This window comes from Drosophila ficusphila, unplaced genomic scaffold, assembly GCF_018152265.1.
Source record: "Drosophila ficusphila isolate 14025-0441.05 unplaced genomic scaffold, ASM1815226v1 contig_791, whole genome shotgun sequence".
Classification (NCBI taxonomy): Eukaryota; Metazoa; Arthropoda; class Insecta; order Diptera; family Drosophilidae; genus Drosophila; species Drosophila ficusphila.
Window position 1 is genome coordinate 17559751 of NW_025064737.1, and position 142032 is coordinate 17701782.

General features: G+C 40.4%; 11 protein-coding genes, 1 long non-coding RNA gene and 1 other non-coding gene across 18 annotated transcripts; 8 read left to right on the forward strand and 5 right to left on the reverse strand.

Annotated features, from left to right (window-relative positions):
• The first annotated feature begins 10573 nt into the window (after positions 1-10573).
• Trnas-gcu lies at positions 10574-10655 on the forward strand. The gene has a single exon. It is a non-coding gene; the product is annotated as a tRNA-Ser (tRNA).
• An 8545-nt stretch (positions 10656-19200) lies between these two features.
• On the forward strand, positions 19201-20191 carry LOC108092012 (huntingtin-interacting protein K). Its single transcript, XM_017191446.2, has 4 exons — positions 19201-19398; positions 19624-19685; positions 19752-19859; positions 19978-20191. The coding sequence occupies exons 1-4, from the start codon at positions 19293-19295 to the stop codon at positions 20074-20076; spliced, it is 375 nt and encodes a 124-aa protein (XP_017046935.1). The 5' UTR covers positions 19201-19292; the 3' UTR covers positions 20077-20191.
• Positions 20181-22797, reverse strand: LOC108092011 (dnaJ homolog subfamily B member 12). Of its 2 annotated transcripts, XM_017191444.2 has the most exons (7): positions 22338-22797; positions 21798-21972; positions 21325-21739; positions 21145-21257; positions 20916-21079; positions 20766-20862; positions 20181-20558 (listed from the first exon to the last, which is right to left on the reverse strand). In XM_017191444.2, the coding sequence occupies exons 1-7, from the start codon at positions 22468-22470 to the stop codon at positions 20516-20518; spliced, it is 1140 nt and encodes a 379-aa protein (XP_017046933.1). In that variant the 5' UTR covers positions 22471-22797; the 3' UTR covers positions 20181-20515. The 2 variants fall into 2 exon arrangements, with proteins under 2 accessions (XP_017046933.1, XP_017046934.1); XM_017191445.2 differs by lacking the exon at positions 20181-20558 and having other exon boundaries at positions 20642-20862.
• An 895-nt stretch (positions 22798-23692) lies between these two features.
• LOC122320736 lies at positions 23693-58293 on the forward strand. 2 transcript variants are annotated; one of them, XR_006245791.1, is made up of 3 exons: positions 23693-24171; positions 28332-28398; positions 56527-58293. It is a non-coding gene; the product is annotated as an uncharacterized LOC122320736 (long non-coding RNA). The 2 variants fall into 2 exon arrangements; XR_006245792.1 differs by lacking the exon at positions 56527-58293 and adding an exon at positions 47898-50643.
• On the reverse strand, positions 24229-26338 carry LOC108092010 (probable cytochrome P450 6d5). The gene is made up of 5 exons (XM_017191442.2): positions 25747-26338; positions 25387-25539; positions 24898-25328; positions 24588-24836; positions 24229-24453 (listed from the first exon to the last, which is right to left on the reverse strand). Exons 1-5 carry the CDS (start codon positions 26274-26276, stop codon positions 24290-24292), a joined length of 1527 nt encoding a protein of 508 aa, XP_017046931.1. The 5' UTR covers positions 26277-26338; the 3' UTR covers positions 24229-24289.
• Positions 58294-70961: 12668 nt separating the features above from the next.
• On the forward strand, positions 70962-83067 carry LOC108092008 (protein roadkill). 2 transcript variants are annotated; one of them, XM_017191438.2, is made up of 8 exons: positions 70962-72586; positions 80643-80793; positions 81091-81212; positions 81276-81437; positions 81503-81798; positions 81993-82171; positions 82242-82384; positions 82448-83067. In XM_017191438.2, the coding sequence occupies exons 1-8, from the start codon at positions 71334-71336 to the stop codon at positions 82590-82592; spliced, it is 2451 nt and encodes an 816-aa protein (XP_017046927.1). In that variant the 5' UTR covers positions 70962-71333; the 3' UTR covers positions 82593-83067. The 2 variants fall into 2 exon arrangements, with proteins under 2 accessions (XP_017046927.1, XP_017046928.1); XM_017191439.2 differs by lacking the exon at positions 70962-72586 and adding an exon at positions 80103-80327.
• A 131-nt stretch (positions 83068-83198) lies between these two features.
• LOC108092151 (origin recognition complex subunit 2) lies at positions 83199-86745 on the reverse strand. The gene is made up of 3 exons (XM_017191669.2): positions 86066-86745; positions 85151-85996; positions 83199-85085 (listed from the first exon to the last, which is right to left on the reverse strand). Exons 1-3 carry the CDS (start codon positions 86631-86633, stop codon positions 84649-84651), a joined length of 1851 nt encoding a protein of 616 aa, XP_017047158.1. The 5' UTR covers positions 86634-86745; the 3' UTR covers positions 83199-84648.
• Positions 86746-86970: 225 nt separating this feature from the next.
• LOC108092124 lies at positions 86971-90397 on the forward strand. Of its 2 annotated transcripts, XM_017191626.1 has the most exons (6): positions 86971-87101; positions 87275-87428; positions 87519-88989; positions 89046-89809; positions 89869-90065; positions 90122-90397. In XM_017191626.1, the coding sequence occupies exons 2-6, from the start codon at positions 87286-87288 to the stop codon at positions 90262-90264; spliced, it is 2718 nt and encodes a 905-aa protein (XP_017047115.1). In that variant the 5' UTR covers positions 86971-87101; positions 87275-87285; the 3' UTR covers positions 90265-90397. The 2 variants fall into 2 exon arrangements, with proteins under 2 accessions (XP_017047115.1, XP_017047116.1); XM_017191627.1 differs by having other exon boundaries at positions 86976-87428.
• Positions 90398-90429: 32 nt separating this feature from the next.
• LOC108092125 (inositol polyphosphate 1-phosphatase) lies at positions 90430-91959 on the reverse strand. The gene is made up of 2 exons (XM_017191628.2): positions 91214-91959; positions 90430-91155 (listed from the first exon to the last, which is right to left on the reverse strand). The coding sequence occupies exons 1-2, from the start codon at positions 91701-91703 to the stop codon at positions 90521-90523; spliced, it is 1125 nt and encodes a 374-aa protein (XP_017047117.1). The 5' UTR covers positions 91704-91959; the 3' UTR covers positions 90430-90520.
• An 8157-nt stretch (positions 91960-100116) lies between these two features.
• LOC108091904 (hepatoma-derived growth factor) lies at positions 100117-101445 on the forward strand. The gene has a single exon (XM_017191287.2). The coding sequence runs from the start codon at positions 100181-100183 to the stop codon at positions 101123-101125; it is 945 nt and encodes a 314-aa protein (XP_017046776.1). The 5' UTR covers positions 100117-100180; the 3' UTR covers positions 101126-101445.
• Positions 101446-102588: 1143 nt separating this feature from the next.
• Positions 102589-102738, reverse strand: LOC108091952. The gene is given in 1 exon segment (XM_017191349.1): positions 102589-102738. A coding segment is annotated over 1 exon segment (150 nt).
• Positions 102739-105783: 3045 nt separating this feature from the next.
• LOC108091914 (protein arginine N-methyltransferase 1) lies at positions 105784-106971 on the forward strand. Its single transcript, XM_017191298.2, has 2 exons — positions 105784-106245; positions 106306-106971. The coding sequence occupies exons 1-2, from the start codon at positions 105842-105844 to the stop codon at positions 106922-106924; spliced, it is 1023 nt and encodes a 340-aa protein (XP_017046787.1). The 5' UTR covers positions 105784-105841; the 3' UTR covers positions 106925-106971.
• A 1323-nt stretch (positions 106972-108294) lies between these two features.
• Positions 108295-109528, forward strand: LOC108091917 (protein arginine N-methyltransferase 1). 2 transcript variants are annotated; one of them, XM_017191302.1, is made up of 3 exons: positions 108295-108452; positions 108509-108738; positions 108827-109528. In XM_017191302.1, the coding sequence occupies exons 1-3, from the start codon at positions 108336-108338 to the stop codon at positions 109518-109520; spliced, it is 1041 nt and encodes a 346-aa protein (XP_017046791.1). In that variant the 5' UTR covers positions 108295-108335; the 3' UTR covers positions 109521-109528. The 2 variants fall into 2 exon arrangements, with proteins under 2 accessions (XP_017046791.1, XP_017046792.1); XM_017191303.1 differs by having other exon boundaries at positions 108421-108452; positions 108504-108738.
• The last annotated feature ends 32504 nt before the right edge of the window (positions 109529-142032 follow it).

Genomic DNA, 142032 nt, shown 5'->3' on the forward strand with positions numbered 1-142032 from the left:
TAATCTCAAAAGACTGTTAGCCCAAGTGTCTCCAAAGTCCCGAGGAATGACAACAAAATGGTGTTTGTGTACAAAGGGATTTTCTAATGCGAGAACAACAAGAAGATAAGCCCTGCTATAGTTATATTTTACAATGCCATAAAGATGGCTTAAGTTTGATAAGTAATATGTACGTTGGTATAGGTAAGTTCCATCTGGAACTAGGCTATAAATTACTTGCATTAAAAAAACGTGTACACTTACGTGTTAGCTGAAGAATCAAATTAACACTAATTTATTTATTCGATGGATCAAATAAAAGCTTATTAGAACCACTTGATCAGAGTGTTAATAGGCCGCCCACGCCACAAAAAATTCCAAACAAAAGTTTCCAATACTTGATTGTAATTGCCAGCTCAAAAAAAAAAATGATGTCTAAAGAAATGTATTTAAGGCGTTTCATTTGCGTTGGCGCGTGGCGAATGGCAAATGGCAAATGGTTGACGCCGTCTCGGTCTCCGTCTCGTAATCGCATCCAAATTTGACAAACTGGACACGCAAGCCACTAACTCAGGTTTCAAACTGCGCGCCAAATTTCGACAGGAACCCCAAAAGTGACGAAATCGACGAAGGCTCCTTCAAATATTTGAATTCTCCAGTTTCTGCGCCAACCAAAAGAGATTAAAGGCGCCAAAAAACTAAGCAAACTAAAGCAACAAAAACTTAAGTACCCTTGAAAAGAATACTTCGCAGAAACCTTAAAATTATGAGACCAAAAGATTAAAGCTCTTATTTTATTATTCTTATATTCTTGACAGTCTTTTTTGACCAGGATGAAAATAATGAATCAAATAACTGTATATGAAAAATTACGTATACGCACATTTGCTCTGATGAACTGAATAATGTACCATAAGTTAACTTAATTGTTTTTCTAATTTCTTCCATGAAAACAGTTACCCATATGTAAGAACCCTCAACATTTATGAATACCAACCCCTTCTAGGGCATCAACGCAATTGCCATTAGATGAATGAACCCAGTCGATCCGAGTAAAACCAAGCGATCCAAATCGAGTCGAGCCGATCCGAATGGCTCAACTCACGCTTGGCCTTCAAAAAATTATAATTTCTGTTTTAATGTCTCGACTTTGTTGGCATGCGGTTTGTGGATCGAGGGGGTTACGGCGGGGGCGGTATATTATAGCGGTGGCTGGTCTGAAACTTGGACTACAGTTGACTCGCCCGATGTTTGTTTACCAGACAGACTTTAGATACTCGTATGTGTATGTGTGTGTGTTCCATATGGAAATTTGAATATTGTTGGTAACAATTTGTTAACTTAACAATTATAGAGAGCAGTGCAAGTGCGAGAAGAAGCGAGGGAGTTAAAAGCACGACTGTTTTCCTAACTTGTTGGCAACGGCAATACAAATTGTGATTCCTAATTGACTTGGATAGGGTATATATAAAAAAAATGAATACAGTACTATTACTTTTAAAGGAATAAAGTATGAAGGCTTTTGAACGACACATCTCATTCTTTTGAATATCTCGCCATAACGTATTATCTACTATTAAAGCGTTTCGAAACTGTGACTTAATACTGGAAACTTCCCAATAATCGCTTGATCAACTCTGGCCGAAACGGTATTAGCCGTGCTACTGCGTTCGGCTGAAACGAGATTTGGTGACGTTTGTCGGTGGCCGAGTCGCATGTTGATGTTGATGGGCGCTATCAAGACTTTAAGAGACTCCACCACCACCACCACCACCACCACCAACACACTGGCAGGCGGAATTATGCTTATATGAGCATGTGTTTGGCCAAAGCGAGCCCCCCTAATGTGGCCACATGGAATTCTCCGAGCAGAGGCGTTACCATTTCGATAAGTTCAGGGGGAACTTCAAAATTAATGAAGTAATCAAAAAACAAAACCACAAACCTTAAAACCTAAGAACCATTAAAGGAAGTGTTAGTATTTTGTAGTAAAATTTATATTTTAATCAAATTAAATGGTTTATACTAAGACAGGTTGACTAATTTTTTTAGGAATATGTATATATAGCAAACCCCTTCAACCGACGACCCTGCAACCCACAAACACACTTTGGACAGCGATGTGAAGGCTCTCTGGATGTCGTAGTACTGGACCCATTTCCAATAACTGTACCGGTTCGGCTTCCCCCCGGTAGCGTGTGGCATTTAAAATGCAAAAATATCGCTTAAGCGTTATCTCTAATTTATTGAGATTAAGGCGAGCAGATTAATTTAACGACGTAATTGATGCAGCCGCAAAAGCGCACGATTCGCGGGGAGAATTGACGCAACACAGATACACAAATACACACACACACAGCAATACCTGCCCACAGCCCTCTTTTCAGATCTTTTTAGCGATCTGTTAAGAGAATTCCTGATAGAAGTGCGACTTAGATTGAGGGAAACTGAATCAACTGCACAGAGAAAAAAAAAACAAGTCGATACGAAAAAAAAGATTTTAAGAACAAACTTAAATTATGTTATGTATAAGATAGATTCTAGAGCATTTGACTTCTCTATAAAATCTAATATGTATTTGAATATGGTCTTTCATTAAGCAAAGTACAATATTTCAGTGAGTTTCTAAATTAATATTCTGGTATTTTTCCTTTTATGATATGAAAAAGTCATATTGATCATATTTGATATATGTATGTATCTACATCTTTTTCTTTCGGTGAGAGAGTGTTAATGCCAAGGAGGCGGAATCGGTGGCGAAAAGAAGGAGGGGGCGGGGTCGGGGCGTGGCGGTGCCGTACGTAAATATGCAAATATGTTGGCGAGCGCGCGAGAGAACGGCGCACATGTAAATGCGATGGAGCACTTCCTGAAGCCAGATACCAGATACAAGATACAATATCTGTGAGATACAACATGCGAGAGATACGAACACGATCCACACACGCTCGGCATCCACACCACGTGGTCCCTCAAGTTCAGAAGAACGGAACGAAACGGAACGTAGCGAATCACATAGACAAGGCGTAAAGCACAATAAATAGGCAAAAAGCACAAATGCCAAGGAGACTAATGAAGAGCGCGGCGCATAAATAAACCAGAGATGACCGCAAAGAGAGTAAGTACACTGAGCGAAGTTAATATTTGAGATCAGCAGTCAAATACTTAAAGATAGGTTGAATTTACTGTTAGGAAAAGATCACAGAGAAGTTCAACTTTTCAAAATATTTTTTATTGATTTAATTTTTAATGAAATCACCTGATTTTTCCCAGAGACAAGATTGATCAGTGTAGCCGTCAGAAGAATTGAGGAAAACCACATGGTGCGCGAAAATATTTGAAAGCGTCGACAGAGGTAAAAACCAGTTAGAAAGAGGCGGGAAAGCAGAGCCATAGAAAAGCGGAAACAAATGCCAGCGAAAAAAGCGAAACAGCGCGCGGGGTTTATGTAAACAAAACCGCTTGAAGATTTGTAGGCGGGAGGATGGGTAGTTCGGGAAGAGCGGCAAGAGAATGCGAAAATTGAAGTCCAACACGATTTAGAAGAATCGCACGACCAAGCGATCCAGTAAAATCGACAAAAACTTACAGTCGAAAGCGGATCCAGAACAAATTCTGTGGCAAAAGTAGAAAAACGAAAACAAAATTAAAAACCTAACCTTACCTAATGTGGGCTATAAAGTGCCACCAACACATGGGAACTCTGCCCCCCGCCCCAACTACACACACACACACACTCGTTCGCACCCACACACATGAGCATCAAAAAAACGTGGTTTGCTATTGCGTCGTACATAAATTCTTACTATAAAAAAATAAAAGCAGCAAAAAAAAGCACAAAAAAACTAACAACAACAAATAAATAAAAGAGCAAAAAAAAAACCAAGCGGCGAAACGAATGTGCGACCGCATGTCTAAAAGAAAATCACAAAAATTTAAGCTTTTGGTGGGGCGTTTTTGGATTTTGGGCAATGAAGAGTAAAGCAAAAGAGTAGACTTACACCTCACGATGAAAATAAGAGATAAGAGGGGGCGGAAAAAAGAGAAACAATTTTGGCTGCTTTGCTTATTTTTTTAGTTTTTGGAATTGTATACCTTCTGGATATACCTAAATAATTATTTATTATACCATATGTATATAAATATAGTAAAATATAACTCAACATTTTACATTCGTTTTAGTTGGACCTACTTAAATTCCCTCCAACGTTTAAGTTGATCTTGCACGCAATCCACTTGTTAGGATATTTAAAACCATCCCTTCACTTTGATTCTTCTTCTCTCAATCCTTGGACACTTGTTGGATTCCACCTCAGCAGGACTTAACATCCACAAGCGCTCTCTTTTCTGCCCTCACACACACACCAATGCAGTTTCTCTCTCTTTACTTCGTGAACAAACTTTCTCGGGCTGCAAGTCCTTCGTCCTTCGTCTTGCGTTTAACGACAAACTTTTCGAACTTCGGCTTTTCTTGACTTTTCTTTTGGGTTTGCCGACTCAACCCCCAATTCAAACACTTGCTATCCTTGTTGCACTTTCCGAAGTAAAGCGAGATGGCACTCGTGGAAGGACTCGCTGTCGGCAGGTAATAGCAAGACGCTTTTCCTCTGACACACTTTTCCGCAGGAGGGGAAATGGAAGTCGATGCCTCGATGCAACGTTAACGCTTCTGGTTAATGTGTGGAACTCCTCCCCGCCCACCAAGAAAGCCGAATGGGTGTGGCACCGTCGGATTCTGCGCAGGATGTGCTCGGTTCCAATAGGTCGTCAGCCAGTTGGGTTAGTTGGCCGCTTAATTGCCGACTGGCTGGGGATTCCAGGACGAGCCTCCTGGTTGGACGGGTGCCTAAAGCGAATACCCCCATCCCCCTAAAACCCCCAGGATCCCCACTTCCGATTGAGAAACCCCAATACCCCCAAACCTTCGTCCTCCGTCGGGCTTTTCGCACTGCTCCCTAGATTTATTTACCGTCGGCCTTTTTGTTCGGTGGTTGTTAAGGACCCAGCGTCCTTGGTGGTACATATCGAAATACCCAGAGTGGCTGGGTAGTTGGGGGGCGTAAGTGGGTGACAAACGGTAATGGTCCATTACCATATTGTACGCATACATTACACGTGTACATAATAAAAAAGGTACTTACACACCCACCCACGCACAAGCGATTTTTATTTGTAGGCCCATTGTGATCGGGGTCACCATTTAAGCTTGAGCTCATTTGACACTTGCTTTGGCGTCTCTTTTTTTGGGATCTTCTTTAATTACTTTGTCGATTTGTTATAGCTGACATAGGTAAGTAAAGAAATTAGGGTGACTCAATTTCAAAGGACACACAAGGAAGTATGAAAAATTACTTAACATAGTTCATTTTCGGTAAACTGTTTAATTTCACTGAACTTTCTTTAGTATTTGTCTCTTTCCCAGACTTTTAATTAAGTCACAAGTCCAGACAATAGCAGAGAAATACACGCATATTATATAACACACAAATATCCTTCAGGGCGCTGCCATATCAACAAGTTGGTGACCCCTCGAAACCACAACACTACTATCAACCATGTCCTTCAGCATCATCATCATTGTCCTGTTCATGCGTCCATTAGGAAAATTATACTCAACAGTGTGCGAATTGCTGACCCATTTACGTCATTATAAAACCTGTTAATTAAACACTTTGTTCTGCGGTCAGGATATTCCCCCAAAATCGTGGGAGGGTGTTGACTTTGGTTTTGCTTATGTATTGTGTAATTTGTACAACGAGAGAATGATTCGGTATTAAAATAGGAGTAAGATATATTCAATTGTAACACAGAGTAAAGGAATCTGAGATAAAAAAAAATAAATTCACATTGAAAATGCTTAGTATCATCAAGAATATGTTAAATATTTGCATTCAAGTTATTTGACAACTTGACGAAATTCCCCAATTACGTTAAAGCGTTTTGTTGATAGGCCATGTGCTTCCCCTCATCTTTAACGACAACCAAATTCGAGGCATGAAAGTAATGAGGGGGCACACAATCGACGTCATCAGAAGCTGTGATGTGACATGACCCAGAAGTTAAGAGGGTTGTCGTGACAGGCTTTTATTTCGACGGCAAACAAATACAAGCGCACAAAGATAAGATTGCCTCCTGCTTCTTATCACTCTTATCAACTTATTGGCCAGACAGTGGAAACTGCCTAAGTTGGGTGATACCAAGTAAATACAAGAAAAATTCATAAAGTTCTATAGATTAAAGCTAGGAAATAAGATAGGATGGTATAATAAAAAATAATCTTAAAATACAGAAAGACTTAAAACTACGTAATCAGAACAAAAATTAAAAGAAAAAGTATTGTGAACAAATTTAAAGTAGCTTTATTGATTCACCGTTGCTATAATGAATATTTTTCATAATATTTTCAGAAATATTTTTTAACAAATATTATATAAGTGGTACCCTGAATACCTAAGCTCCACTGTACAAACAGTTGCATGCACTTTTGATGGCTTCTTTGAACCAGCTTGAACTGAATTGACTGCCTTTGGAAAATTCCCTGTTTCGTTCATTTGCATTATCATCACTCGCACACAGATATCGGTGGCTATATACGTACATATATGTGTGGCAAAAGAGAAGGTGGAACACGAAAGTTTCTGCAGCGGGTGAAAAGTTTGGGATGGGTGGGTGGAAGTGGGCGGGATGGAAAAGTGCTCAGACTGCGCGGCCTTGCTGATTGCGATTCTATATTTGTGGACACGATTATGGCAGTGCTTGTGTGGGTTTTCCTGCCCATTTGCTTGTTGCCGGGCAATGAAATTACATTGCAATTGCAACCGCAATTGAAACTCGGTGCATGGGCATGCGGAAATATGAATTGTTTCTTGGGTTTTGATCAGCTCGAGTTCTCAACTCAACTCGGCTCAGCCCAGCTCCTTTGTTCCAATTATAGATGCAAGTTCTGGTCATATCGCTATATATGTAAGCCGTATGTGCCGGTTTGTGTCTGGCGCTCCACTGATATCGCAACCGTCTGGCGTTGCCCTGAAATGAATGATCTGACTGCCAGCCAGCCGGTCTGAGGTAAGTCCAATACTGTACGAGTATAAGTACATGCATAAGTACGAGTTACGAGTTACGAGTCTGGGGCATCTCTTGATTGGATTGGAAGTGCATAAATCATGTCATGAATGAAGTTGAATGCACTGCAACATCTCGGCGATATCCACAGGCGGGCATTCTTGAATTCCCTTCGTATCTGGAGGGAGGCCAACACGATATGCAAGTATGAATGACTTTGAATGAGGCAAGCGAAAGGAATTTCTTCAGATAACACATTTATTGAAACTCCAAAGGGTTTAAAATACATACCATAATGAGACATACAAATCTTTTCTATACATAAATGTTTCTAATATTAAATAGGTGTTATTTCTTTTCTTAGTGCTGCTAAAGATTATTGCCATCTTTTCTCACGAATATTAAGACCTTTTCTTTATAAATAACTATGATTATATAATATTTTCTACGCAGAACCCCTGTAATATGCTAATTTACTTAGTTTCAGACCCACAGATGTAAGACATTCAGGAAGACATTAATATTGATTAGTTGATCCATAAATTGAAACTATTCATTCCATAAACATAATTTATGGATATATGGCCATAATATAGACCCTTTCCCGGCATAATGAAGCGATTAAAATGTAAAGCATTTACATATGAAATGATGACCCAAAGAGACATGCCAGAGGAATGGGAATTGGGGTATTTCAACTATTTAAATGCGATTGCCCTTTGCCAAGATTTTGCCAACACAGCTGTCGATATAGCCTGGCCCTTCCTCCGATTCCCTTCACCATTTCTCTGGCTGGCTCCAGCGACCTAAAGCCCTGGAACAATTGCCAAGGCAACCAATAGCCACTAAAAGGCTTAGATAATCCATTAGTGCCAAAGGCCAGGCCAAAAGGTATAAAACGGCCAAGGGATCGCAGATTTTCATGACGCAGTTCCATGTTTAAATACTCTGAAAAATAAAAATGAAACTAATATCACATGATGATTAATCAGTAATGACATAAGTGCTTTAGAAGATTAAAAAAAATTTATTTCGCAGTAATACATTTTAAAGATACTAAGTAATATGTTTTTTACGCGAAAAAAAAGAACCAGAAATATCTACTTAAATTTGATGATTATATATTAACGAATGTTTCAGGAATTAAAGATTTCTAAGTCTCTAAAACTGTTAATGTACGTAGGATTGAATAATAAAATAAAAACGATTTAATTTTTTCTTATACAAAATTACCAAGAAGTCTATAGGACTCTTTGATGTAGGGTATTTCAAAAAAAAGGAGACATTGCCAGGACGACGACAAGAACGCTGATTTTCCCCCTTTTTCCAGTGCGTGCGGGTGCGTCCGTGAGTGTGTGTGTGTGTTAGTGTGTGTGTGTGTTACTGTGTGTGTTCGCCGGTCGACACAGCAATTTGTACAAGTCAAAACCGTTGCAACGCGTTGGCGCCAAAAGTCTACGGTGCTGCCAATGGCAAAAGGAAAAACCCGAAAAGGAAAGATGAAAATCGGCTTAAAAAAAAGCGCCCAGCAGTATGCCAAAGGTGCTGTGCGGCCCCCCCTTCCCTAGAATCTCCTCCCCCCCCTCACCTCCCCCCTCCCCCGCTGTTCACCCAATTCCCCTCGAGAGGATAATTTATAACCCGAAAAACTTTGCGTACAAAAGTTTTCGCTCTTCGCCGAGTTCTTTTTTCGTTGACTTTTTTTTTGTGCTGCGTTGCGATGAAAAGTTTTGCACGTTGCGCGGCGTTGGCGATTTTTAATTCTTGCGCTAAATTGTTTAAAAATGTTCGAGAAGAATTCTGCAGAGCATGGAACTTTGCCACCCGCGATTGGCAAAGGGATAACTAACAAAAAAGTTTGTGGCATGTTGACCACTTTGTCGTCGGCCTTTGGCTAGTTTTAGTACCGTGTTTTAAAAGGTTTACGGATATTATGTTTTTCTGGAAAGGGGAAAAAATATACTCAAGAATTTTAACTTAACTTTGGAATATATTATATTACAATTTGTCTTTTCTAATAAAAAGAAATTTAAATTAATATCAACGAAAGTCAACTCACTCATACAAAAAACTTAACCATTTTTTTTTGTTTCCTATAAAACAATAACTTCAAAGTTCACAATAGTATAAATGGTTTCTAATGTTTCTATCCTAATCCTTCAAAATTAAAACATGTTTTTTTTTTAAATTGTATCTTATTATATTTTAGGATTGGAGTACCAAGTATCTGAAAGTAGATACATCTGATTCCCACTTTCTTTCTTGTTTTTTCTTTCCCGTTCAATTTCCGCTTCAGTGTCGATGCAATTTGTATTAGGAAAGTTTTGCAAATGCAAAGGAGGATGGGGCGCGAAGGAATTTCAGAGTGCGCAAAGTATCTGAAGGCAATAAATTCCGAGTAACGAACATTTTTAGCATCTCTGATTTATGCTCAATTAGCAACTGGCTGTGCTCCGTACTTGCAGATCGAAATACGTATCCATAAACCTGACAACGCTTTCACACGACATTCATCAAAACTATTTTGGCGCTTTTGTTGACTTTTATGGTTTTGCCCCGCCTTCTTCCATTCCACCTCCCCCATTTTTTTGGGGTCGTAAAACCATTTAAGTCGCTGCCGCCGACGCCTTTCGAGAATTTTATGCTCGGTTAACCCGATATTGGGGGGCGGGGTGAAAAGGACCCCCCCGGCAATGATCGTAAAACTATACACGCGCCTCCCTTCGTCATAAATGCGTCAAAGTCAATTCCTTTTATCCTTCCTTCTGGTTCTGGTATCTATATGTACAGATATATTCGCTCATCGCGGTCTTCACGCAACATCTTTTATGACTTAATACGATTTTACAAAGTTTCGGTTGCGAGGCGGAGCAGATACTTCGGAGTGCGAACATTTCGCCTTTACCGCTCATAAAAATTAATTTAAATTGATTCCTCTCATGAGTGGTTGCCCTTTGCGGTTCAAGAGATCCTTTCAAGGAAGACATTTGGTTTCAGGCGATTCTTAAGGGTTATTTGATCTTTAAAATCTCATAAGTTATCCGGAAAAGGAGTTTAAGTGCCATGCATAAATAACAATAATACACTTTAATAAAAAAAAGGTAATAAAAACCTGAATTAATTGTAAACACTTAAAAATTTAATTACTTCTGCATTCCAGCAAATCAATTGTCGTATTTGTTTGCTCCATCCAGAGTTCTATAATGTCTGACTTTGCTGGATCTGCACAGACCATTGTTGGCACCTAATTTATTCATTATCTAACCATAAATTATATAAGCCTTGAGCAAACGCAGCTGGTGTAAAGCATTCTCTCGACTTTCGAGCTGAAACCAGTTATCATTTGCGAAAAAGCTGCGACTCCGTTCCAGTTCTAAAATTAGATAAGAAAATTTCCGCTTATAATCAACTCTCATTCGCGAATTCACTCACTTCTTGAGACACAGATACAGATAGATAGTTGGTGGAGCGAAGAAAGTGCAAATACGGGTATAAAGTACGAAAAGGTTGAAAATTTTGTGGAAAAGAAAGTGACGAGGTGGCCGAGAGGTTAAGGCGTTGGACTGCTAATCCAATGTGCTCTGCACGCGTGGGTTCGAATCCCATCCTCGTCGAATTGAATATTTTGTTATCTTCCTTTTTTATATTTAAGATGTTTGTTTAGTGTGAATAACCTAATGGAATATTTTTGGAGTGCGGAATTATTTCAATATATATAATACCAATTAGCAATCAACACTCAAACTGGTTCTACTAAACTTTAAGAGGTAAATTGAAGTTATTTGTTGGGTTTTAATAAATTAAATTATAGGTAATAAAAGCATATAAGCAAAGCCTTTTAAGTGTTTATTGAAATGAAAAAATCTTTATGATTATTATATTTGAGTTACCACGTTTAAATTAAGTAAATTTAAATTAATTCTCAACATTTCCTTAAACTTTTACCGGTGACTTTTGGCAGCTTTTGTCTCTCTGGTTTTTATACCTATCGGTTTTTTGGCTGGAGTCATATATCAATATATTTTGGCTGCCTGATGTTCGGCTGGGCATGTGGATATGGCTCTGACCTCACCCTTCCTTAACCCAATTGGCCGTAAAGCCAAGAGCCAAAGCCGCCGAGGCATCTTCACTTTGGCCTGATGAAAGTGGCGCGGCTGGAGGAATGGCAACCAAATGTTTCCACAATTGTTACCCCTCCGCCTTTGTGGCCAAAAATCAAAAATCTTACAAAAAATCCTCAGAGAGATGGAAAGCCGAGCGAAATGAATTGGATTGAATTGGAATGGTAGGCGATAAAAATAAATCTTTGCGAGTGCGCAACGCGGCGCCATCAACAGCTGACGTGCTGCAGGATTCTCAGGATATCGAGTGGAATGGGTTGGGGGAGGAGGCAAAAGTGGGAGTGGGGGTGGTGAAATGGGTGGCAGGCGGGCTGGTAATGATGAAATTGAATTGCCCGGGCTGCACTCAAGAAGCTACAGTCAGCGCCATAAGTCATACGAGGAGCGTTATCCTTGATTCTCCACAATTGGAACATTGTGAATACATTACTAAAAAAGAATTTCTTAAAATTATTTTAAAAATTATTGATACTTTCCAGTATCCTGTTTAAATTTATGTTGATATTTTTGCTTTCAAAGGTTGAACAATAGAAATAACTTATAATTTATGTTAAGAATTTTTTTGATTTAATAGTTAAAAATATCCAGTTGATTTTTTTTTCCAAGCTATCTTTTTTATAGATGTCGAAACACATTTCAAACCTTTTTATTTCAGTGCATAGTTAGAGTTAAGGGTGCCAGAGATATGTTAAGCTACTATCTTTATTCTCTCAAACCAAACTTCTATGTATCTTTTGCACAAAACGATTTAAGTCGACTTGCGTCAACTCTGTTCAAGTCACTTCAATATGCAAATGCTGCTCAATTGAGCTTGTCTTTCATTTTTATGTCCCAAGCAGCTCTAACCCTTTGGCCTTAAAGCCCTTTTGGTCGGTCTTAAAAATTTTGGCGAATTTTTCATCTCGAAGGGAGGCAACGTCGCATCAACTTTCCCATAGCAGCCATTAAATTTGATGCCTTTTCTATCGCTGGCCATTTAGCAGCGGGTTCATAAAAAAGCAACACACACAAACTTTACGATATGAGCGAAAATTTTCATTGAAGAAGCTGCCATAAATGGATCAGTTCGGTTCGATGGGCAGTTTGGTGGACACCCGGCATGAAAACTCCTCAGACAACTTATTTTACCACCACTACTGGTATAATGAGTATTGGATTATGTTTAGTGTCCATTGTTTATGGTTAAATGAGAATTTTTATAATGCCAGCAGTAGCAATGGGGTTAAATTTATTGCTAAATCATTCGAATTTTGTTAGCTGATATGATGACTTCATAAAGCTAGGATATAATGCTTAAAAACTCATACGTCTGATTGAATTTTTCTGGAAACAAATAAACGTGTTTTATCTTCTCACCCATTTTTATGAATCCATCATCATATTGGGTCTTTACATTTTATAAATAACAGAATTTATAATAACAGATTAAGTACCAATATTGTCCATAACTTAAGCTAACTTAATTTGGAAAAATCTGACATAAACAGGGGTCAAAATTTCGACCATCAGAAAATGAAAAGTTTTAAATGCAGATGTTTCAAGGATGTGATTACAAAAGTTTAGAGGTATGCCACTTTGGAATCGGATTATAATTGACAAATACTCTTAAGTTTTCTTACTTTAACTTTTTCATATATTAGATATCTTTAAACTCCAAATCAAGTTACGCAATTCCTTTTCTGCGTTTTTATTCAGCCTGGTATTCATACAAAATTCACCTGCGCGTCAGTTTCAAGGTCGCAGAAACATAAAAAAAAACCTTTCAAAGCTCAGAGCCTAGGGCAAAATCCAAGACCAGACATGAGTTACACGGCTTTCGCCCACGCAGCAAACAAAGGCTGTCCAAATGTGGGTGGTGGGGGGAGGGTTTCGACTCCACTGGCTGGTGGATTGGGTCAAATGGACGACGACCCACTGTGAGGGTCGATGGCGAGCTGATTGAATAATCGCATTGCCGTGTGGGGGACAGTGGAACAAATCGTGTCTAATAGACTGATTAATATACAAGATTTCCAGTTTGGCCCCCAGTCAAGTCGAGCAGAGCTGACTCCCCTGGCTGACCAGCCCCTCTGGCAACAACCCTCCCCTCCCCCCTCCCCAAAATCCCCAATCCCCGCCCCTTTGCCGCATGTAACACGATTCGTGTGGATTAACTGCGCTCAACTTGATTGATTGTTAAAATGATGTATAGACATTTGATGGCTTTTTTTCGCCTGTTCGTTTTCGCCTTCTTGCCTTTGGCTTTTCTGACACACACAAAAAAAACAACAAATTTAAGAAAAATTAAACATTTGAAATAAGCAATGGGTCCTTAATTTTAAGTCGAATAAATTTATTTAAATGACAGAACCAGTTGAGAATTTAAAAAAGGTATTAATAATATAACTTCACTTTGACTTGTATTATTTTTTATCGTTTCGAGTTTTTATGTTTTTCTCAGTGTATTAACCGTTCAAACCTGCTCCTTCAATTCAAAAAAAGTCTGGCTACCGCACTTCTAATTAGTAACACTCAGGCGAAAAATTAATTTTTGAAGATTTCTTTCACTTTTATTTCGCTTTGGAATTCGGCAAACTTCTTGGTTGATGAGCACATAAAATTGATTGAGTGCAACAAAGGAACAAGTTTCTTTTTTTTCCAGAAAAGGAAGTGGAATAATAATGAAACAACCCTTTGCTAAGTTGTGAACAAGAAATAAAGAATAATTTGTGTGGAAATTATATGTAATGTTATATATTAGGCGGATGTCCGGATGTGTTCATTGATTTACACACTCTACAAATACCGTATAATATTTCTTGATAGGGTGTTATAAACTAAAAGGAAAGTAAATATTTACTATTAAAGTAAGTAAAACTATTTCTTTAAAAATGGATACTTAATATAAAATAGAAATTTCAAAAACAAACATAGATTAAAATAGCAAAGGGTTTTTAATTAAATATTAATGGGTATCCTCGATTGCATTCCTGAGTTTTTCAAACAATAAAATACAGTTCCGTTGAAAAGTATGCAGTGGTGTTTATGTTTTATTATCCTTTGCACACTCCACCCACCCAGGATATATGGATGTACATTTAGCGCCCTCTCTCACTCTTTTTGTAGCTCCATCTCGCTTCCACTTGGTGCACCTTAAGTGAGCGGTGGCCAAAGGCGGATGCGTAGTTCGGTTATAAAAAAGAAATATTACACATTATGCCAAATTGGCGGAGACTGTCAGGCGACAATAATAACGTTTAAAGTTAAATGCATGACACAATGGCAGACAGTTTTAGTGTTTGCCGGTTATAAAGTCTACGAAAATACGCACTCCCCTCGACTGTAAGGGTTATGTTATGTTATATCCCTCGTGATAAGAAAAGGGAATGTTTATGCACTCTCGGTCTGAAAAAGTTCCACGCGCTTATCGCAACTTTTTCGATGGAGTTTCTGCACACTTGCGTTTTGGTGGTTTTGGCTTCAGCTTTTTTTTTATTTTTAAGGTGAGATTGGGTGGTAGGTGAAAAAGTGCATAAAGTAACAGAGTGACCTATCGAAAGATGCAAAATAAGAAAGGACCTTTCCAAGGTGTGCTACTTTTATTGATATCCCAAAAATTAATTCAGGTTATCTAAACCAGAAATCTTAACATAAATTACTTTTAGGAAACGAATAAATTCATTTATTCCATTTTCTCAGTACTTTCCCCAATAAATGGTCATATCTAAAATATGCTTTTATTTTCCTTATTCCTTTCTACCATTAATCTTCCTGGCGGTCAATTGTCTACCTATAGGTTAAGTACCTCTTCACCAATCCACATAGGTAACTTATGTAAATGTTAACAGGCACTAAAAATGAAACAAAGCCGGCAAACTAACCTACTGCCAAATAAAAATTTATTGAGACAGAACCAAAAATCCCAAAAAAAAAAAAAAATGGCAAAGAAAAGAAGAAAATCGAAGGCAAACTCAGTGAGTCGAAAGGTATAAAGGATGTTTGGAGTCGTTTCGCCTAACGACACTAATAAAATATTGAACAGGCCATCGATAACCGAAAGGAGTTACTGTCAACGAACCCTTGAGGCGGCGGGCGGTGGAAATGGAAAATGTTTGTGGGGGCTGGGAAAAGCGCTTACGTAGATGGCAAAGATGACGATTAAAACAAATTTCCACGACAACCTGGCGCCGTTTAGCCAGCGGAAGGAAGCGAAATTGTTAAACGCAAAAGTTGCAAAATGTCAGGGATACATTAAGATGGGGGGAGGGGGAATTCGAGAGGGGAAGGGGAGGAGAAAAGTGGGCGGAAGAGAGACTTTACGACAGACACACACTCAACGGTTTGCACCTTCTTGCCGCTGAGTGGAAAGAGGAAGAGAACAACTTGGCAACTTGCAGACAAGTTTTAAATGAATGAGCAGCGGCTTCCGTTCGATGCGTTCCAAGCTGGCCAATGCCCAGAGCCAGAAATGCACTGGAAAAAAATTTTAGCTTTAAAAAAAGTAGATATTTTGATCAGGAAAAGAATTTTTCAAGCAATGTGGTCCAGCCTTAATTTTAATCAATTAAAAAGAGCCCAGAAAAATGCAAGCCCAAATTTAACAAAAGTTGTACATTCCACTTTCCTGGAATTATTAAAAAAATCACCCAAACTAAAACTAGCATTTATATATTTTTTCAAAAATACGACCATTCCAATGTTCCGAAGCCAAGAACTTAAGAAAACCATTGAAAAAATTTCATTAAAAATATTTAAGATCCTTATTAAGCTCTTATTCATATTTACCTTTATAAATTATGCGCTCATAATTTTTCCAGTGCATCGTTTGTGCGTGTATGCCAGTAAATCGGTGGCTGTGTGTCCATGCCGTGAAGCATGACAATAGCCAAAAGGATGCTTCCTCGAGTGGCGACCACTTGCCAATTGCGATTATGGTTTATGTACAGCCCGATAAAGGTCGTCAATAGGTCGCCTTTGGCACACAAACTAGGATATGCCCCATTCTACCTCAAGGATAGCCCCAAATGTCCGCTCACCAAAGTATCCTTGCAAGGAGCAAGTTTTCCTACTTCGCTATCTGTTACAGTTGGAACTTTTGCTGACCATTCGACCGCCTTCAATGGCTCAATTATTTGTCCTCATCTTCCTTTTTTTCTCTTCCCTTAAGATGGGTTGATTTTGGTTGCTAGAAGGATAATTTCTCGTGGCGTCAGTCAAGCGCTCACCCATAGACATAAATATTTAAGGACACACACTAGATTTGAGCCGGGCTTTCGAGTGTTATTAGCGTAATTGAGTTTGCTAGCCAATTATGCATGCAATGAGCCAGAAACGCCAACGTTCTCGACCCGAAAACTGAACCCGAATTTAAAGACTGTCCTTGAATTGCCGCTTGAATGGAAATTTCGTTGGGTTGCAGGACCTCGTCGCCTGTGCAACAGTTCTTGAAAATTGCATTTTCTTAATTTATTTGCTATGCTAATTTATTTATTGACTGGCCACGAACACCACCACGTCCAATGTCATTTGGCACAGACGACATGCCCATCGCAGCCCGAAAATCAGACAGACAAATGCAGATTTACAATGGGAGTCAAAAATATAAAACACAGAAAATAAGAGTGACTCCTAAAATTTATATTATTGAATATTGTTTTCATAAATATAAAATCACTTAGCAGGAAATAGATATTTTGTGTACTTTGTTCATATAAATATATTCGATTCTAGTATTATTACCTCAGCTGTACATTTGTGCATACTCAATTGCATTGTGTTCATATAGGAAATACCCGAAAATGAAGAAGGGAACGTGATTTCATTGAGCCAACTGGAATCCTTGAATTAATTTGCTTTTCAGCATCAGAAACTTGAAATGAGAACATGAGATGCACTCTGGGTGTAAAACGTATGATCTCCTAATTTACATGTCATGGTAAGCTAGATATGCAAGGACTTTTGAAATAATAAAAACATTTCTTTAATTTTTTTGCTTAAAAAATTCAAATTGGACCCAAAAATAGGTATCAAAAGAAAGACTAATATTTATATACATATATTTAGTTAAAATTAAATTTCCTTTAAAACTTTACACTAAATAACTGCAGTCATAAAATACACCACACATCTATCAACATTTCAGAAGCCTTAAATTATTACACAATCCTGATAACACATTAATGGCCTGTCGTCTTTCCTAAGCAAAAAAACAATAACCACAACCAAAACAAAAACCGAAAAAAAAGAAAACAATAAAAGCGAGTGTAAAACGCAAAAAATAACCACCAAAAGGAGAACAACACAAACCGACTAAAATGTTTGCCCTTCGAGAACAATGCAAGTTAAATTACGTCACGCGAGCGAATTTACCCCACTCGCTTTCTTATCCCCCAAAAAAAAAAAGGAAAAAAAAAATTTACTGTGCGAATTTTCGGGTGCCAACACAGACACAGAAACAGGATGCCCCCGTGGATATGCAACGCTCAATTTGCCACTGGCAACCACAATGCCAACCGAAATTGCCAACTTAATTTATGTGCTGTGCTAATTAGCACCATAATTTAATTTCCAATTGGCAAACGCAAGACCAACGAAAAAAGAGAGTGGAGAAAATATAGAAAGGAGTTGGGCTGGAAAAACGGGAACTGGGCTAACAATGCAAAGCCTGTTGCTGCCAATCACATATGCTGCGTTTAAGCCGTGATTCTGTGAGTAAGCCAAATTATAGTTTCATTTTTTATACTCTTTGTTTTGGGTTCATTACATAAAAACTTATTGAAAAAACATTTCAATAGTATGTTAATAATTTGTGTTTTTAACGAATTAAAGTATTCTTAATTTTTTCTTATTGTTTAAAGAGCATCAGAAAGTTAACCCTAAAAAAACTGATTTTCACTTTTCTTTTTATTTTCCAATCACTCGCGCTCTGCATGTGAAATTCTGTCGAAAAACCCGCTGCTTCCGAAATAAAATCGAATTAAGTGCAGTGCACATATGTTGCCACCCCGTGGTTCCCCCTCTTCCCCACATTCCTTTTGCCCCATCGCAGTCCCCACTTGCACACACACACTGACACACACACACACCCTAACAAATGATGTTGACCGCCCATGGTCATGGATACTAATTAATCTTGATTTTCAACCGAAGCAAAGCCAGAAAGAAGGAGGAACTGAGAGTGTCCTTACGTCAAAGTGACAATTAAATTAATCATGACGGCAAACGACTATGTCAACAGGACACACTGACACACACACATGGCATTTAAAGGACCCCCGCCAGGCGAGCAAAAAAAAAGGATGTCGCATGTCAACGAGTGCAGAAAAGTATTCATGTATCTGCTGCTGCAAAATCTAATTATAGCCGGGCATCAAACTTATAATTAACATTTTGACCGCAACACAAATATTCGGATTTGCAAAAGAAGCGAGAAAAATGCCAAGAGCAGTTGCTAAATTTTCATGTGCGAGACATTTTTAATTAGTTTTGCGGTTGACACATAAACTTCGGCTTTAAAATACATTAAAAGTTTAAGAAGTTTTAGGCGTTGTGTGCATTTTTTTAATATTAATGGCTTTAAAAAGATGGTCCTAAACCTCGATTGGTTTTTATGTTTTTTATTTCTTTGGATAACTAAAAAAAATAAATTAAACACATACATATATCTTTAAACAGTTATACACGTTGACCAAGCTTTACTTGTCAAAATTAATGTAATTTAAATTTCACACCAAAACAATGACAATATTTCTCACCATTTTAATGATCTTGCTATTCATTTGGTTGTAAATGTACAAATATTGAACACCTAGTTTTTCAAACTGCGCGCGCTTTTCATCAGGGCTACCGAACTTCAAATGCAACTCAACAAGGTGGCAACGTTAAATACCATTTTTTATACAATATATCTTTATCTATATAGTATTAATTTTGTATTTAAAATAATTTAATAATTCATTTTAAAAAATATAATTAATATTTTAAGCAAGCAAACACTTAATGAGCATAATAATCGACTGGCAATATTTATTGATAAATTTATTAGTTTCGATAGTTTTATCGTTGGTTGTTCATTTCTATTCGCACGAGGTGCCGTACAAAACGTAAAAATTTCTGATATTTATTAAATAAAACACACAGAAAGTACTGAAAATGACGGAAGCTGAAGAAATTAATGGTAGAGAGGAAGTGGAGGATGATGAGCAGGATCAAAAACAAAAGAAACCGGACGTCAAACGGCATGATGACGGCGCCGCAGGTAAATATTTCAGTCGCCCCCACTCTCCCCTTACAAAAAAGGGCAAAAAAGAGTCACCTAATGTGAATTATATTTGCTTGTACTATATTTTGGCGGTCAAAACTTCTTGTTCTTTAATATTCCTTTTTGAATGGTTAGAAAGCTAGTTTTTATGATAAGGGCCTAAAGCATTGCTCATAAAACATCAAAAACAAAGATTTATTGGAACTCAAATTATATTTCCAGATTTGGAACGTGTTACGGATTATGCTGAGGAAAAAGAGATCTCCGCGGCCCATATATCTAGCGTAAGTGTTTTCATGGATTTTCCGGGTCATCAGACTAATCGACAAACCTTTCTTTTTAAAATACAGGCCGTAGAACAGTTTGGAAACCAGCGAAACAAGGAGAATGAACTGCGAGTGGCTAAGGAAAAGGAACTTCAAAAGGTCCAAGTCAAGAAGGAGGATATCGAATTAATTGTGCGTACCTAAAACTAAAAGAGTTATCTCTGCAGGAAGCTAGATTTTCGATTTAGAAGGGTTTAAATTCTCACTGAATATTCGATTATTCATTCGTCAAATCCTCCTTCTATTTCAGATGAATGAGCTGCTGGTTAGCAAGGCGCAAGCCGAAAAAGTGCTCCGCGAGCAGAGCGGCGATGTGGTGGCCGCCTTGGAAGCTATCATCAGCAACTGAGGTACTCGAAGAACCTGGACTAACCGCCGTCTGTTTCTTTCATGTAGCGTAACACTGCTTTATTTGTACATTTATAAACTCTAGCGAAGATAAAACAAACAAACTTTTAAGCCCACATCAGAACAAGTCTTTTCGTGGGCAAAGGATTTTATTTTGGTGTAATAATAACTTGCAATTTTATTCAGAGTATCGCCACTGCCCACGCATTCGTATCCTTAGAGCCGTTGACAATAAGACTAGCAGTATGTGATGATGCGTATCCTTTACATTTTGTGTTATCAATTAAAGTTATCCGATTTCTAAATGAAAAAACAGTAGTCCTTCGTCTCAGCCTCCCACTTATACTCGTATTATATGACTTTTTGGCAGTTGCGTTTGCTTCGCTCTCACATTTTGCCGATTGCTCTATAGAAATAATATTGTCGACCGATCGATCGTGCTACCATATGTTACTTGGGAAAATCTGATTTCTCAAAGTGATTCTTTGCGATTCATTCCAATTCGTTTTTGCGCGGGGGAGAGAGGGAAGGTTGTTGAACGAACATATAAATTATGAAACAAAACAGACAATGAAATTCATTTATAACAACTAAAGCGAATTAGGTAATCTAAAACCCAGTTAAGGTCTAAAAGGGGATATAAAGTAGTGTTTCGTGTAGCAGCATTAACTAAATTATGTAATTAAATACTTTTGCAGATTTTCGCACGACGGCGTGTTGATGTTCTGTGCCTTTCTGTACAGGTCCCGATCGCCAAAGGTACGCGCCTTGGCCAACATTGCGTCACCTAAAAATTTGATTTTTTATACGAGTTTCATACGATTTACTCAATTAACTTACGATAATTCCGCTCTCGACTGCAAGAGTGTTTCAGATGATTGACAAAGTCCTCTTCCACGGATTCCTCTAATCGGGCCACCGAGCCCTGATACTCCGAATAAAAGTTGTCCTTCACGTAATATGGTATTTTCAAGGCATTCGTCTCACGTTTTACAGAATATTTGCTGAGGGTTTAAAAAATACCTTGATTAGATTCTAACACCTGGAATGGAGTTGATGGTTAATTTACTGGGAGGGAGTCAGGCTGTACATCGGATCAGAGATAAAGAACGACGACATCATGGAGAGACCAATTAGCAGCAAAATAGGCAGCAAGTTGATCCAAGCTGAAGAGTTGTTGCCCTAAAAAATAAAGAAAGAGAAGTCTCATTGTACTTTGAAGTCCGTGTTTATAAGCTTTCATTATTACATCGCGATCCTCGCGAGCCTGATGACGACGTCGCTGCTGGCGCATGTAGACATTTTGCTGGGGGAATCCACCGTTGAAGAACATATTAAACAGCTCCTCGGCACTGATGTCAGCCTGGAAACCACGAGAGTATCCATACTCGTTGTTGTAGTATTGGCCATGTCCCTGGTGACCACCTCCGTTATTTCCATGACCATTGTGGGACTCATTAATGCCGTAAAGGTCATAGTTCTTGCGCTTTTCGGCATCCGTAAGAACACCGGCAGCATTGCCCAAGGCTTTAAAGGCTTCAACCGATCCTGGAGCCTTGTTCTTATCCGGATGTAGTTGCAGAGCTAGCTTCTTATAGGCCTTCTTGATCTCAGAGTCGGTGGCTGTTTTGCTCACGCCCAATACTTCGTAGTAGTCCTTACATCTGAAAGGTAGGAATTACAAATTAATAGTTACAGTTAAAATTATAGATTGTTACTCACTTTTTGATCTTACGCACAGCCTCTAATTGATCGTTGGTGTAATCTGGGGCATTGGAACGCGAGTCGGAGTTCACACGTTTTCTAGGACCGCTGTCCTTTTCATCGCTGGCAGCCGCTGGACGAGATTTGCCATTGGTGCCGTTGCCTGGACTGCTTTTAACCTGGGCCAGTAGCTCTAAAAATTTAAGTTAAAAAAAGTATTCATTAGGTCAAGGGTCATTTTTTTTGTTGTATGGCTTTTATTAGTATTGAAAGTGTAACAACACCGAAAACATGTGAAATTTTTGTAAACCTTGATAGTTTGCCCTTATTTACGCATTTAAGAAGCTAATACCAGGATAGATTAAAATCGGGCCACTGTTACTGATTGCCAACCCGTTATTGTTTGGAAAAATATTCATATCTTTACTGTTTAAACAGATAAGAAAAACCCAAAAAGATTTCCGCTTATACTGGTTATTATATTATTAAAAGGCTTGGCAAAAAAGTCGAAATATAATGGAACACGAGTATTATAGATCACTTTTCCTTTATCCTTACTCTTTGCATTTTCCGTAGGGAACAGCTTTTCCGCCTTGAGCAGGAACTTCTCGGCCTTTTCGATCTTGCCCTCCGCAAGAGCCTGGACCGCCAAATCGATGCACCGCTGTGCCTCGTCCTTGTTGCCGTCCATGTCGCCTATTAGCCGTAATCACTAGATTTAACTAGTTACTACGTGGTGATCAAAGTAAATAGTAGGGCTCCGTTCTCTATCTCTGTGTGCGTGGACCTCGTGTGTGTGTGACGTTTACGGACTACGCACAAATACACACGTATGCCTGCTGGGATTCGGATTTTCGCCTCTGTAATCCGTTGTAAAACTATGTTTATCCTACTCTATGTAGGCGCACTTTCACTAAAAATTTAAGCATTTGCTGCAACTTTAATTTAATTGATTTTATTGGTCAACTTTTTCATCAGCCGAGAAAAACACAGAAGTTGCCACCCAGTTGACGAAAAAACATAAAGCAGAGGTGCATTAAACTGCGGGCTGCTATAAGAAATGGCTATTTTTTGCGGCTAAATGAAAACGTTTCTTTGAACGTAAAACTTTTAAATGTTTTGTAATACAGGTTTATTATTATTGAATTTATTTTGGGCAGGGGCGGACGCAGAAAAAAATTTTGGGGGGTCCGAACGAAAATTTTTTAGTTTGGGGGGGTCCGATCAAAAATTTTTTAGTTTATATGGTTAAAAGACCGAATGCTGTAAGGGAATTTGAAAAATTCCGAGATTTTGGGGGGGGGTCCGGACCCCCAGGACCACCCCCCTGGGTCCGCCCCTGATTTTGGGGTAATTGTTTAGAACAGCGGGTTTTCTAAAAAAATGTCCAATTTTGTCGGGAAATGTGCGATTATAAATCTACTTCACTAATAAGTAGGGCTCTTTTTCGTACTTTTTATGTTAAAAATTGTGAAAAGTGGTGCATGTGCCCTATATTGGTGGGGTAGATTTTAAAATTCACATATTAAGACATTGCCGAGAAAATTGGAAAAAAGCCGCTGTTCTAAACAATTACCCCAAACCAGTTCTGAACATTTACCTATTTTAACTTTTGAAAAGTTTTTTTTAAGCATTTCCGAACAAGCTTTGTTCATAAATATAACCGTTCATAAGTATAACCGATATTTGTATAAAAGCATTTTTTAATTAAAACAACTGAGCACTTACATTTTTTTTAGCTCAAGGGTATCTACCGTAGTTTTAAAATGCCCATAGTCATATTGTGTTGTCAACAGCTAGCTACTAGCTACTAAATAGTTGGCGGGAAACAGACAAACCCGCCAAATGGCCAGACAGAGTTGCATTGCTGCAGCGTTGCCGTATCGCCGGGGACAAACATATGTATGCGTCCGTGTGGGAGTGAGTGAGCGTGTGAGTGTGTGCCGCAGCATGGGAAGCGAGTGATTCGCTGATTCGCTAAATTCGTCGTATTTACTTGAAAATTTGCAAAGTAATAGCCAAGAGTCCCCGTCAAACAAGTGCAATCGAATTATTCGCGAAAAAGTGCATTATTTGAGTGCATTGCGGCCGCCCAACGTCATCGCCGCGTGTGCGACAGTGTGCGTGTCCCCAGTGCGTACGCGCGTGTGTGTGTGTTGGTGTGTGTGGCGCAGTTCACACAACTTGGCCTGGAAAAAGTGAAAGAGTATTTTTTCGGCCATATTGTGTTGTCATAGCTGGAAAAAGTGCATTTCCCGGCCGTATGCATATTCTAGGCATCTGCGGAAGTGCAGCCGATCAGCTAAAGTTCACTCAAAATCCCACAAATGTCGAGTAAATAGCGCGACTTATGTAAAAGCAGAGAACAAAAAAAGTATTTACATTTACAAAGGTGCGTGCTTGTGTGTGTGAGGGAGGGAGAAGTGCATCCAATTGAAATGTTTGTCCATATTTTCTATACAATATGTTTATTGTCTATTTGCAATTGGGTTTTAATCTAAGACTACAGACTACTTTTTGAGGGAGACTCGTACGGGAACACCTTCCTTGGGCATCAAAGGTACTCCGTTTATACCGAACTCAATCTCTCGTTTTTCCTGGCGCATCTCCAGATCGAAATTCGTCAGAATCTTGGCAATCGCTAGCTTTACATTCACCTTTCCCATGCGGGCACCTGGAAAAGGGAACAAAATGTTCAGGGTTCAACGAAATGTTTCAAAATTTTATGAAATTTATTTTCGATGATTTTTTTTATGAAACTACGAAACTATTCAAGCTTTAGTTAGATTATATTTCATAGTCTCTTACCTATGCACATCCTTGGTCCTTCTCCAAAAGGCATATAGGCCGCTTGGTTGAAGTCTTTGTTTTCATCCAGATAGCGTTCTGGTTGATATCTCAGCGGATCGGGGAAGTACTCGGCGTCTCGTTGCATTCCAATTAGGGAGATAATAATAGGTGTTCCCTTCTTGATAACCAGCTTGCTATCGGGCACAGGATAATCCTGAGTGCATATGCGGTTAAGCAGCGGGAGAGCAGGGTATTTCCGAGCAGTTTCTACAAGAAAAAGAAATTATCATACTTGGAAAAACACAGGATTTGGCTTAAGACAACTTACCGAGCACACAGGCCTCCAGGTACTTCATATCCGAGACCGCATCGTAGGTCAATTTTCCGCCGTTCTTTTCGATGGCATTTCGCACATCCTCCTTCGCCTTTTCCATTACTTCGGGATTTTGGGTGAGCTCGTACAGAGTGAAGGAAATCGTGGAGGCTGTCGTCTCATAACCGGCAACGTAAAAGAGGAAGAGCTGACCGGCAATCAAGTCCTTTGAAATTGATTTTACGCCATTTTGGGAACTTTCTGCTGACCAAACTGAATCATCGGTGTTAACCTTTCCCTGATTACGCAACTGCAAAAGAAGTTGCAGCAAATCCTTTCGCACTATATTATTTTTTTCCCTAAGATCGACAGTGCGATGGGATAATTCGCGCATCCTTTCTGTGGCCTCCTGTTTCCAACCAATTCGCACAAAGAACTTCTCCAATCTGGAAAAGATGCAACATATAAGCTTTAATTGCTTTTTAAACCCTTTTGTGTTCTTACCCGGGATAGAGAAAACTGGCTGCTCCACGAATAATATCCTCAAAGTTTTTACGGTTGAGCTTTTTGCTTATAGCCTGGAATTCATTGTTGGGATCTGCAAAGCTGTCAATATCAAGGCCAAAAATAGTCGTCGCAATAATATCGATGGCATATCTGAAAAAAAACAATGTAAAGCGCAGTATGTTAGCTATTAATTCGATAAGAGTGTTACTTAAGTTTATAATAAGTTACGTCAATAAAAGTGACTTCGAGCTCAAACAAATAATCTCGAGATTTGATAGTCTTTGGTTCTATTACGTTTCTTTGTGATGTCATCACTCGTACCTAATCAAGTATTTCATATAGATAACTTCAACTTACGTTGCCATGAAACCCTTGATTTCCAGTTCCTTGCTTCCTTTTTCAGGCAGTTGTGCCTTCATGCTGGCTATTAACTTGTCTCCGACTGAATTTGAGGTTTCGAACATGGCTTTTAGTTTTCCGGAAGTAAATGACGGAGTCAGTTTGTTCCTTAGGTTCCTCCAACTGGCTCCTTCCATTTGGAACAAGCTTGCGGACATGGGATCGTTTTTCTCATCCACATAAACCCCACGATCGTGGAAACTAGCAAAGTCCTTGACCAACACATCGTGGGCCAGTTGAGCATCTCTAATCAGGAGAGCGGGTCTCAAAGTGAGATACAAACCGACCACGGGCTCCTTTGCCGTCTGGTACATATCGTATATGGCCATTCCGAAGGATCGTTTACCCTTTGTCACGGATTCCATGGCACCGAAGGGAATGCTCACTCCCACGGAGGGAAAACCCTTTCGATCCCAGTAGCTAAATGTCCATTTGAGGTAGACATACAGCAACGTAACTGCGCCGATCAATAGATATATTCCGATCATATTGATTCTATTCTATTCACTCGCGGTCCACACTTCTAGAGTGCTAAATTGAAACTAACAGGTCGGATCCGACTGCCGATTTATAGTCGTCAGAGAGTTCGCCTAATAGCAATTTCACCATATGTCCGAGTGATAAGGTTATCTTTACGTTCGGGCGTAAATAGAGCCACTTGAGGCAGGCTACTCCTTTGCAGGTAGATAGATCTACCATCCTCTCTGCCAGTACTACCCCCTGAAATGATTTTTATAAAGTGCCTTCTCAGTGTGACATTCTATTTGGTGTGGTGAAGAGGGGATTCCTTTGCAGGTAGATCGATCTATCAGCCTCTCTCTGTAAATGTCCCACGGAATGATTTTCATAAAGTGCCTTCTCAGTGTGACTCGCCGGTCTGCCTCAGCATTTTTATATTTGCTTGGAACTGCTTTCTTTTGAATATATAGACAACACTGCACTGCTGATACGGTTCGCCATTTCATAACGATAGGACAATCTTTTTTGTTCATACCTACAATTATTTTGTAGGCATTGCTAGGTAAGGCGTTCTGAGTACAAGTTTCGTTTTTAAATCCTTTCGACCCTATAAAGTTTATAACCAAATATTTTTACATTTTATCTGCTTGTACTTTATCTACCATATATACCAAAAGCTACTAAAGCTTAACATTTTGTAGATAAACAAATTAACGCAGCTTATTTTCAATCACTCTTATCACAATGATTTATTTATTGTACCTTACCCAGAAATAAAACAACAGAAATAAACAGGATAGCAAATTTCATGAAATACTTGAACAATGAACTATATTTAGCTATTGTTAAATTAGTTGACATTATGTGAACAACGTTTCACATCAACTGCATTTGCTACACCCTTTATTTAACTTGGCTAAGCAAACGAATTTGTTTGATTTATAAACTCATTTAACATGCACAGCCGCAAGCTGATTGAATCTTTGGAATTCCTAATGACTGTTATTTGATTCTCTTATAGAACACAGGTTTTAGAACAAAATTGTTATTTTAAGAAGAACATGACTTTGCAATTCTTCTTAAATAAACAAAATCAATAGCTTACATTCTGGACAAACAAGATTTTATATTTTGTCCACTTCCTAATTAAAATTAGGAATATATGTAAATTAATATGCGTTGTTTTTGCTGAATATATTAATTAAAAGCTCAAAATAATTTCAAATTTGTTTTTATACTTGTTTCCATTAGTTAATCGCAACCCATTTATCAAAAATAAATATGAGATTTCCATAAAGCAGAATAACCGGTTTGCTTATCAAACGCTGGGCTAAATTGATAAAGTTTTTGGGGTGGGCCAAGTCGAGTTGACCTAGTCCTAGGGGCTATCCCCCATTCTGAAGAACCTGTGACTTGCACATCCTATGTCTACGTTCATAACCGAACTCTCTCCGCCCCAAAACTTTCCGCTTGCCTGTTTTGACCCGCTTTGTTGACTTTGACGTTTCTGGTAGCTGGTCGCTCCCCGATGTTCAGGTTGTTCACTTGAGAACTTTGTGCTGTCAAAGTAATTTGTTGTTGCTGCCGCTTCTCTTTATTATTTTGTTGTTGTTGTTGTTATTGTGCAGCGAGTGGCAACGACTTTGGTTAAGTATGTAAGCAACCCAACACAATGGAAACAACAATAAATACAGAAATAATATAAAAACAACAACAACATGCGGCTTACAAAGTTAAAGACGTTGAACCGATTCGCTTATTTCTGTTTTAATATGTGTTTTTTGTTTTTGAATTTTTTTGGGAGTATGCACATAAATTTAATAATACATATAACAGCTGCGGTCAGGAAAATACCCAAATAAAAATATTATTTAAAAAATTCTAAAAACATCAAGTGTAATACCTATTAAAAACCATTTATATAAATTGATTGAGTTTAGATTTTATTTTTTTCTGGCAACGGTTACCCACCAATTAAAACGAGATGAAAACAATTTTTTTTACATAAAAAAAGGATTTATTAACATCATTATAATAATTAAATATAATTGTCATCATTAATGAATCTCTTGCTTTTCTTTCAGACATCTTAACTTGTGTGGCTTCGGATTGTAAATTACAGGAAGGAACAGCAGTAATAACAAAAACAAGGTGAGTTTCTTTGCAAGATCTCAGCAATTAAGTTGGGATTACTTGAGCGGTCAGTGGTAAACATATGATTTCAATTGAACTGAGAGTCAGCTCCAATTATTAACCCGCATCCGTTCTTTGTATCAATTTGATACAAACTTTAACTTAAGATTCAGACTTAGGCGAAATGGATTCTTATATGGATTTGTGATTTTGGCTCAAGTTTTGTCTTTAAAAAGAGCAATAAAAAAAACCACTGTCAGAAGTTTATGACTTCAAACAAACGCGCTACAAAATAGGTAACACAATGGTTCTATGTATCAAATTGATACAGTGTATATATTGTATATATACATATATATTGTATATATTGGATATTTCGGTATTCAATGCATTTGTATTACTCACTGAGCTCAATCCCGAATGGAAAAACAAGGAAAAAAAAATATCGCCGCCGTCTTTTTATCATTGAAGTTGCTGACGAGCTGGTTCGGCCCTACATTCATGCTCGCAAATCAATGCCACGATCAGAGAATGCACTGACCATTTTTATAAAATTTGTGACAATGCACTTAATTTTTTCAAAATTCATGAAAAGCATTTTTTGTTCAAAATAAACAAACGTTCATAATAAATATAAAAAATTGGTTTCTTTTTTAATTTTACTAACTAATTTAAGCATGTTTTTAAACCTGTATCAAATTGATACATAGGAGCTAATATGTTACAGATTTTAAGGGACGGATGCGGGTTAAGTCATTAATTCTTGGGGATTAGCTTTCTCTCTCTCTATCTGATAAGCTGCTGTCTCGCTTCCCCCGTAAATAGCCTTGATAAGGGCCTTGAGAGTCAACATCCACCGCCAGCAAACATCCCGCGATGAGCTTTTAAGTTGGTTCTACTGAGAGGTGCTAACTTGGCTTTTTGTTAGCTAGAACATAATAGTTTGAATATTTGTAACTGCAAATGTATCGGGGTTTCGGTAATCGGATCACGGAGTTTTCCTTTTATATCTATTCTTATCAGATTTTTCATAACATTCTGATTTGAAACCACTTATCAAGATGTCTAGAAGTATGCAATAATATTTTTTAATAAGAAGGTTAATAAAATTTCTTAACTTGTTCTAACTATTCATAATTTTTAATCTGGCTTCTTGATTTACAAACTGCAAATCTTTAAACGAAAACTTTGGTTCTTGGCTCTCAAAAAACGCTGGCTTCCAAAGCTTCGGCGCTTCTCTGTGTCTTTGCCAAGAGAAAAAGCTCTGGCGGTAAAAGCAAAACAAACACAATCTAGCTGAGGCAAAACAAAAAATATATATTAAGAAAAAAGCTTGTCAGTCGTCAGCTGCTGCGCGTAGAGAATAGTAGTTTGTGAGTGCTTTTCACGGAAAAATTCGTATCTGCCCTCCGTGTGTGTTGCTAACCGATTTTCCCATTTAACACCCACAATTCGCAACGGTAAATACTCAGCTGGATCCAAAGTGTGCCTAGAATTTTTGAGTTTTCGAAAAACTGCTGTTTTTTGAGTATCGCGCAATTTTAAACAAGTGACCTTAATCTTAAAGTCGTAAATTAAAAATTTCTTAAAGTCTTTCGAGTTCAAAAACACGCGCAATTAAACACAATGTGAATGACAAAATAAGCTTTGGCAACAACAACAACGACGACGACAGCCTTAACAACTTCCTCAATCTAACGCCCTTCGAAATGTTTTAGGCGATATACACAGCTATATGGAAATAAACCCAACCTCAAGCTTGAAATTCGAGAATAAAGCGAGAAAAGAAGCTGGAAAGCAAAGCAACTTTTTCTATATCGTTGGGTAGAGTCGGCTTTTTAACACCCGGCACAGGCTATCGCTCTCTCTTTTTCTTGTTCTCACCCGTCTCTTTCACACCCGCATATAGCCCACTCTCTCTTTCTTTTCGTATGACGCAAATCACATGTTTATAAAGTTGAATTTGAATTCGATTAAATTTATATTAATTTGTATTTGTTAAAAAAACAAAGCTTTTTGAGCAGCGTTGCCAGACGGGCAGGAAAAGTAAAAAAATAACCGAAATAGCATTGAAATTTTCAAAAGAGCTAGAAAGAGAAGGCCAACTTTGGTTTATTACACATGTTTCGACTTGCAAAAAGCTCCATTTGGGTAGTTCAATTAAAAACATGTGCTGCCCCCTGTCCAATATTTTTGTTTATTGTTTATAAATGAGAGAACTTTGTTCACTTCCTCTCCCTCTTTTTGTTGTAGCCATCTCACTTGCTCTAGGGGTAAATAAGCAGCTGAGGTCAGCGTGCAAACGCCGGCGCAGCTTTTTCTGCTTTTGCAAAGTCAACAGTAGCTTTTTCACTTGCGCAGGTTGAGAGCTTTTTTGTTTTTTTTTTTTTTTTCTATATTGTTTTTTGTATGTATAAAAGTGGATTCGAGTGATATAGGAAGAACCTTGTATGCTCATGACTACGGAATGGAATTTAGTGTGTGGTTTTTGTTTTATATTTTTCATTTAAGTTTTTCCATCCACTATGTTTGCTCTTATATTGGTTGATTTAATTTTTTTCTCCGTAGTTTTTGGAGAGTCTCTTCGTGCATAAGAATATTCTTTTGCTAAGGATTTCTTCTTCTAGTCGCGACTTGGGGCGTCAGTGATGACCTCCAAAGCTGCTTTTGCACTGATTTATTTTGCCGGCCAGCTGCGGAAGCGTTTCTTCTCTTCGCTTTTTGTTTCGTATTTCGTATTTATTGATTTCATTACTATTTGGCCGAGGCTGAGCGTTTTTTAATGCCGGCAAGCCATGTGCAAATGCCTAGAAAGAGATAGATATACCCACACAGAGGTGGGTAAATGCAAGAGAGAGGGAGTGCCATACAGTCTTTGTTTAATTTAGCTTATCACAAAAAATTCTGCTGATAACTTGAATCACTTTTTGTTTTTTGGTTGATGGTGTTTCAGTATCTTTTGTTGCTGGCTTTATTTTTATTTTGATTTGGCATTGAACATTGTACGCTGGTTTTTTCACCCTTCTCTTTGGTTGTGTGAGTGTGAGAGATTATATTTGTGTGCCGTTTGGCTTTTTTGATAATTTCGCGTGCAAATATCACGTATACGACCGGCTGTACCGAACTTGGTCATTATATGGTCACACACGTTCGCTTCATAATTGAATGTGATAAAATTGATGTGATGTTTTACAGTATTCTTTTTAATTTACGCTATCTCGTTTTTCTTTGTTCGCAAAAGGTGCTTGAGTGCTTAACAAAAAAGGTTGCATAGTTCAAGGCGTGTTCTCCTTGTTGTTGAAACTCCGAACTTTATAGGATCCTTGTTAATTAAATTCAATCTCTATAGTTTAAATTCAAGATGACGTTTATGTGCTAATAATTAATCAAGACCTCTAAAAAGCTCTCCATAAAAGTGCCAAAAACTATAAATTCTAAAATATTGATATATACGAAAATACAAGTATAAGCAAGTAGGAAACATCAAAACAAAAGTTTTGATTTTCCATTTGAGTTCCGTGTGGGAAGTTATTGAAGAAAAACCTTCAAAGTGGATACCCTGGCGTTGCCTCTTGGAGGGCTATCTCATGTTAGAATGGCTCTAGCCAGGTAAGAAAAAATATTTGATTTATGGAATAAACTTTATCGAACCTTCATCATGATTTAAGATTTATAATTTATTTTTACCTCGTTTTGTGATTGTTTTAAAGTTATTCTTAATCAATTTGTTATGTGAACCTCTAAAGGGTTATAACCACTTTCTGTAGATAAAATTATGTCATATTACAGTAATTTGAGCTTTTTGTCTTATTACAAATTGAAATATTTAAGAACTTTGTGTATAGTATCTTGTTCTAAATACTTGTCAAGTTAAAATTAAAACTACGTTGTGGTGGTGGTGATACTACTCATTCTAAAAAACAATTTTGGTATTTACTTAAAACTTATATTCTGAAATCCTTGGCCTTGCTAGGAAATTACCAGGAACCAAATCCAATGTAAAGTCTGAATTCAAATTTTAAGATCTCAACGTATGAATTAGTATTGACCACGCTAGTTACGAAAATTCAATGTCGTCGCAAATAGTGATTACCGTTAAGCTATGAAAAATACATCAACAATAACAAAAAGCGAGGCGAATGCGCGAAATCGAGGAAACGATCAAACAAAATGTGCAACATTTGATGCACTCGTGTGCGTGCATTGCATTAAATTCAGGGGCAATGTCGTGCCTAGATGTAATTACCGTTATAGTCAAGTGCAAACCATATGGCAGATAAATATCGCCTGACCCCTCAGTTTCATAAAGTGTAATGAAATACGAGAGAAAAAGTAAACAGAAAGAAAAAGTTTTGAAGTTTTATTTTTCAAACCGATTCAAAATGAATGAAGAAATGAATTTTTTATGATACAGAAAAATGCAATATCAAACTATGATTTTCCCTTACAAGACTTTTATAATCTACACTTTAAACTACAATGTTAACATATTCAAATAATATAAAGTAGCCGGATTCCTTTTTTCTGTGCAGCAATTGCTGTAATTGTAATTTGTAACCTTTTTTAGGGAGAAACACCGTCAGATAAAATACACATTAAAAGGGATGTGGGTGGTAGAGTAAGGGAGATGAAAGGTTGACCCTTGCTTGCGCTTCACTTTCACGGATTTCGAAATGTCTTTAACATTGAAAGCCCGATTTCCACTATTTATAGAGAGAAAGTAGACGATGAATTTGAGTGATCTTTCTCTCAGAGAAAGAGAGCGAGTGAAAGAGAGGGGGAGAGGAAGAAAGAGCGTGAGAGCGAGAGCGAGCAGCCAAGCCTCGTGCTAATTCATTTTAATTCATTTGACCGAAGGTGAATCCGTCTCGAGAGGGAGTGGGAGGGGAAGAGGAAGAAGGGCACACATGTGCACTGTTAGTAATCTCTCTCCCACTCTGTTTATGTTTTGTTTTTGTAACGGTTTATTTGACTTGTTGTATTAGTAATAGTTTTTTTTTAATTGTCTATGAGGAAGTGTGTGCAAGCACTTTGTAGTTGTTTTGTACTTTTTGTGCGAAGGTGTTTCCATTTGTAATTACAATTACATGCCTCTGCCTTCGAGTGTGTATGTGTGTGCGTTGTTTGTTTGTTGTAATCATGGGTTACAAAAGCGTTTTGTTATTGTTGTTGCAGTTTCAATTTGTGCGATAAGGTCGTTTTGCTCTATGATTTTGCGTAATTACATTTGATAATATTTCAATGTGAAAACCCTTGCGGGTAAAGCACATGAGGGCAATTTAAGTTGACTCTGTAGTTAGTGCAAATGGGGAAGTATCAATTTTTATAATCATAATTCGCTTCCTTGTGTTGGCGTTATAATAACTTAAACAATTTACAAAGGATCATATTTCTAAAAATAAAAGTTTTTAAATATTTCAATATCAAAATTGTATTCTAAATGTTAAAATATTTCTTGGGATAATACACACATACGAGAATACTAACAAAAAAATTCAAATGTTCTTTGAATACCAAAAATTCCTTGGCAGACACACCAACTTCATCGAACATATTCAAGTTGCCACATAATTGCCTTAAGGAAGGAATTTCGCTGTCTGAAATATGACATTTACTAAATATTACCCAATACCTTTTTTTGACACATTCAATATGCTGTTTGGCATCCAAGGTTCTTTGAGTTTGTCGCGTTTGTGACACTGAGACTGACTGACAGAGTGTGTGAGTCGGATGCCGAACCTGTTGAAGAGCTTTTAAGGTCCCATGGTCTTATCAAATCGATGGGGGTGGGGAAATCAATGTGGTCACTGAGAGTGAAGGTTTTTCCCCTAATAAGCAAATCCATAATTCTCAGTCCGGGAAGGCCCTCGACCTCTATCATTTGCCGTTTGATAAAAAGGAAGTCATGGGTTAGAGAAGCAGAAGACCCACAAAAATTCTCGTTCTATATTTATATCGATGACATGATTTTATTTCAATGCTCATGCCACAAAACTCACGATTCCGCGCCCGATAACAATGACACAATTCAAGTGTATCTGTGTGGGTGCCGTCGCATTTGTGTGCGTGTGTGACACTAAGGTTGTTGTTGCTGTCAGCCACCCGCAACGAAGCTACAATCATTGACCCTCATGCCTTCAAAACTGGCGAACACTCAGATGGACTTGTGTCGGCTTTGGTGGGTGGAAAAGGGAACTTAACTAACATATTGATTCAGAATTCATTTGTGGCTATACCATGTCGTTCTATCATTTCCAAACTAATTGGTTAACCATACCAAGGGTATTATGATATGGGTCGAGCCCAAAATAATGGATTCTCATGCAGAAACAGCTTTTAACCCAATTTTGTCAAGAACTCAGCAGAGCTATCTCAAAATTACATTATCGGTGACATTTTCGACATTGCGATTGTCAGTCGTGACATTTCAATTAGAGTTTCGGATTAAGGCTAATGTTTTGGGTAATCAGAAATTATATATGTAAATGACAGTTTATGCTGAGAATTTTTCTAGTTATTATTCGATCCTGAATCAGATTTTATATAGGGTTAAAGTCAATAAAAACTGATTTATATAATATTATAAATATTTGTTACATGACTATTAAAAGCTGATTATAATCTAGAAAAGTTAGCAACCCAATTTCAATATGTTCAAATGAATATGAGTATGTAAAAGGTCGATTGCTAGTCGCATTCATCTAGCAGTTAATTTGGTTTTGGTTAAGCGCCCCAATCGCAACTAATCTCAATTACAGCACTTCATTCTCGCCCGCAATCCGCAGTCGCATTCAAACATTCGAATGCGAAACAACAAACAGAAATGTTTACAACAAAACGCGATGAAACAATGCACACAGTCGAAAGGAGGTGGAGGCTAAAAGCAAAAAGCAAAACAACGCAACGGAGCAGAGCGCCAGCAGAGCGGCGGCAGCGCTGCTCAGCGACAAAACTGCAGCTGGCTGAAAAGAAGCGTTGGCGGCGTGCTCGATACAAAAGCGTCGATGCCTCTGCTTCTGTCGACGTCGCTGCTCCTATTTAGCCTCGTTACAAGCGTTCGGTCGCTTTGGAGGTGTCAGCAGAGGTGCCAACTATTGGTTACAAATTGCTGTCTAAATCACGCATCCAAAATATCTAAAAATTAATTAGGAGCTGAACACGGAATTAAAACAGTTTTAGAACAAGTGTGCTTTAGGAAGTATATGTAGATATAAGAATACTACTGTTTCAATGAAAGAATTTTTCGAATTTCAAAAAATTTTAACACTTCTACTAAGCCCAAATTCCCTTACACTTGTACTTATGGTATTCAAAGTATCCAAATTTTGTGCGCTGTGCGTCGACCGCGCCCTCGCAACGTCGGCTGCGCAGTCGCCCTCGCATGTGGCCACAGAAATCTTAGCCCCGAATTCGTCACCAACTTTGGACACCACTTTACATTGCCGCCAACGCTGACGTCAGGCGTTGACTGCGCTGCCGACGTCGACGTCGGCGTCAGCCTCAGTTGTCGGCAGCGTGTACTACTTTTGTTTTCATTGAAAACGTTTGCTGTAATGTTTGTGGTATGTTCCGCCGACAGCGCAGTCGACGCCGACGCTGCTCACATGGTCACTGAGCTTTGGTTCTCTCTTTCTCGCTCTCTCTCTCAGTCGCTGCCTCAGCCGCTCTCTTTCGCTCTCGCACTCTCTGCTCTCTGTCTGTAGCTCTGCTGGCGTTGCCTCGCTCATTTGTTTTGGGTCGTATTGACCTTCTTAAAAAGTAGGTAACCTCATTTCTCATTTATCGTGTACAACTTACATGCTGCTGCTCTGCCGACGTCGCTGGCTCTGCTTCGAGCTCTGCCGACGTCGCTGCCGAGGGTGGGGGGCTTGTCTCCTCAGCGGGCCAAAAAACAAAACGCCAAAGAAACATCGCACGCATCTTGCAACGCTTTCAATAGTTTGGCCAAGATTCTGTGATTGGTTGTAATCTTCTCGCACTTGGGGAAAAAGTCATTATTTTAAAGGTCAAAAATGGTTGGGGTTCTTCCCTCTTCTTAGGATATATTTAGATTTAGATATTTAGATAAATTACAAAAACCCTGAAAACCATATTTTGGTTTTTCAAAAAATACCACCTTCTATATCAACATTATATTACTAGCACATTTGAAGGGCAATGCACCATTAATTTTATCTCTATTTCCCGATTCTATTTGCCCGTTTCGAAGGCAAGTGATCGCTTCCTAGTGTCTCGCTGCGCTGACGTCACAAGGCGACACTGACAGAAATAATTGCTACGAACTGTGGGCCAGGCAAGGTTATCGCCGTTTCGGTGCAGATTATGTTTCAGACTTTTCCGAAGGTGAGGCATAATTTGAAAAGTGTGTAATTTGTTTTCCTACGCTGATTGCACTTGGAATTTATGCTGCGGCTGCTCCCTTGGTTTACTTATGTCTATATACTATATATATTTAAGTGTGCGTGCATAAACATTGAACAGTTTTTGTTTTGTGTTTCGCGTTTTGCTCGCTGAACTATACCAAAACCCAACTGAACTGAACTCAACTGAGCAGAGCTGAGCGGCAAAAGCAACGGCAGCGGCAGTGGCAGCGAGTTGTCGTCGCAGTCTCGTTTACTATTGACACCATTAATGTTGCCCCAATGTAGGTCAATTGCGCGCTAATTGCCCCGCCACTCGCCTTCTGCCGGGGGTCGTTTCGTCTCCTCTCCTCTCAATGCTGAAAGCTGCCACTGCCACTGCCTCTGTTTCACTACCTCCGCTGCCGCTGATTGACGCTGCCAGCTTGACCTTTTAGGCCTCGCGAGCAGAACTGACGAGTTGGCCATAACTCAGACTCTTCTGCCGCTTTTCAAAAGGCCGAAAAAGGTCCTTTCTAAAGATGATATTTTGCAGATTAAGTCAGAAGTCATAAATCTCTTATTCTTGGCGATGGTTGGTGGCAACTATTAAAGATCTTGTGGCAAGTTACAAATCTCTTTGATCTAAGAAAAACTATTGATGGTTAACTATTTCCCAGAACAATTCTATTTTTAGACTTCTGCGTATATTGTGAGTTTGTAGTTTGATTAATTTTTAAACAAAGGGCTTTCAAATATAAAATTAAATACGAGTTTTTTTTTTAACCTTGCTTAGACAACAGCGTTCCAAAGAATTGCCCATATTACGCATACGCCATGTGAAACAGCTTAGCAACCGCAAAAATAACTCTTAACTCACTGGAACTGCTACTGCTGCTTGCCGCTCTGCTGTTGTCTTCTTGTTTTCTGTTTTTTGGGGCAGCCAGCCCCAAAATCTGACCTAGTTTCCGCCTTTTTGGGCACCGAAAAACTTTTGTTGTACATTTATTTTCTGGCTTTGTATTTTTGCATATTTTATGATTTAATCAAAGGAAATTATACACGCATGCAGAGCATCCCAGGGTGTGCCCTGGGGAACGAATCAGTCGAGTAAGGTTCCCTCCACACACACACACATACACAGATATACACACACACACACTCGGGCTGGGGCAATAAAACCGAAACTTGACCTAATTCTGAAAACTGATGCCGTCTCTGTTTTTGCTGCTCTGTTTTTTTTTGTCTCCATTTTGGGCCTGCTAGAAGTGGTTGTATATATACATTCATCTTACGGAGCTGCGAGTATTTTAATTATGCCATACCCAATAAACAATTGAAGGTGGCGGTGGTTGGCAGGGAAAAATATACAAATATCGATTTATGAGCTAATTGAGCACTTGGGGAAATGGAATTACTCTGCTTATGAAAATGGCGTGAAAGGCAAGGAAAACAAAGCTATTGGGTAATTGCAAGCAACGTGTTGAATACGAGATGCAATATCATAAAGCGAATTGGTATCGTACCACTTAAAATGAACTTTTCTTGGCTATTTGAAACAGATATGAACGATTTATGTAAAAATCCATTTGGATATTGAATGAAGTTTCATAATTCTATGGGCAATGTGGGAATATATGAAAATATAAGATATTCAGAAACTTCAACATTTATGCTGCATTTCCAATCACATATTTCATTAAAGATTTCATTGATTTTAGTGATAAATGTGCTCCAATGCCACATGTTGTAACTATAAAATAATGTAGAAGAAAAATAGCCATTAAAATATGAATACTTTCAAACCGTACATATTTCAAGGAAGTCTACCTCATAAACACTTTTCAAATGCTACACAAAACCATAAATTTTGTTTTAGCAAGAGCAAAACGGTTGATAATAATTTCTCGTTGTTGATTTTTCGTATTTTCTTTAGCGCATATCAATCTTTAGATGTTGAAACGCCCAAATGATGTTGTTTCCTTCTTCGATCCGCCCCTTTAACCTCCCCATTTCGCCTTGTTTGGCTTCTTTATAATTTCCATTCGCAAACTACAATTATTTGATTCACTTGAATCGCACCAGATGGTTTCCCTTTTCAGCTTCTATATGTACAAAGCTGCTTCGCCTCCTTTGATTAATTCAATCATTCCCCCGGTGGGATTCCCTTTGCCCCCTGGTAAGTACAACCCTGCCCGCGGTTGCGCATTCTATTTCATTACTACTATTATTACGCTCGTTTTTGTTGCTGCCACTCGCCTGTTGCTAGCCAATGTCTTTCTCTCCCCCTCTCTTTCTCTCTTGCCACTCTGTCTCGCTCTGTGTAATTTACGCGGTCCAACACTTTTTGCCCTTAGTTTGTGAAGGGTATATGATGGTATAATGGCAGCTTTTTAATACAAGCCAATCTAAAAATGGTTTATAAATTATTAAAAAAATGTATTGATTGGAAATAGAAGGTTAAAATTATTGGAAAAAAGAAATATGATTTATTAATCAAGTTAAATATTAAGTATACGTAACTAGATCGGAACTTCAGCTTATAAAAGAAATCATTCCATTTGAATTTTAAGCATATGACTAGGTAAATTATCATATTTTTATACATCTTAGAAGGGTATTTAAAAGTTGTCCTATAAAGCCACCTCCTTTGTCATCGGTTTTATTTTTTAATTCGCTTATTCCCTTGGTCTGTCTCGGGTTGGCTGTAGGTATTTCATTTCATTGGCCACCAGGCGATGGGAACAGCCAACTAAATCGAGACCAGACCCAAAGAAAGACACCGTCCAACTGAACTGAGAGCCGAGCAACGTTCTAACCTTGTAATATAACTCGTAGTGGTAGTAATTTTAATGGTTGTTGCTGTTGTTGGTACCTTTAACCTTTGCTTGGTTAATGCGAGCGGCGGCACCAACTACAACAACAACAACAATAAAAACAACAACAACCTTCTCTGACGTCGTTTCGTCGTATCCTTGAAAGTGTCTATCTGAGGTCATCAACTACAATTTTCGTCGAGCTGGTTGTTGTTGTTGTTGTTCGGGGCTCGTTTATCATTGGACCTCTCATGGTCGACGCTCCGAACACAAAGGGAGAAATATAAAAATATATATATCCCAACAACAGCAGTAAAAATATTAAAAGGAGAAACTCGCAGGACTTTGTCAGGATCTTGGAAGCAGTATGGGCATTTCATATTGACAATATTAAACGGCGAGTGCGCCACGTGCATTTAATGGTAATTATATGCGAGCAACCACAAAAGCGATATAACCCCCAACCAATCCACCCATTATCTGTAATTGCCTTTGTTCAAATATCGATTTCGATAGCAGAACGCTTTTTCATGTGTGTCGTTGGTGGATTTTCCATTTCCATAATCGATATGGGCCAGAAAATCCAAAACGAGGGGGAGTAATATGAGGGAATATATCAAATAGGTTAAGGATTTCGTAAGGGATTTATGAATTAGGTACGTAAAAAAAAAGTTGTAAGAAGGATTAATATATTCTGCCTACTTTATGTATCATGTCTTGAGCATAATTTTTGGAACAAAGACTACAACACATTTTCAGAAAATACAAAAAAGTGGATTAGGGACGTTGGACTGAATATAGAGCGCTTGACACGCAAATACAGGCACATTAGAGTCCACACGGTGGCTAAGCAAAAGTAAACAGAAAAAAATATCGTTTCAGGTCAGGGTTTCCAAAAGTACACACACGCACACCCGCCCCAGTGATAATTATCTGACAATGAGATTGCGGACCGCGGGCCAAGCCAACCTCAAAAAGTGAGCCAAAAGGCCAAAAAAAAAAAAAAAAAAAAAAATAAAAAGAGAGCACTGTGTTCGATGCGTGATGGTGGTGGAGGGGTTTAAGTAAACTGCATTAACGAAACTGGGTTATAATTGAAATCAATGGACGACAGAGACGGTCCGCAGCAGACATAACCACGCTGGATTTCAACATAAACAATGCATAAATCCGAAAGATACTTGCGGGGCAGCCGGCCCACGAGAGCCCTACAAGAGTCAGCGAGTCGGCCAGTCAGCGGTAACAACATAAGCAGCCCGAGCACGGGCACAAGCGATTTATGAGTGCCGCGGTGAAAACTGATGCCTGAACCTCTGAACAGTGGCTCAGACGGCTATTAAATGTGGTTACTGGGCGAATTTATTAGGGGTGCTGCCAAAATCTCAGCGATTTAAAACCTCATAAAACAGACTATAAAGAAAGCTATATAAACAGGAGCTTCATCTTTCACCCCATAACAAATTAATTTTTCTTGGTATCTCAAGAATAAAACATAAAATGTTATGTTCCTTTTTAAAAACATATCCATCTTGAAAGATGTAAGGGGTTGTGTTAAGACTCACAAGAATGAAAGATTAAAGTACTTGATCCGTTTACAAGTGTTATCCTTATCCGTAATAAATCACTTTTCAATCAAAATAACGTTTTTCAAAATATAAAATTTGGTCCCACTGTGCCCTCACTTAGTCGTTCCATTCCAGTTCGTTTCGTTCCGGCACGCTTAAACGCTTAACAAATTGAATTCGAGTGGCAGGCGGCATTCAAAGCAACAATGAGAAACAAAGAAGCAAAGCAGCTGTAAAAAATGAAGAAGCTGAAGACAGACGGCAGAAGAGGAGTCTTCAGTGACAGAAGAGCCGACAGCGAAGAGAGAAGCCTTCAAATGGCAATGTGCGTGACAAAAATGATGACAGACCCCAAGAGCTGAAGACCCTTGGATCCCCCGACTTTTGGATGCATTTAAAGCGATTCGAACGCTTTACGTTTCCTTTCGCACGTTTCAGCTTCCTCGAGATTTGCATAAAATGTTCGTTCCGCTGCCGCTGCGTTCCACCGGTTGGCCCTGAAACGGCGCGGAATGAAACACCGAGACGCGGAGACATGGTCTTTAGCTCTTTTAATCATTTTCATGCTACTGCTACCTCCGTATATATCGGCGATGTTTATTTATTGCTCTTGTTGCTGCCGGGGCCTCAATCTCAATGTCTACCGCTTGTAATTTGTATCTTTAAGATACGCGATCCCGACTGCTTGCTGCTGGGCTTCCATTTGTTGTTGCTGCCACTCTGTCGCCTGTCTTTTTTTTGTTGTTTTTTTGTGGCTGCATCTCTCTGCACATTTTCACATTAAAAATTTATGATATAGCCAAAGAGTTAAGTCGTTCAAAGGCGTGCCTTCTGTTTTTGTTCGTTTGTCTGTCTATCAGAGGTGACTATTGAGCTATTTTAAATCCAAAGATTAGCTATAAAATCCACTGCATAGTATACATTGCTATGAGTATGTTAAACATTGAGCTTCTTTGCTACATATTTTCTTAGCTAGATACTTTATTCTAAAGCTGCCACCACTGTCGAACTGTCGGTCCGTCTTTTCGATCGCCCCTCGATTCTTTTGCGGCCGTGTGAGTGTGTTTCCGCTTCGTGTCCAAAAGTATCTCAAGAGCAGAGCTGCGGTTTGGAGTGTGTATCTTGTAGCTACTTAATGTCGTCTCAACTTGTATGGCCGCTTCCAGCTCTCTGGCTTTTTAATATGTATAATCTGAGTTTGGGCCTGCCCGGCACATCAACTGCTTTTTATTGTTGCTAATCGCTTCCATTATATCTGGGGCCGCTTCTCTACTTTTTATCTAACCACTTTGATCTCGTGTTCATCATTTTCTATCGTCCCTTCTGCCATCTCCCCTCATTTGCATGACACGGCGCAAAGTTCTCACTAATTACTAAAGGTTTTTCCTGCCTCTTTGTGGTCGCTTTTTTAATTTGTATAATAAATCAGTTCTCAGTTTTCAGTTACGGCGGGCCTAAAGGGAAGCACTAGTTTTTTTCTTTTTCGTTTTTTTTTTTTAGCGGAAAAGCGTGAAAATTATGCCATCTAATCTCTGGCGCTTTCACCTCGGCGAAAAAGAGATGGGGAATTCTTGTTAACCGCGCCTATCGCTTCACCTGCATCGCTTGTCGAGAATTTAACACTTTGCCGGCCTGTGAAATTTGATAGTTGTTAGAAAGTATTTACTTAGCTTGTGAGCTGCCAACCCAGCGGCAGATGGAGATGATTAGGCGAGCTCAGGTGAAAAGCTTGAGCATTGAATGAGTTACGGGAAATTTGTGGTCAAATGCAGGAAATTGTTACATTTTTTTAGATAAGTGATAAAATATTAAAGGGAAAAACATGCTTCATTAAACACGCAATGAAATTGTGAATTTTAAAAGCCACATCTGTGTTCCCAAAGATAAAAAACTATTTATCATGTTTTGATGTTTAATACCGCTCTAGCCAGCGTTAAAATCAGTCGCTTATTAAATCCGAAATCGTCGTACATTTTGTATTCAAACGTGCCATTTAATTTGCCAACTTTTCCTCATTCATTCACTCAACTCAACTCGGCTTACAATGAAGCTATTAAATCGAGCCTTTCTCCCAGCGCTTTTCGGCCAAAACGCCCACCCGTGAATAGGCGAAAACCCATTGGAAAATGCAATTTGAAAAACTCCGCTAATCTGCACAGTGAAAATAAAACCGTATTGCAAGTAAAAGTTAATTTTTGTTGAGGAAAACTTAAATGAAATACAGCAACAAAAAGCGTGAACAAAAAAAAAGCGGAGAAAAAAAAACAAGCAGCGGCATCCATGGCCAATGGAACTCATTCACTTCCTGTTTATCTATAAGATACTTTTACAAATGAGCGGCGAGCGAGTGCAGCTGCCAGATAGCCATGCACATATAATTAACTACACAGCATCTCGTGGATATATGTATATATTTGAAAGCGAGCCGATGTGAAATTGAAATTGGTCCTTTTCACTAAAAAATGAAAACGTCCAGCGGCGCGAAGAGCACTCTTCCATCTCGCAGAGAGCCAGCGAAAGAGTGGGAGCCGTGTCTTTCGAGTATCTTTCACTCAAATGAAAGTAAAGGAAAGTATCTGCGACGGGGGGAGTTGATGGCCTGGTGTGGCCTGGCAGCCGGCGAAATGAAATCAAATGAAGAAATGAAATTTGCTTTCAAACACACATACTATACGATGCCGATGGCAAAGCACCGGAGCCAAAACAAAAAGAAACATCGTTAACTTTACCACTAGATGATTCACTTGGAGATGGTAACGTGACACGAAAATAAAATAAATATATTTAATTACTGAAAGGTGTCAAGTATGGCTACTTGATTGATTATATTTATTACGTATACGCCACATGAACCAGAATTGAAATAGAGAAAGGTAATATTTTATTGTGTGCTGGCCAACTTTTGTTTATAAGGTCTTGATCGCAAATCTGATTGAACATTTTACTGATTTCGTATTTCTATAATACATACTAAATCGCTTAAGATATTTTTCTTGATTTTCATAAGCTAATCTGAATTTGGAATCTATTTCCTTGTGTACCGCCTCTTTCTTTCTCCCTCTGACTTTGGCTAAATGAAAGCTTGACGCTGTTCCGACGACAGCTGCCGCAGAAGCAGCAGAAAACGGCGGCAGCAGCCTCGATAACAGCGGCAGCAGCAGCAGCAACGGCTATAAAAATAACAAAAACCAACGGCAGCCGTTTTCAAGGTGGCAACTGTCATTCACTTGGCGGCCAGCAACTGGCGAAGCCTCAACTCAAAACTCACAGATGAAAACCCAAAACCAAAACCAAAACGAAACTCCAACTTCAGCTACAGCTTCAACTTCGGACTTGGATTCGGATTCGGATTCAGCTGCGTCCTCAGCTCGGGCTCTTTGGCATTGACTTGACACCTTGCCTGGTAAATTTATGAAGTGAGAGCGCCCCGGAGTCACCAAGTCGAAGTCACAGTCGAATTCAGAGACCAAGTTGAAGCCGCTGCAATGCATTACTTTCTCTTCCTGTTTGCCGCTAAATGAATGGAAATCATAAAGTCCAACGGCAACGAAATCAGCTTCAAAACTATTGAGCCAACTAATGTGGGTGCTGTCTGCTTGGTTAGTTGAGAAGAAGACACTTGGACAAAATATTTTACTCGGAAATGATTAAAAGAATCATTTGTGAAAAAGCCAATATAAACTAAGTTAGAAGTTTTGAGGAAATTTAATATTTATAATTGGGAAAAGTCTTTCTATATGGTTGGTTACTGATAGTGAATTTTTCCAAGTTATTTTTCTTTTTTCTCCAAGTGCATTAACTGCAATCTAGAGTGGAATAAAGTGTGCAGCAGACAAACAAAGTGACGGACAAAGACAATAACAAATGACAGTTGTGTTTCTCCACTGTTGTTTTTGCTGTTGCCGCTGTCTTGTCAACCAATTCTCATCTCAATTGCCTCAGACTCAGACTCAGACTGAGACTCTTGTCTTTATCTTTTGTGGCTGTTGCAGTGTGCCGCTGATTTCATTTGTTTAAAATTCCATTTGAAAAGTTCAAACTGACTGCCAACTGACACCCACTCGCCAATGAATGGATTAACGATTGTCTGGTTTGGCTAGACTTTTCCCCCCTTGAGAAGTAAAAGGGACAAAGGCCAGACAAATGGAAGGGGTACATATTTCAGAGAGGTTTTATTAAATCAAAACCCTATTAAGAGGAAAAAAGTTAATACTCTGTACTTACATTTAAGTTAAAAGTTAAGAGGGAAGACTAGATCACTTTCAGAATTAAGTTTATTGAACTTATTCTGACTCACGCAAAATATTGCGTTGTGTTTTCTAGACTGATATGCATTTCAAATTTTTTTGTTGTGTTTCACTTTTGCCTAAAAAATTAGCATTTTCCACAATTATTTGTCGTTGTTAGTTTATTGCACAATTGGACAACAAGTCAAATGAGTTTAACCATAAAGTGTCGGTTGTTTGGGCTTGTCTGTGTATTTGTAATGCCGAAAGCCGAACAGTGGCTCTAAAACTATATATAAAGGCCGTAAACTATTCAAATTGGGAAAATCGGTTGACCAATTTTATGGCGTTGAGAAAGAGAAAGGAATTATTTAAATTATTTGAACTGGATTTGGTTTGATTGAAATGTGTCGATACCTTAAAAGGCAGTTATCTCAACTATGCACTTATCGAAAACTAAGAGCCTTAGTAGATAAAACTTAAAATAAATTTAGTTACTTGTAGATTTGTTTATTGTATAGCATTTGGCTTTCTGTGTTTACAAAATAAAACTTGAGCATTTCCCATTAAAGCCCATCGATAAATTGGAATTGCCACTGTGCAATATGTTAAAGTTTTGCCCCCTTTTCAGCGTTTTTACGACGGTTCGTTTCGTTTTCGACTCCAGTTTGGAGTCTTTCCCCTGCAGCCTGGCATTCTTGATAAGTTAAGCTTTATGGTTGCGCTAGTTCATTAAATTTATTTTACAGACATACTGCAACAATGTCTGTGCAGGCACAACACCCCCTCACAACTCCCCCGTCTCCTAGTTTACCGCACCCAAAGTCTCAACTTTAGTTGCAAAACTCGCAGAGTAAACGCCTGAATGCACAGGAAAAAATAGATTTTATTTATATTCTGTTTAAATAAATATAAGGATAATTTTATGAACAACATTAAACTATGAACACTGGAGTTATAAAGGGTGAATTACATATACTCCTATGTATTTATTATGGAAATATATTTAGGACAAAGAAACTTTTTCTTTGTGTGTTTTTAAGAGAAAGAGAAGGGAAGTGGAACCAGCAGAACCACCGGCGAACACAAATCCTGTTCTCCAGCTCCCTCTATTTGTGTTGCCCTCTCTCTCTGGCGCTGTTGTTTGCGTCTCTTTCTTGTGGCAGGCACATCTTTTACAGTAGTAGTCTTTGTGGCGTGTAGTGTGGCAAAGTAGTAAATTTAATGTCAGTTGCATTTAAATTGAAACTCGAGTGCCAGCAACCGGGGGAATCTCCTTCTGTCGGAACCCCTTTCATGCCCTTTTTTCGACTCTTTATCCGCAGTTCTGTTCCCTGTTTCCCCTTCTGACCAAATGCTTCGTTTGCGGCTCTGTCGACAGCTTGAGTTAATTTCGGAGCGTTACGCCTTTTCCACACATTATTTAGCATGAACAGTGGGGATTAAAGCTTAAAAGAGCTAAAATATATATTCGAATTGATTATTTTTTTACTAGAAAAATAATATTATTCATGTTGAAATCAGGAAACAAATTTGAATTCTTTGCTCTAGTTAAGATATATCACATATTACCTAAAAGATATTTTTAGGCAAGCCCATTTCCGCTACTATTAATTATTTAAAGCTGAATTCACAGCATTTGCTTACACATTAAATTAGTTAAATCCCACCTCGAGTTCCGTTTTGCTTTAAAATGAACTTTCAACTTTCCTAAAGTTGCGCAACGCAGCCTCTGTGTGGATGTATCTTTTTATCTGACTATCTTTCGGCTCTTGGCAGTCATCCCAAACCGTTGGAACTGAGGGGCACACATTCATCCTTCAGATGAATCCAAGGGAAGGGAAGTTACGAGGAGGGGGGTTTCCAACTCAGGGTTGCCCCTTATCGAAGGAGACCCCTTTTGTGCCGCATCCCAATCCCTTTTTATGGTTTTTCTCCGGTCTGTCCCCTTGCAAAAATTTAATGTTGAGCAACGAGTAAAAGTTGGACCCTTGACTCCGTTTTTTTTTGCCGTATGACTTTAACGCGCTCCACTGAAAGATACAAATTGTTATGCAAAATGGTGAAAAGTTTCATTCGGCATCAGCAGCCAGCGGACCAAGAAACGAACTTTTTTTTTGTATTATTTGCTGTATGTCGTTGCTGTTCCCGTTGCTTTAATGCAGAAATAAAAAAAGCGAAGTTTTTTGATTTATTTTCATTTTATGTTGATCTGCTTTTTGCAGCCGTCGTCGATGTCTGCGCTTTTATTTAATTTCGCTTCCTTCGCAGTTGCCATTGTATGTGAGCAACTTCAATTGACTTCACGGTGGTTATGGTGCTGCATGTCATCCAGGGATCTTCTCCCCCTTTTGTGTACAAAAAAAATACAAAACAAAAAAAAAAAAGCAAAACAAAACAATGCACAATGCGATCTTTATCAAGCAAAGGCTGCAAAACTGTTGAGACTCATTGTACAATATGTTATTTATGTTGTTAAATATTCCCTTACATGTCGCGATATTCCCCTCCCCTCCCCCTGTTGTGAACCTTTATTAATCGGTTGTAAACCTTTAACTCTTGTCGTTCCAGGTATGTTTGTCATCCGATGACATTTATGTTGACAATTGACTTTACTTTGGCGTCGGTGTAAGTAAATGGGGTTAAGCAGATGATCTGATCTAAGAGTGATGGGTTATTATATAAAGGCTTAAGGTTGGGTAAGCATGGGAAAATAAACGGCCGAGAAAAATTATGGGAAACCTTTTTTTCGGGGATTTATTTACTTGTACCCAGCTAAACTTGACAAAGAAAATTATAATAATGCAATTTATTAAAGTTCAACTGCCTTAAAAGCAATCTTCTTAACTTGAATAAAAAGGTCACCTTTAGCCTTTTTGCCTGATTTGAAGTTAAGCCAACACTTGGGCCTACAAATTATGCAAATTTCGACAACTTAAAATCCCCCGCAAAAACACTTCTGGTCCCTTTCTTCCCGTGCGCCAATTTCAAAGTTATTTCAAATTAATGGCCATCAGGGGCAATCTTTTCTTCATTGTATTTCGGCCTGCAGCGATATATAAAAGAGAGAAAAAGCAGCCTTAACTAAGCCTCGGGGCCATTGGAATACGAACGCCCTAAACCTTGAGAAATTCGACTCGATGGCACGTTTAATGCCCCGGACAAGTCAGACGCCTCTATATATACATATATGTTTGTGTATACGACTTCTAACGTCTATAATTACTAAGCAAATACACGCACCGCCGACACAGAGATATTCAGATACAGATACTCGCCTACAGATACATTCACGAAAAGCTGGCTCGGTCAACAGCCAGAGAGCTTGTTAATTATGCCGTCTAACCAACGAAATTATGACAAATTTATATGGCCAAGAATACGTTTTGGAGTAATAAGTGGGAGCGAACCGTTCAAAAAGAAGACGGAGTGAAAACGGAGTCAAATAAGTTCAAATAGTCCGCCCATTTAAATAAACAAGGCAAAAAGTGAGCGAACCCACTCGGTAATACGAAGAGGAGCCCCAAACACACATTCTATCGCAAACATTGCCCCAAACTCGCCGAGGAAAAAATAATGAAATGAAATGAAATAAAAGCGTGAGCCATTTGAAACTTATGATGGGTTCATGGTCAAAACAACCTGAGTTCGTTAAAACAATAAAAAAGAGGAAAAAACTGCGAAAAGAAGCGAATAACTAAAGCGCCAAGTATATAAAGACACAGAACAAGAAAAAAGTGGATATTTGTGTACTCGCGAAAATAAAATGAAAACCGTTTGAAAGAAAATAGAGACTAGAAACTAAAATGCGAATATGCAAATACTCTCTAAAGAATTAGACCCTAAAAATATATAAAATGTGATAATTAGATTAGCGTAATAAAATCCAAGTCAAAAACAAAATAAACTTCTCATAAGTATCTCATATAAGAAAATAAATTGTTGGTAGGGTTAAGCATTTTATCCTTTTATTTATTTGCTTAACATCTTTACAGAATTTGCTTACCAGCAAATATGCGAATTCATTATTATATTGCTTTAGTAAAGCAATAAATCTCAAAGGCTTTGGTCGAGGGTATGAAAAACAACACATGCGAATCGGAAGATTGCTGTCAATATTTATGAACAACAAATAATAGTCGAATGGCCCGGTGACTGACGGCTCTTTGTGATATTTTGTGTGGAAGTTTATCAACTCCTGCGAAAAGTATGAGTATCTTGGGGGAATTTTTGCATGAAGGTACGGAGTATTTCTCCCTTTTTCCCCCTTACAAAATTCAGCTCGTGTCCGCCCATAAATTATGCTCTGTATGGGCTGATTCTGCCTCCTCTTGTTATTTCATTTTATTTATATTTCTTTTCATTTGAACAACTTCTAGTTTGGTTTTGTTGTCAGCGCTGTGTGTGTTGCCTCCACCTCTTCCGTTTGAAGCGTGTGCACACCTTGAAAATAACTTCCAAGGTTGCCAGCGACTCTGAGAATGATTGCCCCGGCGCGTCCCCTCTTAAAACCCCTCCATTTCTTACTATATATTTTTGCACGTTTCTGTTGGTGTTTCTGTTGTTGTGCCCCGTGCCGAGCCATGTGACTCTTCCTCGGATTCCTCCACCCCGGGATACCCATTTCGATACGTATTGTGTTCCCTTCGCTGATGGGCAACTTGTAGTCAAAGTTATATGGTATTCCGTACTTGTCTTCTTGCCCAACTTGTTCTACCAACCCGTTCCCTTCGGTTTTTCTGGTTAGGAGGTTCTGGTCTGAATTTCCCCGGTTACTTTTATTTCCCTGGTTTTGCCCTTTTGTTTTAAGCCGGTTGTTTGCCAATGACGTCAGAGAAACGCCGGTTCCGGCTTTGTCTTGGTTTGCCAATGTAAATGCAAATTGAAGGCCCTTCTGGAGATTAGAATAAGCGAAGAAGATTTTTCGAGTTGCTGAATTTTATTTTGGGGTTGTGTCAATATATTTACAAAGCCAGATTAAGAATGTTTGTGTTGGTTAATATTAAAAGAAGATTTCTCGGATTTCCATTATAATATTTAAAGCTTTTGTGCAGGTTAAATATTTGACAGAATATATTTCTTGACAAATTTTCTTAAAATTTGTAGAAACAAAATCATTCAGATGACCTTAAGAAGAGATACATTTAAAGTGTTTTTGTTTTTGCTATCGTGCTACCAGATAATTAAATTATTTATGAGTCTACCAATGTCTTCAAACCAATAAAATTATAATAGTTTCGGAAAACACACCCAACTTGTGAATGTCTGGCTGAGGAATATAATTAAAAAATCCCTGAAGCCTTTCGCCGATACTCGATCCACTTTTGGCAGCTGCCGTCGGCGAGGCTTGTGCTCTCGAGGGCTCCTTTTGGCTTAAACATTCCTCATCGGCCGTTGCAGCACGCAAAAGAAGAAGTACCGAAAATTATGCCAGACATTAATGAACGTTAAATTACCGCCGTTGCCGCCGCCGCCGCCGCCGCTCTCTTTATTATGTGACGATGTCAGCGGCGGCCACAGTGGTTTCTGAAGCCTCTTCGTCTCGTCTTGTATCTGTATCTTTGACCCACTTCGGGCAGTTGTAAAAATTCAATAACAGAAACGGAAAATTAACTGAAAACGGCACTCGAAAGCTAAAAATGAAACATTGATAAGACACACCGAGAAAAGAAGTCGGAGTGGGGAAGTGGAGAAGCCAAGGCTGCAGCTCAGCACGATTTCTACAGCTGCAAACGCGAGACTTATTTCGCTGCTGCTTTTCTTCTGTTTTTTTTTTCTGCTTGGTTTTTTTCTTTTTGTGGTGTTGGGATGCCCTTCGAGTGGAAGAGACAACCGAAATCCAAGGAGGAGTTCGGCACAACCAACAACACCCTGATTTCCCCCGGCGGACACACGCACACACACCTTGCACCCATTTCCATGCCATTTCCATTTACGTGGCCAGTAAACCGAAACGTGAGCGGAGCGCCAAGAAGAGCGTTGACAGCCCAAGAGCTCGGGCTCGGGATCGGATCGGATTTGGTCTTGCTCTTGGTCTTGGTCTCTGGCCTGCACTGGAAAATATTTTGGGTAATCTTCAGGGGCTTAAAAATTGTTCAGATACTTATCCAAAAATGCAGTTTGGTTTCCAATGTCATGTATTCAAGAAAAAAATATTTTTAAAATTTTTAAATTGTTATTTACCTATTATTGAATTTATTTTTGATTAACCTTTATATTTATTTGGAATTATTTGTACTTAAAAAGGTATTCCATATTTTCTTCGGTGTTTACTGATGTTTTGGTTTTCATGTTAAGGTCTGGAGGGTAAAACTGGGGAAGAGTGCGTGCGTACGTGATGCAATCAAAATGTTATTAATAACGCAATAAAGTAACCATAATTTGGATCATTAAAATGCACACATTTAGCGCTACGTGAGACAACGGAGTATCCAAAACCCCCAAACGCACAAAACCAACCTACTTAAAAACGTCTGCAAGAAAAAGAAACTGGTAAATGAAAAACCTATGTTAACATATGCTGTGGTACTAAATACTCGGTAAAAGCACAATAAATATTTTTATGTGCCGATGTGTAGATACTCTTGCTCAGATAAAAAAACACATTTCAAACCCAGATTTAATAACGTATATTTGTTTCAATAAAAAAGGTAAAGACCTGCTTATCTAAACTTATGTTTTAATGTTACCTTTTACTATCCAATAATATTTCACAGGTGAAAACCTTCACCAAGTTGTTAAAATACCTCCGTGGAGAGTATAGAAACCTTTTGGCAGTCATGTTCAAGTTTACGACTTTGACTTGGCGCCATCGTTTTTACAGTAGTTCAACTGGCTTAACTAAGCCCATTGGCCACGCCCACCGACGCCCACTTATATGAAAGTTTGTGCTTTTTGCTGCCTACTCAACCGAAAACCCGAACTAATCGCTGTGTGTGTTTGTTCGTGTGTTAAGTGTTGCAAGCGATTTTACACGGCTAAAACCGAGATTAGGGCCAGGTTTTCAATTTAGCCAAAGGGCATACGACACCTAATTCCACTGACTTGGCTGGGAAAAAATGATTGAGCTGCTCAATAAATGATTGATTGATTTCTTTTGGTTTGCGGCTATAGATAATCTATAATTGAATTTTTAGAATAGCGGGAGTTGGGTAATGTTTTCACAACATTATTTGTATTATATATTGAATTTACCTTGCTTTGATAATAAAATAAAATAAACTGAAAGATATTAGATTTTCTTTTGGTATACTTTGTAGTCTTGTCTAGTTTTTAAGAGAAGCTTAGAAAGGAAACAGTAACGATGGGAAAACGGCTCAATGGAAAATGGTTTGCATGTTCCTTGTTCTATCTACCATTTAACGACCTGTTTTCTTCTCTACTCTTCTCTGTTGCTCATCAATTACGTTCACATTCTCTGCCTCTTGGCCACTTTTGGCCAATTCAAATGCAACTTTCCCATAAGCCAAATGGATGCTCCACAAAAATTTCACCAAACTGAGACACACACAAACAAACAGGAGGAAAGTGGGGAAAATGCGGCGAAACTAAAAGTAACATCTTCCCATAAACGCGTCGTATGGATATGGAAACTGGGTTTTTTTTCTGTTTCTTCTTCTATTTTTCGGGAATTTTCGCCTTGGGCTGTTGGGCGGAAACCCAAATCAATATTGATTCGGGCCCTTAGGTCTGTCGCAGTTTTCTGGAAATGCTTGGGCGAAAACATTAAGCTGACACAATAACAGAATTCGATTGCTGCAGAAGAACAACATAAGCTTTTTATTATGGCCAACAAAAAAATCTAATTAAAATAAGTCTTGTATTTCATTCCTAAAAAAATAAAGAGAAAAGTAGACGAATAACCTTTTTAATGTTTATTATATGAATAATTTGTTGATTGAAAGAAATTAAGTACAAATTTCTGTAACAATAGATAAACAACTTCATTAAGTTTTCAGGTCTATCAATTTTGTTAGTTTTGTGTAAAAGAAACTTCCTGCTGAACAGCAAATTCAATTTCCCATTGTAGGTACACCTCGTTTGGCGAGAATCCTGCTCACATTCAATTTAATGTCGGAAAAGCTCTTGCCATTACCATCGCAAATCCCCTTTGGAAAATGACAACAACGCACACATGTGCGAATGCCAGCTATCTATGAGATACTTTTTTCTTTTCAAGTTTCTTGGGGAAGTTTTTGGGTACAAAGAAAGCGTCAGGCTGATAGGCAGCCAGCGGCGTATTGTTTCAGCTCATAAACTATTACATAAAAAATTGAAAGCAGGCAAAACCCGAGAGGGTGGAAGGGAGGCAGGGGGAAAGCCAAGGTGTAGTCAGGTAACAAGAAATTTGTTCGAAGGAGAAATCATTAAAGACAAAGTTGCAGATAGAGAAGGCACTATATACGGTTTTTTTTTCTTGTGCAGCGAAACAAAAGCAACAAAATGCAAAGTTGGTGATAGGAGAAAGAGAGGAAAAAGGAAACAAAAGCCAAGTGAATGGTATATTGCAGTGCACTGAAAAAAAAAATCATTAAAATATGGAATCGTTAAACTAGAACTCTACAGATAAAGTTAAGTAATATTATAAAGTGTGTTATTAAAATGGGTTGTATTTCACACTTTTCTAGATTTTTGTGATCGCTCTTAATTTTGAAATCATCTTTAATCTAAAAAGTTCTTTTCGAATATTTATTTTTGTTTTTTCCTGTGGATTTCGGGGGGCGGGGAAATCGTTATGCGGTGATATGCTCAAGCGATATCACCAAATGAAGGCGCTGGCCAACGAAAAACAGCAACAACAAAGCTCAATTGAGCCCGAGTTATGTTTATGACAGTTGTCAGTTATTTTTGTTGTTGTTGTTATTGTTGTTGTTGCAGTTTTCGCCGCTGCTTTCCATTTTGGCTGCCTTGGTATTATTCGCATGTGTTTGAAGCAAATGCAAATTTGTGCAGCGATGCGTTTTGCCAGCGTTTAAAGTCGCGCGTGAAAGTCGCAAGAGTCAAACTCCGAGTTAATAATAGTTTGCCCCTCTCCTGTCATTTCAAGTTGTTTAATGATCGGGATGATGATCATGAAGGCGAGGAAAATGATTACAGAAAAGCCGAGAAATTAAGGTTATAAACCAGGAAGTTTAGATCCTTAAAAATATTCTTTAAAAAGAAAGAAATAATAAAAGACTTCAACTGAAAAACAAACTGTTAGGAATTTTCTATTCAGTTGTTTTCTTACCGAATCTAAAATGAGTCAATTTTGTATGCTCTCAGTTGATTAAATTTTAATGCCAATTAGAGACCATTCACCAAATCTGTGACCAATTTCGCCTGTCAATACAGTTTTCCCAAGTTTTTCGTCACAGTTGTTGCCAAACAGATTTTCTCTCTCCGCAATCGCTGCTGCTGCTGCTGTTGCTGCTCTAATGTTTTGCTGCGGTTGAAATTGTTTTTCGCCATGGCTTTTGCAATTGTTGCCAAGCAGAAATCATTTCCAAAGGCCATTCAACGGATCGGAGCGGCGGCGCGTCCATTGGCGTGAAATTTGTGTGAATAACTCAAACAGCCACTACAACATCATTGCCGCTGCTGCTGCTGCTGCTTTTCACTCTGCGATCCAAACTATGCCTATGAACGGGGTCTGGGTCCGGTCTCTGGCCGTGAAACTGCCGTCAGTTTGTCAGTTAGCCACTTAGTCAGTTAGTCAGTTAGCCAGTTTCCCACTCTATCAGTTTCACAGTTTGCCAAGCAGAAGCGGCAGCATTAGCGTTAGCGGCACATGGGCTTTTCGCCTTCAACTGGGCCTAGTCCGTCCTCCATTTGGAGATTATGCGTGACTATTTATTGTTTCGACTCGAATTGTTTGGATGCTTGGAGTTTCGAAAATAAACCAAGAGATTAACACAATTTGAATGCTCTTTGGAGAACTACAAGAGAATTAAAATAAAACCTTCTTTACAAAAATAGATATAAAAGATATAAAATATTAGAAACTATAAAGAAATGAAAGAATGAAATTCTGATAAGTTTTAATACAATTTTTGGGCTTTCATGGAATTATATTTTTAAAATGAATTTTTCTTGAATTTATTAACTAGAATATTGTAAGTACCTTCCTCCAATTTATCAACTTCATCTTATATGTTACATTACTTTTGAGGAGGGCCTAACAAGCTGCGGGTCTAAAAAGCCATGGGCCAGTAACACGAATGAAGCCTAAGTCAAGATGAGACCCTCAATCTGGCCAAAGTAAACTCAACTTTCGATGCTTTTGGGGGCTAACCGACGTCTGGGGAAAATGGTGTGCTGGTGTGTGTGTGCGTGTGTGTGTGAGGGTCTCAGTTTCGGACACATCGGGCGATCGGATGGAAGCCATAACCAGGCATGATGCCCTAAAAGTCGCACATGACAAAAGCCAAAGGCCCGAGACGAAGATAGACGACAAATGGACAGCTATGGGCCAACGCCTAGGCCCAAATGACAAACAGCCCCCTCCCACTTTGCCCTGCGCTCCCTTTTCCCCTATATCTCGATATCTATATCTCTTTTTCTATATGGCAAGGGGACCCTGTCAACTTTGACGTGTGTTGTGCGATGTCTGCTTGGACTGGCTGCCATTGATTTATGGCGGGATTAATATCACAACTCGAATGTAGCTCTTTTTTATTTGTTAATTTTGTAGCTTTTGCCTTACCTTTATACACACATTTGAGTTCATGTAGATTTCTAAATGGATTTCAACTTTGGGCTAATTTCACTTTGGCATGTCGTCGTCGTCATCATCATCGTCACAAAATGATTTCATATTTTTTTATACGATTTATTGCTCCACCAAATCGTTTCATTCGCTTCATTTTGATTCGGTTCGGCAAGCGATTATTGATGGATACTTTACTTTGTAGTGGACTTTCGGAGATTCTCGCTTTAAAGTCTCTTAATGCTTTTCAGTGGAGATTCTGAGAATACGATTTGGGTTATGAATCATTTAGGGTCTTAAGACGTTTAGGATCTCAGCCATGTTTTATGAGGATGTTCTTGAACACATAGATCATAAATCTTTGAGTCCTGAATGAAGTAAGTTTAAGAACTTCAAAATTGAAATGAATACCAGATTTAAAAGGGTAAACATATGGTTTTCACTATCATTCCATATTCCGTGATTGTTTTGTATTTTTATTAATCCGATTTTATCTACTTTTTATCGTTGCAGGTATGTTTAATCGTTCCCTCTTCTTAAAACTGAATTAACCTTTTTAAGTCAAGGATAAATTTAAGAAAAAACGCACGTTCTCCTTGCCGCGTGAGTAATTATAATTTATTTAAATCGATTACGAGGCATTGAGACAAAAGGGAAACTCGATCGATTCGAATCGATCCGATCCGATCTCGTCTCGGTTGACCCATTTTGGAGGACCAAGCGCAATTATTCATTTATAACGAGTCTAAAAAATGTTCGAAAAAGCGAGCGATAAGGAAAACCAGTTACTTCGATCCATGCGTGCACCAAATATTTAGAGTTATTCCAATGAGAGTTAAAAACTCATAGTCAAGGGTTATCTTTAAAATCGATATCGATGTTAATCAATTGATAATTCTTAAATTTATTTATTATCCAAACAAGAAATCAAAGATATTCGCTGAATGAAAATACATGTCCTAAAAAGCTCTGCCATAAAAATATGAATTTCAATTCCTCACTAATGTTTTCAAAGTCGCGAATTTTTGAGCCTAAATATTTATATTTGTCCATTAATATGCAATAACGTGCGAAGCGAATTTCGTTGATTTTGGCGGCTGTTAAAAGGGTTAAGCCTTGAGGCTTATTCAAAAGACATAAAAATACAAGGGCGCGGCTGAGTCGCTTCTCCTGCGGCATTAGGTAATCGCATTTCGGCCGAAACCCAACGAAATTGGGTCAAAATTTTCACTCGAAAACTTTTGCCTCTAATTTGACAGACGAGCGACCGCATTTTGGTGGCATTTTTCTGAAAACCCAACCGTTTTTTTATTTCTCGTTTCCTCCTCGCTTCTACCAACTTTTGTAAACTCTCGCGTTTACAATTTTAATTGCGGATGCGCACACTTTCGTTTTCGTTTCATTGTTGTTTTTGCTATTGTTGTTGTTGTTGCTTTTTGGCCTCTGCAATATGTTTGTTGTTATTGTTTCTGTTGCTGGTATTGTTGGTTGTCCCCACGCATTAAAAGAGAGGCCTACGGATAGTCCGGCGCTCTTTTTCTTCAACTTTGGCGGCTGTGCGACTTCAGTTTTACTTTACCTTTTTGCGGCTTTCCAAAAAAAAAAAATATATAACCGCAGCTTACAGTTTCACTTGAGGGAAATCGCACCTCTCCCGCCCCTTCCGCTCCCTTTTGCTGACTTACCTCACCTCTGTTATGACATAACCCAACTTCGCCGCTGCTGCTGCGACTGTGGAAAGTTAAACAAAATTTGTTTGTCGTCCGCTTTGAAAATTTTGCAACTTGGAAAGTTTTGTTTCTGAACACCGACAAAAAAATGGCCAAAATTGGTCACGAATTGGCAAGCTTTTTTTGTAACGAAATAGGACTTACACGAAAGTAAATAGGTCATACAAAAAAAACTTTTAAAAAGAAAATTTGTTATCAATATTATCTCAAAAATACAAGATTTATAAATCTAAAAAAATCCTAAGTAGACTTGAGTATCTATTATAATATTTTTATAAGTTTTTCCAGTGCATCTGTTGTTGTTACTGGGGCAGCAAATTGAATTTCACATTAGTTGCAGTTGCAATTACCCCGCCGAAAAATCGACAGCCGAAAAGGAGAAGAAAAATTGTGCAACGCGGTCGCACATTTAGAAAGTATCATACGGAGATCGATGTGGGCGCCGATGTCGATTTACACTACTCCCCTTAAACTTTCATTTGAATAAGCCGCTAACAGAAAGCACACACAATAAATTGAGATACATTTTCAAAAATGTATCTCCGGCTAATAATAATAATCACTTAAGGGGTTATATACCTTTTTCAGACTCAAAAAATCGAAAAAAATTTTATGATTTTTTTTTGATGTACATACTATCAACAATTTTTCTGCAAAATTTTTTAGAGATCGGTGCACTAGAACTCAAGATACAGCCGTTCATAGCGCACGGTGAACATGACTACCTAATGTCCACCTAAAACTTTAAACGCGCTTATCTCGGAGTCGCATTTTTGAGAAAAGGTCATTGCGGTGAGCACGATATCTCGGTAACCACCACATCGATCGATTTGAAATTTTGGGGGATTGTTTGTAGATACAATAGCTAGTTCGTGAACGAAGGAATTTTTTTTTCGACAAATTTTTCTATTTTTTTGGGGCGAAAAACTAAATTATTAGACCTCGAAAAATCGGTTTTTTTGAAAAAATAATCACTGTAACTGTAAAAATTTTTTTTTCGTAAAATCCTTCGTTCACGAACTAGGTAACACTATATACTAACGTAGTTTTTTTTCATTTTTTTTTTAAGTTGACCCGTTTTCTTGTTTTCATGCTCACCGCAAGCCTCTAATGAAAAAAGGACTTCTGCGGGAAGGACTATAACTTCCACAGTACTCAAAATTTTCACTCGAAATTTTATACGAATTAAGTTAAGGACACGTACTTTGATAAAATTTTTATTGAATTTAAATAAAACAATGGTAACATTGTAAAAAAAATAAATAAAAACCATGTATTTCTCTGGTGAAAAAGGTATATAACCCCTTAATTTGAACGCTAATTTGTGACTGCTTCTTCTCTACTTTCGGGGTCTTCCATTCACTTAATGACTTTCTTTCTCAAAAAACGATCGGAGATCTCTGGCCGGGGAAGGTGAACTGATTTTTTTTCTTTGCCCAAAGTTTGCTTTTCCTCCCAGGGAAATTATGCAAAAACAATGGGCAGTCCGAAGAAAAGTTGAATGCAAATCATCGCTGTTCGTTTGAACAATTTCATTTGGGTTTTGAAAGTTCAGCCAGGGAAATTTATGTGCTGGCCAACAAAAAGTTCCCGAGGGTCTTGTAACAATGCGGGCAGTTTGCTTTTTATACACTATACATTTTATTTTTGGTTTGAAAGGGGAGAGGGGGTTATTAGGGGGGCGTGGGTTAACCAAAAGTGGGTGCCAAGTGTGGGAGAGACGGGCTTAAAGGGTCCATGACATTTCGACACGAACATTCGTGTCTCTGAACTATTGTTCACCATTTGATTAGTTGTTACCGTAAATGTTATTTTGAGATGCATATTTGAGAGCGCAAACGAAGCCCATTTTAATAAATTTTTCACCTTTCCAATTGGAACCGATAGCTCGTTGGATTACTTTCGATCGATGTCATTTGATAGGTCAGTCGTACGTATAACAGTTGTATAACACGCTGCTTTTGCGGTTTTGTGACAGCTGTGAAAAGTTTTTTTTCGAATATATTTTGCGGTTATTGCAAAACAAGTGAAACGTAAATATTAAGGTTAATTGAATGATTTTTCACCTTGCTTTGTTTTTTTTATTTTCCTGTTTTTTATATAAATACGCAAATAGTGAATGAAAAAGTATGAAACCTAAAATATACATATTTTAAAAATTGTTAAAAATTTAATAGAATATATAACGATATCAGTTACAAAATATAACAGTTAGGATATTTGGTATACCACTTCCGCGTAAAACCCTATATTTATGCAACTTATGCAAATGCGAGCTTATTCACACCCTCTTAACAGTTTTCTCCGCTGATGTGTAACAATTGGCCAACGGAGATTTATCTGCAGCTTATCTTTAGCTTTACCGTTAACCATTAACGCCACCCGCTGTCCCACTCTCACTGGCGCATTACAAATTGAATTTCCATTCGCTTTGCCAATCAATTTCTCGATGCCCCGAAAGTTTTGACCCCACTTCTCTCGAGGGCAGGGCGCCGAAATGCCGGAACTATTCGTGGCCTAAAAAACAAATTCATGCACTTTTCCCCCGCATCTTTCAGGCTGCGATTTCACTCGAATTCGTAACACCCGGCCAAACAAAAAAAAAAGAAAAAACCAAAAACAACAACAAAACGAAGAGAAAGACCCTAAAATTTATATATTTAAAACCGAAAAAGACAGAGGGAAACGAAACATATCGAAGCCACCCGCGATTTGTGTGTTGTATACCCAAATCTCACCCGCTATCACACACGACGACTCCGAAAAACTCTCTTTTCTCTGCTGCCCGATTATCTACACCTTTCACCTTTCACAGCAAACGATGCTCAACCTTTGTTGTAGGTCTTTTTGTTTTTATTTCTTCTCAAATACCGCAAACATTAAATTCGCTCGCCTCTGAGCAGCCTTTCTAATTTCAATTGTCTTTTAGTTTGTGCGATTGTTGTGCAATCGAATTAATTGTGAAACTCAAAGCGAGATTGCCCCCCCACTTCACCCCCCTCCTCTCTTTATCCCACTCGCACACACATGCTGCACTCTTCTCTTCCTCATTCTAGGAGTGACATTTCACAGCAGCGCCCAAAATATAAAAGGAAAAGATACCCGCATTACATAAACGCTGCGAGGGATTTCCACACCAAAAAACAAAAATTAGTTTCACCTCTTTTTCATGGCTTGAGCTGTAAAAAGCGCAGCAAATTATAAAATAAGCACAGCCAAAAAAAAAAGCGAGACCAAAAATAAAAACAAAGACAACAAAAAATGGACAATTTTATCTTTCAATGCGCGAGAGTCGCCCACAGTTAGTTGAAGCTGCCGCTGGAAGTTGCAGTTGCAGTTGCAATTGCCGTTGCAGCTGCAGTTGCATTCGCTTTTTTTGGCCAACTCAGTTTTTTGGCAACTTCGAAAAAATTGAAACCAAAATATACGATAAAGCAACAGCAACAAATAATAAACAAGAAGTGAATTGTATTTGTTCGATAAACCGATTGAGGAATACACTTTCTAAAACGTTTTTTCTAACTGGGTGAAAGGAGGAAGTTACTTAATAAAAGGGAAATCCGATTTTTGACAGCAAACCTAGCACAATACTAAAACAATCCTAATCTCTATAAACGATCCTAACTTTTACACAACGTATGTTTTTCCATAGATCGTTTCTGTTAGATTGCAAGAATATTTTTAAAGTTATTTATTCATTACTGATTTTGGGCTAGCAAAAAAATAATTTTTGAAACCAAATTTTGCAAGTTCCTGGTTCAAATTGATATCTAATTCAGCCTACTTTTGTTTATGGCAAATTTGGGCAGTAAATTACACTACCCACTGCGTTGGGTATCCAAAAAAAAACATCAAAAAACGGCAAAATGACAAAACGTAGCGTCGCCGAGCACCGTCGCCTCGTTCGTTACCTATTACATAACAAGCGCGACGCGTTTTTGTGCAAGCCTCGTCGCCGGCGTCGCAGTCGACGTCGCAGTTGGCGTCGCCATATGGCCCCAAAAAAGGGGGCACGACAGCAGCAGAAAAAAAGCGGCAACAAACGTAATAAGCGGCAAACACGCTTCGGCCACAAAAACAAAACTTGGCTTAGTTTGATCGAAGCCGAAGACACAAAACGATCCGAAGACTTTTAAAATCCGAAGACTCGAAAATCCGAAGACTGCCAAAATCCGAAGACTCTCCAAGAGTCCGAATGCTTTTCGAGTCTTTTTTCCGCGGCTTTCTTTTTCTCCGCTCCACTCACAGAAATTGTAACTTGCATCTCTTTTTCTTTTCGGCGACTGTCCTAATTTCGCTTAATTACACATGCAACAACAACAGAAGCCAACTTCGCATATTGTGCGTAACCCTCTTCTTTTTTTATATTTCTTATTTATTTTTATTTTTTTGCTCCTCTTCTGCCAGACTTTATTTTAGTGGCCATCTATCTGGGGGTCTTCAAACCTTTTCTTGCCACTTTTTTTTATGTAACCCGCTGCTAAATGTTTGTCCGCACACAGTTTTCACTCTTTCGTTTCGAAAATTTACGTTTATTTACAATTTGTCTTCATTTAGGGCGCCAGACGCAGACGCCCAAAATTGTATTTAATTTTTTATTTTTTTTGACCGCTCATTGTAATGTTAACTCTTTTAACTGGGCCTTGACGATGGCGATTGCTTTTTGGCGTTTCTTTTTCTCAGTTTGCCTTTTTGATTTTTTTTCTGTCTGGGTTTATTTGATCAACAGCAGATTTGAAAGTTTTTCTTTAGTAACAAGGAGTTGTAGTGCTCAAAAAAATTATGAAACCAATTTTCACCCATCAAATTACATTAACTTGTAGCAATGGTAAAATTGATTTCATAGCCCTGAAATCGTTCATTCATTTGTTACCTTTTCCTTGAGAAAATAATTTGTCATTGCTATAACTGTTATCAGTTTGCCAAAATCGTCTTTTGATTACCTCAATGAAACTTCTAATCAGTTGGTTTATAAACAGAAATTTCTGATTAATTTGAAGACAGCCTTGAGGTGATAAGGTGTTGTCATTCGTAAAACTAATGGGAATTTCTTTGGGGTGGACACTGTTCCTACTATTTATTTACCTCTTTGAAATTAACTCTTGCCTTTCGAGTGCCCATAAAAAACACTTTCAGGGTCGCTTTTCCAACGAAAGCAAACAAAATACAAACCTTATTACCAAGAAGTCGCCGACCAAATTGATAGCATCTCGGGATCACTTAACAAAGCTCCTCAGACAGACAACCACCCAAGAAGCCAACAGCCCAACAACCTGTGGCTAATTTTACAAACTAATTACAAGCTAAATGCCCCATAATAAGAATGATAATAAAAAAAGGAAAATTAATTACCCATCGCCTTAATCGACGCCCGGGCATAAACAACCGAACCGCAGTCGAGTGTCAAAGGTCAGCTTCTTGAGGCCGAGCGAATTTAATGGAGGCAACAACGAAAAAAGGGAAACCGAAGCAAGGGAAGCCTTGGACCTGATCTGTTTGGATTACGGGAATGACTGAGGGCCAGGAAAACAATTAAAGCCGAATAGCAACGGCCATAAAATCCATAAACGAGCCAAACGGGAGGGGTCATTGCGACAAACAAAACGATTCTACTTGTTGGCTTTGTTTTGCCTTTTATTTTAAAGGTTTGTTCTTGGCCGCCTGCGTTGGCCTGGCTCTTTGGCTTCTTCCCTGGGTGGCTAACTTGGCTCGTTTCCAGCCAAATGTGATTCATTAAGAAGGCTAAGAAATCAATTTATTTTCCTTTTATAATATTTGAATGTTAAACCATATTTTTTATAATTAAAAAGTTTTCCTAAACAAGCATTGACCTTTTAATAAAATTTATAGACTTATTTTAAATATAACCTCATGATAAATGGTTTATTGTATGTGTTTATACATCCCATATGTTTATTTATCTTCATAAAATTAATCACAGCCATTAATATCCAAAGTCAAAATTAATCTCCACTATAATTAGCTAATTTGAATGCTTGTCTTCGGCGCTTCCTGTAATCTTTACCGGTCAACACTAAATCTGGAGAGGGTTCTGCGTTCTGAGTTCTGCGTTCTGGGGTTCTCGGTTCTCGGTTCTCGGGGATCTGTGGAACCGTCGGAGCGCGACGTCTGTGGTTCCAGGTCCCGGGTTTCGAGGGTTTGAGAGCCCACCAACGCCGCTCGATGCGATGATCGTGTGTGGCAAGAATCGTCAGCCGTCGTCGCCGTTCGTTCTCGTTGTTCGAGAGTTAAAAACTGAGACCGCCTCACATGTTGACTTTGTTGCCCGTCCCCTGAATCTCGTCGTATATCGGAATACGAGTACGAGTACGAGTACGAGTGTGTTTAGGCTCTGCGTCTGCACACATACTCGCACTTCACTGTAAGCCATGTTTGCCCAGCTATAACCCGAAACCACTTTGGTGGCATTTTTTATTTAAATTATTAAGAACCAAAAAAAAAAAAAAAACTCGAAAATTTTTATGAGAGCCAGCAAGGAATTCTTGGTGGTTTTTTTTTGTTCTTTATGTTTATTAAGGCTCTCAGAAGTCGGCATTTGAATTCGGTGTCTGATGGCTACAGTGGATGATGGATAGCTTATCACTAGGTATTAATTATGAGAATAAATATAGCTTACCCATTTTCAAAAAATAATTCTTTAATATTTTCATAATTATATTTTTTAATTTAAATAAAATATTTTGAATAAACACCTTTTCAATAAATGGATTTTCAATTGTTGAAGATTTCTATGCAACGCAATACAGTATTCAAAAAAAGAACAATGAACCATTTCTCTGCTAACCACAAAAGGAAATCCTTTCAGTCCGCCCTGCGCTCACTTAATTGATTTCCCACTGAATGGGTATTCACTGTGGTCCCCGCTCTCAGATCGCTGATCCCAAGTCCTCGGGCCACACACGAAGCCCACGATGCACGCACTTCAAATTAGCCTAGCCGCAGATACACGGATACGGATTCAGATGGCCAGATTCAGCCAGAGATACACAATCCACACCTGGCTAAAAGCCATGAAGGGCATATGTGTGTGTGAGTGTGTGTGTTTCAGTATTCTTTGCATTCCGCTCGTCTCTTTGGGAGCTATCCATCACACATCCATCAGACACAAAAGATCAGAGGCAGCAGCAGAAGATTGAATTATATGCCATTGAGGCGTAATTGTTAGAGAATTGTTTGCTGCGGCCCAGAATGGAGAAGAATTGTCGGGCGGAAAGAGGCGGTGGTGGTGGTGGTGGTCCGAAGAAAGACCACACACGATGTGATGCGTCTTCTGCTTCTTCTTCTTCTTGTTCATTTTCGACGGACACGGTGTTCTGTTCTACAGGTGCTAAGGTTTCGCGGCCGGAGGTCCATGGCTGAGTTTGCCTATTCGGGTGGCACCTTTTTACGTTTAATGAGCGTAAACAAACGCCGTGGGATGCGCATCCAGATCCATTCCTCCTCCTCCTTCTCCTTCTTTTCCTGCCACTTGTACGACTTCGTCCCGTTTTGCCATTCTTGCGGTTAGCAGCGGGATATATGCATCACTCCCTGTATATATATAGTATAGTATATGTGTATGTGTATGTATGGACATAAGCTGGCTGGATCCGTCATCCCGAGATGCCATTTTAAGCCTGGCTAACAGCCCGAAACGACAGTTTCATAATTTACCTTCCACACAATTACCGAAACGGAGGGACAAGATGGCTCGGTTTGGTTCGATTTGCTTGTTTTGACATTTTCGTTTGAGGTTCGAGATAAGATCTGACAAAATCCCATCCTGGGTGTTCTCTTCTTTGCCGCACTGTGAATGATCGCTTTGTCTCCCGTTTGGATTACCTTCGACTTTGTTTATTTTTCCCCTGGCTTTTTTCCATACTCTTTTCTTATTTTTTCCCCTCTCCATATTGACGAGAGTACATTGTGGTGATCTTCTCGAGTCTGGACAAATTGTGTGTTCAAGACTTTTTGCACATTTTACGATGCTGTGACATTTGCAATTTGTCTTTGCTTTATTTTCACGAGAATCGCATTTGGACCACAGGAAATTCAATCAGCATTTTGTCTTACTACCTGGACCAACTTCTTTTTTCCGTCATCTCGGAATTATTGTATAATCAAAGCCGCAAAGGCAATAAAAATTCGACCCAAGGCCAAGTGAAACTCACTGCCTGGCAACACTTTTCTTTACCCCCCTTCCCATTAGCCGGGCCAATAAAAGCCGGGCCGAAATGGGTTTGGTTTTGGGTTACGAAAAAAAAATAGACAGAGAAACAAACGCAAATACAAATCGAATCGGAGCGTACCCGAATGTAAATCATTTTATGATTTATCACTGAACTAGATTTCGATAGGCGCGTGACAGGGAATGGTCCGGAAAAAAGCTGATCTCTGTTACAAAACATCGCAGCAATCAACCGAGAGCGATCAAATCGCACAGATTTCGCCCAATTTCCGATGGATTTAGTTTTAGTTGGCACATAAAACGGCCGCAATCAATGTTGGTTTATCCAGAGGAAATTGGGAATAAGTGGTGCCATGATTAATACAAGACAAATAGCGCTTGAAGCTGGGAGTAATGTCCTCTAATCACTCCACAAACCAGTGGGGATTTTACAACAGTTATACATAATGTATTATAAATAAAGTGAAATCAGTGAAAGATATTTATTTGTAGAGTAAAAGATTACAGAGAAAAAATAATATTATTAAAGTGGATCTAAATAAAACTATGTAATTATGAGAGGACTTAGCAACTTTATTATAATAAGCTCCCGAAAGTAACTCCCGAATTAAATAATGGCTAAAATAAATCATCATAAGGGAATCGGAGAAACCTCAGATTACTTAGGCTAACCACAGCCCACGTTCCTATTAATCTCACTTACAAAATTGGCCCCTTAACAGATTTTACCCAAACAATTAACTCCCAGAGCCGTCGACAAAAAGAAAGCAACAACGGCGGAGAAAAAGGCAGCGAATCCGAAAAAGCCAAGACTACGATGTCAATGATGACGACAAAGCGCAGATTTCTATGATCGCCGGTGCTCCTCTGTGAGTGTGTGAAATGCGGAAAGCTGCTCCAATCACTCATTTGTTACATGAGCAACGAAAGGGGGGGAAGCAAAAAAAAAAAAAGAAAAACGAAAGAAAAAAAAAGATTGTGAAAATGTGAAATGTAAATTTCTCGTTGTGTTCAAACCGACAAAACCGAAACCGAACCAAAACGCCAATTGCTGCAAAGTGATTACGAAAAGTCGCTCTCGCCCCGTCTCTTTCCCTGCAGTCGCTTTCTCTCGCTCTTTCGCTCTTTTGCTCGCTCGAAAAAGTTTCACCCGCGGCACGAGTACGGAAGTTATCCCACGGCAGCAATATTTTTTTCTGTTGGATGCCATATCTCAATATCTCTTCGCGCCAGCTGAACTGAACAACTCCATTCCATTTCATATCTAACGGATGCAACTTGAATCGGCCATCTCGTAACACGCTAATCGCTGGCGTTAATCTGTGCAGCTAAACGCCTCTTGGGCTTCCCTATCCTATAAACCAGCCTCACTTCACTTCGAGGGCAATCGAATCAATTAACACTTTCGTCGTCCACGCACCAAAAACGACCCACGCAATCGGCCGAAAGCAGCCTCCAGATTTGATTGCTTCGATTTCAATTTTGTCATCTGGGGTGATTACAATGTTGCACTGTGCTCCAAATATGGCCATAAATGATAAGTCTACCATAATTATCAAAACAGGGTGATAAATTGGTTTTTAAAAATAGTTTCTTATGCTTCATAAACCGATTGAAATAAACTTATTGAAAAGGAATTTAGAATTGTATTTATAATATTCATTGTCCTACCAATTTTTACCTGTTTTCTGTTGGCATGGTCACACTGCAAAAAAAATTCTAAAAATCTTTGATGAAAGTTTAACAATTTCTGAAAATATCTTTTTTAAATCAAATATTTAAACACAAATATTTGAACCACTGTGCTGGGGATTGACGGCGTCTGCCTTGATTGAAAATTGGGTTATTGTCAGCGACCCATTCAAGCGGCGATGTTATTAAACTTTTGTTTTATTTATGGAAATTAGTGTCAAGTAAATCATGTGCATGAGCATTTTGCAATATCGCCATATACACACACACTAAAAAAGACAGGCAAACACACTCAAACACATTGGAAAGCATTAAGCGAAATTTCTATTTCTAAAACAACACCAAAATCCATTGAAAATCGATTGACGGTGGAGAGGAGTGGAATATGTAAGAGCGGTGGAGAGGGGAGGAAAGAGCAGCAGGGGTCAGCTGGGCAATGTGAAAGTCCCAATGAAATTGAGCCTCATTGAAGATTCAATGACTAAGTGGAAAGGTGAACCAGTTGCGATTGTTTAATGTTTCCGCAAAACGAAAAAAAAACGAAAGGAAGTTGAACCGAACGCCTCCAGTTTGGCGGAGCGAAAATAACATGAAATGCCCAAAGGTCGCTGAACGTCCGTCTCCGCCGGCCTTTGATTTCAAAGATGAGTAAATCGGCATCAAATATTCGTCGCTTTATATCGCCCCTTATATAGCCTCTGTGGCATAATTAGCCGAGTGGGCGGTGATAACTTTGAAATTGATCGTGATGATCGGGCAAACACACACAGACACAGAATAGCAAACTATAAAAAAAAGACCTTTCAATAAATTTCGAATGCGAGTTTGCCTTGGAATTTTTGTTGATTTATTGAATAGACCATGAACCTTTAGAAACCTTTGCCGAAATGTTCTTGGTAAGCAGAAATTTTATAAAATATTTGAAGTATTTGCTTATATAAACTTAAAGAATTTAAATAACTTTTCCGTTTGATAATATAATAAGCACTTAAGAAAATATTTCTAAATGGCTTGGGCTTAAATTTTTAAACCAAAAGAGTTGAAAGCCCACTGTTAAGTCGCTGAAAAATCTTCAATGACATTTTCGAGCCAAATTTTATTGCTGTCCAACTACTCGTTGCCAAGGCAGAAATTTCGGCTATAACTCAATTACCCAACCAATTTCACAAGCTGCGCCGACGACCCCCGCCCACAAAGCGTAGTTGCTACTTTCGACACCTCGCAGCGTCGCAACTTCAAAGGGTGCTTGTCGTCTTACCAACCATCAACAACTACAACAACAACAACAAGAACAGTAACAACAACAAACGATGACAACAACAAGGAGGGCCGCATTACTGTCCAATTTTCACACATTCTAGCAATGTCAGAGGAAACGGCCTGCGAGTCGAGACCATCTAACTAATGAGCAGGCAAGCACTCACTTACCAAGCGGCACACACATGATTTGCGAGGCGGACAGAAGCTGAAACTGATGCGATACGGATACGGATAGGGGTTTGGTTTCTTGTCTTGTGTGGCCATCGCTGCCCAAAAGGACACACACGAAGCCCTTTTGGCCCTATGCTAATTTGCACGCCATAAATGAGACGAATGTGCCGAGTTGCTGGCCATGTGAAGTGTAGTTGCAGTCGCCGCAGTAATGTACTGTGAAAAATACTATTTGTTATATTCCTTTCTATTATTCCGTTTTGCTCCATCTGGAATATCTCATAGTTCCATCTAAAACCATAACGATATAATCTGAAGTTCCGAAATCCATTGGTTCTGCATTTTCCAAAAGGTTATATTTTCTAAAATGTAACTAAAATTCTGAGATTTATTTGAGTATCATTTTGTTTGAAACAAATATCAAAAATGTTCAAATTTTCCCAGTGTACTACCAAGTAGTTGTTGCTGTTGCCTTTGCAATTGTTGCAAGTGGAAAACTGCTGCGGCCTGCCGTGGATCAAGTAGAAAGAAGTGGGAAGTGGATGAAGTGGATTTGGAGTAGCGTCGACGGGGTGGGATGGGGAGTGAAAACGCCGGCTGTAAAATCTGCAGCTGGGTGGCCCCGCCAGAGTTTTGTGATGATGGGCGACTGCCAGCGACATGTGTTGCTGGTTCCTATATACTCGTGCTTGGATGGCTAATGCCACCGACAACGACAACGCCCCATTTGGATACACACAAACATGCCGAGTACAAGCACAACGTGCCACCCAAATAAAAGAGGCAAAAAAAAAATCATTTGCTGACAAAGGACGACAGCTTACGTTCCCCGGCGATGTGCGTCGATAGGGCGTTCCAATGTCATTTGTTCCTGAAGGAACAACAGGCAGGATGCACTCTAAAAAGCTTAGGCTTTTTAAGAATCCTTTCAAATTTTATTTTTTTTTAATTCAATTTTCATATTTTTACAATCGTACGAAGGTTGTATTTTAAACCGCTTTTTTTGTATCCTTGAGTTGAAACTTAAATTTTTAATTGTGTATAAAAATGGAGGACATTCATATGTTTGCTACTCCTTGGTGACTTTTCCATAGCCCCGGATTTCGATAGCAGCCCTGTGCGTATGAATACGTGAATAGGAAGCCGATGAAGGACGCCATCGAAGGCTGGGTGGTCAAGGAGGGGGCGGGGCACCGGATCGGACCGCCTCTGTGACCAAGTGATTACCGTTTATCGCCACGCCAAGGACCGCCGGCATAAGTAACCTCCGTCCTGGGACCACACGCGCACACCCACTCGTATACGCAATGTTCGAACACACGCGCAACCATTTATCAGCTGGCCCTCAACGCTGTCTCTCTCGCTCGCTCGCGCTCTCGCCCTCTCTCGCTCTTTGCACTTGCGCTCGATTTTCAGTGTCGCTTTGGGGTCTCGCTCTCTCTGGTTCTCCCCTCTCTCTCACTCTCATCGTTGTTTCCTTTAAATACCCAGTAACCGTAGAGATGAGCAGGGTTTATAAATAATATAAACTAGGAAGTGCTTAAACTTAATTGAATCTAGTTTTATAATTTGAATTGAGAGAATTCTATATCTTTGAAAAGGTTTTCCTTTTCGGATTCTGAGTTTCAATAGAGTTTCAATAGACATGAAACATCAAATGATTATGCAGACGACTCTGTACAGGATACCATATAATCTTATCCTTTAGGTTTGCCACTCGTTTCCATATGTGCTCATCGACCTCACATAAAGCCAGACGAAAGTGTAGGTGTGCGTTACATGGTGAAACGCAGAGAGAGAAACGAAACAAAGTGAGAACTGAAACGAGCAGCGCTGCCGGCGTCGCGTCCGCAGTCGACGTCGCAGTCAGCGTCGAGAGTGGACGGCTGAAATTTTTTCAAATTTCAGCTCATTTCGACGCGCACTTTCAAACGGAGCGGTTTGTTCGCTCGTCTCGTTTTCGATTCAGATTCAGATTCCGATTCGATTCCGATTCGATTCGCCTTCTCGCTCGCTTCGTGTGTCGCCCACCAAATATAAAAAAAATCAAATATACTACTCGAAACAACAAATCGAGCACACACTCGAAAATTATACAAATCGTAAGGCAACTAAAATAACAAGCAAACGGCATGTGGCAACAAAGAGATTTGTTCAAATGAAAAATTTATAAGCACCAAAAAGTTGAGCAATTTTTATAAACCAACAGAATCTGTATATTTAAATAAAAATCGAATAAGGTGTGTGAGTGTTGAAGTGATTGCAATAAAAATTGTAAAATGTTTGAGCCCTATGTGAAAATCAAGAAAAAGCGAAGTGTTCATGAAATCTATGAAAATGAGAATTTAGAGCAGCAGCAACAGCAACAGCAGCAGCAGCAACCTGCTACCAGCGATAATTGTTGCTGCGAGAACGGAGAGTCGCAGAATGGGCCTGAAAGTGCAACGGCAGCGGCAACAGCAACATCTGTAGCTGCAACATCTGCGGCAGCAGCAACAGTCGCCACAGGAGCAGCGGCAACCAGCAGCAGCAGCGGCAACTGCAGTCGCCTGCAGCAATTGATATCGACGCCACCAGTATTATTGCGCAGATCATCGCTGCAACAGCAGCAGCAGCAACACCCACACACGCCAGCAACAGCAACACCACCGCAGCAACAACAGCAACAGCAGCAGCAAGCTGCGCCTTCAGTTTTGCAACAGCATTTGGGTCACCTGAATTACGAAAGTGGAGCAACTGCAGCAGCAGCGGCAGCAACCAGTAGAAGTGGCTCGGCAACACTGGCGCAGCATTTGGCAACACCCAGCAACATATTGCAGGCGGCGTTCGGCAGCAGCAACTTGCAACACATACTGACACGGTCCGCCCCCTCGCCATCGTCCAGTGCGATTTCCTCGAACAACTGCAGCAGCGCCTGTGCTGGAAATACGCACTACAACGGCGGCAACAGCAGCAACAGCAACAGCAGCAGCAATCACCACAGCAACAGCATCATTGCCAGCCGCCTGTTTGGAGCCGCCTCCTCCTCGTCAGCCTCCTCTTCGGTGGCAGCCTCATCATCCTCCTCCTCGTCACATCATCTACACAGCCATCATTCGGCGCTGACCAACTCCATTACGAATCGCATCAATCAGTCCATCAGGCGGCATCTGAACCAGCAGCAACATCACCATCCCCTCAGTGCATCCTCATCCTCTTCTGCATCCACGTCGTCATCTTCATCTTCATCATCATCATCATCGTCGGCCGCCTCATCCTATCAGCAATCGTCGGTACAACAGCAACATTATAATTGCGCCCATCCTGCACAGCAGCAACACCATCACCACAGCAGCAGCAGTAGCAGCAGCAACAACAGCAGCAGCAGCAGCAACAACAGCCATCATCATCACCACCACAGCAGCAGCAACAACAGCAACAACAACAACAATCAACAGCAACCACAACAATCTCCTCTGTGCCTAGTATTATTAGTTAAATGCCCCAATTCTAAGGAATTTTGTAACGCCGCCGCAAATTTCTGTGATAAAAGGTAAATATACCACTCCAATTGGCCCATTTACACTCGCTTTTCCCCTTTTTGTATGTATGTGCAAGTGTGTGTGTGTGTGGTATGTAAATGGTTCTTTTGACAGTAATTAAATGAAAACAAAGAACGGGTCTTAGTAGGGCAACTAAATGTATTTGCATTAATAATATTGCAGCTTAAATGCCAGCCATTGGCATTTGTGCATATGAGCCATTTACACCTACGTAAATAGCAGTAGCTATGGGAAGTACTATTTATATGATAAGTCGGAGGTCTTGAGTGTGCGACGATCAGTAAATGACAAAAGTTGAACTTTAAAGCCTTATCTGATTCGATTCGTTGCGAAATTCTAGTTAACTGGTAAACAAAATTCTTACTAACAAATGGCAATTTGTATTCGTCTCTAAACAAAGCTTTTGCTTTATACAGGAAACTCTCAAAAGTTACTCACTAAAATCCGAATTTAACCAGTTGTATTGGAACAGCCAAAAGCCGTATTTGAAAGGCCTTCCAATTGGCACGGCCTAGCAACAAGTAATTGGTATTACCAGCTGGCCCACAATGGCCCGTGTCAACAATCGTTAGCCCAGCAATTGGAACACAAATCCACTTGAGATGTGTGGCCCAGAGTGTGCTGATGACCCAGTTTATTGCCCAGGACCTTCTGCACCCTGAACTACTTACGTTCTGGGCCATATTTCGAGTAACCATTGTCACATCCTTGAGTTATGGCCACAACAAACAAAACCGCCGAACAAACAACAGTTTGTTTTGTAAAAGTTTCTCTGCCTCTTTTGATGGCTTGTATGTAGTATATATATGTATATATGTATATGTATATACTTATATTTAATTTTGATGACTTGTAGTTTTCTGTATAGCCGAGAGTTCGGTTCGTTTCGGTTTTAGTTAGCAACCTCGGAGTAACCTAGATGGTTTTTTCAGATGACCTTACTTGCGTAAGTAATTGGTTTCTTTAGTGTGGAGACTACTTGATGATGATTTGCTTACCAATTCTATTGATCAGGCCTAAACACCCCGAGTTATACACACATTTCCTCTATCGAGAGCTGGAAAATGTCGTAACTTTTCCCCGGGGCGAATAAACAGAACTTAAGTAATTAAGTTTTCTCTATATATCAGCCACCCTTAATAGCTGCCATATCGCGCTGTCTCTTTCGATGCGAGGAAGGCTTTCTCTTTCACACCGACATGCTCTCCTTTTCGTTCTTGTTGCTGCTTTCACACGGTGACCCCAAAAGGCGTTCGCCTAACCTCAAAAAGATGAACAGAAAATATAAAACAATTTTGTAAACACAAATGCCGATGGAAGTGGAGGTGGGGTCCCCGCCCGATGTGTTTTATCTCTTTTCACCCAAAGTTTTTTTTTTTTTTTGTTTTTTTCTGGTTTGAGTGGCTCTCAATTTTCGGTTAATTAATGGGCGTGGGCGACTTGCGTGCCAACCTTTGTCATTTGGGGTCAGCAAACAGCTGCAGCAGCAGCAGCAATACATCAGCAACAATACAGCAGCAACATCAACAGCAGCAGCAGCAACATCAACAGCTGCTGCTTTGTCATTGAAGAAGAGAGCTGCAGAATTGAGACCATGAGCTCGTGCTTGGTTTCTTTCTTAATGCTTTTGACCATGTGCCAGTAATTGTTATTATTTTTTCTTATTCTTATTCACTTTCCACTAGGGCTGCGTTCTGCTTTTCATGCACTTGTTGCTCATTTTCTTTGGCCTTGCTGCAAATTGCCCGATAATCCGCAGTATTTCGAACAAAAAATGTTCTTTGTCCACAGCCGCCGGCTGGCGAATCTGAGTCATGGGCCATTGATTGTTGACTGTTCTTTATCAGCTTACTTAAATATAATACAAGGATTTTGCGGTTAAAGTATATATTTTGGTTGATTTCGTATTCTATTATTAAAACTTCCCAGAATACGTATATCAATATCAGTGTTTAACCCCAAAAACCCCTTCGTGAGTTTCGAATAGAGGATGTACACTGTACAGTCTTCCCTTTTGGTTTCGCTATGCGGTTTTTGTGTTTTATCTGCTCGAATGGGAAGAGACGGGAAGTTTGCTTGACTGATTTTCGCTGTGAAAGGGCTGCCGTTACTGGCCATGTTGCTCTGCGATCGATCCCCAGCAACATGTTGCTGCAACATTATGCAACGAACTTTTCGGGCTTCCGTTTACTAATCAATTCCTTTCACCAAAAGCTTCAGTTTGACCAATTATTAACCACAGATCGTGTTGGGTTGCATTGCAACTTTCCACTTTTTTACTGCTTGTTGTCTCCCCCATTTTTTTTATAAATTATTTAAAATGTTAAACTTTCAAAAATAGCGAAATTAAATTCATTAACATAGCTGCTGTGAAACTGAAGCAAGTAAAATCTTCCTTTTTTTTATATTTTTACTATAATTGAACTGAAACCAGAGTTTTCACTTTGTTTAACACATTTCGCCCAATAATCGTAAACCGAAAATCTCGCCCGGGTCTTTCACTCAACCCACATTTTATTTAGAACAGATACAGATCTCTCGAAGAAATCAGGCAAGAATTTCTAAGCCAATAAAAAAGAAGATCTTTTAAGCCAACAAGATCACGACGCTTGCGCCTAAAGAAAAAGTAGTAGAAATCCCAACAAAACGACGCCTCGAAAAAAAAGAAAGAAAAAAGAAAGCACGACAAAAACAAAATGTGAAAACGCATGAAAGCCAATTTCATCTCTCTCACTCACAATTTGTTTAGAAAGTGCAGAGAAAGAGGTAAAAGCGGCAAAATGCAAACAAGCTAAAAAGTTTGGCCCAAAACGTTTCAATGAAAATTGGGCACACAACATGTGGTTTATTATTAATTTATTGATTTCATTTCTGCTCTGCCCGCAAACTTGTTTGCTTGTGAAAATTTATTATCCAACAAAAGCAGCTGGTAAAAAGCGATATATATGTGCATATGTATTTCGAGACACGCGCTAAAACGACAACGTGCATTCGATTAAGAGAGAGGTAAAGAGCAAAACTAAGAGAGATCGCTTAAGCTCGGCTTGGAGATACGTCATCAAACAAGTTTTTACGATTACATAAAGTCTCGTTCCGCTGTCAGTAAACGTGCTCTCGTTTTCGAGCTTCGGCTTTTTGTTGTTGTTTCTCGTGTTTCTTGCTTTGGGTTGATTTATTTTTTTTTTTTGGTGAAACTTGCTGCAAACTTTGCTGCCGGCGTCGACGTCAAAACGCCTACGCGCATGCGCACTCTAAAAAAATATTTATACTGGAAGACTTAGGAAATTATACACAATTTCTTTGAACACTTAATAATAATGAACTAATCTTAGTTTCTTTACTCAAATAGTCACACCTAATTTCCTATGCCGTGTGTCACTCATTTTACGTAATCGAAATATGTTTTTCCCTCATTATTATTTGCGATTAACACAAACACAAACTTTCATTTATGCTGCAATCCCAAACAAGACCTAAAAAAATAAAACAAAGTGTCAAACAAATGTAACAAAATCGGTTTTGGTTTTTGACGGTCCAGTTTTTGGACATACAAACTGTGACACACGTTGATTAGCATTTGAAGTCCGAAAAGCAAGCAACGGCAGTTATGTAAAAATTAACAACATTAAACTTATGCGTGGAAAATAGGACGCGAGTTTATTGTGACATGGTTTTTTTGGACAAGATTTTTCGAAATGATATCAAATCTAAGAAACATGATTTAAAGTAGGTTGCTTTACTTTAAAGATTTTTCTTCTCTGCTCAATACTTGATTACTCCAAAGTTTATTGATCCATTAATTGGTTTAATGCGAGCAATGCCGAGGAAAAGTCGAATCATTTAAGGGTATAATTATGGAAACATAATTTTCCACAACTTTCAATTGTTTTCATTAGTGCGAAAAACAATCGCATAGGCCAAACAAGGCAGGAAAAAAGCAACAGGCAAATTTCACTCTACTTACATGATTTCGTACGCTTTATATAACAACTACAACTACTGCGAATCGACTTTCACGAAAAACTGCAAGCAAAACTGCAGACTGCTGCGAGTGCGAGCGAGAGAGAGAGCATCAATGGCCGAGCGAGATGGCAAGCTGGGGGCTTGAGCTTTCTCTCCCTCCGCAGAAATGCCAACTATAAAGTAACTCCAAAGGCAAATGGTCGACGCATCGAATCGACGGCCGCGTTGAGTTGAGTGAAAGACCCAAAACGAAACCCCACCGAAAAGGCCAAAAACCAAAACGAAAACAAACGCAGCCAAAGCGAAGAAACCGAATGAAATGTTGAGCGTGGGAGTTTTTGAAATTAATATGCGTCAAACTGTCGACACTCCACGGAAAGAGTGGAGAAAGATTTTCGAAATGTCGTGAGTCGTTAGCACACTTTAAAAAGCCAAGGATTGGAAATGGGGATTAGCTTTCATATAATTAATTTTAAAAATGCTTACTGGAAAACTTAGATATCAAGTTGTATAATTTTACGAAAGTGTGTTAAATACCTAATAATTCTATAGATAATAGTTGCTTCGCTTTTTTACATAAATTGTGTTTTATTATTATAAAGTATTTTATTTTTATAGAGGATCCTTTACTTCTGCTTATTTCGCCATGTGCCAAAGTTAATCATCTTTTTCTTAGGTGGGTGTCATCATTGTTTTTGTCTTACGTTGTTCAAGATCTTGTTGCCTTATTTTGTTGTTGTTGTTGGCGTTGCTATTGCCTCTGTTGCATTTGTAGCGGAAGTGAAGTTGTCGAGTTCGTTTTGGGAGTTGGACTGCGTTGAGTTTCTCTTTTGAAATCATTTTCATTGGCATGAAAGTTCACATTATTTAAATTAAATTGCTGCCGCCGCCGTTGATGTTTCTTCTTCATTCCCTCACTTTGGCTGGCGACTGAAAAATGTATCTTTGCATCTGTATGTTGTGTTTTTTTGTTGTTTTTTTTTTTTTGCGACGACGGCGGCGCCGCATTTATGTAAAAACCAAAAGAAAAGCAAAGAAAAGCGTTTCCTTTTGGCTCGAAAACAACGGCGACAACTGAAAAGCGTTTTTCACTCAACTCATTTGTTGTTGTTTAGGCGGCGAGTGAAAGGAGCCTTTGTTGTTGCTTTTGTTGTTGGTGAAAACGCCAAGTGAAAAGCCATGCGATAATTTGTTGTAAAAAAATGAAAAATTTTCACCATTTTCAGTTGTCGTTATTGTTTTTGTTGTTGTTGTGTCTGTTCGTTTCGTTTATTATTGCCTTTTGTTGTTGGTGCCTTTATCAAATTTCATTTAAATGCTAATGAAAAGTTGCCGGAAGTGTGGAAAGCGCCAAAGCGAGTCGCTGGCAAATTATATAACTTTTCCTTTTGTATTTTTTTTTGGGTGAAAAGCTGTAGTCTCTCTTTTTCCCGATGAGCAGCTGCAAGTCGAAGAAACCAGTTTTCCTGCGCTAAAACGATTTATTAAATTTCTTTAACGCGTGCGCTCCCTTCATTTGTCATAAGTTCACGTACTTTTTCTGATCGAAGAGCCCACACAAATGGCGGATCCCCCGGGGAGAAGAGTTCTATGTATCCTATGTATCTGTCTGTGTCGAAATTCCGATTCTTTGCGATCCATGACCAACTGCATTCGTCGCATCCCAGCTGTCGGATGTTTGCCCAGACCTTTTGGCCCTGATCCTTTGGACCACTCACATGCCATGTGGGTTTATTCTGCAGCAGAACTAATGGTTTCTGGTGGCTAAGTAAGCAGATCGAATGGCATGACTAAGAGAAAAGGTATGGGCTACAAGGGATTTATGAACTCATGGAGAGGTGTGTGTTTGCTAAACAATTTAAATTTATTTACATTGACCATTCAAACAGAGGAATGACCATTGTTAATACTGTTTTTGACTTATTTGGTTTAAAATATAAATATATAAGCAGAAACAAGATTGATTTTATCTTTAGCTTTCTTTAGCTGATTAAAACTTATCATAGAATCACCTTAAAATGCTGTTACTGCCTAAGTTTATTGCTTTTGATGACTCATAGTTCCCATTTTTCCACGTTTATATTCGATTATAAGGTTCTGAATGCTTTTCGTTCCCATGCTTAACCTTCTTTTGCCCAAACTTCTGTGATTTTGTCATTCGCCTTGTGGCGCCAAACAAATGATTTTCAATGTCATAGCAAAACAAAAATGTTTGCCTCTGGCCCTTGGCGATAAAGAGAGGTGTATTCGGTTGGAGCGAGAGGGAACTGGAGGCCCCAATGCCAAATCAATGTCATTAACATTAAGGCACACTCACTAAAATTGAATAAAGCCGCTTTACCGAGTGCTAAAAACGCGGTCTACGGTTTGTTCACCTTGACGAGCTGCGTCAACCTTTTGATGGCTCGCACTCATACCCATCACTCACACTTACACACACACACACACACGTACAAATACTTACACACACGAGGCCCATTGAAGGTCCTTCAGCTGGATTTGATGATGGCCATCAAATCGCCAGCAGCCGCAGAAAACGGGCAGCACCTTGAAAATCTCAGCCTTGTCGAGCTGAGCTGAGCTGTAAATCGCTCGTGTGCCGCAGCCTTGCACAGATTTTCCGACTTTTTCTCCGCTTGGCTGTGCACAGGAAAAACAAATTACAATTCGATTGGAGTTAGTAATTGAGATATCATTTGGTTTGCTCCTTGAAATGCATAGTTGTGTATAAAATACCAAAGGAAATGATCTTTGATCTTATGTTTCAAATTGATTTGTTTTCAGAACTTTCTTGCATTTATCTAATAAACAAACACTAAAATACAATTAACCGTATTCTTAATTATTTTTAGCTAAATGTTATTTTGAGTTTTGTTGTAGGTTTTCTATCATTATTATACCATTTTTTTCTCTCCGTGTAAGAACGCAGCTTCCTCTGCCATTTGCCGTCTTCCATCTGCATCTGCGCGACTGAAAACACACATGAAAAGAACTGTTGTTATTGTTGCTTTTGTGTGTCAGATCCTTCTGCCCGTCCTCCCCTTCCCTCTCTTCCTTCCCTCTCTCCCCTCTCCCCTCTCCTCTCCTCTCCGCTCTGCGTTTTGCACCTTTATAAGATGAGCTACTCGCTCACGTTCACCTTCATCCTCAACTGCGCTGACCCATTGTTTGTCAATTTTCCACTCCTGGCTAACATTTTCCTAGTCCATTGTTTGTTGTCATCTGCAGTCTCCTTAAATCCTCCTGCCTGCCGAGATTTTCCAGGTCCATCAGTCAGTTTTCCTTTGCTGCTCCTGCGCAACGGTTGTGTTTTCCTTGTGATATTTTAACGTGTTTTTTTTTATTGTTGTACTGCTGCTGCTCTTTTGACAATCTCGAAAACCTAGTTGAAAGCTTCGAAAGCTCTATCGTTATCTCGATTAAATCTCTCGTTCTCTGTTAATTGCCAATTTCTGTGCGGAATAACGGACTTTTTTAAACCCATATATCAGCCATTATGAACGCTGCACTTTTTGGCGCATTTCGTTTCGTCTTGTCCACGCGTTTGTGTCTCGTCCATCGTTTTAATTAGAAAATATATAGCAAATAGAAACACTTTTTAATTCGAAAAACATTCTGTGTGATTTGTGTTTTTTCAACGGGCGGCAAGCTGGAGAACTCGCTGCTGTTGAAACTGCTCAATCTTTTGGCCAGGCACTCGAATTCAGACACCAATTTAGTCAAAGTTGAATTCGAGCGCAGCATCATGGATCTCATACAAGAGCCAAGGTGACCCCGAGTTTTAATTATACCATTTTGAAGTGTTCTTGGTTGGAAAAAATATAATGTTAAACATGCTAGATATCTCCGAAAATAACCTACAAGTTATTTTAATTAATAGTTATTTATACCTTCATAGCGTTTTAAATGTATAAGACCTTGATTCTCATTGGTGCTTTAGACTAATAAATATAAAAAATCCATATTTATATTTATAAGTACTTTAAGTAAAATTGATCTTTATAAATAAATCTGTTAAGTATAATAATTGTATTCAAAAATATTCTTAACTAATTCCAAAATTATTTCCTTGAATCCTTGCAGATTGCCGGTGAACGAATGTCAGGCAAGCCAAACAGCTAGAGTCACCTCGAACCTGCACGCATCCAGTAGCACGATGGCGGTCAGCCGTGTACCCTCGCCGCCCTTGCCGGAAGTTAATACGCCAGTCGCCGAGAACTGGTGTTATACGCAGGTAAATTCAAATCCCCCAAACGGATTAAATTTCGACATCCCTATGCGGCTTTTTCGCATTCCTATGGATTGGCAACCATCTGAGCCAGCCGAAGCGAACCCAACCGATCGGATTTCACAAATATTGTAAACTGAATCCATTTCGTTGTAAGCCGGCAAATGCATTTCCGCTGTGAATGCAGGTACATTTGGCTCAGATGGGTGAAATCGGATAACTTTGTTGTTACACGATTGGAAATGGGGAAAAAGCTGTTAGCTACTGAATTTTATTAACCATATTTATCTTTCTGTTTCGCAGGTCAAAGTGGTTAAATTTAGTTATATGTGGACCATAAATAACTTTAGTTTTTGTCGGGAAGAGATGGGTGAAGTACTCAAATCGTCCACATTCTCAGCCGGTGCTAATGACAAACTGAAATGGTGAGTAATTTATTACTTTTAACCTATTAACAATTTACTAAAACAATTCATATCCTCATATAGGTGTTTACGGGTTAACCCAAAGGGTCTTGATGAAGAGAGCAAGGATTACCTTTCATTATATTTACTGTTAGTCTCGTGTAATAAATCAGAAGTCAGAGCCAAGTTCAAATTTTCCATACTGAATGCCAAGCGTGAGGAAACCAAAGCCATGGAATCCCAAAGGTATGTTCTACTATCTATTATTTAATAAATGGCTTTTGGTAATAATTGTTTTTATTTTCCCGCAGAGCTTATCGTTTTGTGCAGGGCAAAGATTGGGGCTTTAAGAAGTTCATCCGCCGCGATTTCCTGCTGGACGAGGCCAATGGCCTTCTGCCCGAGGACAAGCTGACCATCTTCTGCGAGGTCAGCGTCGTGGCGGACAGCGTGAACATCTCCGGACAATCCAATATCGTGCAGTTCAAAGTGCCCGAATGCAAACTGTCCGAGGATCTCGGCAATCTCTTTGACAACGAGAAGTTCAGCGACGTCACGCTCTCCGTGGGCGGTCGGGAGTTCCAGGCGCACAAGGCCATACTGGCAGGTAAGATTCTACACCAAGAAATATTCTAAAGGTTAAAGACTAAAAAAAAGATTATATGACAACAAACATTTAGAGGTACGCCACTTGATAATCGGAATTAATTTGGCGGAATTATAAACTCAGCAAGTGCAATTTTGATTCACCTGTTTTTTAAAACAATAAACTAAACAATTTCTTAATATTTTTATTTACAGCGCGCAGCGATGTCTTTGCGGCCATGTTTGAGCATGAGATGGAGGAGCGAAAGCTGAATCGTGTCGCCATAACCGATGTGGATCATGAGGTTCTTAAAGAAATGCTGCGATTCATATACACGGGCAAGGCGCCCAATCTAGAAAAAATGGCTGATGATCTCCTAGCGGCTGCTGATAAGGTGCGTCCGCCTGCCCCAAAAAGCCAAATCGAATTGTTATTAATAAACTATATATTATTTGTCATTGCAGTATGCACTCGAAAAGCTGAAAGTGATGTGCGAGGAGGCGCTGTGCGTCAATCTCTCTGTAGAAACAGCAGCCGAAACACTAATATTAGCTGATCTCCACAGTGCGGATCAATTGAAAGCACAAACGATAGATTTCATAAATACGTGAGTTCATATTGATCATTTAATCTTAACGAAACAAGTAACTAACTTATGGTTTATTTACAGTCATGCCACCGATGTGATGGAAACCTCCGGCTGGCAAAATATGATCACAACACATTCACATTTGATAGCGGAGGCATTTCGTGCGCTCGCAACACAACAAATCCCACCAATTGGACCACCAAGGAAACGCGTGAAAATGAGCTGAAACAACAATGCAACAATCACACCAACAAAAACAACAACAACAAAAACAACAACAGCAACAATAATAAAAACAACAACAGCAACATCAGAGAACCGTACACCAACAACAATCAAAAAGCAACAACCCAATACCAACAATCGATCCAACATTTGCAATACATTTGATGAGAACTTGAACCAATGCAGCAGGCATTTGAAATATTTGATCGATCGATTGGCGGCCAACCTCAAGAAAACATACGGCAATACTACAAACACAATAAATTATATCAACAGCAGAAAGATAATGCAAATGCAGAAGCAGAAGCAGAGCAGTTTATTGTTTCGATTTCAAGTAATTTAATTCACTTTGATAAAACTTGATTTTAAATGTATTTTATTTGTTGATTTAATATTACCTATGATTAATATGTTTACGAGTAATAATTATGAATTAATTTTAATCTTAAGTCCAAACACAACTTGAAACAAAAGCAGCAATTTAAAAAGGAAAAAACAAACAATTAATAATACCAACAAAAAAAGAGCATAAAAAACAAAAAATGGAAAAATTAAAATTAAATTAAATTAAATTTAAAGTAAAGTAAAACGTAAAAGTATAAAATCGAAGGCAGAAATAAAACAAAAATAAAGAAATTCACTGAGAAAGCGTAACTATTATTATTATTATAATTATAACGATTATGATTACCGATTACTGCGTATAATTACAAAGCGTACACTTTGATTGTGATGTATATTCGATGAGTATGACTAATGAGTAACGAGTAAATGAGTAATGATACGGATATGATAATGAAGTTGATTTATATATTGTGTATATGTAAACTCGGAACAATTTTTAAAGCATTCAAGGTTTAATAGCACCCGCCCACCAAAATCCACGCCTCCCCCTTTGAAATTGAGGAGAATGTATAAATTTATTCTTTATCACTGGGATTCCCCACTGTCCCTAACATCTATCTTTCAATATTCACTTCTTTATCTTTAATTTTTTTGCTTCCTTTTCTTTTCTTAAGTATTTAAACTCAGCAACCTGTTTCTCTTTGTTTAAGCGCAAATGTAATTAATTTGTTGTACAAAACTATAAAAACAAACAAAACATTGTCGAAATAAATGCAAGCAGTAGCAATTTGTGTATAGTAAGCAGATAAAAATTGAAAAAAAAAAAACAAAACCTATAATGCATCGATTCATTTTGTAAAGGGGAGATTCTCTTGGGTGGTTTCTCTTCTGATTGATTCAGAACATTTTGACTTTTCCACAAACGAAGGTTAAAAGTACGAGTAAAGTAAACGTGATAACAATTTATCTAACTATTAAACGAAAAACGGCGGTGAAGAGATGACATTTTTATATGCTAAAATGCAGATCGTAAACTTGGTGTGTACAATTCAGGTATTCAGGAAAGGGTAGAATTTTTGCAGTAAATTAAAATAGTTATGATAGGAGCAACTATTTGATCGCTTTCCAATGTATGTGTACTTCCGATTGACTTCGCATGTGATTTGCTATCAAGAAAGTGTAAATAAACTAGCCTTAGTCGCAGCAATTTAATTTTGTTTCGAGTGCACAATTAACTAGTTACAAGTCCAATGCTTTAATCTGTGTATGTGCGTGTCTGTATAGTAATAGGTAACCAATATTAGCCTTTGGAAAGATCGGAAGCGCGGGATGACCGGTAGGAAGTTGTTTAATTTCGGCATGCTTAGCTTTATTTATTTCGCTTAATCTTATCCTAATCAAATCTAATGGTGGTCATCCCCGGCGGCAGGAAGCACTTGTGGTGTTCAGTTTTGTGTTGCTCTGCTCGCAATTGGAGAGAAATAAGTTTGGGAAAGACAAAACTAGCCATCTAAAATGTGTATCTAGTAAGCCGACAACTTTTATGCATGCCAATCTAAATGTGTAGAAATTGACAAACAAAGAACAAAAATTCTGCACTAATGGGCAATACAACAAGTGACAGCAACAAGACATTTTTAAAAAGCGAAATTGTAATTGTATTTAACAATATTAGATAATAAATTAATATGTTCTAAAATTACGCCGACGGTTTATTTCTTCTCCTGCTCCTCGAGGAACTGCTGCAGCAGTCCTCCGTCAACGGGAATGGTTAGCTGTTCGGAGCCATCAACGCTTCGCTTTGATTTGACCAGCTTGTGATCAAGGAACTCTGTAAGCTGCGCACGTAGGGCGAGATCTGAACTGACCAAGAAGGCCTCGCGACAACTCGAGTAAAGATCTCTAAACGGCATGCCCTGGTATGTGGCATTGCCCTTATTCTTCAGTTGGTACTTTACTATCAGCATGTAGATGCCACGCGAATTGGTCGTCAGCGAGGAGAACACACTGCGCATCGAGGAGAGGGCCAGTTCGCCGGAATTTTGCACCAGCAGGGAGTTCTCGAAGGCAGTTTCATTCGTATATGGCAGCATTGTGGTGCAGTCCCACCACGAGAAGTTGAAACTGCTTAGCTTTCCTTGGTCCCAAACTGGTAATAAGGAGACGTTAATTAGCGAAGTCGAAAAGGTAATACAAATTAATAAAAATACTCACGCAACGGGGTATTAATGTGATCAATGGATGCCAGCAGATGAATATTTGGAACCCTTGCTAAACGCGATAGAATCGCTTGTGCCTTTACATTGCGCAGCATCGCTCCATCCAAATTGTGTACAATAAGAAACAAATGTGTCTCCGGTATCAGGGCAAACTCCTCCTCGATCATATCCACCGCTTCATGAGGATTGGCAGGACTAACGCCCGCGTCCAAGATCTCACTTGTGATGCTGTCCAGCACATCCTTGAGCGTCAAGCTGGGAAAGAATCCATTGACGACCAGCACTGTTTGCTTATCCAGTACCTCCTGATGGAATGACTGTAGTAGCTGCCGCTTGGAGCCCAATCCATAGAGAAGTAGATTGAAGCCTTCGTTCAGGATGCACATCCACTTCGGGAAGTAAGAACGATACTCTTCCATTATAGCATTAATAGAGGATTCATGCTCCGTCGAGAGCTTAATTTTAGATAGCAAACTAAACACACGATCAGCTGCCAGGCGGGGATTCTTCAAACGATCCAATGTGTGATCCGAGGTGAGAATCTTGCTGCTGGCGTGCGAGTGAAAGTATCCATCGCTCTCGGGCACAAACTCATTCGATTTCTTGGCCCTTGCTGTTTGTCGGAGACGAGCTGCAGATGGAGTTTTTGGCAGGACGGGCACCACAATGGCACGACGGGCCTTGCAGGGCGTTTTTGGCTCATCATCGGCTGCATCATTATCATCAGAGTCGCCGTCACTGCTCATACTGCTGCTAGAGGAGGATTCATCATCACTGGGCCGAAAGTCGCTCTCGTCTGCGGAGAAATCCTCATCCGAGTCGGCCACTATTTTAGCAATCTCTAAAAGGTTATAATAAACGTATTCATAATTCATGAAAATAATTAACAATTTTTAAAAGGACTACTCACGGTTTTTTACACGAGTTCGCACATGTGCAGGCGTCTTTGGCTGATCGGTTGACTTCTTCCGCTTTGTATCTGGAGTTTTGACCCCCAGTCGTGGGGTTTTTGGAGTCTTGGGCGTGCGAGGCGTGGCATTCAGGGCGGCTAGGGCCATTGCATCACGTTTTTTGGGCGTATTGAAGCCAAACATGCTGGTTCCGGCTACATTGTACTCCGATTGGATGAGGTGAAGATCCTTGGAAGTGGGCCTCTCTGCATTCTCCGAATCCTCGTTAGACTCTTCCTGTTCTTCGTCCTCCGGCTCCTCAGTCTCCTCATCCGTTATCTCCGCATAGTTTAGTACAATGCGCTCCTCTTCGGGTTTTCCATTTGATTCTTGTTTGTAGGCCTGGTATTTTTTGGTGGGACTTGGACGACGTGTGGAACGGCGCCTGGTGTTCGTAGACTGGGATTCTTCAGAGCCTTCAACCAATGCCGTGTTTAGATCCTCGGAGTCCTCTTCCGAGTTCGTAAGATTTTCGATGGATTTAAGGTTTTGCTTCCGCGGTGTTTTCTGACCGCTTTTGGTGCTCATCTTAGTTGTCAAACTGCGGAGAGCTCTTATTTTGAAACTACACAATTGGTAAACAAATAAATTGGTAAATTCACTGAATGCCCAAAAGAGGCGGGAAACAGTGTGGCCAACACTTACTGAAGGAAACAAGCTAAGTACAATTCTAAAAAATAGCTGAAAAAGATAAATGAATATTTACAAAAAAAGACAGGTATAATTTTTTTTATTCAAATAAAATTAAAGTCAGCTTAAGCAAAAGTAATTTGAGTGTAACATAATAATTTTTTTGTTTTATAGTAAATCTGGCTACTAAAAGTTTTTGCCGGTGTTGCCAGAAGTAATTTATCAGTCTGGCAACACAGCGCTACATTTGGAATTATCGTTCAGGTCCCTCTGGTTAAGAAGCGCGTGTTCGTTGAAGCTTAAAATTTGAATTAAATATTCACGTTTAACGCCGGTTCGTTAAAAACATACATCTTCTAGAAAAAGGTACTAAGTTTCTATAAAGTCTTCCAAGTGCTCATTAGTTATTTGATTATATGTACTTTTTAAAACTTATCGCTTTCTAAGAAAAAGTTCCGTTAGTCCGCCATATTTGTCGATCTTTTTTACGTTTCACCGTTCTTTCATTCATTATTATTTTGCGCGGCGTGTTCTCGAAGGTTTCCGGAAAATGACAAATTCGGAGGAAAAGACTTGTGTTGTCTGTGGAAATCCGGCCGGGTTGATGTGCCAGCGGTGCGGAGAACCCTATTGCAGGGACGGATGCCAACGGTTGGATTGGCAGCGACACAAACATGTTTGCATCATAATGCCGTAAGTAAATTAGTAATTAAACTGCCACTCAAAGTCTAACAAATTTAACGGTTTTTATAATGGCACGAAATAAATCAATACACTTTTCAGGCCCTTGGTATCCATTTGGCACGCTCAGCAGCCGCTGAATCCGATCAAGAGCTTGGAGAAGGCTATGTCCAATATTTCTCTGGAAGAATCTCCGGCCGAATTTCAAGCATCGACCCCAGATCCAGCTCCAAAACTGAACCAAACATCTGTGGAGTCGTGTTCCGTCGGTCCTAAGGAGGAGGAACTCTCAAACATTTGGCGCGAACACTTTTTGCCACAAGGAGAAGAGTTCTTCGAGTGCCGTGTAACCTTCATAGAAAAGGACGGCCCCATCTGGGTGGTGCACATTGCCAATGTGAAGAGCATGGAGCGCCTGGCGGACAACTTGCAGCGCTGCATGCAGCAGCAGAAGCTGGTTCGTCTACAAAACGTCAAGGAAGACATATTGGTGGCCATTAATGTGGACAATAAAGTTCACCGTGGCCAGGTGCTGACTGTTGACGAGCAAAAAGAAGAGGCCGACGTACGAATGATTGACTATGGACCGGTGGTGGCCACATCGTTCTGCGATATTTATTCCGCTGTTCCCAATATGGCCAAGCTCAAGGCTCATGCTTTCCGGGTGAAGCTGCCTACAAATACCGGAGTCCAGGTCAACAAGAATCTTACTCTCCGTTTGCTCGGAACCAAAACCCATCAGGGCGTTTATCATGTCCATCTGAAGCCCAAGATGACCATACCACTCAGTTTACCTTTGGAGATGCTGCAACTGAATCCTGAGGTTAAGGTGATTCGGGTCTTTGAGCAAAGTCTAACACGCAACGAGCCGCTGGTGGCTCTACTTCAGATAAACGTGTTAGATCACATAAACAAGGACCTAAATGCAAGCCTGGCAGGAAAGCCAGGACAACCGTTCACGGGACCCTTTCCCGAGGAGAAGTGCACCTTCTTCGTGGCCGCTCGCACTAAAGATGGCTATCGGCGAGCCTTCCTCTTGGACCATATTGCGAGGCCTACGCCAACGTTTTTGGTTTACGAAATGGACGAGGGAAGAGTGTCGATCACCGACGAGGTCAGTCGCATTCCCAGCGAGCTACTTGGCCTTCCAATCCGCGTGTTTGCCGCTCAGCTTAAAGACTCCGTTCCGAAGGAGCTTGAGTCTGATGGTGCTGATCTCACGGTGAAGCTTAAGTTGGATAACACACCGCCAAAGGAAAAGATACGTGCCGCAGATGCCGTGTTGCTTGCCAGGGGTCAACAGATCTGTATGGCACGGCTGAGCACTTTCTTAGGTCAGATATCTGACTTGGGACACAAGTATTGGCGTGAACCGATTGAAAACAATGCTCAAGTGGTCATTACCCATGTCGATAGCTACAAGAAGGTCTACATAAGCTCCCAGGACAGCAAGAACTATCCGGGGATCTTCAAGCGTCTGGAGTCCAAGTGCACTCCTTTCCAGGATTCCAGCGAGGTTTCATTTGGCTGCGTTGTACTAGTTACCTCCAAGCTGGGCTGTTTCCGTGGCGAGGTCAGTAGTTTGAAATTCTATCGGCATTTCGGTAATAACGATTTCCAATCGCACAGGTTTTGGGTACCAAGGACGACAATTATATTGTAAAGAACATTGATACGGGTGCCACCCAAAATGTCGATTTAACTGCGATGCGTATGTCTTGTCGCTTCTTGGAGAATCTGCCCGTCTGCCTGATGGGCGTCCAGCTAAAAACCGTTTGCAATATTCCGGACGCCGCTGTACCAGCAAATAATGCCGCCATCCAAATGCTGCACAACCTTTGCGTGCAGGAGGAAAAACTTACTCTCGAAATTGTAGATGCAGGCACTTCTACTGTGGATCTTTTGTCCAATTTTGGCGATATGCGCTCGTTGGTAAACCAAATGCTGCCACTCATGTTTACACCGGTAAAGGAAGGAACTCCAGCTACTGAGCCAAAAGACGCTCTGACTCCGGCTCCATCCCCTGTTGCCTCGCCAGTAAATCGCAAAAAAACAGATCCTGTTATGCTGGAGGCAGCCATAGATCTGCCCCCGTTGCCACCTTCGCCTCCGGTGTCTCCTATTCCTGTAAATTCGGTCAACTTAACTCAAGAAACCGCAACCAAAGAACCCTTTGAACGCTTCTTTTTCAATGCTATGCCCAAGTATTTGGTCCCCGTTGGGAACAAGATTCCCGTAATTCTGTTGAACGCTTTCGAAATGTCAGAAACCGGCTACATCACCGCCTGTTTCTTTGAGAACGGACAGGTGGCCGAAAAATGTCAGAATCTACTTAATTTGGTTGTCCAACATGGAGCGTGCGAACACAATGTTGTGCCTGGTTACGAGCCGGGGTAAGAATCAAAAAATACTTATATATATTATTTTATGAGCTAACTATCCTATTTTGTAGCGTTGGTGAAGTGTGCTTGGCGCTCTTTAATGAGGATAAGAGTTGGTATCGTGGAGTTTGCCAAGACGTTAAGGACAAAGTGGCAAAGATATTATATTGTGACTTCGGAAACATTGAATACGTGGGCGTTGAAGATCTGAAGCCCATTCCCGAGGATCTTCTAAGTGGCGTCTATGCCACCAAGTGCTACATAGCTGGTAGAATAGTACTTGATTACCCGTTTTTTACATTCATATTAATATCTTCATTTCAGGCTTCGACAAATCCAAGAATTTTAAGGCTTTGGCGCATTTCCTCGTTCATACGGTCAAGTTTGAGTGTGACGTTGAGGAGGGTCCAGAGCCCGATACGCGTGTCATAAGGATCCCTAACATGGAAAATATACTAGACAACTAAGAATATGACTCATTTCGACTTCAAGTTACATGACAACATGGATTGCATTCCTTAATAAGTTTATAGCATAGCGTACACCACCGTGTATTTCAGAAATCAATTAAAATCTTTCGTTTTTTGTTTTGTTCTTATAGATGCCTTTGATGTTTCTTTCAATGATTCAAGTTAAATAATATGTATAAATATATTCGACTTCATCTCAAAGTCGCACATCGAATGAATTACAACAGCAATAAGACTACAACAATAACAACATTCATTGCTCGGAGAGCTTCGCGAGCAACTCCTCCACGACATTGACATCGCGCACTGCGATTATACCGCCTGCATTTCGCTTCCAGTCAGCATCGGATTCAGTGTCCTCCATCAGGTACCTCAAGGAAACCGCCTTCTGTTCCGCAACACTGGCTGTATAGTCAAGGACATCGCCGCCAAGAGCTCGCAAAATGGCCTGAGGAGCACAGGTATCCCACTTGAAGGTCGATCCCTTGCTAAGTAGATACACATCCACTTCGTGAGTTATCACCTTCAAAGCCTTATGGCCCGCTCCTGCAGAAAATGCAAATTCGTAGCCCAGATCGAGGAAACGCTGTAGGATATCGGACTGCTCTGAGCTGGAGAATATTCCTAACCGACGGTTCTCGTCACGAGCCTCAAAATGGCAATTGTGGGCCTGCAACGAGGGCAGGCAAACACCCCAGAACATCGAGGAGCTGTAAACGTTCTCCTCCAACTTCTCTCCAAAGGGTTGGGCCACCACCCCGATGACTGGGATTCCAGTATCCCGCTCGTAGACACCAATCAGCACGGTGACGCAATCCAATCCGGTGGATGTGATGCCGGGAAAGTCTGTGAACATGGTGTCGCCCGAAATGTACTCCGCGGTGGCGTCTAAACACAATAACAAAGATGTACAAAAATGAATACATTATCTATTACAAATACGCACCAATGGGATCGATCCAAATGCCCAGATTGGCATAGTCTAGTTCCTCCGGAAGTGGGGGAATCTCGCCCAGCTTTTCGCTGTTAAAGTTAACCTCCTGATGGACTTCCTTGGCCAAAGCACTAGCTGCTCCTTCGTGGCCACTTAAGACAGCCTGCAGACAAGATGCAGTCTCCTCCTCACACGAGCCCACTGCAATAGTGACACTTTCGCCCAGTTGGTTGGTGAAGTTTGGGGACTCCTCGCCCAGGATCGCATCCTTCATTGCTGGGAAAAGAGATCCCACCTCGTGCTTGATTGTCTCCTGGATGAGGACATCGGCCAGCGTCTTGAAATCATGCTCAAACCGCTCGTTGGCCTCCGATCCCTTTTTTTCCTGCACTAGCAATGCCAGGAGTTCTTCGTTTGAGCGGCAGGTTCTGGCGATATTGGCCGCCTTCTCCGCACAATTGATCAGAACTCGCAGCAGATTTGCCTGGTCCTCCGCACTCATCCTGATAGCTTCTTTGGCCTATTTGGGTTCCATTTCCACACTTGTATGGCTTTTCCTTGCGGAAAAATTTTATTCCTTGTAGTGTGGCCGAATTTATGAATTCATTTGAAATCATGGTCTTACTGCTTATCAGCTGAGTTTGTTGACGAGGAAGAACTTAAAATAAATTGGCTAAAAAAAGGCTATATGCATTGCTTTTTGAGAAACGATTTACGCTTTTTAAAAGAACAAGTTGGGTTTGATCTGCGGCAACCAGACGAACGTTTATCAGAGTTCTTTTAAGAAGTTGGCAACGCGATTCAATTTTCTGGTCTTTTTCCAATATGTTTACATTCACGCCCGTTGATTTTGACGCCATCTGGCCACACATATATGTCAGAAGAAAAAATACTTAATACCAGAAGTGGAAAATACCAAAAGAGCGCGTAGTTTAAAAGTCTGTAAGAGAAAAATGTTACCATAAGATTAAAAACACAAAAAAAAACAATTGCCAGTTTTACAAAAGCTTTAATAATATTAATTGGTGATTTTCTATTTTATACTAATCTCAAGTTGATTAACAACATGCTGATTGTTACAGGTTAATATGCCCTGTGAGAAACCTCCCAAACTCGTATGAGTTTAATTTAGACCCTCCCCCTAATTATGGCTCAAGGATTTCCAGTTCTAGCTTTTGGGGGCAGCTTTCACATCTTCATTGGAGCATTTTAATTGGCAATTAAAAATTACTCACTCACCGCCCCTTGAAAGCCTTTAAGCAGCCATGAATCATGGACCAGAAAGGAGGAGCCCATTGCTTTTTAAGGGCTTTGTTCCAGCTGCGACTGCTGCATAATTTGCACCCGATCTTATCAACGAGCACTGCTAATGATTCGCATTAATGATGCTGCCTACATGGACCACTCCCGCTGCCCATCTCCCCCTTTGGGGCCCTGGGTCTTGGCTTACGCACTTTGGCATCTCTTGAAATGAGACCATCAATCAGTTTGTGGTACTCGCCGTGGCATCCCGTCCTCTCTCCTCTTTCCTGCGCTGCTGCATTTGCATATAAATTGCTGCTAATGTCGCGCTATCAAAGTGACTGCATCAATGTGGCATTCCTGCCATGCCTGGGCCATTCCCTGTTCCTTAACTCTGGCTACCTGCACTTGGGGAAAAACCTTTCATTGGGAATTATATTTTAATATATAAAAATGTTTTTAATGTAGTTAAACTCTCTTTAAATATATATCTATGAATCCCATTCTATAACTCAACTGTTTTTAAAATGCATTAGAGTGAGCCTTAAGGTTTTTAGAAAGGAATTTCAAATATGCAATCAAACTTTTCCCAAAGTGTGGTGAATCCTCCCTTCCGCCATTTGGCCCTCGGGCAAAAGGCTCCTCTTCATTCCGTCGAATTGGTTGGCTTATGCTAATTTTTTCCCAGGCCTCGCAGGCCATTGATGTTTGGATAACGTTGACTTGATGACTTTGCATAATTTACGCTGCAGCCGCAGCCGCAGCCACATTTCGGCTGCTTTGGGTTAATTTTTCACTCAACCACGTTTACCATTTTAATGTGTTAATATTCATGGAGAAACAGCACCAGTCGGCCAACAATAACAATCTTGGCCGCCTGTGACTGGTGACGTTTCAATTTGGTCGTTGCGTGATCTTTGGCCAAACGATTTTTCAAACAGCCCCCGAACCGTTGGGCATTTATCAACAGCTCCATCGAAGGCATTTGTCATCCCCCAAGTTTTACAGTTCCTTACATTCGTATCATATTACCAAGCTTTATTTTTAATATTTTTTATCATTTTATATTAACAGGCAAGTATCGCTTTTCTACTTTTAAAAATTCTGTATTCTAATAAAATTAAATTTATGCGAAAGCAAAATATTTCAAGTATTTGGAAGGCCAGTTTGTTTACAAAGTTTTTTGATGGACATTAGTTAAATTGTTTATAACGTCGTTTGCTTTGTTTTTGCCCTTTTCTCATTTAACAGCCTTTTAATTAATCGGCCGAGTTGAACAAATTCTTAATGAGTCTTTAATTAATCGCCAAAGCGAAATGTTCGACGCTCTTCGGACACGAGAATATTTACATTTTATTGTGACTTGATTTCTGTGATGGCCCCTAAATTCAGTCCCTCTCCCTCGCACCTTAAGCTCCGTCTCGCTCGCACCAATCGTGGCTCCACCCCTGAGGTGTTAAAAACGAGTTTCGAACGCTTCCAAAAATTAGTTGGCTCTTTTGTCTGCTGTTGTCTTGATTATTTCAGATGTTTTATTAATGCGAGATGCCACAACAAGCCCAACAAATGTCAAATAGTTTCGCTTAAGTTATTCATGTTCATGTTCATTAGCTAGTCTAGTGGTTTATTCGATTTATTTGGGGGGTGGTGAGCAAGAAAAAGAAAATCTGTAATAATAAACAAGCCATCGTTATGGGGAGTCAAGTGCAACGGGGCGTATACGCGTTGTGGGCTTTCAATTGGCTCAATTGCCAGCGCCCACTCATCCGAAGATTCTGGCCATCCGCTGTCTTCTAGCCATCTTCGATTTGCCAGCCTGCAGCCAAAAACTGGATTGGGCTCTCCCCTTTTTCCACGAGATTTTCCGAATTGTCGATGCGGCTTAATTTATGCGCTTCGAGGTGTTTGCCTTTTCACGCTCATTGGCAGCTCACTTCCTCGTTTTTTCATCGTTTTTCCACCGATTCGGGTCTTGAGTAATTGGCTTGTGGGGTGGAAATTTCACTCGTATTTGCATTTGCCAGTTAATTGTTTACATTTCGCCAAGCATGCGAAGGGAGTGGCTCTTAGATGACCAATTATACACCATAACCCGCGGGTAAAATTAGATCTATGCGAGAGCTTTTGAACTGGTATTAATCAGAGGATAGCCATTGCCGAGATAATGGTGAAAGCGCTTGGAGAAGGTTAAATTGCAATGCGGAATTTATTTGGAGAAATTTGTAATGGTCAAAATAAAAAAAAAATAATAAAAATTAAATTAAATTCCTATTTAAAATTTCTATTTGCTGATAGTTTCAATCTATCCTTAAGATTTTTTTTCCTTATTATATTTATCTCATATATATTCTACTTATGTTTAAAATTCCAATGTTTTTATAGGTGCTGTCTTATGTTTAATATTAAATTTGTTAATCAACTGCATCCGATTGACTTTTTGTGAGCCTTAACCCTATAACCCTTGAGTTTGTACCCTCATTTAATATTTATCCCCCACAGAAGCCGAACCATGGATCCACTGGTTAGCACAACAGAAATGGCTCCTTCCACCGCATGTGTCCCATTGTGATCGTGTTCGTTTTGGGCCCAACTTTTGACCAGCGATTCGAGCAAGAGCGGAAGCGTGAAATTCACGAAAAAACATGGGCCAATAATACAGATACAGATACAATAACAAATACAAATCTGTTTTGCCATTGCCGGGGCCAGTTGGCTATAAATTTTATGCATTTTGCGCATAGTTTGCCATTTTGCCACTTTAACATTATTGTTATGATGATAAGCGAGCCACAGTCGGAGGCATGGGGCAGGAACAGAAAGAAAGAAAGACAGAAACAGAAATGGAGCCTGGCCCAGGGAGAGATCGTTTTGGGTCCAGGTCTCAAGCCCAAGACTCCTCTCCATCCGCAGACCCACCTCTTTCCAAGTCCGAGTGTCCAACTGTCCGGCCATAACGCATCCTGCCTTCTGCACTGAAAAATATATATGTATTTTAAAGAACTATTTGAAGTATTCAAAGCAGGGATTATGCTATTATACTGTAAATATAAAAAAATTTAAAAATTTGTGGGAATTTTAACAAACGAAATAGTAATGAGAAAATAACCAATCGAAGTTTTAAAAATAACATTTTCAATTTGACATATATTTTAACTTTTAACAAACTTCCAGCTTAACGCACACTTTATAAATATTACATTATTAATAAAGAAAAGAAAAATCGTTCTATTTAAATTTGTAATTATTTATAATTATTACATATATCATGGTCAAGGAACCCACTTTTTTTCTGCGTGCCTCTTCTTTGTCCAAAGCTGTTTGCTGATCGCCAATGCGATCTTCGTCTTGTTTGGCTTTCCTTCGTATTTAAAACCATTTCATTTTCTGGGGGCCAAAGTGTGAATATAATTTAATGTGTTCGAGTCGCAGTCGCAGTCGCAGTCCTGCAGCTTGGCTGCCCATCTGGGTGCAGGATTTTCAATATCGCAGCTTGTCCCTGCTGCAGAGCGATTATTTATTGTGCTTGATTGGTTTTCAAGTGATCATAAAGTAAGTGATCGTTGGCGCTGTCCGCTGGCATTGAGTGGCCCCTTCCCTGGCGTTAATATGTAGATTTGGGGGCGTAGATTTATGTTCGGTGAGGCGGAGTGGGTTTCTGAATGAGAGTGGGTGTAATGAATTTGGGGCTGAGACGACTTTATCTGCTTGGGGTTGAGGAATTTTCCTAGGTCATGCGCATCCTGCTCGAACTCCCACAAGTGGCCTCGAACATTTTAACATTTAATTGACATTGATGATTGCCCCACTGGACATGTCTGAGAACACGTTTTCCCAGGTAGCAGCAGCAAATCCGTCTGAGTGTGCTCGGCATACCAAAACTGCCCGGGAATTATTAATTTTCATATCGGAGTGGAGCTGAGCGGAGCTATTCGCATATGTCAGCTGTGCTCGCCATCAAGTTGGACTTGGACGTGAAGAAGACGTACGAAATAAATTCTGTGGCACTTGCAGACAGCCAGCAGACAAGGCCATGGGTGTGCACAGCAGGGGGAGAAATACTAGTGAAGTTGGAGTCATTTCATTATTAAATAGTTAACCCATGCAAAGCAAATAATATTATATTTCAGTTCTATTAAAATCATAATTAAACTATTTTATTTATCTTAACTAATTCATTTCAAAGCTGTTTTAAAACAGCAAACCTCATTTATTAGAATTTCAGCAGGTGCACTGAAGTTGATTTTATTTCTTAGGTTTCTTTCTCCTTATGGGGAAAATATTGCGTTGCTGGGCGCAATCATTCAAAGTTTCTCTATTGGGCTCAAAGAGTTAAATGTCTGAAATCAACGCCAACTCATTGGTGCTGGGTTTTTGTTTTGTTTTCCGCTCAGCTTGGCTTTCTTTGCCCCGTTGTGTGTTGGTTGTGTGTTTTGTTTTCGCTTCTTTAAATGAACGTTATTAAGCAGATGTTTATCGCTGAGTGATTTATTCATTAAAAAAACATTTATTAGCTAGAAACAAGCAGGCGAGAGTGTGTTTGTGTGTGAGTGTGTGTATCCAAGCACTCACACCTCGAATCTCTGATACATTCACATTTTTCCATATGGCCTGGTTCGCCTCGCCGCCTCATTTGTGCCGCATTAAAATGCGAAAGCGTGTTTGTTCCTGGAAAAACTGCAAAGGCCCCCAGTTTTATCAAATCGCGGGTGTGGACTCAACCACGAGCAGCTGAGGCGTGCGGCTTTGCTTTATGAACTGGCATATTTTCACAATTTTCCTCGGCTCCTTCTGCGTGCGTTTTAATCACTTAATTAGAGAGCCACTTAATTGACTCGGACTCGGGACTCGGACTCATGGCGATTATTATGCAAACAATCGAGGTGCGAGTGTTGCAGGAAATGGGCCTCGGGTGGTCGAGTTCGTGTCTTAAGTCTTTTGTTCAGCGGTGCCTGGTAAGCCGATTAAAAGGTGGAGTTTTTCGAATAAGGAAAACATGTTTAGGTTCTAAAATAAGTAGTTAAATATTTCTTTATGGCTGAGTTAATCAACAAGAATTTTTTTTAATAAATAAATATTTTAATAGTTAACAGAAACACTCTTTTAATAATTTAAATCAAGATGTTACCAACTAAAAATATAGAGGAAACCACTGTGAAGCAGCATAAGAAATTTCGAGACAACAAATTCCGTGACAATAGCCACTTATTAAAATATAGGTGTGATTTTATTTTCTAGTTAAGTTTCATGTGGCCATCGTTTAACTGATTTTGATTGCCCTCCCATGATCCCGTTTAACTCGTTCTTCTGCAGCACAATTAGCGGACGCAGCCATTCATTAGCCCCATTGCCTTTCCTCCGAAGAAACCTGTTGATGAGCCGAACCTGATGGCATTGCCCGATTTCCCCAGTTTTGATTACATGTCCCCAGTTGCCATTTATAGAGAGGCACACCCATGGCATCGAGTGGAGTGCAGTGGGAAATCTGGCCCGCAATGCAGACATTTCAATTAGCATTTGGCTAAACACAAGGCAAACAATCTGGCCAAATTGCTGATGTTGACCATTTCCAGTCAATGAAGCCAATAAATTGGCACAAACTGAGTCGCAGATAGTAGCATAAATACTTGTTAGGCGTCGTTGGCTAATCACTCTGCACTTCCCACAGCGCAACTTCAAGTTTTCCTTTCTGAATAACTTGGCTAAGTGCTTTTCGTCTGCCTTTCGGTGTCATAAGGAAGCGTCCAAATGAATCATAATTTATGCCTGCCTGTCGTTCGCCATGGCCATTGCCATTCCCTATTCCTATTCCCTGGCCCATTGCTATTCCCAATCCTATTCACTGCTTTCGTTACTTAATTTTTCCAACTTAACGCGCTGGCTTGTGCCTGTTGGCCCGGCTGCCTCCTCCTCTTGATCACCTGTAATTGTAATGCGTTTCGGGGTTGCACGGGTAGAAAATGTGTTTATTTGAATGATAATACTCCATATTTTTTTATTTATTTAATTATTTGCATACTTTTATAAGCCACTCAAAGCAGGGGCGGATACAGGTATCTGCCTGGGGGGGGCGATCAAAATTTTTTTTAAATAATGCAAGTAGCAGGTGGCAAATAATCAAAAATTATACGCAGTTTTATTCAAAACACACTGTACAAATAAATTAATTAATTTTAATCTAAATTGCGAATTCCATTTTTCTTTTCCCTCTTTTTAAAAACTTTTCTATAACTCTCTCGATGTCAATACTGATTTCGGAATGCGTATGTAGCAATGCTAGGCCAGTTAGTCTTAGGAGGAGGGATAGAAGTAGGGCAAGGAAGGACTGGCGACACGCTGTAACACGCAGGTTTCCGAAGTTCACACCAGTTCACTCGGTTCACGCGTTTTCTGAGGAGTCGGACGCATTCAAGTGAAGCACCTTTTTCAGAAGCTGAGGGGGGGCGATCGCCCCTATCGCCCCCCTGTATCCGCCACTGACTCAAAGGAGTTACCTATAATCCAATTTCCAATTAGATAGGTTTTTAAGTATTTTAAGGGAGCAATTCCCTCTTTTTTCAGTGTACAAAGTGCGTGGCCGTCGACGGAGTGGCTGTCGTTTGTCTGAGCCGATGATAGTTGAAAAAATTACTTAGAAATTACATGCGTAGCTTATGCCCCCGTGCCTCAATCAGCCTGTGGGCTTAATGTGCAGGAAAATGCAGGAAAATTCGGGGCGGGGAGCTGGCTGCCGGGTATTAGTGTTGTGGGTCTCGTGGCCAGATCGTAAATTGCATTTTCCAATTGAATTCTGAGCACCGAGCTCTGAGCGGAGACAGGTGACAGTTCGCCGAGGTCGTCTTGTAGACCAGCCCAGAAATACTCTGAAACGAACATGGTTGGCTAAGGAAAACTTGAACGCCCATTTCCCAGAACTCTGACTGTTGTTAATTTCCCATCGTTGTGGCATTAATGCCGCGAAGTGACGGGCTCATTAGCATATAAATATTGTTGTAATTACGGCTGGTAAATAATGCAATTTTGCCATTTTTTCAGGCCATGCCGGGGCTAAATTAAAATTATTATAATTGAGTTAAGCGAATGCGAATGGAGGGCGAAGGGCTTAGCGCTATTTCGCATGGCTTAAAATGCAGCACGGAACATGGCCATAAAGTGTAGCTGCGTTTAGCTTAAACAAGTCGACAATTTAAAAAGCCAATTTGCGCATAATACGGCGAACGTGAGCAAAAATTTAAAAGAGAACTGCACACACGCACAGAGGCGGAGAATGAAAAGCCGAGTGCAGGTAGCGTGTTGTGCAAATTTCTACGCAAATGACCATTAATGCAAATGTTGTTTGCTCATTAAAGAAACATTGCCCGCCCACCCAAATGACCCAAATTCGCTTGCCATTCGAATGGTAAGTTTGCCGGAATATATCGCAAATTGACCACGAGTTGAGTGTGCCTTGGAATATCAAATATTTAAACGAGGTTCAAAAGGCTTAATATACACTAAGAAGCCTTTAAAACCCTATTTTTAAAAGCATATAGTTAGCAACTATTATTAGTAACGAGTACTAAAACCGTTGTTCAACACTACCTATCCCCTTTTTTGACGTTCCCCAATCGGACAGTCTGGCAGCCTCATTACTTCCTAGAAAATCATATGCTGGCTCTTCTTCTTTCGCTTTTGAACTTCAGAAAAATAGAGCTTGCTTCATCCGATTTCTCTACAAAATTTGTGAATTTTATTCGAAACATGGGTCGTCACAGTAAAAAGGTACCACTGTTCACGATTGGTGACTTTGTGTTCGCCAAAGTGCGAGGATATCGAGCCTGGCCAGGCAGAATCCTGGATCGCGTGGGCTCCAACGCGTACGACGTATACTTCTATGGATCTCGCAACCACGCCAAAGTTCCGAGCACCAAGATTTTTGATTTTGAAAGGAATCAGCGTATTATGGGAACCTTACGGTCTAAGAGTTATGCTTGTCGCCAAAGTTTTCAGGGTGCCATGAGGCAAGCTCGCCAGGCTTTCTCCAATCCGGAGCAGGATTTTGGCTTCTACCAACAATTGGCCTTGAACGAAGACAACTGCGTCAATGCGGAGGATCTAAATATGAACTACTTGGTGGCTGACGAGCAAGAGGAGGAGCCCGACTTGCAGGGGCAAAAATTAAAGGAGCCTCTGGAAATTGAAGATACTGAAGAAGAAAAATCGAAGGAGACTTCCGATCAGCTGTACACCATGTCTCCAATAACTGCTTTGAACTCGAAAAAGATGAAACCCAAGAATCTATTCAACAGAAAACCGTACTCGATGCCTCTTTTAGACGATGTGGACTCAGATGAGCCGATGCATCAGGATGCAGAAGAGAAGAGGTTCCTTCAAGTGGAAGACCCTCCGTTAATGGAGCAAGCTTTTCTTGAGCTCGAGAAATTTGTCAAGGAGCAGGCAGTTAGAAAAACCCAAGAGAATCAGTTGAAAAAGCCGGAAGCAGAAAAACCGTACTCGATGCTCCAACTGGATGGCTTAGCTCCAGAGGAATTTAAGGAACTTAACAAAGGAGTCGATGAGCTTAGGCAAATGCTAAAAGATATTGAGGACAAAGAAGAGCCGCAGGACTCAAATAAACTACACTATGACATGCAGTTTTTGTTGGACCAGCCGCTTAATCTGTCCAACCGTCGCCGCGCCTTTTAAAAAACCCCAAAAACATTTCAACAATTACAAATATTAGAAATAATTTTGAACCCAAATGTTAATGCATTGTAATGTTTGCTCGCTATATAACTTTTTTTTCTAAAGTGCTTAGGATTTATCCAATTAACTACCAAACTGCCTTATTAAATGAAATTTTGTTACATGTTGCTTATATCAACTCAAGGAAATTGGTTTATTAAAGATCAATACAAAAAAAAAAATTAACTTGTTAGGTGAACCTAATATACAGAATAAATAAAAATTGTTGTTGATTATTATTAAAGGTCAAAGTGTGAAAAACAGCCAGACAATAAAGCTATCTGAGATAAAGCCCTGCGTTTTTTAGGACACAAAGATATGACTTGACTTGATTTTGGAAATTGGGGACCATTAAGGAGGCGCGGGCGTGCCTCAGTCCATAATGGCCACTGCGTGATCCTGCACTGCTGACCTCCACACATCAGCGAGGCTAGTCGCTAATCGAAGCCCGAGTTTGGGGCACGTTTCCGCATTAAATGCTGCACCATCAGCATGGCGAGCCCGGCCATTAACCCAGCCACCCCCGGGATGAGATGAGCCTCCCCAGAGGCGTTCGCTGGATAGTTTAGCTAAATGCCGTCGTAAAAGAACGCCGGCCGTTAAACCAACAAGCTGGGAAGCAAAGTCAACAAAGATGATTCCCACCCTACTTTCGGCCGATTTAATTGGACAATGCTGGCGAATCTCGGGAAGGAGGAGGAAGTACCAGATATGGCAGGCCGAAGTACAGGCTGCGATGAGGATGCTTCGATTAACAAATTATCGCCACCGCAGCAAATTAATCGCAGCAGCCTGGCATCTGTAAAACGGAGTACCGGGAATCCGTATCTGGGTTAACGAGAGGACGACCAATGACCGCAAATCAGATTCACTAAGCCGGCAATGAGATTTCCCGACCGCATCAATTTGTTTTAATGCCAGAAATGCTTTTGCGCTGCTCCAACAGATTGCAGCAGCTGCCAGAGCGAAACGCCAGGAGCTGCAGTCCAAGCTGGAGGTGCACTGAGGAAAACGGGAGCTATGTATTCTTAAAAGAATGACCTACTTATGTTAACTAGCAAATTTTATTAGTTTTGTAGAATAAATAATATCTTTGTAGTGAGAGTAAGAAAATGGGCTTATTTCACAGTACTTCTTACACTTCCTCCTTCACTTGTACTTATTCTTATAATTTATTTAGGTAGTTACCCAATATTTCTTCCAGTGTTTTTAGTAGATGCTGCCTGCAAGATCCCTTGGTGGCTCCAGCATCCTTGGTCCGCTCGACAGCTGTCTGCCGTGGGGCTCAACCGTTGTCCTGTGTTCTTCTGCGGTTTTGGCCAGATTGTTAAGGAGTCCTCTGATCCGATATGCATATGGATGGATGGATGGATGGATTGATGGTTACTCCTCGGCCCGCCCATATCTCATTGCCGAGCTCATCCTCATCCCTGTTCTGGGCCGTAAAATGTCAAATTAATGTTACAACATGTCCAACGATTTCTGATGGCATTTGACAATGCTGAGTGGAAATTCCTGCAGGTGACGCAATTTCCCTGTAATTTGTTTGGCCGCACGTACGGTCACTATGACATGGGGCATTGTCAGCTTGTTTGTGCCTGCCCAGCATAAACAAAAAACCCAGTCGAACCGAGAAGTCGAGGAGTCGATCTGATCCAAAGCGCGCCAAGGGACCGAGAGACCAAGAGACCTGCAGCCCTATTGGAGTGTGGTTTAGTCGGTTATTGGATGGCCGGCAGTTGATAGTGGCTAGTTGCTTATTGGTAGGTGTCAATGTGTGGGCATGTCGCACACGTGTGCTCGCTCCTGCCCCGAAGCCATAAATTCACTTAGTTTATTTGCTGCTGCTGCTGCTGCCGCTGCTGCTGCTGCTTCTGTGTCCACTTGGCCAGACACTCCGACACCCAGTCGTCCAGTCATACAGTCACCCAGTCCGTGCCCAGTTCGGCGGAAATTTGCAAAGGAAATCAAATTAAAATTTCGCTAATTTATCAGCGGCTCAGGAATCGTGAGTCCACAGGCAGCCAGGGGGCGCTAATTGGCAAACAATTCGCATATAGGTGTTGGCCACTTAGCCTTTATTGCGGCTTAAAACTTGCTTTGTTTCTTTGTATTATGAAAAATTTATATAATCCAGGTTATATTATAAATAAATTAAAAAAATATTAATAACAAATTGAAATCAGTTGAATTTCAATTAAAAAGAGTTTTAATATTTTCCGGTTGAAGTACTTGGTTTAAAGTACGTATATAACATTTTTATATTATTTTCAAATTTGTCCTGAATTTTGTGTGGGCCTAGACTTTTATTAAAATTTGAAAAATAATTACTACTTAAATTTTTAAAAACTCTCTCAAGAACCCTTAGAATACCGGCATCACTATCCCTTTTAACCAAAAACAAAGCCAAAAGGCAGCCAACACATAAGGGAAATGTAATGGCGGCGAACCGGAGGAAGTGGCGCGGGGTGGTGCGAAATTTTTGCATTTTATCGAAACGACTTCATCAGCCAACCAGTCTGGCCTGGTCGGCAGTTTGGAGGTCCGAAACAAAGGCATTCTAATTAAAATTCCCAAGTGTCAGAAATTTTATTTATTCCTTGGCCAAACCAAGTGCATCAATCAAATTTTTGCACAACCGGCAATTAATTTTTTTCGGCAGCGCTTTATCGAAGGGAAGGGTGTGAAGAGGGGAGGGGATTTGATATTGGCAGCTCCGTTCAAATCAAATTGCCTCATCGTTAACACCCGAAAGTCGATGGGATTCTTAAATTGGGATGGGATGGGGATTGGTTTCGTTGGTTAATCGATGACTGATTGATCAAATGAAAGTTACACTGGGCCACAAAACAGGGGTTCCAGATTTCGGCTCTATCCATTCTTTTTTGGGCATATCATCATTGAAACCGAAGTCTTTTGTTTGACTAGTGTTCACTCTCTATTAAAACGATTATGATAGGCCAATCAACCCCTGTTTTGGGATGTGTTTCAGGACCCTTTTTGGGCATTCAGTGAGCACATGTTATTATTTGTTTTTGATGAAGTGGTTGATTACAATCGACCCTCTGAAGTCATTCATTCCCACCCCTTGATTGTCCTTGACTGTGGTTACAATTTGAAATGCTGTCAGATAGGAGAAAGGCAGGAAGACCTGTACTTCGAAGTCGATTACTTATCTTTTTGAAATCCTATTCAATAGTGGTATCGTGGAAATGTTGTCATACATTCAGATGGTTGAAAACTTGTATTTCGAAGCTCATAACTTTTTTAAATGATGTCCAATTTTAAATTGGTATACCTCTAATAGCTTTCAATGTTTTTATGTCAAAAAAACCCCAATTGGTACAACTTTTCCTGTTGAAGTAGGGTTTAAAATGTGGTATTATGTATGTGGCATTACAACTTCGTATGGATGGAACTTTAATTTCTTCCTGACGGAAACTTCGATTAAAATAGAGTCATCAACTTCAGATTTTTATGGCCCTTGGCTTGTGGGTCACCAGGTGAAACCCGAAAGTTGAGGTGGGCCCTCTGCCACCCACACCTCGCCTAATTCGCCCATGTCGAACATTTGGTAATACGCGACAAATGGGCTCCAAGTATGTCAGAAGACATCATCGCATTCAATATGCAAAGCATCGTCGCGTTTTAATCGCCGCAGTGGGTGGCATTCTCATTGGGAACAGCGAACCGACGCACTAATGGAAACTTACGTCGCTTTTTAATTGATTTGTGCCAAAAGTTTTATAGGTTTTTAAAGCCGTCCGAACAAATGGCAGCTATTGTTGGCCGGGCCCAAAGGCAATCCGGAGATCGAAGACCCCCCGCCTGTTGGTGCGGGCCTAATTATGGAACGCCAGGAATGGCAAATTAGCATAAAATTTAGCAACATTAAAAATTATAGTTTATTATACTCGAATGTCGCGTGTTTCGTGCGCGAGTGTTTGTGTGCTCCTTTTTATTGTTGCTCTGTGACTAAATTGATTAATGAGCCAACTTAATAGTTATGTCTGCTTATGGGGATATTTTTATGACACTTCAAAAATTATGACGGGCATTTTTCCGTTTTTATATTTAACAATTTGTTTTTACCGTTGGCCACAAGTTGCACAATCTCCTTGTTTTTTTGGGCTTGGGGCTCACAGTGAAAGTGCTCGATGGAGGGGCCATAAAGGTGGGGGAAATCATTAAATTTGGCCATAAAAATAATTTCGGGGCTGGGCGGATTAAGCGAGTTATGGCCTGGTGTTAAGGTGTTGGCGGCACATTTCTTTCACGGACTTTTGAGTGGGGCGATTTTTTGGCGATTTTAATGGGTCTATTAAATGCAAAATTTGATTTATCTGGTTTCGGCCATTCAGATGCTAATGACGGCGATAGAATGACGTAGTATTGTTCGCAGTTATGGCTGTTATTTCCAAGTTTTATAGATTTGTTTTGTCACGGAATTTCCGATGTTAAACTCTTGTTTTGCGCTGTGTATATTTTAAGTTATAGCTTTAAAATGAGTTTAATTGCCTTTTTATTGATCCATATCATGTAGTTAATATATAAAGTTTTGTTAAGTGTTAGAAGTACACACAATACCCGAGTTTTTTCGATCACTTTTTAATTTGTAAGCTGCCATTATTCTCTAAAGGTTCAATTGGAGTACTTGGGAATTGGTAAGCTTAAGAAATGTCTTGGAATAAAAAAATTCCAGCAAATCAAGAGGCATTGGAAGGCTTGGATAGTAACTACTTCCACTGCTATTCCCGTTTGGAAGTCCACATGTCCATGCTAAGGGATTCAGTTCGCACCCAGACCTTTCGCGATGCCATCCTACAAAATCGCGAACTTTTCCAGGATAAAATAGTTCTTGATGTGGGTTGTGGCACAGGAATATTATCCCTATTTGCTGCCGAGGCAGGAGCCCAAAAAGTTATTGCGGTGGAGTGCACCGATATAGCGGATGTGGCAAAGGAAATTGTGAGGGATAATCAAATGGAAGATGTGGTGAAGGTGGTCAAGGGATTGGTGGAGCAAGTGGAGCTACCAGATGAGATTCACCAGGTGGATATTATAGTTTCCGAGTGGATGGGGTAAGGTAATTAGTTTATTTGTACCTTATATAAGCTTTAATGTGTTAAATATATTTCTAGCAACGCTCTTTATATGGAAGCCATGCTAAATTCAGTTATTTTTGCCCGCGACAAATGGCTTCGTCGCGGTGGTCTAATCCTTCCGAACGTGGCAAATCTCTGGGTGATTGGTGGTCAGGATCCCCACAGGCTGGCCAATCTGAACTTCTGGCGAAATGTCGATGGCTTCGACTTCAGTTGTGTTCGGCAATCGTTTTCCCGGGAACCTTTGGTGGATTTTGTGCCCATCCAGCAATTGCTGACCGACGAGTGCTTCATACACTCCACTCATCTGGACTTTGCCAGGAATCAGCCAGTGGTCTTTCGCTCCAACTTCCTGCTGACTGTAAAGCGACCGGGAGTCATCAACATGTTGGTGCTGTACTTCGATGTGGGTTTTCCGGCTGGCGAATCAAAGGACTGCGTGATCCTGTCCACTTCGCCAAAGGCTCCATGGACCCACTGGGAGCAGACTTTGCTGTATCTGGATGAGCCACTCTATGTGAAGGCCAACGATCGAGTGCGAGGTGTTTTGGCCATGAAGCCAGCTACTTTAAACAACCGCTGCATGCACTTTGACCTGAACATCAGCTTCCGAGGCGATCGAACCAGGGTCGAGAGCTTCAAGAGCTTCGGATGAGCGGGATTACGACTCGATCAAGTCAGGGATCATAAAATGAACCGAATTGATAACTGTCATAAAATGGGTCGTTAATCGAGGGCCGCCAAGTGCCCGAGGGTTTTCGTGGGCAATCAATCCGGCGGAGGGACTTAGAAAGTGGACAGCCGAAATGTTAACGACTTTCTTAACAAATTAATTTCAATGCCAATGGTTGGTTGGTTCGTTGGTTAGTTGGTTGCCCGATCAATCGATCGCTTGGGGGGAAAATGTGAAAATGTGTCTCCTCTCCGCCTCTAATTAATTGATGGCCAGCAAGTCGTATACATTTGTGAAAGCCAACGCCGTGGGCCTTACAATGAACGCCTTTTATGCGTTTATAACTCTATTTACTATGTTAGCCATTTGCATTGTCTCGGTTTCGAGGTCTTCGGTTTTTGGTTTTCGGTCGAGAGGCTGCCTGCCCAAAAAAACTCTTGTCAGCTCGTTTTGTGTTTGTGCACGGATGGGTCTTTGTTAATGGCAGTTCTTAAAAGGCCATAAAGTTGCTTTATGCGCCCATGAAATTAATATGCACACCATTATTGGACATGATTATAAAATATTGGTTATCTAGCGCTCACAAAAGCGCCACAAATGAGCCAGCGATCTTTGATTTTCGGTCAACACTTGTTCGCTTCATCCCTCTACCGAAGATCAGGTGAGCATCCCGCTGGGCGCATTAACAAAGTCCCAGACAAAAACAGCACCCAGATGAATCCAAAGCGATCCAAGGCGATCCTCGCTGGCAAGTGTGGGCTGCCCGGCAAACGTTTCAATTTGTATCCCCGTTCAAAAAAACAAACCCCAACCCACTCCGATTCCGATGCGAGGCCCCTGTCTATGTTCTTTGGGTATCAAATTGCCGGCATTTGTCAGCGGAGCGGGACACTGCGCACCAAGTCACCTATAAATTAGAGACTCGTTAGACAGCTTAACCCGGTCGCCGGATTTTCAAGCCGAGAGTATCCTGGCCTGCTCCCGCTGATAAGGAGGTACGATCCCACAATTGCCTCCTAACTAATTGTTGTCACCCGCCAAGAGATAACGCCTTGGGAAACTGTGAGAAATGCCGGCCGATAATCTGTTTGGAATTTATGGTGGCTGATTGGAGCGGGTAATGTGATACCAGTATGATTTGGAACTCCAACTGTTCTAATGAGAAATTGTCTGCTCATAAAGATAATATTTAAGAAACTAAATTAAATTGGATATAAATGGTATTTAACAGTGATTTTTTGATTGATAATATTATTATGTAAATATGACAATTACCTCTGTATATTGTCGAAACAAAAAGTTACCTTTATTTGTAACCACATATGTAGTAATCATTCAAAGTTAATCAAAGTGTGACAGTTCGTTTAAAATTAATGTTTTTGTGTCTGATTAAATGGATCTGGACAAGAATATCCTAAAGGATATGGCAGATGGCATGCTGAATGATATCGTATCATCCAGGGCATACGAATGGATATTCAAGCGTTATGAAAGGCTCTTTAAGGACAAGGTAAGAGTAGTCTAGCATTTCTTAAAATCCAAATTCTTTAAAACATTTTAGAACAGATAGTCATGGACATCGGTTGTCGCAGTGGATTACTTAGTATGATGAGTATTGAAGCGGGCGCAATAAAAGTTATAGCTATGGGAAATACGGAAAGTGCTGACATAGTAAGAAAAGCTATTACCAATAGCGAAAAGGAGGACATTTTTGAGTTCGTTAAAGGGGACATCGCGCAAATTATTTTGCCTTGTGGTCTGAAGAAGGTCGATATTATTGTTTCCGAGTGGATAGGGTAAGTAATTTAAAGTTTTTAGTCGTTTAATGAAAAGCATATGTCATTTAAATTATGAACTATTTATTAAAAATAATTTTTTTTATAGTCACTCTATTTTTGTGGAGTCTCTTTTCAAGGAAGTAATCTTCGCCAGAGACAAATGGCTTGTAAAAGGCGGTCACATAATTCCCAATGTGGCTCAGCTTTTTGTCTGCGGAATTTCGGATCATCCTCGAGAAAGCATCGAAGTGAATATCCTTTCACAAACAGATTACCCCGGCAAAAGTTATATGGTAAAGGAACCCGTGTGTTTGATAGAGGACTATGTGAACCGGGATGAGCTCATCACCGAGAAATTTCTGCTCAAAACCATCGATCTCTGCACTGCCAAAATAAGTGATGAGAACTTCAGGATCCCCTTCAAGTTGAGGGGTTTGAAGGACAGTCCACTAGGAGCTTTGGCTCTCTACTCGGATGTGGGTTTCTGCCGACCCAAGTGTGAACTAAGGCGTTTGTTCTCTACGAGTCCGAAGAAACCTCGCACCTATGTGAAGCAAACCATCATTTTTGTGGATGACCCCGTTGAGGTGACCAAATATGAGCTTTTGGAGGGTGTCCTTGGGATGTACTACAATCCCGAGGAGCATCGCGAAGTGGAATATTCCCTTTCATTTCCTAGATTTGAACGAGAATATTCCGTATCAGAATCGAACTCTAAAGGATGCGCAGAAGTCTCCGAATCAGATTTTGAGCCAAAAGGGGACGTGGATTTGAGCGAAATAAAGGAAAGCTCACGTTGATGTATTCATGGCAATCTTTGCAATCCTCTGCAGCTGCAAAGGGGAGCAGGGATCGTTGGGGATCGTTGGCCGATCAAAATTTATGGCCGTGCTGCATCAATTAGGGCGGCTGCTACCCAAAGACAATGGACAAGGGATCTGTTTGAGGATCTGGATCGGAATGGGGATCGGGATCGGGATCCCAGTCTGCCTCCGATTCTGACTGACTTACGTTTTGTTTTTTTCTTAGCCTTCCTGAGCTCGACTGACCTGATCGGTGTTTAGCTTTGACGTTGCTACAACGATTTAAAATGATGTCGCGCATAATTCACCGATCGATCGACCACAATCGTCTTGCCAGACTGTGCGTCGTGATTTGGCTCTGGGGTTTCGCCGGCTTGTTTGCCGGCCTCGTTTGCAGCGAGCTTCGAGCTCTTTTGTTCTGATCTCATAACCGATCGCTGATCGCCGATCGCACTTGGTTAGCCCAGCGAAAGGAATCCGTCCGCGAATCCCGATGCTCCTCAGCCACTCACATGCTTAAGTGACATTTCGTCTGTTGGATAAGCACTGAGATAAAATTTATTTATAAGCAGGAAATTCTGTTAAAGCGATTAACTTTAAAATGAAAGAAAATCAAGGGATTCTAAAACATAATCCTTAATTTCCCAGCCAAGAAAATTTTGTAGGTTCAAAACATTTTTAAAAGAAGCTAAAAATATCTCTAATCATAAACAATAAGAGTAATATAGAAACAATAACCATATCAAAGCCTAAGAAGTTTCTTAATAAAATGAACCATTAAATATTCTAATTTTTTACTGTTAAGTTATATTTACTCCCAGGGATCATTACAATTTTTCTCTGTGTAAGTCAACCTCAAACTCTGGCTCAAAAACCCGAGGCTTGAGCTTGAGGGTCCGTGATGGATTAGCATCGTTTTGCCGTGAGGATAATGTGTCGTCTGCAATGATTTTGGTTGACATTCGCGGTTTTTTTTTATTCCTCGGTCGACTGTCTTTTCGGCCTGCGACCGTTTCTCGGAAATAATTATGCTACTTTTGTGCAAGAATAACAGCATTTTTGTACAAATTGCATAAAAATTTAAATTGCCCCGAGAGCGTTGAGCGGATTTTCGGTTTTTTGTGCGGTTTGCTGCGAAATTGCTTAATAATGAAATGCCAATGGATTAAGCGCAATTTGTGCGGCATGTCCACTGATTGTCCCCGGGATTTTTATCTTTATCGCGTTTTTGCAGCTCGATCTGGCCGAAACAATTGGCCAAGTCGGGTTATGCCAGTTCCCCAGCAATCCTACCCAGAATGAGTTCCAGACCCATCATCATTATCATCATCATCATTATCAGCCTCAACACGTTCGATTTGCTGGGCCTTATTTTACACCTAACGAGGCCAGCAAAAAAAAAAAGGAAAAAGAAAAAAGGAAAACCCCATAACTGCCTCCCTTTTTTTTACTTTGAGGCCTTGCAGCGTTTTCATTAAATTCGCTTAATAGCGCAATATAATTTAAACAAGTAGTAACATAAAATAAAACTCACAGCCACGCACTGAAAGGCATAAAGATGAAGCAAATTACTCCGGACCGGAGAGGAAAAGAACAGAACAGTGCTCCTTTCGACCGATATTCGAGGAGGGGTCTTGGCCAACTGAAGGGGCCCTCTCAGTTGGTCTCAGTTGGCCAGTTATGGCGCATGGGCGAGACCTCTCCGTCGGCCAGCAATGGCAATAAGTTCGCTTAACGAGGGTTTAATTTATGATTTGTTATGTTTCCGGTTCATGTTCTTGTTGCCTGCAAAATTATTGGCCATAAAGCCAAGGTGTGGATTATAGTGGCTGGCAGTGGTAGCCGGGCCAAGTCATTGGCAATCGGGCCAGGGCGATTTGGAAATAACTGGGTAAGATGGTGGTGGTGGTGGTGGTGGGGTAAATGGGAACTGGCATTTTGATGAGGTCACCGGAGGGGGGCGCATTTTAATGGGGTCACCATTATCCCATGATTCGAACCATTTGTTATCATATTTCAGCGTCACAGAAGTCACTTTATAGTTGATTGTTCAATTAATTCGAACACTCATATATTAAATATCAAAAACTATATCATATTTTAGTATTTCTTATTTCTCTTTTTCTTTTAACTCATTTAAAAACTCTTGATTAAGAGTCTGCTTTCCATGTGTTAGCCAATCAATTGGACAATTTGGCCTTAACCACTAATAGACTCTAATCCCTTCACGCTTACCGTGAATTTCGAGTGAAGGAGCTAAGGAGCCAAGAAGCCAAGAAGGATAAGGCCATCGAACGCAGAGCGCATTGCGTTGAAAATCGATTTGTAGTTTTATTTCGTTCCATTTTTTGCCTGTGGCCCTTGGGTTGCGCCTGCGCAAACAACTCGTAGTGCGGATAACAACGGATAAGAAAATAAGCAGAGACACCATGGGAAGGAGCCAATGGGGAGGATCCTCGGCAGGTGGGGAGGGGGAGGGGGAGGAGAAGGGGGGTGGAGGTTGGTCCAGGCAACGCCAACGAGTATCTGGTGGAACATAAATTACGCGACTAACAAGCAGCGCCCCGTGCAGCTAAAAAAGATACAAAAAGTCCAGGGAGAGGCGGATGAAAAACACTTCATACTTGGGAACAGACTTGCACTGAAAAAAATGTTTTATCATATGGGAAGTACTTCTGAATAAATGGGATTGTACTAGCCTATATAAAAAATGGAAGGCTTATGACAATAAAAAGGTTTTCCAACTTTATTTTCTGTGCAAATGAAATGTTCTTTAATTATTAAATTATGTTGTATTAATAATACTGAATTTCAGCCTTATTACTGAATCAAGATCCTTTTTTACTGAATCCACTCTGAATATATTATCTCTAAGTAACAAATATTTGTTAGCAGTGCTGTGAAGCTTGGGACTCAGTTAGTTCAGAGCTCTGGGCCAAAGTGAGTTGCACAAAATTATAAATGAAAGCGGGTGTTGGAGCCGTCCCATCCAGGGGCCCTCATCCCTCATCCCCAATCCCTCATCCCTGAACCCGCTGGCCAGGCCATCCGCACACTCACGATTAGGTGCAGCAATTTGGCCGGGGCTGTCTGTGATTGAGACCGAGGCAGTGCTCGGAACGAAGTTAAAAATCAAATTAGCGAATGTGTTGAAAATTAAAAACAAATTCACGGATAAATTGCATCTGCCAGATACGCAATTATTGCGAGGGCCCAAAGGAGGGGAGCCCACTGACTTATGGACTTGCTCGAGCTTGGGGTTCTTCGCTCTGAGTTCTGTTTCTTTTACTGGTTGGTCTGGTTGAGTGCCTGTATCCGTATCTGGAGCCCTGCATCTGTATCTGGCCGCTCTGTGTGTGCCCTCGAGGTGTTGCAATTTGACGTTTTTTACGCGCGTTTTTATTCCATGAAATCCACATGAATTTCGCGAGGCAGTGCAAATACTCGGCCCTAAATGGAGCCGATGTCCCTGGTCCCCTGGCGGAAAACATGTCGAATTAACACGCTCTAAGAGGCAGCTGGGCGACTGATCGTCGAGGTTCCCTTTTTGTATATTTAAATGGCAAATTAGCTGAAATTTCTTCTCGCACTGCCCCGTGTGTGTGCGTACGGTGAGACATATAATTACAGTAGAATTTTAGCCGGGCTTAAACCCTCCTGTCCGGCCAAAAAAAAAAAAAGGAAAACCGCAACAAAAATTCTGCTCAGCTGGCGCCGTGTCTGCGCAGAAGACGGGCAAATAAATCGCGCTGCTGTTGAACTTTTTATTTAGCTCCAGGGAGACGAGAAAACGGGGGCTTAGAGCCAGAATGGCACTGCTGCCATTCCGGCCAGAGATGTGGAAGTCGGCCGGCCACGCCTCCTTTTGTCCTGTTGGCCCGGACCTCTCGCTGTTGCCAAGTTCTCCTCCAGCCAAGTTTTCGGCCCTCAGTCCGCCGACGAGCTCTTCTCTTAGGGCCGTTAAAAAAAGGGCGCAAATTTTATGAGCGCATCGTTTAACAAATGAATTTACAACCGTGCAACGCCCAAATGTCTGGCGTTCAAATTCAAATTCCTGGCCACGCAACGAGCGGAAATCTTGGCTTAGCTCCAGGTTGACTTACGTGGCACACGGAGGCGGATACACAGATACACGGATAAAATAAGCTTAAAGATAGAAGATAAATGTTGCCAAATATTTTCTGACTAGTTTGGTTACTCTTATTTTTGAATTTGAAGAGCTCTAAAGATAAAGTATCTTATATAACCTGCAACCTGAAATCTTAGATTTTAACTAAAAATATAATCAAGATACCTTTTTTTGCCGTGTTCTTGTCTTCTTTAAAATTCTCCTTTACTGAGGGACAAACAAACCTATGAATAATGCCTGGCATTTGGCCAAGTGACTCAAAACAAATACGAGGAGTAGGGACTGAAGGCAAGGAGATCCATGGCCGCATCATCGGCATCATCATTATGGTTGGTAAGAGGATCCATTTTGGAGCTGGCCACGTTACATTAACGCTTTCATTAGCCCAGTTTTCGCCTCGCTGGCCGCCCTTTTATCGAGGCTCCACTTTGTCGCCCATAAATCGAGGCTCGTTAAGTGCGGTTTAATGAGATCCCGGTGCACCTTGTTGACTGGATTTCTGGTTCTCCAGCGTGCTCGCTCAAGGGCCTGCTCAGCGTTTACAATTTGGTAATTGTCCCTGGCCTGTCAATAAGTTTTTATGACCGCCACGTGAAGGGAAAGCTCCGATCTCCATCTCGATCCCCATTCCCATCTCCATCCCGATCCCCATTGCAGCCTCCGCCCCAGTTTTCAGTTTCGGTTTGAGCTTTTTGTCCCAGCTACTCGCCAATTACCGACACGATCGCAAATTGCCAGCACACGAGGCTGGTAATTTGCCGGGCTTAATGTCCGGTATGCAAATACATAACTGAGCCGGCCGATCGATCAGTTCAGGCAGCCATATACTTAATGGTACAATGTTAGCCTCACTCACCTTTCACACATTTGTCAGCCAACTAGATTTAAAGTCAGCTTTAACCAGGAGATTTATCAAAAAATAGATTGGATTGGAAGAACATAAATAAGTCACTTTTCTGGGTAGAAGTTTTCCATCATTGATTGCTTTTAGTTTTATCATAGAGAAATTTTAATATTTCCTTTCTTTCTAAATTTTTGCATTATTTATTTGACAATGCTTTTATTTTATTTTAATTTTAATTTCTAAAGTGCGAAAATGAAATTCCAAAGTAGATAAATCTATAATCCATTTCCCCTAAGATCCCACTTCATAACTCAATAACATTGAGTCAATTATTCGACAAACATCTTAGGTGAATTGAGGCACACTCGACTCCTCAAAAAGGACAAAAAGGACTGTAGCCCGAAGGAATTTCACACTTGGTCCTAAACCATATGTAAATAGCCGGCGGCACGTTTGCGATCCCCGATCCTGGCATTGTCCTGCGATCCTGGCTCAGCTGTCGCACAAAGAGCCGTCAAGAGAGTGGCACTTCAGGCCAGTTTCGAACCCATTGTTTGCCTAATAAACGACTGGCCATTGTCGGGGGTATATATATGTCAAAAGGTTGCCCGTTTTTGACACCCCGGCCAGCGGTCAAGCGGACGGGGAAGGACACAACTGGCTGGATAACCAGGACAATGGCAGTCACACTGGCATTGGCAATGGCAATGGCAATTTCTGCCAATGTAGCAGGGCAAAAACCCGTCACACGACGATCATTTATGTGTCATTAAGACGTGTCCCGGGAGCAGGAGGATCGCTTTAAACGATCGGGGAGTGCAGCTGTCGGCTAGGATACTCACACAGCTTGAGATCTTCGACTCTGGCTAATGGAGCCCAGTCCCCGCCCATGTATATTCCCCCACCCATTTGGCAAGACCAACCTGATCGATCGGCCAGCCATGATGAAGTTGTTGCTCCGATCGAGCTGGCCAATTTGTTTGCAACCCGCTTGACGCGTTTGTCAATTAAAATCAAATTCATTTCAGGCTAGAGCAAATGTTTGAGTGCAGATTGCGTTTTTCGCAGACGTATTCGTATGGGTATCATTAACCACTTAGGCGCTACTGCAATAACTTTTAATCAACCAATAAATTTGGAGCGATTTATCAAAAAAAAAAGCAAGAGGGAAATACAAAAAAAACGGAGCAAAGAAAATGTTGCTTGCCAAATTGCCTCTAATAACCGCAATCGATCGTTATTTTTTGTGGTTATTAATACGGATGCGTGTCTGGGGTTTTGGGATCTGCGATCTGCGATCTGCAACGGCTTCTCAGGTAGTTCACAAGTAACTGCAAATTGCTGCCGTCGATAAAAGTCAAATTGGCTGGACTCTCGACTGGAGCATCCGCGATCGTCTCGGTGGTTCAAGTGGCTTGGCGGTTGGTTCAAGTGGTGGTGCCGTGGCAAAGTGGTGCAGTGGTGTGGCGGAGCGGCAATCGATCGTTGAATTTGCCTAATGGCGACGGCCACTCAACACAAACACCGATCGTTCCACGGGACCGCGATCGATCCTCATTCTTCGGTCCTCGATCTGCATCTCCGCATCTTCGCATCTTCTCTGCATCTGGGGGCCACTGATTGACGAAGAGCGATCTTCCTCAGATCTTTGGTTCTTCGCATCCGATCCTCGAGAGGTACGCTCCTACTGCCCCTCGACGATCGCGATGTTTACGCGTGCATTTAGCATGTTGTAAAAGTCTGATGGCGTCCATTATAATCAATTGGCCGGGCTCGTAAAATTAAATGATCCCGCAGGAGAATTAAGCGCCAATTACGCGCAGCTCGAGAAAATAAGAGAAGGCAACTATGCACAGTGGAGGTAAAAATAATAGGTTCAACTAATTACTAAAGTAGTTACCGGTGAATATCGTTTATACAATATTTTTTATCGACATAATTTTATTAAGTAAAATGTTAAAATAAATTTGAATGCATACAGTTTTTTGTAGTGGTGTTAACTAAAGTTATGTTTTTTAAACTAAATTGAATATTCTTCGATTTTTTCGTTTTAAACCAAAATGGTTTAGGAAATGAAATTATTTATTTTATAAAAATTAAAAAAATTTCTTTTAATTTTGATTTTGAATCTCATATTTTTTTCGCGTCATCTGTTCATCCAAAAGTACATATACATATATACGTTGCCATTGGCGCAGCGGAGTCTCAAATTTGGGGCGCGATCGCGGGACCAGAAAATGAACAACCCGAAGACGTCGAAGAAGAAGAGGAGGAGAGAGGAGGGGCGGTGTAGAAGGGGTCGAGAGGGGGGAGGAAATCGCTGGTCAGACTTAATTGCAGCATTTAAGTTGTCTTATTGATCATAATAACTCCATAATGGCGGAACATGTGCGTACAATATAATAATCAGCCGGGGATCGAGTGAAAATTGCGAACGGGAAATGCTTCCAGCCCAAGGACCCTGCATGGGCGGAGGGGAGGGGAAGGGCAGAGGGGTTAAGAGGGAGCAGGCAGGTGGTGGCCATGTCCAGGAAAGTGGAGCACAGTCGCTGATCTTCCTCTCCTGCTCACTCTGCCCCCAATGATAGTGTGAAAGCAAACAAGCCGTAAAATTAAAAGGGATCGATTCTCCCCCCTGGCATTCCTTAGTCCCCCCGATACCCCCGGTCCCTGCCCGCAGAAAACTGATCAACTTGTAATGGGAAATGAGCTCCGAATTTCAACTCAATCAGCTTAATGGCCTGACAACTTTGTAGCCTGCGTGGATCGCTTTAAAGGGGGCTTATTGCCAGGGAAACATGGGAGGCGATTCTCGGAAAGGGGATCAAGGGGGCGAGGGGAGGGGGGAGGCGAGTGAGAGGAGCAGGCACCTCTGCTTTTGGGGAGGGGCCATTCACTGATCACTGGTTCGGCGACAGGCAGGTGCTTTTCCACAGCCACAACACGATTCCTATAAAATTACCAACTTTGTTATAAACGAAAGTTTGCTCAGCTGTAATGATAATCGGTAAGAAAGAGGAGATTTAATTTTAATATAAAACATTTGCGAAAGCGGCAATCTTTTAAACTCAATTTTGTTTAGGAATATAAAAAAATTACAGTGTTTAAGCCTTTTACAATGATTAATTTTATCGAAAAAGCTGATAGTGTTTATTATAGTTCTGTATTCTGCTTGTAAACACTTTACTTTCACTATTATAAATGCTAACAACCACCACATAAGCTCACTGCCAAATTGCTGACTGTTATTTCTGCATTTACATATGGAATTAGTAAATTATTATTATACCTTTATGAGAATTGCGTACCCACATCCCTTGATCCCTTATAAAGTTGCCCGATCCCTTAGTTTGACATTTACACTCCGCAATGGAATTCCGTTTTTATTGCAAACGCATTGCACGCTTCCCTCCGTTTTTGGCAGCCCAACAAAACATTATAAATTAAGTCATTTAACATAATTTTCGCTACCAACGAGGGATCGCAATTGGTAACAGCAACAGCTGCTAAACGAGGGGACATGTGCCAAATGCTAAATGCAGAATGCAAAATGCGAAACGCGGATGCAGATACATTTGCAGTTGCAGTCGCACTCGCAGATACAAAGGATCGTGTGGGTGCAATCAACAACTGGAGGGGAGATAATGTACCATACGAGAGAATATATGTATATATATACTGGGGGTAATTTACAGCCCGATGACGATCCGGAGAAGGCCAACTGAATAGCGCAACTAATTTTGAAAAGGCCGGCAAACAAAGCGTGCAATAAACGATGTCCACTTAGGAGGACAAAAGGACGAAGGATGGCGGGTTCGGCGGGCGTGGAGATTGAGATATCCCCGAAGTCGGGCCAATAAAACAGCCGACTGAACGACTGCCTTTAATTAATGGAAATGCAATGACTCGGAGGTGTCGCCTCCTTATCCGTGTTTTGGGATCTTCAAGGAGTTGCCAGGATGGCAGCTGGTCGACGGTTGACAAATTTATAACAAATATTCACGCGTGCTTTGGCAGGCCGTCCTTTGTCCAATTATTGTATTACAATTGCCACCGAAGGATCTGTTCGCGCCGCTTTGATTTCAACTGAAGCAGGACTCTTCTTTGTGTGATTCCCTGAAAAAAGAATGTTGTAGGATTGGCGGTTTAGCACATTTTGTGCCAAGTCAATAGCCAAACAATAAATGCTCAATAAGGCAGAAAAAAGGGAAACAATAAAGCGAAAACACAAGGACAATTATATCGAAATTTTAAAATTGAATTGGTTCGGCTTTGTCATATTTTGAGGGTTGTTCTCCGGATTGTTCTACGGAATTTAAAGCGTCAAATGTACTCAGTCACAACAAGCCAATAGAAAATATTACTGAGCAAGGGATTTACCGCAGAAGCGAGCAACATTGTTTCCAAAAATTGATTTGCACGCCTTGGCAAGCGAACAGAAAATAATGAAAAAATCGAAATGGCTAAGTAAGTGCTGCTAAAACTGCCGGCTGAAGCGTTAATTTCATTTGGCCAGCTCAACTGGTTTGCACTCCCCGCGAAAACCCTCCTCTATCGTCTGGAAATTCAGCGAAATCTCGCGATAAAATGCATAACAACTTCATTCACAGCGGGCGATGCCATAAAAGTGTTTTAAATCGTGTTAATAATTTTGTGCAGCATTTGCCTTCAACTGCGAGCCCCGAATCGAGAAAAGTCCTGCTGTGTCTGGCACGTCATCCACATCCATTCAGCTGCAGATATATTTACACCCAGAAAAATAACCCTTTAATAATAAATAATTTGAGCGTTAATTGGAAATTAAATTGTTGAATGTGTAATCCTTACAAATAAAAGATTTGTTTTGTTTTACTAACTATATGATATTACCAGCATGAATCAAAATTACTTATTAAGAATTAGAATTACAATTAGATTTATTTTAATTGGTAAGGGAACGTTTCTTTCTCTGTACTTTTAAACACAGCTTCCCTTGATTCCCCAATCCCAATCCCACTTTGCATGTCTGGACATACTGCACTTCGGATTTCCAGATATTTGTGTGCAAATTTAATTTTATTTTTTGTTGACTCGAGGGTCTGAGTTCGGACCTTGGCGTGGCCTATTCACACCTGCAGCCCAAAAATAAATTGGGCCTGCTGAAATGTATCTGCAGGCTGCTCGATCTCCATCACGTGAGCCATGCAATTAATTATAATTTGTCGTTAATAAACAGCTAAAAAAAAAGTTTGGTCTGAGAAATGTTTTCAATATGCAGAGATTCGAAGGCATTGCGTGATATCACCGAAATATATCGGTATATATAACTTTTGGGGCCTCATGGCGTTCAGTTTTTGTGCTCAGGGTGCGGACATCTTGATGGACAATAATTTGACTTGTTAAGTGGTTATTTTTAATGTTTCCGAAAATTGAGGATGCGAAATGCTAAACAGATTTTAAACTTTTGAATGATATGATCTGATGTTTCCTTTTGTAAATGGTTACCTTACCAAATTATAATCGAATCTACCTGGTGATCTCTCTATTTATTCACAGTGCCCGTGACCCACCGATAAACCCATATCCCCGCCAATTTGTGGCTGTGCCCACTGATCCACTCTCTCACCCACCCAGCCATTCATCTTGTCTTCTCGCCACCCCAACAATTTGCTTAAATTCGAGCTCCAACTCCCCATTCTGCAGCAATAAAAAGTGCAATAACTCGACTTTGGGTTCGAGGTTTCGTTCTACGGCTCAGAATTGGGCTGTCCATCGGGCAATGCACACAGCCCGATAAATATATTTCCCCATAATGAAGGCCTGGGACTGGAGAGCCTGCCTAGGAATATTTATGAGCACATAATGTGATAATAAGCATGCGCTGATATCCTGCGGAACTCAACTCGCCGCTCCGCTCCAACTTCAAGTTCAAATGTTAAGGCGCTTTTCGTGTTCCAGCTCAATTGCTCAATTATTAGGTGAGGCGAACGGGAAAAAGTCGAAAATTATACACCCGGCATTAGGCGAGTGAAATAAAAGTCCATTACAAATGAAATCAACAACTCATTGCTCATCGACTGAGGGCGGTGGAGAAACCGAAGTCCCAATGGAGGGGCAGCACTATTATCAGGACCCCACCTCCGAAAAAGAAAAAACACAAAACACAAACTCCTCCCATTCATATCTGTCCGATAAGCAGCAATTTCCAATTCGATGCCCAATGCCCGATTCTTTGGTCCCGATTCTCCGAGTGGAGCCCATTAAAATATGATAAATTGCGTCGATTCTGTGCAGTTGATTCTAACAAGACAATTTAACAAGCGTAATTTAATATTTGACAGAGTGAGGAGTGCGGCTGCCCAAATCGCTCTGTCCCACTTCAACCGCAGCGGCAAAATGGAAAAACGACCATGAAAATGATGTAAAGTCGATGGGTTGTTTGGCTCGAAATCTATCTCACCCTGGGGAACACTTAATGCCAACCGAAAAATTGCCCGGGTCGAACTTCAAGTGAGGCGCTGACTTCATCCGTTAATCTGTGGATCGGTGGTGGCGGGAAATATATATATCTTTAGGGAGTGGGAACCAGAAAAACAGAAAACACAACCACAAGAACAAACACACTCGTTCTGGGGGTTGATGTTGAACATTATAAATTAAATGGGTCGCCGGCGATAAGGTAATTGGGGTGAAATGTGAACATGGAACTCAGACAGTTGCCGAGGATGGGAATTTGAGAATGGAAGTCGAGGAGTCCAGGAATCGTGGCAATGTCTCCCAGGCGATGCTCTCTAATCGAATGATTTATTCGCCGATAGCATGACTTACCGACGCGGCCAACTCGCTTAGCCAAATTAAGCAATTACGCCGCTCAATCGCCGTCTTAAAATCCAAATGCCCATCAAATTGATTGTTTATTTTTAGAGTTAATTACAGTTCGAACCGGCTAATTAACCTGATCCACATAAAGGCAAAACGACCGGCGGCATTGGAGAAAAAAAAAACAAAAAAAAACGGCCAAAACGAAACCCAAGACTAATTGGCCACAAATCGAGATTGACTTTAATTAATTAAGCCCAAGCGAAGTTAGTCGCCGGATTTGATTGAGTTGAGTAAATAAATCTCGTTGGAAACTTGATCGGAGAGCGAAGGTTAAATCTGGGGAACATTTGCTAATACAGAAAGAAAATGCTATAAAATATCTATTCATTTCTAAAATCTATTTTGTCTTCTTTAACATAAAAGTATTCATAACTGTTGTTATTTTAATAATTTTACATGAAACACAATCAACTTTACGCTGAAATAATAATTTGCAATTATTTCGTTTAGTACATTTTTAAATATACAAATTTCTCTCCGTGCATGCATGTATATATTCCCCTAATTAAATCTAAAAAGCCAATCAACAACTCCGCTGCCAGCCGAAAACAAACAAATCACTTGAAACAATGTCCGCAATTAGCAGAGCATTTCGGGTATTAAGCAAAAGAAACCGCAGCCATTTCTCGGTCTAGAGTCTAGTCTTTATAGAAGACCCCACACCACGAGATTCTCGAAAAGTGGGGACTTTAAGGCACTTGAAAACGTTGACAGATAAAAGTTCAGCGAACCCCGAACACTCGTGAATGCTGTTGGAAGTACCAACCAATGAGCAGACTCTGCTTAATGGCCGCCATATCAGGCAATTATTTTCAAATTGTCTCGTTAGCTTCGAGGCAGCGCCGCAATTATAGTTGCCGCAAGATATACACGCAGTATAGTATATATATACGATGGAGTTACGCCTCAACACACACGCACTGGGCGAATTTAGAGCGTTTCCACGGAACGCAGAACACAGGAAGTGCGCACTTAAGTAGACTTTGAATAGTTTCTAATTAACGGCGACAAACGGCGTAACGGGGTTGACGGATCGGACGGATATGGATCGGATGGTCTGGGCCGCTGACGCACTGATGGCCTCAATGGCCAACTAACTGACTTACTGACAATACGCACAATGGCAGTTAATGGCTGCAGAAAGAGGGGTTGCAGTTGGTGGTGCAGTCGATGGGAGGGGAAAAACTATGAGAGCAGGGAACTGGCACAAAAGTGGTTCTAAAAGGGTTCGGGGATTTATTCGACATGGGATTGTTATTTAATTTTACTTTATTTAATGCAAACAATGTCTCAGTGGCACTGTTTTATAATTATATATTTTTATATTTTATATATTTGTTGTTATTAATAAACTGGGCTTAAAATAGCCACCAAGCGTGACTGATTCATATCATCCGATCAATAACATTTAATAATACCAAAATATACAAGCCTTATTAGCCGGCGATATGGTTTCATAAAGAGAAGAAAGCCGCTCGTGACTTATGCAAATTGCTTCTGGAATTCGAGCGTTTAAAACTCCGTTTTCTAGCTGGGTGGTTCCGATCGAAGATATTTCAATCTTCAAATCTTCAGAGCTATAAAAGCACCTCACACGACGGCTGCCGTAAGCCGGTGAACCAAGAGGAAATTCTTTAAAAAACCATTATCGCAGCTTAACTATTTGGGCGACATTTCCCCTCCGACTGAATAGGCTACTGTTGGCCAGGAAATCTGCATTCGAATTGAAGTGGAACTGGCCGACCGGGCCCATAAATTTCGACTGCTTAATGAAAGTGTTAGAAATGGGCGGACTTACCAGGGGTTGGGATATATAATAATGCGGACCCGAAAAAACCAATTCAGACAACTGGCAGCAGGTTGCGTTCACGGCGGCTAGTCATAAGCCGCTCGTGTGATTTATAGCGAAATTATAACGCATTAAAATCAAAATATATATCACGCCAACCGGCGACCGGGACACTCGGGCGGCGGACGCAAAGCAAACTAGTTTCTGAGATTTTAATAAATCGATTGGCCGACAACGAAGCGGATCGGCGACAATGTCTTAAGCCGATAATATTATTAACTCTGCGAGTTAAATCGAACGTTTTGTATGTTTTGAAGTCGTTTATCAGGCGCTTAAGTCGCTCAGGCTCTCTATATTTTTTCCGTTCCGTTTTATTTCGCTTCCGACCTTTTCATTTTACTAAAATATAAATTTAAAAGTAATTTACATTTAATTTATGTTTGTAATTAGCAGGGCTGCGAATAAGCTTTAAAATATTTGCGTTATAAATAATTATAGATTATTAATGTACAAAAAATAATGGAAAAAATATATAACTTAGTACCTTTAAAGTTTACAGTAGGGCATTAAAATTTCCTTAGTTTGTCGCATTTTATGTCTGTGATTTCGGTTAATTACCCACTCAGTTAATGGGGACAGGACTTGGGGCTTGTAGGTTGATGGCTTGCTGGATATCCTGGCATAATGAGACCTTCAGGCCTCGTGCAATTATTAAATGAGCGCCAAAGCGAGCACTTGCCGCACATAAATTAGAAGCTGGCCATTTTTTGTTGTTCACTCCAGCTCAATTATCTAAACGCTTGCATAACCAACATGAGCGGCAAAACAAACAGATAAACAGCTTCCTTCCAGTGCTCTTGAATGTTCAAAAATCCGGATTGGTTGACGCCCACCGAGTTTTGTGGACTGCGAGTTACATTTGTATCTAAGCCCACGAACTGGAAGCTCAGATAATCGGTTTACTCTCATCTATGGAGACTGCGCAATGAAAGGAAAGAGATAGCAGTTAGCTCCATGTACCAGACGGCATATATCCATATATAGTGTTATGGCTGCAGATTTTATATACAACTGTAATTGAGGGCTTTTAAATATGTACTTATTTCAGCTGATAATGGTATAAAATTGATTCGTTCTTGCTGTCAGCTGGAGCAGTTAACTAATGAACTGAGCAGGGCAAAAATCACGAGATGTAAACCTTTACAATGGGTAAATTGCAATAACAAGGGGAACTACCTAACTAATTAATAAATTAATATTAACAACTTATAATCAGCTATAATTTTGGCCTATTAAAATTTAATTTGTTTAGAGCTCTTTTTACTGTGATAAAACAAAATTCATTCACATAAAATCAAACAAACCAATAAAACGATTTTCTCAAACAAATAACATTACGTAACTTAACAAATTGATGCATGCTACATTAAAATCCATTCCATTTTCTAGTACTTGAACCCATAAAACGACTTTATTTCCTCACTTACCAGCAGCCGTAAAAGTAGAACCCTATGCCATGCTAATTCGGAACGCTATCGATGCTCGTATTTATGAGCCTTGAAATTGTATTTTTAATTGGGCATAAAATTTAAATATCCTTTCAAGTGCTCGAAGGACACACAGGCTGCGTGCCACTTGTGTCGTATTTCCATTTCCAATTCGGTTTGATTGGCATGACAAAGGATGCATAATTACATAAGGACGGTGACTGCCACCGAAACGGGGGATAAGGGATATGGAATCTGGAATCTGGGAATCCAGAATCGAGATGGTTACATGTGTTTTCGAGCTACTTGTTATTGGGGATGGGGTGTGTGGCACTTGAGTTCCGTGGACCACCCAGTAACCCATGAAGTGATAAACCAAATTGGACAAGAGTGTCGAGCTCGTTAAAGTAGTCAAGTATGTAGAGTGGCAGATTTCGGGGACTCGACAATGGCATTTTCTCATGTCAAGTCATTGATTTTAATGGCACATTAAGCATACGCCTCGTTGCCGCTTGGCTTGGAATTCGCCCAAATTTTATGATTTGTGCCGTGGTCATCTAATTTACATAACTTTTGGTGGGGGAAAAACAATAAACATTTCCAATATAAAACTCAGACCAGAACAATGGAAACACCACGAAGAGAGCTGCAGAGCAATGAAGTCCATTTGGACAAGTTTGTTTTTTTCGGGGGATTTTGAGCTGTCAACTTGGCGGAACCAATTTTGTTAATGATGGGCCATATAAACTGAAATTAACTAAAATTGTTATAAAACACAATTTTATTGCTCCATGATCTTTTTTGTTCGATTTGGATTTGCCTTGGGCCGATTTTTGTGTAACTCTTCTAGTGTTTGGAATTTGTGGGTTTTTTTTGGTCTTTTTGGAAATTCGATCTGGACTTTAGCGCGTCGCGGCGATCACAATGCCAGCCTAATGACAGGAAATTAATTCCGAAGGCTTCTCCTTTGAGGCGCTCTATTGTGCAGATATGCCACATAAATCAATATAATAATATTTTCATATAGCATTTAGCTAAACGCTTTTGGGCGTGGGCGCTGGCATTCAGCTGGCATTGTTTCGAGTCGCGGCACTCGTGTGGTTTCCATAAATCATCATAATTATGCTTCAACGGCTTCGGTAGACCGTATAAAATTACCCAAATGGGTGGGGCCGCTGTCGAAATCGCGCTAAAATTAGCACAAAGCAAGAGTTTGTTTGTGGGAAGAAGAAATGTATTCTGTGGAAATGGGTTATACCTTTCTCTTCTGATTATACATGTGCTTCCATAAAAAAATATTCTTAAAATATAAACTGTATTTACTTAATGAGATTGCTTGAACTTATATTTATTCTATATTATAATTTCTGTTTTTAAATATATATCAGTATTTTTCTCAGTGGTATGGTTATGTAACACCTAATTCTGAGCTTACCCCCCAAAACTTTACCTTATCAACCCTTCAATCATTTCAGCACCCAACTCCCCAAAAATGCCGCAAATGCCCAACGACAGCTAAACAAACATTAGTCACAAAATTGCCTGCCAACAGCGAAATGAACAATATCTATATGCCATAAATATCCTCGGGGTGCCGCAGCCACTTTCCCGCCATAAAGTTTTGACTGCCCTGGATCTACCATCCACCATCTCGTTGGATTTCGGGGACCCATGACGACCCGGCTGTTTACTTTCAAAACCGTTTGCCATGCGTAAATGACAAACGATTTTGTGAAATTATTATTGCCTTTGTCATCATCGCTCGGCAGGCACTTTTAGCCAATCCCCCATCCTCGTCGTTGTCGTCATCATGCCAGTGGTCTAACCTCTCCCAGCTCCCTGCTTCTAGCTCCCAACTCCCAATCCGAATCAGAATCCGAATCCTGTTAGCCAGACTCCCCCTCGCACTTTGCGCTGCTCAATTTGGCAAACAGTCAGCCGTTGACATTATCCTTCCGCCGGCATGGCACTGAAAACCAATAAGCCACCAGCAGCCAGAGAAACCCTCATCTATATCGAGTACAGTGGGTCAAAAGAGTCCATCTCTTTTAGAAGAAGGATTAAAAAAATATATATATTAAAGAGAATATTAGGAAAACCAAAAATCCTAGTTTTGTTGAAAAAAACACAAAACCAATATATTTAACACAAAAAATTCTTTTACCAAATTAAAAAATGATGTATTTTCCTAAATTTTTTTTATTCAAATAGTTTTGATGCTCAAATTTGTATATTGTATTAAAGGAACCAAATTAAAAATTTTATAGATTTTCTTCCTAAAACTCCATATATATTTCTTTCTACATTTTCCAGCAAAACCAGTGTTTTTTTCGTCTCTCGGCTAAATCCCGCAGCAATTGCTGCCGGCAATGCGCACTAATCCGAGAGCACACCCAATCCACTGAGCCACCGCACCACCCGATTTTACCGAGTTACACGAGTTTCCGGAAAGTGCCCCGCCCCTCCTGCCGCCCACGCCGCCCTCGTAGTGTATTTATTTTATAACATTGCCAATCAAGATGGCTGCGCAAACATAATCGCAGTGGGGCGACGCAGACAGAGACGGGATGATGGAGAGGGGAAAGAGAGGGGAGTGGAGAGAGAGAGAAAGATAGAGAGAGGGAACGGGGGGACAGGACCTTTATCCCGGCCACATAACGTGCCTTTTTTGCATGGAGCTCCCTGGCAGCTTCCTGGTTAAGGATCAATAACACTTCTGCCTCAATTCCGGCTGCCAGGATGCGCTCACATTTCCCCATCCTTGTTGTTTATTTGTTTTGCAAGCAATTTCAGCATTTTCGCTCTCTATCTTTTTGGGAGCACCACTCAGCGTGTGTGTGTGTGTATGTGTGTGCATTATCCTGTGGATATATCCACATGCATGCTGGTGTTGCTTATGTCCTTTTCAATTTGTTCAATGATTCGCAAGCAAATTGATTCCCATTCAATTCCGCGCCGTTTCGCATCCGACAATTTCGATTTTTATTGGCTTTCTTCCTCGCTCATTGTCCTTTCTCGTTCTGATTACATCCCTCCCTCTCGCACTCTGCCATTTTGCTGGTAGGATCCTGGCCTTTCTCCTCCTCGATACGTGTGCGAAAATATAATAAAATTGTAAATTGGTTTTCGTTCGTTTATTGTTGTGTATATTGTTACTGATATTGTTATTGGTTTGGGGTTTTACAGGCCCCCTGACCCGCTCTTCCAACACTTTTGGTTCCATTTACGGGTCCTTTTTCGGCCGTCCTTTACCGTTTGGCCATTTTGCCACTGGTTTGGGACGGATGTGAGGTTGACATGAAATAAATTAATTGGAAACTCAATTCGAGTGTTATGTATGTAAATTTATTAAATTGAAATCAATTTGATTTCTGTTTTGGTTTTGCGATGGTCAACAGATTGTGTTGGGAGGATTTGGGTTTGGAAAGGGTTTTGGAATGAAAGAAGTGTAATAGAAAAAAAAAAAAATAATTTGTCAAATTTAAAAAACTGAAACAGTGGTTTTAATACTTTTTCGTGTGATTTGTATGCATTCACATAGAATTCTTTCTTGCTAACTAAAGCTAATCACAAACGAATTGCAACTAGCATTTTAGTAGTCTCGTAAACATCAATAGAGAACTCTTCACAACTCGACCGCTTTGGTTTTCCAGCTTAAGCCCAATGAGAAATCCACTTCTTAGCAGCAGAAAGACAAAACGAGGGGCCGGGCCAAGAATGTTTGTCACAATACATCAAATGGCCGCGAAATGACACAAAACATGAACGCGTCACTTTCCATCACTATCACTCCAAAGTGCCAGGCCGACTGGTCGGGCTAACAAGCAGAGTCTTAGCCCGAATCCCAGTCCCCGTTTCAGCCAGGCCAGACAGTCTGACGCAGGCCGAGATCCAGAAAGCCAGCTCCTCTCGTTCTGTCCCAGCCCGAGGAATCAGCTTCAGATTAACTGCGCGCATGCGCAACTATTTGCGCACATTTTAAATGGGCCGTCGTCTTTCGCACAATGGTCTTCGGGCTGCAGGGACAATGCACCTTGGAGATCCAGTTGAATAAGAAGGTGGGCTAAGAGGGCTTGGAGAGGGGAGGGGGCACGATCTGGTGACACTCTGCCGACGATCGAGAGTCGTCGCTGGGTCTGGTGCGGCTGCCTTAATCCGCCAAGAAATGCGACAACAGCAACAACAACAACAACAGCCACCAAGATGACGATCATGGCGATTATTTGTACCTCTTCTTGTAGGCTGTTTGAGTTGAAGATAACAACGTGACTCACGAAGGCAAATAATTTAAAAAAAATAATTCATTTATGACACAGGAAAAGTCCAATTAAAAAGAATATTTTTTGGGGTAATATAACACCATTGAATAACTTTACATAGAAAATCTGAAGAGATCGCTTTACGCTTTTCAAAAAGTAGGAAATATCACTTTGTAAACTTTACTACTACTTTTTAAACTCCTGCTTTCCATACTAAGATATTGTTCTTTAATTATAATTTTTTGAAAGAATTACTCTTTAATATTAAAAACGTGTGTAAGTGAACATATTTATCTTTATGATTTTTCGTGTTAATATTTTGGAGTACTAAAGTTAATACTACTTTTTGTTAATATCACGCTGGCACCTCCATCTGGAAAGCTGCGCCCTCGGATACGAAACTTATACAGAGATTGTTTTCTTTTGCTCTCCACCCTTTTTCAGTTTTTTGTCGCAGCAATCTCGTTTGACCAAAAACGACTAACGAGCTGCGACTGAAGTTGAATCAGAAGTGGGGAGCTCGAGCGGGGATTGGGGGGAATTGGGATCGGGGAGTTTGGGAGCTGCCGCTGAGCGACTGCCAGACTTGATATTCAGCGACAACGACATCGGAGATACAATACAACAACAACCACAATCACAACCACAACGAGAGCGATCGGGAAGCGGCTGGCATCATTAATCCTTTGCATTGGCAACGCCTTGTATTGCCAAAGCTGCCGCGTAAGTTGTCATGTTTTTGTCGCTTTATGGACTTCTAATCGTTCAATTCTATCAAAAAGCTTACGCACTAACAAACGTGTCCCCAAAAACCGGAGTCCCTGCCCCAAACCAAAGCAAACCAAACCGAACCAAACTGAAAGCGAACCGAATCAGGCAGCCAATTTTCAGGCAGTCGCCCAGATTAAGATATTTAGATTGGCCCACGACGACACGAGGGAGACGAAAGTGGTTCCTCGAGCAACTTATTTAGCACCTTTCGGGCCAAGACTGGACGGCCCACGGGTCCATTGGCCACAATGGCGATGGAGATGGAAATGGCAGCATCGGAATTGCCATCGGAATCGGAATCGCACCTCTGGATGGAGATGGAATTGGAGTTGGAGTTGAAGTTGAAGTTGAAGCTGAAGCTGGAGAGTTGGGAATCGAGTTAAGGCTGGAGGTGACAATAAGCCGGTGGCTGAGTGGCCTGGACCGACTGGACCATGAAATTTGGTTCAATCTGTTGCCTTTTTTGTGCGGACCGAGTGCCACTGATAGAGTCTTTGCGGCATTTGATGGGCGAATTTGTTATTTAGCCCGGCAAACATCTCGCAGATAATCCGCTGGGAGAGCAAAGATACAAAGATGCGCATAAATTGGGGAATAGATACTTTGCAGTGGTGCTAGAGAAGAGATGGTAAGAAATAGCTTAATAGGGCTAAAAACTTTAGAGCATTTTAATAGAACATTGCTAGATTTACCTGATTTTGAGATGATAAAAGTCATTTACATATGTCCACTTAATTAATGAATGCTACAAATTCAATATCATAAAATATTTATAAATTCCGTAAATAGCAACAAGATATCCATATATGCAGGGGTTTATTTAAATTGTATATTATTATTTATTTATTTATTCTTAACAAACGTTATTTCAGATTAAAATCGTAATAAAAATAAAAAGCAACAGATACTATCGAAAAATTGCCCCCTTACTTCACATCCGATGGATTCAATTTGAAAGTGGGGATGAATTGAATGTTTATACGGTTAGGTCGAACGGTATTATCCGACTTGTGAAGGGCCTGAGGTCGGTCCAATTTGCATCTGACTGCTGGACTTTCAAGCCGGCCTCTTGGGGTATTGTAATTAATGCCAAATTGGCCATAAAACACAACATTTGCATGTCAAGCAGCGGAGTTTTTCGGCATAAATTTGTGTGGCACATTATTCATAACTCGACCTTTGCCGGAAGTGTCCATTGTGCGATCGACTGAAATAATTAAATATTAAATATGATTAAAGTCTTGTGTATCTGCTGCTCTGAGCTCGGCAAACTGAATGCCCACGCAGAGCCATAAAATAGCGGCTTATAGAGCCGCTCGAATGCTAAACGCCATTCAAATATAAATAAATGTCAATTTGTGCACGCTTGGCCATAATCTCGCCGTCGGTCTTCTGTAGTCTCTAGAAGTTTTGTTCTCAGACTCGGACGGTGAAGTGAGTCTGCGACTCGAGCTAAATGCAAATTAAAGCTCATTAATCCCCGAAGAGATATTTTGAAAAACAGCGGGGCATTAATGGGCTTCGCACTTTGCCGAACATATTGCCAACTCGTTTTGCATAGAAAGTGGCCCGTGGTTTCAGTTTTTCGTTTTTGTTTTCTGTGGGAGGGGTTTTGCGATGGCGAGGTGATCGTAAAACATGCCATGATTACTTTATTAAGCCAAATGTTTCATAAACAATCGTCATGTCGTACATAAAACTCGAATCTCGGACCCAATCTGAATGCGATACTTTGAAAGCTCGGCGCGGGCGTTTTTCCCCCACAAAACGCTCGTATAATCAAGCGTTTTGCTTAGATAAGTCTCTCAAGATAAATCTCTGTGTGCGTTCAAAGTTATGGGTTTCAGATATTGAAACCGAGATACAGATACACACACCTGAACAGCTGGATCCAATCCACTTCTTAGCTTAGAAATTCAAATTTCCATCGGCCCGCAGGGAGTTTAACTAATTTTATTAAATTGAACATTAGTTAAATTTTGCTAGTTTTCGAAACTGAGAGATATGGCTTCGAAGATAAGGCTGTGAAAAACAAAAACCGCTTGCAATTAAGCTCCGATTTTAACATAATTAATTTGGTGATCGATTAATGAGAAGCAGCGATCAAAGAAAACTGTGGGAACTCGAAAACTTGGCGATAGATGTATCCATCGATAAGTGGGATTTATTGCAAGCTACTTCATTGGCACTGCACCATATTGGATTACACTTTTGCCAGACTTCCTACTCGTACATATAAAACTTGGACATTAGCCATGCATAAATGTCTAATAATGATTCACGATCCATTGGGTTGCTTATTCAATTAGCGCTTTTATGCGTTTTGCCCAACTTTGGATAGAGTCAACGCGAAGGTCTTAATTTTATGTCTTTTGGCCATAAACACCGCAGACTTTTGCCAGATTCCGTCGGCCATATATCAGCACCCACACGGGCAAGGCGATACCCCAAACCCCAACACAACAACAACAAAAAAAGAAGAGGAGAGAATAAACAAATGAAGAGGGGGACACAGGCTCGAATGTCTTCATTGGCCCGGCCAATTGTCACTTCCTTCCTCAATGGAGGAGCTGCCACTGCTGCACTACTGAGTTGCCTCGCCGTCTGCTTAATTTTATTATCCAGTTCCGCCATCAGCTGGCGGGGATTGTCGCCATTGTGGCCAACATGGTCGTGTCTAGCGACAAATTTAATGACTTACTTAACCCCCATTGTGGACGGGGAAATGGGAAAACGAAGACTTTGTATACCACTTGGGCGACAAAGTCTCCGCCTCGTTTTTCGCTACGAATCAGTCGAAGTTTCCCCCTCCGCAACTTAGCATTTTTTAATGACTTAATTTACGTTCGCAATAGGTTCCACCTTCCACGCTTATTGTTTTGCCTAAGTACGAGTCTGGGGATCTCGGGGGGTAGTGGGGTCTTCGGATCGTCTGGCTCTATATGATGGCTTTATAGCCGGAGTCGCGAAACGCTAGCGACGCCCTCGAGTTTGCTCCTTATCGCAGCACTCGCATCGTCTCCATCCAGAGTGTGTTGCCAGTGTGTTTCTTGGCCAGGCTTCCTGTTCTGATCCAGCGTGGGTTGGCTAAATATAAATTGTGGCCCAGACACTCTGCTTTGGGGAGCACATGTGATGAGGGGAGGGGAGCTGGGGAGAACCAGGCTCAGAAGCGTGGGTGTTGGCCAGGGAAGCGCGGCTGCGGAGTTTATTGTTAATTTAATTGGCCAATTTCGTGAAAGTGTTTGCTCTGGCTTTTGCAGCTTCTCGTGTAAATTAGTTGGACAGTGGAGCAAAGAGCTTAAAATAATATTAATATTCTATTATAATCTAAACAAAAACCAATAAATAAACTTATCGAGCTAAAATATGTATTGTTTGTATAAATGAATATGCCTTTCCATCTAAATTTTGTGTGCATTTTTCTCTTTTTTTAACCACTTTGCTCCCTAGTTTGCTGCGTTTCACTAAAATGTGTTTGCCATTTGTTAGCTTGGCTGGCAGAACCTCGAGTCTTGCTGACAATCAAAATCAGCTCGCCGCTTAACAATTCGCAATCGTGGGCAGCCAACGCGGCGTATGAGTTATGGCTGCTCACTTTGCGCAATACAATTCAAGTGAATATACAAGTAAACGAGCGACGATTTGGGACGGCGACACTTGCTAACCAGGCGGCGCACTTTGAAATGGATTTCGCTGAAATTAACACAAAATGTTGCCCACAAATTGACAGCCAACACGATCCTAAATTAGATGGTACGATCCAAAACAAAAAGACGGCGACTGGAAATGCGGCTTTTGCCGACATTTCAAGTTCAATGTCGTCTAACAAGACAAGCGGGAAATTAGCGAAACACGCTTATTAAATTCCAATGGAGATGATGGCTCTCCCCAGCCAACGAAAGCGTGTCCGTGTCCATGTAAACCGATCTAAATAAGAACGCTGGGTGCTTTATTGGGCCAGTCAGACAAACAAAATGCATTTAAAAGCTACAAAACTACATTTCACATACGCCCTAGGGCCAAAAGGGGATAAATGCGCGGACTGGGGACCCAGAAACAAACATGAGTTGACAACTCATCGAACATTGAACACGTTGTAATGTGATACTTAAATGCCTGATTGGCTCGTAAATATTTTCACTCTGGCCACAACTCTTTGGACGCAGCCGTTGCTGTCGTTTCTGTTGTTAACAATAATTTCTACAAAGTATCGCCCGTACCTTTGGCCGCTCTTTTTGAACACACTTCAACAAAGACAAAAAAACCAAATAAAACAAGGCGGCCAGCGAAAACCGAACAAAAAAGCGCCAAATCTTGCACTAAAAACACACCAAATACGACATCAAAGCTATCGCAGCGATCGATCGGAATCGAAGGGATACAATTGTAATTGTTTGGCCCCGGTCTGGACTTTATTCTGGCCACACAGAGGGAGCCCACCGATCCGATCCCATCCCATCCCATCCCAAGCCGAACCAAACCAAACCGATCCGATCCGGCATTCAGCACTCTCAAGGCCCGTCCTCATCATAATGTTAATGTAAATGCATTTTAAATGGACTTGCGTACAACATTTTTTGCTCTTTGTCTCGCGGCTGTTGTCGCGCTTTGTGTGGACAGTTCGGACAAGGACAAGCTGTTTGCAACACGATGCGGGCCTAGCGAAAAATCATAAAAAAATCTGGACTATCTGGGGAAGAGGAAGAACGAAGAAGGAATGCTCTATCAGGTGTAAAAAAAAAAAGAATTCAAGAAAGTTGATGACTGGATATGATCTTATATGTCTATATTAACTCAAAACATAGTTGTACCAAATAATTTGAATGTTTAAAAGCTGATATTCTTAGTTTGTTGTGTGGTGGAAGATCATAACTAAAATGAATGTTATAAAAATATTAAATACCCATCTGAAATAGAGTAAAACATCGCATCTACCCATATACATGTGTGATCTCTTGTCTGTTTAAAGCTGCAAGAGCAAAACGTTTTTAGTGTCTTACAAATGAAATCTGACAGTTGGCGAGTTAAAAATAACAAAACGCACAAAAACCCAATCCAATAAGCACAATGCGCATAAGAAGAAGAGTTGCGGATGGGTAAAAATTAACATAATTTAATCAACACTAATTCGCGCTTATAACTTGACACATCTTGAGTTCAAAAAAAGAAGTAAGAGTGAGATGTGGGCGCCTCAATCCGAGTTTCCCAATTGTCACTTCGCTACGGGTTTGGATGGTATTTCCGCCCTGCTAATTGCTTTCTTTTTCCGACCTCATTAATATGCCAGGCACAAGTGATCAGTGATCAGAAGGAAACAGGATGCTGCTTATCTATATCAATCAGGGGATGCTGCAGTTGAACTCGAAGTATCGCGCCATGAATGAATCCAAATGGGTTAGGAAATGGGGAACGGGGGAATGTCAACTTAAAACAAGTTCATTAAGAACCGTTCTGCACAGCCTACAAAAATGAGAGAGCGAGCATTGATTGTTATCGACATTTCTTCGTAAAGACAAAAACGAAAATCAGTAAAAGAAAAGTGTGAATGGAGGCAATTACTGGTTGTAAGAAAAATAATTTCATTGGAAGATGCTAGTCGGTTGACAGAGACGGGAAAAGGGGGATTTAAAATACCAAGAAAAATCTAGAAAATCAAGTATTAAAACCTGCAACCATTACACTATTTATAGTAGATTAATTTATTTCAAATCTTAGTTTACTCGAAGCACAGAGGAAAGTTCCCTTAAGAACTGTTTAAAATTATGTACTCACCTTTAACCCCCAGTTTCTTAACCCCCTTAACCTACACCTCTGCCTTCAATAACGCGATAAACACGTCGTTTTCATTTAAGAGCACAGCACATCACGTACGCACGAGATTCTGTTTAAATATAGCCACATGCCCAACATATTAAGCAGGCACGAGAGCAGCGCCAGGCAGGGCCAGGAAAAAAGGCCAAGAGAGAGCGGGAAGGGGGCGCTGCACCAAATTGGTTTATGACTTCCTTCTAAGCCCAGTCGAGAACGGGGAAAGATCGGGGTTACGGGCTCCTCTAATGGCTGATTTAAGGCCCAAACCAGGGCCAGGCCAACATAAATTACTTGGCGTAATATATATCAGGGGGCGATAAGATCGATTATGCTAAGTTGCTTGGCGTTAAAATTATGTTGACGCATGTTTCTAAAATGTTCCAACACAGGAACTGAACACTGCGGGTATATATCTTGATTTGGCCATATACAATCCAAACAAACCACACCAAATTATGCAAATCTCTTGACAATCATTTAAGACCTTTAAAGCGTATTAAGTATGCCGAGAAAGAGATGGAATGAGTGCTTCGCAGGCAGTGCAAAAGAGATGGGCGAACGGATAAGACATTGTGATCGGAACGCACCTCTAACCCAATTTATAACGACTTATCGACAGTAATAAAAACAAAATACAAAATACGTTTCTACACATGTTGCGATCGATAACGCCAACGCCTCATTTGCATTTCGGAGATGGGGAATCGGGGGATTGGTTAGCTTTTTGGTGAACTTGTCTTTCTAGATGCACAGGGGAAAAATGTTTACAGATTGTTTTAGCTAAAATAGATCAGAATATCAGCATATAAAAAAAGCAAGTATGTTGAAAATTATTAAACAAGATTCGAAGCTTGATTATTATACTAAATTTCTTTCTAAATCATTTAAGCACTTCCAGTTGAGAAAGTACTGACAAGTTAACCATTATTTTTCCCAGTGTGCTCTTGAGAGATCGCCCCCTTGCTGTGGCCGGACACTTGACATTGTCAAATCGCGGCTTAATTAAGCAATCGATCTTCTCCCTCGAATTGGCTGGCCAAGATCGAAAAGGTTGCTAATTTGCAAACAGACAAAGAGTTGGTGGGAAAGTTTAAAATGTGTGTGCCTTCCACCAAAACCGTTATAGTGCCTAATGAGTGCCCACTTATCTGATGTGATCCGGGCAAAAAAAAAAAACTGAAATACAAAACAAAGCAAAAATAAGGCGCATTGGGAACGATTTAAAAAGAAATTAAAAATTCATTCAGCACGGCGACTGATTCACCACATTTGTTCAGAGCAGCGAGCCCATAAATCATGCCGACTCTTGTGACACTATCGAGCTAATCAAATCGCCAGATATAATAAAGGGACCCACAGCACAACAACCAAACAACCGAAGCAACGAACAACCAAAAAACCCAAACAACGAACGGCAAACAACGAACAACTCGAAGAAATGACAGCCAACAAATGATGTTCGACGCTTTTGTGGACATTAATATTTGACATTAATTGAAATTAATATTAATTTCATATTTATTGTAATGCCCGTTAATACCAGACTTGAGTACGGGGGCGTCTGGAGCCCCGTTCTCCCCGATGAATTGGCATTTTTGTATTCCATCGGGGAGCCCGCTGTGACCAACTGGTTGGGAATCAGCCCGAGATTCCGATTCCTAGGGAGATTCCTTGGCTCAGCACGATAATTCGCGTCACTGTTAGAGGCAACAACTTAATTTTTGTAGTCGCAGGGCATTAGAATTTAAGTAAGGCGTAATTAATGCTGTTCTTTTTTTTCCTCGGGTTTCTTTTCCTTCGGAGCCGAGTCATGCCACGTATGCGAGGCTTATTTATTGGGATCTAAGTGATTTCCGATGAGATTGTAAAGACCGTCCAGCGATTGAGGCATCATCTCGCGCCCCAGGGGGGCGGTCAGAGAAAAGGGGGAGTGGCAAGGGGCTCAAACGATCTCCTGTTGCGTGATTTTCTTAACATGGCCCGCAGTGCATCAGGTGAAGGTGAGAGAAGTCGAAATGGGTTTCACTTTCCATCTCGGACGACTGAGTGTATCCCCCGATATTTGGGTGTGATATCATTAGCTCCCCTCGTTTCGAGAAACCCGTTTCTACCTGGCTCCAAACAATGAATATTATTAGCGTGAATAAAAATTGTTGCTGCCGATATTTGCGGATCATTAAAATCATCAAATGAAGCCAATTAAAAGTAAATAAATAATACATTTTATGAAAGCATTCAAATAGCCCCTTCATCGGGCTAAGTTATGCACGGTGAAAATTATAAGATTTTGTTAAAACTTAATTAGGTATCGCAGCCCGAGACAAAAGATCCCCAAAAGCGAAATAAAAACCTAAACTTCAGCGTCATAAGCTCAAGGGGCTCATTAATAAATTAAGAGGAGCACACATAAAAAGTCAGTGGAAGAGAGGTTCGATAAAAAGGCAGCCATAAAAAGGGTTAAGGAATTTGGGGTAAATCGGCGCAGAATGAGATTGGCAAGCGTTTTAAAATCAATAAAATGCGATTAGCGTTCTTTCGACAAGGGGGCCTAATTGAATAGCATTTATCAAAAATTTCAAACCAAAAAGAATACAACATCAGGGGATTAGAATTCGTGAAATACAAAGTACAGAGACACCTTCGGCTGACAAAAATTTGGAAGGAGTTGGTAAATTTTCAGAAAAAACCCCTTTTTTAATATTTGAAAAAAAATTGTTAAAAAAATTAAAAATTAACTATTGATGCAGTTCGTTAGAGAATTTAAATATTTAATTAACATGCTTTTTTCTGAATTTTTCTAATTTCTAATGGTTTGCGAGGTCCTATTTATTTGGTTTAATTCGCGTCTCCAAATCGTATCCTTTGTGTTAATATAACCACTTATTTCTCAATTTTCCCCGACTCATCCCCGACCTCCTAAAAATATCCACGTTAAATCGCACCCGCTGCGTTATTTAAGTGCCACATTTCACATAAGCAACTTTTAAAATTATTTACATGCACCACACGGACACGAACACCTTCTGACCGGCTCGTTTGGATAATTAATTGATTAAAATGTTTTCCTTTTTCTCCTCCTTTTTTATTTCCTCTTTTTTTTTGCATATTATGGCGCGTATCATATTTCACATAAATGAGCGCATTCAACACGCTAAAGTGCCAAAGATGGTCCATGAGGCAGCTTCATTGGGGAGGCGGGGGAAGGGGGCAGTGGGTAGGGGGAAAGGGGGCAGAAGGTGGCTGGTGTGGCAGGCAGACACTTGTTGCCACAACTTACCACCTAGGGTAGGCTAAGCCCAGCCGCAATCATGATCATGATGAGCCCGAAGCCGAGGCTGCAGATGCCCCAAGAGTTTGTCTATGCAAGCGCCGCATGTTGCCACATGAGGCAAACAACAGGAGGGTGAAAGGGGAGGGGAGGGGGCAGAAATAACTCCAGGTGAGAGGTGAGGGCCGAATCTCGGCTCGACTCCAAACACGGAACAGGGTGTTTATGGTGATTTAGTCAGTTATGTGGATCGTAAACATTTTTGATAGCTAAATTTAAATAAACGACAGATATTTGTGGCTCTCGCTGGCCTGCTTTATGTTACCTCGATCCCAAGATGGAGGCGCTTACTCATTGGCCAAGTGTGTGTGCGAGTGTGTGTGTGTGTGTGTTGGTGGGGAGAAGAATTTAAATTAATTTTATTACACCCGAGTTTTTGTGTAGTTGGCGCGGGGCGCGCGAGTGAAAAATATCAAATTACTTTCGGTAATATATTTGGAATTAATGGCGCATCTCTGGGCCAAGAGATTTTGTTACGTTTTACTTTTATTTAGTTGGTAAATTGGCCATAAAAGCCAGGCCAGCATAAGCACGGGCCTTCGATCTTCCGGGCGATAAGCCACTTTCCGTCTACGAAGAAAGCAAAAGAAAGACTGAAGATTTCCAATGAAACTCCGTTTTTTGGGTGCATAAACAAAATAAATATTTAGTTTAAATTTAACCGTTGACAAGCGTTTCAAATATCAGTCTGGCGAACCGGCATAATTGGCTCAGATAAACATTCTTGTCCGGTCAAATTGTTGTTTATTTATTTTGGAAATTGCTGCCAGCGATTTACCTGAGCCGAGAGAGTCACCGGGATTTTCCCAGCTCCCTTTTCCCGGCCAGCTCCGTTTTCCTCTTGCGGGATTAGAGCGGAGCTGCAGGCACTTGTGGCTTAACTTTTTCAAATCCTGTTAGAGATCATCGATCCTCGGCTTCCATCCGGGTCCTAACCTGAATGAATGTCAGCGCGGTTTAATCCTCGACTCGACTCGACTCGGCTCGACTCCTTGGGTTTGGTTGGTCGACACGCCCCCTTGAATTTGCATGCCGCATTGACTTATGCCTTTTGTCACAAGTCAGGACTCGGTCCTGGATTTCTCTGGGCCTCACAATTCATATTTAATAAGCCCATAATGGCAATAATCATGATTTTACAGCGAACTTGGACCATTGCATCTCCCGAGCAGCGGGATGCCGTTAAAGGGTTTCGGTTCCTCGGGTTCCTTCGCAAAAGAATCCCATCCCGACTGACACAATGAGTCGGAGATGGGAGGAACTATGTGGCTTGAAAACTGGGAGGCGTTGCGCACATTTAATTAATACGTTTGCTTGTTTTCCAGCTCGCCTTTGGGCCAAAGAAGTTCGGCGGTCGGCTGGTGGGCGTGCCAACAGATGATTAGATTTTCTTCAAAAATTCCAACGACCGATGCTTGTATGTCATTTGAGGTTCGCTGGCTATTGTTCCAAATTTGTGCGATGCCTGCAAAGCTTCGTTTAGTCCGGCAATCCTTTCGGCGGGGGGTTATTATTCCGATTTCGATTCCGATTCCGACTAGCGTTTCAACGGAAGCCTCGGGCTGGCTTAAATGCTATGTTTTGCCAGGCAACTGTTTATAACAATCGCTGCTTAAAGGGAGTGCAAGAGGTACTGAAACAAAAGACTTAGGCAACGAACTTGCTGCTTGCAAGGTGATACAAGTGAATATGAAATGTTTATGGGCTGATTATATAGCAGGGGGTCTAAAAAGATATTCGGGCTTACTTTAGAATATTTTGATAAATTTGTTTAGGACTCCTTTTGAAAAATTTTTGCTATGCATACCATATAAAGTGTATTTTACTTAACAGTTTTTCTGAATTTTATTGTCGTCGACCCTCCCAAAAATATAATTATGTACCGTTGCTAGTAAACATTCCTATCTTTTCAGCATCATTATCCCCACAATTTCTTAGTAATTAGATTGAATTTCTTAACTGACTTTCATTGTTCCCACCATAAAAGGACTAAAAGACATAGAATCATGAAATCACTAACCCACAACAATGGTTATCTATCTGTGCTAACGGTTTTCTGCTCGTAAAGAAATCAAGCGAACAAACGGTCCTGGGACCACAACAATTGCTTGGCTCAAGTGCCCCCCGTCCGGTCCAAAATCACGCAAAACTATAGGCCAAACAATGTGCCTCGACCCCGGGCATTTGTTTAATTTCCAATTAAAAAGAGCAAACAGTAAAAGAAGTCGAGATGCATCTACACTTACGCCCACGCACAGCAGGTTAAATCGTCTGGCATTATCTTCATTGACATCGCGACAAGGGATTCCTGACAACTGTTTTAGGTTGGCCAAAAGAAAAAAGGAAAAAAGAGAGGTAAAAAGGATCGGCCAACACTTGGCTGACCAGTTGGACCGGGGATTGTGCGACTCCTGTTGAAATGTCCAGGGCAATCGAATGAGGTTTTCCTCCACCGCTGCGTTTTGTGTTCGGTGCGTTTCCCGGAAAATGCCACTTGTCAATAAGAACCCTATGTTGCTATACCTGTTATCTAAATTACGCCAGGCTAAACAAAAACAGCAGTTGCCGTAACGGTGATAAATAGAAGCCAAGTGGCCAGAAAGGGACCCCGAACCCTAGACAATCCTGTTTGCCAGGGGTGGGCCCTGTCTAATGTTTTAATTTGATTTTAAAACGATGTTAATCTAATATCCGTGGAAAATGTCAAAATAAAGCAGCATTCTCTCGCCCCTCCCCCTTCCCTCCGTCTGATTAATTAGAAATGGTAATAGAACCTGGCCCCCAACAGCCGCAGCTAATTGAAATGCACTTGCCATCGCTGCCTGATTTCGATTCCAATGAATTTTCCACTTTATTACGAAATACGCTGTCAAAATTGTATTGGAAATCGTTTTGGGTGTGCTCACCTCTGCCCGATCCCCGATAATCTACGAGCATTATGCTGACAATATTTTCCAACGAATTTGAATTTCCAGACGCAACAGCAGCTCCGAGGAATGCCATTCTACATCAACAGCGTCATCAACATCAGGGACGCACTCATTTGTTTTGTCCGATACTCTTTGTGTTGTGGGTTCGTTCTGCTTCTTTCTTCGATCTTGGGGCGTGAATACCACAAATTTATATTTAATTGTTTGATTGCCTGGGCTGCATAATTTTTCAATATTTTCATCGTCCGCTTGCGTGTATGTGACAAATGCTAATTCATTAATATTTGGACATTCGAC

Bases quoted from the DNA above. Each gene is read 5' to 3' on its own strand.
- LOC108092012 (XM_017191446.2), top strand. From the start codon at position 19,293: ATGACGGAAGCTGAAGAAATTAATGGTAGAGAGGAAGTGGAGGATGAT. The intron at 19,399-19,623 runs GTAAATATTTCA...TTATATTTCCAG, and splicing joins GCATGATGACGGCGCCGCAG to ATTTGGAACGTGTTACGGAT. The intron at 19,860-19,977 runs GTGCGTACCTAA...CTTCTATTTCAG, and splicing joins AGGAGGATATCGAATTAATT to ATGAATGAGCTGCTGGTTAG.
- LOC108092011 (XM_017191444.2), bottom strand. From the start codon at position 22,470: ATGGACGGCAACAAGGACGAGGCACAGCGGTGCATCGATTTGGCGGTC. The intron at 21,740-21,797 runs GTGAGTAACAAT...CCTACCTTTCAG, and splicing joins GCTGTGCGTAAGATCAAAAA to ATGTAAGGACTACTACGAAG. The intron at 21,258-21,324 runs GTAATAATGAAA...TTTATTTTTTAG, and splicing joins AGGCTCGCGAGGATCGCGAT to GGCAACAACTCTTCAGCTTG.
- LOC108092010 (XM_017191442.2), bottom strand. From the start codon at position 26,276: ATGATCGGAATATATCTATTGATCGGCGCAGTTACGTTGCTGTATGTC. The intron at 25,540-25,746 runs GTAAGTTGAAGT...GTTTTTTTTCAG, and splicing joins ATCAAGGGTTTCATGGCAAC to ATATGCCATCGATATTATTG. The intron at 25,329-25,386 runs GTAAGAACACAA...CATCTTTTCCAG, and splicing joins GCCAGTTTTCTCTATCCCGG to ATTGGAGAAGTTCTTTGTGC.
- LOC108092008 (XM_017191438.2), top strand. From the start codon at position 71,334: ATGTTTGAGCCCTATGTGAAAATCAAGAAAAAGCGAAGTGTTCATGAA. The intron at 81,213-81,275 runs GTGAGTAATTTA...ATCCTCATATAG, and splicing joins GCTAATGACAAACTGAAATG to GTGTTTACGGGTTAACCCAA. The intron at 81,799-81,992 runs GTAAGATTCTAC...TTTTATTTACAG, and splicing joins GCACAAGGCCATACTGGCAG to CGCGCAGCGATGTCTTTGCG.
- LOC108092151 (XM_017191669.2), bottom strand. From the start codon at position 86,633: ATGAGCACCAAAAGCGGTCAGAAAACACCGCGGAAGCAAAACCTTAAA. The intron at 85,997-86,065 runs GTGAGTAGTCCT...ATAACCTTTTAG, and splicing joins GCGAACTCGTGTAAAAAACC to AGATTGCTAAAATAGTGGCC. The intron at 85,086-85,150 runs GTGAGTATTTTT...CCTTATTACCAG, and splicing joins TCACATTAATACCCCGTTGC to TTTGGGACCAAGGAAAGCTA.
- LOC108092124 (XM_017191626.1), top strand. From the start codon at position 87,286: ATGACAAATTCGGAGGAAAAGACTTGTGTTGTCTGTGGAAATCCGGCC. The intron at 87,429-87,518 runs GTAAGTAAATTA...TACACTTTTCAG, and splicing joins CATGTTTGCATCATAATGCC to GCCCTTGGTATCCATTTGGC. The intron at 90,066-90,121 runs GTAGAATAGTAC...TCTTCATTTCAG, and splicing joins CACCAAGTGCTACATAGCTG to GCTTCGACAAATCCAAGAAT.
- LOC108092125 (XM_017191628.2), bottom strand. From the start codon at position 91,703: ATGAGTGCGGAGGACCAGGCAAATCTGCTGCGAGTTCTGATCAATTGT. The intron at 91,156-91,213 runs GTGCGTATTTGT...TATTGTGTTTAG, and splicing joins CATTTGGATCGATCCCATTG to ACGCCACCGCGGAGTACATT.
- LOC108091904 (XM_017191287.2), top strand. From the start codon at position 100,181: ATGGGTCGTCACAGTAAAAAGGTACCACTGTTCACGATTGGTGACTTT.
- LOC108091914 (XM_017191298.2), top strand. From the start codon at position 105,842: ATGTCTTGGAATAAAAAAATTCCAGCAAATCAAGAGGCATTGGAAGGC. The intron at 106,246-106,305 runs GTAAGGTAATTA...ATATATTTCTAG, and splicing joins ATAGTTTCCGAGTGGATGGG to CAACGCTCTTTATATGGAAG.
- LOC108091917 (XM_017191302.1), top strand. From the start codon at position 108,336: ATGGATCTGGACAAGAATATCCTAAAGGATATGGCAGATGGCATGCTG. The intron at 108,453-108,508 runs GTAAGAGTAGTC...ATTTTAGAACAG, and splicing joins AAAGGCTCTTTAAGGACAAG to ATAGTCATGGACATCGGTTG. The intron at 108,739-108,826 runs GTAAGTAATTTA...TTTTTTTTATAG, and splicing joins ATTGTTTCCGAGTGGATAGG to TCACTCTATTTTTGTGGAGT.